The sequence below is a fragment of the Aplidium turbinatum genome, chromosome 11 (genome assembly GCF_918807975.1).
Source record: "Aplidium turbinatum chromosome 11, kaAplTurb1.1, whole genome shotgun sequence".
Taxonomy (NCBI): Eukaryota; Metazoa; Chordata; class Ascidiacea; order Aplousobranchia; family Polyclinidae; genus Aplidium; species Aplidium turbinatum.
In genome coordinates this window covers 13952706-14073371 of record NC_137482.1, presented here as the reverse complement: position 1 = coordinate 14073371, position 120666 = coordinate 13952706, and the positions used below count along the sequence as shown (strand labels likewise).

General features: G+C 38.5%; 4 protein-coding genes across 4 annotated transcripts; 2 read left to right on the top strand and 2 right to left on the bottom strand.

The window, feature by feature from the left end:
• Nucleotides 1-8815: 8815 nt before the first annotated feature.
• LOC145779240 (syntaxin-1A-like) lies at nt 8816-25684 on the top strand. Its single transcript, XM_082590781.1, has 9 exons — nt 8816-8968; nt 12077-12157; nt 13100-13199; nt 16055-16206; nt 16820-17014; nt 17330-17467; nt 19147-19257; nt 21338-21434; nt 21964-25684. The coding sequence occupies exons 1-8, from the start codon at nt 8939-8941 to the stop codon at nt 21416-21418; spliced, it is 888 nt and encodes a 295-aa protein (XP_082446907.1). The 5' UTR covers nt 8816-8938; the 3' UTR covers nt 21419-21434; nt 21964-25684.
• Nucleotides 25685-26704: 1020 nt separating this feature from the next.
• LOC145780233 (uncharacterized) lies at nt 26705-80593 on the top strand. Its single transcript, XM_082591936.1, has 55 exons — nt 26705-27208; nt 27530-27658; nt 43450-43525; nt 45802-45847; nt 46054-46331; nt 46617-46709; nt 46909-47004; nt 47163-47258; nt 47418-47555; nt 48629-48802; nt 48978-49073; nt 49931-49960; nt 50228-50260; nt 52071-52314; nt 52490-52707; nt 52806-52918; nt 53633-53849; nt 54130-54364; nt 55521-55695; nt 55969-56131; nt 56553-56653; nt 56744-56872; nt 56982-57157; nt 57362-57480; nt 59645-59885; nt 59995-60197; nt 60691-60908; nt 61212-61385; nt 61690-61866; nt 62199-62303; nt 62430-62663; nt 64409-64625; nt 64810-64997; nt 65200-65413; nt 65652-65785; nt 65896-66003; nt 66233-66437; nt 66523-66707; nt 67018-67177; nt 67633-67841; nt 67939-68122; nt 68277-68501; nt 68823-68959; nt 69221-69442; nt 69801-70025; nt 70514-70735; nt 71100-71280; nt 71618-71845; nt 71992-72128; nt 72495-72716; nt 72832-73059; nt 73414-77472; nt 77965-78159; nt 79404-79529; nt 79947-80593. The coding sequence occupies exons 1-55, from the start codon at nt 26705-26707 to the stop codon at nt 80100-80102; spliced, it is 13398 nt and encodes a 4465-aa protein (XP_082448062.1). The 3' UTR covers nt 80103-80593.
• A 3974-nt stretch (nt 80594-84567) lies between these two features.
• On the bottom strand, nt 84568-89300 carry LOC145780031 (NFATC2-interacting protein-like). Its single transcript, XM_082591733.1, has 5 exons — nt 89170-89300; nt 86890-87043; nt 86269-86413; nt 85643-85770; nt 84568-85425 (listed from the first exon to the last, which is right to left on the bottom strand). The coding sequence occupies exons 2-5, from the start codon at nt 86938-86940 to the stop codon at nt 85252-85254; spliced, it is 498 nt and encodes a 165-aa protein (XP_082447859.1). The 5' UTR covers nt 86941-87043; nt 89170-89300; the 3' UTR covers nt 84568-85251.
• A 214-nt stretch (nt 89301-89514) lies between these two features.
• Nucleotides 89515-117278, bottom strand: LOC145780032 (uncharacterized). Its single transcript, XM_082591734.1, has 2 exons — nt 117110-117278; nt 89515-89730 (listed from the first exon to the last, which is right to left on the bottom strand). The coding sequence occupies exons 1-2, from the start codon at nt 117276-117278 to the stop codon at nt 89591-89593; spliced, it is 309 nt and encodes a 102-aa protein (XP_082447860.1). The 3' UTR covers nt 89515-89590.
• Between the last annotated feature and the right edge of the window lie 3388 nt (nt 117279-120666).

Sequence of the window (120666 nt, the reverse complement as noted above, 5' to 3'; positions counted from 1 at the left end):
TATGTCTTGCTTTATGCACATGAAAACTTTCAGGTTTATATCTTATCCACAAAACTGGCAATCGTCGTTCAAACGTAGACGCTCGGCGAAGCTTTTTTCCAATGCATTGTAAAGGCAAATCGATCCTTATTCAGTATACGCCACCCCTTGTTTGCAGTGATCGGTAAATAGTGCTTCCACTAAACTTGCTGTAGTTTTCTCGTTTCTGCTCGGATTTTAACAATTTTGCCATCGTTGGAAAGCACAATCATACATCTACACGAATCAATTGGCTACAAATCCAAAACAAGTACTATCTTTATCTTGTAACAACTTAAACTTCACCAACTTGTACCGATTCTCAGCAATTTTATTTTTACAATAAAATCATTAATCCTTTGCAAATGGAAAGAGTATGTCTTGCTTTATTCACCTGAAAAGTTTCAGGTTCATATCTCATCTACCAAACGAGCAATCGTTGTTCAAACTTAACCGCCCAGCGAAGCTTTTTTTCAATGCATTGCAAAGGCGAATCGATCCTTATTCAGTATACGCCACCCCTTGTTTGCTGTGATCGGTAAATAGTGCTTCCACTAAACTTGCTGTAGTTTTCTCGTTTCTGCTCGGATTTTAACAATTTTGCCATCGTTAAAAAGCACAATCATACATCTACCCGAATCAATTGGCTACAAATCCAGAACAAGTACTATCTTTATCTTGTAATAACTTAAACTTTACCAAATTGTACCAATTCTCAGCAATTTTATTTTTACAATAAAATCTTTAATCTTTTGCAAATGGAAAGAGTATGTCTTGCTTTATTCACCTGAAAAGTTTCAGATTGATATCTCATCTACCAAACGAGCAATCGTCGTTCAAACTTAACCGCCCAGCAAAGCTTTTATTCAATGCATTGTAAAGGCGAATCGATCCTTATTCAGTATACGCCACCCCCTGTTTACAGTGATCGGTAAATAGTGCTTCCACTAAACTTGCTGTAGTTTTCTCGTTTCAGCTCGGATTTTAACAATTTTACCCCCGTTGGAAAGTACAATTATATATCTACCCGAATTAATTAAACACAAGCACAAAGTAAGTACTAACTTTATCTTGTGATAACTTAAACTTCACCAACTTGCACCAATTCTCAGCAATTTAATTTTTACAATAAAATCATTAATATTCTGCAAATGGAAAGAGTATGTCTTGCTTTATTCACCTGAAAAGTTTCAGGTTTATATTTCATCTACCAAACGAGCAATCGTCGTTCAAACTTAACCGCCCAGCGAAGCTTTTTTTCAATGCATTGTAAAGGCGAATCGATCCTTATTCAGTATACGCCACCCCCTGTTTGCAGTGATCGGTAAATAGTGCTTCCACTAAACTTGCTGTAGTTTTCTCGTTTCTGCTCGGATTTTAACAATTTTACCCCCGTTGGAAAGTACAATTATATATCTACCCGAATTAATTAAACACAAGCACAAAGTAAGTACTAACTTTATCTTGTGATAACTTAAACTTCACCAACTTGCACCAATTCTCAGCAATTTAATTTTTACAATAAAATCATTAATATTCTGCAAATGGAAAGAGTATGTCTTGCTTTATTCACCTGAAAAGTTTCAGGTTTATATTTCATCTACCAAACGAGCAATCGTCGTTCAAACTTAACCGCCCAGCGAAGCTTTTTTTCAATGCATTGTAAAGGCGAATCGATCCTTATTCAATATACGCCACCCCTTGTTTGCAGTGATCGGTAAATAGTGCTTCCACTAAACTTGCTGTAGTTTTCTCGTTTCTGCTCAGATTTTAACAACTTTGCCATCGTTGGAAAGCACGATCATACATCTACACGAAGAAATTAAACAGTAGCACAAAGTAAGTATTAACTTAATCTTGTGATAACTTAAACTTCACCAACTTGTACCAATTCTCAGCAATTTACTTTATACAATAAAATCATTAATATTCTGCAAATGGAAAGGGTATGTCTTGCTTTATGCACCTAGAAAGTTTCAAGTTCATATCTTATCAACAAAACTGGCAATCGTCGTTCAAACTTAACCGCCCAGCGAAGCTTTTTTTCAATGCATTGTAAAGGCGAATCGATCCTTATTCAATATACGCCACCCCCTGTTTGCAGTGATCGGTAAATAGTGCTTCTACTAAACTTGCTGTAGTTTTCTCGTTTCTGCTCGGATTTTAACAATTTTGCCATCGTTGGAAAGTAAGAGCATACATCTACACGAATCAATTGGTTACAAATCCAAAACAAGTACCATCTTTTTCTTGTGATAACTTAAACTTCACCAACTTGTACCGATTCTGAGCAATTCACTTTATACAATAAAATTATTAAACTTTTGCATATGGAAAGAGTATGTCTTAAAAGTAGTAGGTTTATATCTCATCTACCAAACTTAACCGCCCAGCGAAGCTTTTTTAATGCATTGTAAAGGCGAATCGATCCTTATTCAGTATACGCCACCCCCTGTTTGCAGTGATCGGTAAATAGTGCTTCCACTGAACGTGCGGTAGTTTTCTCGTTTCTGCATACATCTACACCAACGGTGTTCAACTTGCGGCCGCACGGCCGCATGCGGCCGTCGATGAATAATTATGCGGCCGTTAACAGATAATTTAATAAGCATATGTTGGCGGCCGTGCCCTGTTTTTGAAATAAAAAAATTATTTCATTGATAAAAATGAAATGTATTTTAAATATTATACAGGGATATCTAGAACCACTGGATACCCTTGTAGCTTGTAATTATACATAATATTTCAAATTTTAAAACTTGAAAAACATTCTCATCATAAGTTTTTGTAGGCTAGGCTATATTGTTAAAATCGTTTTGAGACAAAACTTTTTCCTCAACCTAATTTTATTTTAACAGTAGCCTACATTCAGTGCCGGTCTTTGGGGTGTGCAAATCGTGCGATCGCACAGTGCCCGAAAATTAGGGGGCCCCGCAATTTAGGCTACTCAAAAAATGCAGTAAATTTTGTCATTTCCAATTTCCTTTGTCATTTCCTTAGCTCTATTACCAAAAAATGTTACGTTTGAACGACGATTGCCAGTTTTGTTGATAAGATATAAACTTGAAATTTTCTAGGTGCATACAGCAAGACATACCTTTTCAATTTGCAAAGGCTTAATAATTTTATTGTATAAAGTAAATTGCTGAGAATTGGAACAATTTGGTAAAGTTTAAGTTATCACAAGATAAAGCTAATACTTACTTTGTGCTACTGTTTAATTTCTTCGTGTAGATGTATGATCGTGCTTTCCAACGATGGCAAAATTGTTAAAATCTGAGCTGAAACAAGAAAACTACAGCAAGTTTAGTGGAAGCACTATTTACCGATCACAGCAAACAGGGGGTGGCGTATACTGAATAAGGATCGATTCGCCTTTACAATGCATTGAAAAAAAGCTTCGCCGAGCGTCTACGTTTGAACGACGATTGCTCGTTTGGTAGATGAGATATAAACCTGAAACTTTTCAGGTGAATAAAGCAAGACATACTCTTTCAATTTGCAAAATATTAATGATTTAATTGTAAAAATTAAATTTCTGAGAATCGGTACAAGTTGGTGAGGTTTAAGTTATCACAAGATAAAGTTAGTACGGTACCTACTTTGTGCTTGTGTTTAATTGATTCGGGTAGATATATAATTGTGCTTTTCAACGATGGCAAAATTGTTAAAATCCGAGCAGAAATGAGAAAACTACAGCACTTTCAGTGGAAGGACTATTTACCGATCACTGTAAACAGGGGGTGGCGTATACTGAATAAGGATCGATTCGCCTTTACAATGCATTGGAAAAAAGCTTCGCTGGGCGGTTAAGTTTGAACGACGATTGCTCGTTTGGTAGATGAGATATCAATCTGAAACTTTTCAGGTGCATAAAGCAAGACATACTCTTTCCATTTGCAAAGGATTAATGATTTTATTGTAAAAATAAAATTGCTGAGAATTGGTACAAGTTGGTGAAGTTTAAGTTATTACAAGATAAAGATAGTACTTGTTTTGGATTTGTAGCCTATTGATTCGGGTAGATGTATGATTGTGCTTTCCAACGATGGCAAAATTGTTAAAATCCGAGCAGAAACGAGAAAATTACAGCAAGTTTAGTGGAAGCACTATTTACCGATCACAGCAAACAAGGGGTGGCGTATACTGAATAAGGATCGATTCGCCTTTACAATGCATTGAAAAAAAGCTTCGCTGGGCGGTTAAGTTTGAACGACGATTGCTCGTTTGGTAGATGAGATATGAACCTGAAACTTTTCAGGTGAATAAAGCAAGACATACTCTTTCCATTTGCAAAAGATTAAAGATTTTATTGTAAAAATGAAATTGCTGAGAATTGGTACAAGTTGGTGAAGTTTAAATTATTACAAGATAAAGATAGTACTTGTTTTGGATTTGTAGCCTATTGATTCGGGTAGATGTATGATTGTGCTTTCCAACGATGGCAAAATTGTTAAAATCCGAGCAGAAACGAGAAAACTACAGCAAGTTTAGTGGAAGCACTGTGGTAATATTTTATTATTATTATATTTAAGTATAAGTTTATAAGTTGAATTAAGATGAAGGCTGTCTAACTGCCTGATGAAATTTCTATTTATCTAATTTAGCTAGTTTGGCTATCTGACTCCATGAACTAATTTCCACACAATTGTTATTCGAATTATAATTTTTAGTTATCAGAAGGTGTTCGTATAATATTGTAGGTCTATAACACAAATTGAATTTAAACATTACAGAATAGTGAAATTGCAAAACAGTAAAACATTATCGCGAATTATTACATTTTAAGTAGACAAACAATTTAATGTTTTCTGAGAGCTGAACTGGTCTAACTGAACTGGTTTGATGTGAGCTAGTCCGATTTGATAGAGCTGGTTTCGTGTGAGCTCGTTGTCTAATTGAGCTGGTTTGATATGTTAGAGCTCTCGTCAAAGGACGAACAAACCATTTTATTGTGTGCGCCCTTTTTTCTATTTTCTTTGGGAGCAGTTGGATGGAAAATTACAGAAACTTTAGTAAAAGGCAGGAAAACTTATATGTTGAAATAATGAATCGCTACAGAGGCCCCCCCAAATTTGGGCTAAATTGGAACCAAGGGTACCAAGTTTAGCTCAAATTTAAGGAGTTAAAAACGCTAACACAATTTTAACAGACATAGTATGAAATATGTATGTTTAGTGTTTATGATAATAATGTGGTGTTGTGTTTGTGATATCGTGTCGCGAAGTGATTCTGCGTTGTTCCACCGCCTTCCGCAAAGGAATGTCTGAGTTTGTGCTGTGTTGAAGAGTCCACCTCGTAGTAACATTAATTGTTTTCTAAGCGCCGTTGAAAACCGTAGCAGGCATTCATTGTTTGTCTGGCTCTTTCTGTTGAAAAGCAGACCATGCCGATTGAGTTGATGCAAATGTAGCCTTGTCTTGCTTTTTGCTTGCTAGAGATCATCGCAGTTGGAGATCATTGACGTAGTCGTAGCATTTAATTGTTGGCATTTGGCTATTTGTATTCCTTGAGAGGCGCTAGAGAATCGAGTGCAGGTGGCTCTGGAGCATTTTTTTCGTTTCAGGCGGCAGTACGCATAATCACGTCCTTCTGGTGTTCATGAATGTGATGTAAGATTTCTGAAAAAGGCAAAGCAAATTGATTACAAGTTCAACTTTAAAATATTGAGCGACTTGGTTTATAAGTCGACCTGTACAACATGTAAAGATACGATTTGAAAGGCGAACAAAACTAATTAAAACAAAAGAACATACGCATCGACAGGTCTAAATACCATTCACAAAATCGTAAATGTGCATAAGTTTGAACAGTCGTGCAGCAACTGCAAACAAAACACTGAAATAAAAAAAGATAATGTGGTAATATTTTATTATTATTATATTTAAGTATAAGTTTATAAGTTGAATTAAGATGAAGGCTGTCTAACTGCCTGATGAAATTTCTATTTATCTAATTTAGCTAGTTTGGCTATCTGACTCCATGAACTAATTTCCACACAATTGCTATTCGAATTATAATTTTTAGTTATCAGAAGGTGTTCGTATAATATTGTAGGTCTATAACACAAATTGAATTTAAACATTACAGAATAGTGAAATTGCAAAACAGTAAAACATTATCGCGAATTATTACATTTTAAGTAGACAAACAATTTAATGTTTTCTGAGAGCTGAACTGGTCTAACTGAACTGGTTTGATGTGAGCTAGTCCGATTTGATAGAGCTGGTTTCGTGTGAGCTCGTTGTCTAATTGAGCTGGTTTGATATGTTAGAGCTCTCGTCAAAGGACGAACAAACCATTTTATTGTGTGCGCCCTTTTTTCTATTTTCTTTGGGAGCAGTTGGATGGAAAATTACAGAAACTTTAGTAAAAGGCAGGAAAACTTATATGTTGAAATAATGAATCGCTACAGCACTATTTACCGATCACTGCAAACAGGGGGTGGCGTATACTGAATAAGGATCGATTCGCCTTTACAATGCATTGAAAAAAAGCTTCGCTGGGTGGTTAAGTTTGAACGACGATTGCTCGTTTGGTAGATAAGATATAAACCTGAAACTTTTCAGGTGAATAAAGCAAGACATATCCTTTCAATTTGCAAAGACTTAATGATTTTATTGTAAAAATTAAATTGCTGAGAATCGGTCCAAGTTGGTGAAGTTTAAGTTGTTACAAGATAAAGATAGTACTTGTTTTGGATTTGTAGCCAATTGATTCGGGTAGATGTATGATTGTGCTTTCCAACGATGGCAAAATTGTTGAAGTCCGAGCAGAAACGAGAAAACTACAGCAAGTTTAGTAGAAGCACTATTTACCGATCACTGCAAACAGGGGGTGGCGTATACTGAATAAGGATCGATTCGCCTTTACAATGCATTGAAAAAAAGCTTCGCTGGGCGGTTAAGTTTGAACGACGATTGCTCGTTTGGTAGATAAAATATAAACCTGAAACTTTTCAGGTGAATAAAGCAAGAAATACTCTTTCCATTTGCAGAATATTAATGATTTTATTGTAAAAATTAAATTGCTGAGAATTGGTGCAAGTTGGTGAAGTTTAAGTTATCACAAGATAAAGTTAGTACTTGCTTTGTGCTTGTGTTTAATTGATTCGGGTAGATATATAATTGTACTTTCCAACGGTGGTAAAATTGTTAAAATCCGAGCAGAAACGAGAAAACTACAGCAAGTTTAGTGGAAGCACTATTTACCGATCACAGCAAACAGGGGGTGGCGTATACTGAATAAGGATCGATTCGCCTTTACAATGCATTGAAAAAAAGCTTCGCCGAGCGTCTACGTTTGAACGACGATTGCTCGTTTGGTAGATGAGATATAAACCTGAAACTTTTCAGGTGAATAAAGCAAGACATATTCTTTCCATTTGCAGAATATTAATGATTTTATTGTAAAAATTATATTGCTGAGAATCGGTACAAGTTGGTGAAGTTTAAATTATTACAAGATAAAGATAGTACTTGTTTTGGATTTGTAGCCAATTGATTGGGGTAGATGTATAATTGTGCTTTCCAACGATGGCAAATCTGTTAAAATCCGAGCAGAAACGAGAAAACTACAGCAAGTTTAGTGGAAGCACTATTTACCGATCACTGCAAACAGAGGGTGGCGTATACTGAATAAGGATCGATTTGCCTTTACAATGCATTGGAAAAAAGTGTCGCCGAGCGGCTACGTTTGAACGACGATTGCCAGTTTTGTGGATAAGATATCAACCTGAAAGTTTTCATGTGCATAAAGCAAGACATATTCTTTTAGTTTGCAAAGATTTAATGATTTTATTGCAAAAATTAAATTGCTGAGAATCGTAACAAGTTGGTAAAGTTTAAGTTATCACAAAATAAAGCTAGTACCTATTTTGTGCTACTGTTTAATTGCTTCGTGTAGATGTATGATCGTGCTTTCCAACAATGGCTAAATTGTTAAAATGCGAGCAGAAACGAGAAAACTACAGCAAGTTTAGTGGAAGCATAATTTACCGATCACTGCAAACAGGGGGTGGCTTATACTGAATAAGGATCGATTCGCCTTTACAATGCATTGGGAAAAAGTGTCGCCGAGCGGCTACGTTTGAACGACGATTGCCCATTTTGTAGATAAGATATAAACCTGAAACTTTCCAGGTGCATAAAGCAAGACATACTCTTTGCAGTTGCGTTAGATTGGTAGGCTACTTTTATTGTAAAAATTAAAATGCGAGCTGAAATTAGATAGCTACAACACATTTAGTTGCAAACGTTTCATATTTTTATTTTTAAAGTTTAATTCGGAAAATTTTTAGCTGAATTGATGCAATTTGGTAAATTTTATGTCATTCTAGGTAGTTATATTCAACACTCGGCGTTGGTTTAATGTTTTTATTGTAAAAAGACATTAAAATTGTCAAAAAATCCATATCCATTCCGCTTTATCACCTTCATTCCGCCGCTTTTAAGCATCCTTTTTTCACCCTTTATGTAGTAGTTGCGTCCGTTTTGTGACGTCATGTTGACAAGGGTGGCGGATTCTATACTTGCACCATCGGATTCTCCAGTTTGGATTTTCCTAGTAGTAGCTATTCACCCAGCATTAGGTAGGATTGAATAAATGTGAAAACAAGGAAGCTAATCACTATTGGTTTTCAGATTCCATTATGGAGCTTGTTAAGCTACTGACATACGCACAAAGGGGATATCAGTCCTTTGGAGTGTTGGCCAGATACTTCACTGTTTGGCCACCAAGATATGCAGTAGGCTATTTGTGTCAATTTAATGTTTACTCATATTTTTCAAGGTGAAGGTTGTCTGCCAGGTTTCTATTGGTGTTTGATGGATTAAGGAACATTTACCTTGATAAGAAATTTTTTGACTGTGCGAAATTGTTCAAAGATTTCTTATAGTCGAGTAATAATTGATATACAACAATGAGGGATCGTTTAGCGGAGTTAAAAGATGTGAGTTGAACATTTATTTACTTTAGTGTATCAACTTTTTTTTGTTTTATCTTGGCTATCTTTGGAAGAGCTATGATACCACAATAATACATCTCAAACAATGTGAAACTCTTTGTTAAGAAACTGCTCTGGTTGATTTGATGAAGCTTGATAATTTAGTTGATTTGGCAGGATATTTGTTAGATTTAAATAACAAAATCCAATGTTTTACAATCTGTTGCCTGCCTGTGTTAATTGTTGATAATGGCTATCTCTGTGTGGCATTTTATTACTTCATTTTCATAAGACTTGCAAGAATCATATACTGTATGTAACCATGAATGAGCACCATCAAAGGCATCACAATTTTAATTAATAATTATACAGTATTGTCATTCTTCCTGTGTTTTCCATCTCATTTCCTTGCTGGAAGGGTCTAGCAAGGCACATCCTCATTATTTGCAAATTGAAAAACTGCTGCTTACTTAAAAATTAATAAATTAAATATCGTTTTTGATATGCAGAGCATGACACACACATGCAAAGGGTTGTTAAGTTGATTCCATTACATCAGGGCTTCCCAAAGTGGGGGTCGCGTAACGAACTTCGGGGGTCGCAGAAAGTATACAAATTTTACGCAAAGCACTGCATATTATAACTTATATGCAAAATGCTGTGAAAATTATTAACTATTAAAAGTCGTGCACTCAATACAGGCCTTAAAACTCGTATTTTTTTCTGGCAGCCATCGTGGCCTACCGAGAGTTCCTTCTCGGCGGCCAAATCTGCGTGCTTGGAGGCCAAAATACAATAACGATAGCACAAGTAAATAGCATTAAACTTGCAACAATGTTAAAATGATCACTTAGCGTTGTTGAAGTCTGGGCGACGTTTTGCAATGGAATCGTCTTACCACGCATTAAATGCTTTATTGGGATTGTAATCCGGTATTGCGGGACCATCTAACGACTCTAAACTGTTTTAACTGCTCGCAGCTCAGTAAATTGTTTCAACTGCATACCGCCTTTCATAAAACCTGACCATTTATTCCGTTATGATGTCACCATTGAGGGTGTGAAGTCACTAAGCCACAGCGTTCTCAACTATGAAGACACGTGTTTTACCCACGGATGTTAACTAACCTAGTTCTCCTTTTTAACAACGATTCAATATCCGACAACATTGAATCGATGTAAAAACGACAATATTGTCAGCCGATGTAAATTAGCACTTCGAATTAACACTTCGTTAAAATAAACATCGGTAGTTGCAAACAAGACTTACAGCGCTGGTGATCGCAGCTGGATATATTCAATACAACAGTAGTGACTATGTTTCTCGGCAGTCGAGTGTAGCAGGAACTCAGCGATAGACACGTGTTTTGCCCATTAGGCTGGGCTCGCTGACCTAATTCTGCGTCACTCTTTGATACTAGATATTTTCGACATTTAATCCACGATCATTCTATTGCGAAATTGAATAATTGGCTAGAAGAAACCGGCGGCCAAACTTGGCCGACGGAGGAGGTAGCACGGGCGGTCATTCAAGCACTGCTTAGCGGCCATGGCCGCCGGCTGCTTTAAGGCTTGCAATAGGCTACCCGTATTTTTTAAATTTATATAGCCTAGTGAAATATGGAATAGGAGTTTAAAATCCTCTTTTCTGCATTGTAAACGTGGATTTCAAAACTAAAGCCAATGCTTTAACAAGTTATTAGTGTTAAAAAATTAAGTCGTGAATTTTCTAACGGAAAAAGTGCAGCCTTTGTCCACCGTGTTTGTAAAGACGTTTTTGGAAAGGCTTTTCAAATTATGCCATTTGTCAGGTTTGCCTGAAAAAAGGGAACGAATTTAATTTGTCCTTCCAAGGAGAAAACATTTATGTTTTTACATGGAAATCTAAAGTTGGAGCGTTCACCAAAAAATTAAACATCTAGAAACAAAACATTGAAAATGATTTGTTTGAAATAATCTCATTTACTGAAAAGTTTTTTGGCTAACAATAGCATGGAATCAAACGTTATATTAAGCCTCTAGCTATCGACATTCTCAAGACTGTTGAAAGAGCTTAAAAGTATTTTCTTCCAGAATTGGACAATACTTTTAGATTTGATCCAAAACCCATTTGGTTGGTTGGTTTTGAATCTTTATCCTCGGACTGACAAAGCCTTGATGGGTTGTTCCTGGTAGTTTTGCATACTTGCAGAGGCTCTTGACACAGGGCCGGTTACTGAGATTGGCAGAGTGAAGTTTTCCGATTGTTGCCGAGGAATTATTCCTTTCATTAGGTGCCATTTAATGGAGAACAGTCCTGAAATGCGTTGCTCAAGCGCACACCCCGAGAGTCGAACTTGCGCCGCATGATCATAAGCTGGGCGCGTAACCACTGAGCTAACGGGACAGACCATGCAAAAACAAAGTACCGATTACCTCTCTTTTAAATCTCAAGAAAAATTTGCAGATCTATCTTTTATCTAAGTTGTGGCTTGAATTTTCTGGAAAAAAGTATCACACTTTTTGGCTTAGCCTAACGTTAGACCGGAATATTCACCATTAGGCCTATATGGCTTAGCAGTAACCGCACTCCTGCCGTTTGTCTCCACGTATATGTGCGTGTCAGTGTTTTCAAAGTTGATAAAATACCGTTCCAGCGTAAATAACATTGAAGCTTCCTAGAGACCAGCATTGACAAACATCGAGCGACGGCTAGACTTGCTTTGTCGCAGAGAGCAGTCGCACCCATCACACTGAATAAATGTGTTTACTTTTGTTTGGTTTTGTTTTCAGCAGGCTACAAGGCCTAGTAAAGTAGTAGGCTTCGAGTACGGAAAGCTTGCTTTTAGTTTTCGTTCAAATTAAACCTTTCAATATATATCACAAACGTATATTTCGCATTGTTTATCCCTTTAATCGTAAAGGGGTCGCAGAAAATTTTAGGAGATTAAAAGGGGTCGCGAGCAAAAAGGTTTGGGAAGCACTGCATTATATTATGCTGAGTTTATCTGTATACAGTACTATGTACTTAACTGTTTTGTTAAAGTGACCTAAATATCATATTTTACTAATATTAGAGTCGGCTATTTATTTGTTATTGTTTACGGTACTTTAAGCAATTTGTTATGCTTTTTAGGGTATGGATGGGGAGATCGATGATGATGGGCAGGTGGAAATAACAGTTCAACAGGACGTAATGAAAGAATTTTTTAGTCAGGTAGCCTGTGAATTGTATGTTTGTTACAACACCATAAGTATTCCTTTTGTTTATTTATACATGCATTATAGAAGTCAATATGCCTTTGTAGAATGTAAAAATCCATTAAAACTATGGTAAATATCTTCCATTTACACAAGTTCATCAATTAAGCTCAACAAAAAGGAAGTAGGCTAAGGCTTAAACAATATAAATAAAATCTCTTCAATGACCTGACCTATACCGTAGTGAAGGTTTCACCACCACAACCCCATCCTCCAGGGTAAGGTGGAATACAATAAGCTGATGCTGAATCAGTGTCGGCTGCAGCAAATATGGAACTTGAAGTGGGGATAATTATGTTCTTCTGGGACACAGCTATGAAAATGTGCCATTGTATTATGTGATCTAGTTTGCCACCATGCGCAGTGAGTGAGACCTTTCTGTAATTTTATTACTAAGAATTTTCCAATTACATACTAAAAGGTGGATTGTCAACAAAATTTAGCTGTTTCGCAACAGTTATATATTTTTTTTGTAAATGTATTATACATGTTTTGTTGTTCCACAGTAAGATTTCATTACAGAATCTACAGACAATAAGTTCAATATCCAATCTACTTTCAGATGATTTTTTTTTGCATTAAGACTAGCCTAGCAAATGAAAATTCCAGAAACCTAGCTCCATTATATTTATTTTGTTTATATATCAATTGGGATTGTGAAACACAGCAATATTACACCTGGGTGGATCCCATTTTGCCTTACTCATCTCGACATTAGTTTTGCACAATCAGTTAAGGTTTCACAAACTTGTTATGGTATTGCCTGCTTGTGTAAGCAAGGTATTTGTATGGTTACCGTACTTTATGTGCTGTGAGTAAAATTTCTATTTTAACGGATGCCCAGAAGACTTAGAGTTAGACCATCTTTTTTACAACTTTTGTTGCTATTCGTTGGTAGGTTGAAGAGCTGAGAGGATTTGTTGACATTATTGCAACTAAAGTTCAAACAGTCAAGGTGAAACAAAGTGACATCCTTTCTGCCCCTCAATCTGATGATAGTAAGAAAAAATGTTGTTATATAACTGTGACATTTGCACCTCAATGAACTATGAAAATTTTTCAAACGTCTGTTTAATTTAGATGTTTTCTTTTTGATCTACATTCTACAGTTGCCTGTATTTTTCTAATAAATAAAGCCAGATGATATTTATTGTTTTAGTAGTTCACATATCATACGGGTGTTAATTTTTTCTTTATTATATACAGTACTATGTTACTTTGTTTATAGGCAGTTACGCAATGGGACAAGACTTGTCTAGGAAAACTTTTTCCGGCCGCATGATTTTTGTGGAAACGCAATTTTACAATTTATATTCGTTAATCTCTTTTCAATTTATACATAATTCGCCAGGCTTTGTGAATAAAACGCTCACAGTGTTTTTATACAGTTACTGCAAAGGTAAATTTGTAAGTTTAGCTTTAAACTTGAAAAAGTTTTATTTTATGTTAATAAAGAGGCCAGTTGCTGTAAAAACATGTATTGTTGTGCATCAATGCCCAACTTAGCACATAGCATTCAATACATTACATAGTTCTGTTCAATGGCCCAGTTCGCAGACAATGTCAAAAATAAAATTCCATCATCCTGTTGGATGCAGCTGTCTTTTGAACTGTTTCATTGACGGGAAGGATGTAGTTCAATTGCCTGAATCACAATGCGAGACAAGCGTATTCGCATGTTGAAGATAAGAAGACCTTTATTCAGCGTCATTTGGTTTTATACCCAGGCGTTTGTTTACTTTTTTTTCGTTTGTGTGTATGTGCACGCATGTGCGCACGCGCTGGTTCAGGCACGTCATGTGCTTTGCTGGTTTGTTGGTATTAACCATATCACATTGAGCAAATTCTTGATCTCTTCTTTAATAATGGCAAATCCATTACAAAGATTTATTAAAATGCTGTTTTACTTCTCTTGGCATGTAATAAGAAGGTTTCATTTCATATTTCTGTGTGATTTGCGTCACTTTCATTATTAGTGAACTAACATGCTTCATATGGCATGAAATGTTTGTGATTGTATAACGTTTTGCCTTGAATTATCCAGTAGTAATCTGCCTCATTTTGCTTTCAACAATTCTCCGCTAAATACTTTTAGCTGATTCATATAGAACTATAAGTGTTTGCTTGTTTATTTGTAACATGTCATTTATTATATAATTAAGAGAAAAGTGTTTGTTGAATGCATTAAATACTTCAAATTCTGACGTTAAAAGGGATTTTTTTCTTTGTAATACCAATATCTTCTCATCGGTCCGTGAAACTATGCTACTTGCCACTTGAGAACAGGGGAATGGGCATCCTGGGCGATGAATCATAGAGGATATTAATCCACCATTTTACGATCGTTCTAATTCCATGCGCTTCTTAACATCGTGCGCGAGCCATAATCATAAATTGTGTAGTAGATGAAGTTTGCGGTTTATCCAATTCAGCTGTACTAATTCTTTGCAAATACTCTTCACTTTCAAGTAACCCACAGCAGTATGTGATGGTTAATTCGCATCTGAATCTTTCGTGGTGACAATGATAAGGAGGCTTGACAATATGAGGCTTGGGACAAAATAAAACTGTACAGAGGTTTTTCCCCTCCATGGTTTGCGAGGTTTTCGTTGTGCTAATTTTGAAATTTTCAACTGATTGTATCAGCAGTTCTGCCAGTTAAATGAGTTTGTGACTCAATTTACTTTGCTTCTTTAATACTAAATCTTCAAAAGTATTTCATTTTCCTGTTCAATTAGGTCTAAGTTCGTAATTGATCCACAGTACCTTATAATTTACTCGCCTTAAATTGTCTTTGGTAAACAGTTTGAGTGAAATCAAGCAGAAAAATATTTTGTCACTGTCCAGTAAAAAGAACGATGCTCAATGGTCTGTAAAATACTTTATTTAACGATGGTTGTAAATTCTCTAGCTTTTTGCATGAAACTGTACAATGCAAAGTGAAGCCAAGCGTTTTAACTTTATATTGTGTGTTAAGACTGGTTAAGTGGTTAAACAGTAGCTGTTCATTTACATTGTCAGATAGTGATGGATCACGCTCTTACTGAATCATATGAATAAAATGTTTGTGCACTATTTTTATTTTTCACTCTAACCTGGTTAGCGAACAAAAGTTGGTCTTTTTTGTCGCTTTATTGTCGCAAAACGGTACAATATTCCGAATATACACTACTGATCAACTTTATTTTCATATTCATCACTCTAATAAACTATAAAGTTTTCAATGCTCTATATGCTGTGCCTTAACATGCTGTAAGCTTACAGTAAGAGTTACAAATTTTACAAAAAATTGCTGGTCGTCTATCTTGCTTTGAAAACGAAAGTGTTTCTTTTTGTCACAATCCGACTTCAAATCGATTTTGAATTGTTTCCCATGTTGCATCACCTTGTGGTACAATAATTAGCTTGATCGATTGCGTGATTTTATTTTTCGTCCTCAAGCTGAATCGCATCTTACAAGCTTAATTCTGACCTGCTGCCAATCATTGATATTGATGGTTTTAATCTTGCTTTTATATATTGGATTGGGGTGCCCGCTCGGAACGGTTTTTACCCCTCTGAAGTATATTTTTCTAGACAGTTTTTCCCGTCTGGTCAGCACATTCCTACTTGACCTGATGTGGTATATATTGAGCCTGGTTGACAATAGTTTATATTGTTGCTGCTTGCCAGTATGGTGTCTTATCCGCGAGGTTTATACAAACAGAGAGTTAACTTGGGAAGACGTTAGTGAGAGCCTTGTATACCCGTTTATATCACCTGCAAACACGCCACCCTCTAACCATACTGTCACGGCATAATGTGATTGCATGAAAATATCATTGATTTATTATTATATGACGTCTGTGTGCAGGAGTGAAGGAAGAAATGGAAGAGTGCATGGTTGACATTAAACAAAATGCTAACAAAGTTCGAACCAAGTTAAAGATCATAGAAAGATCGATAGAAGAGAACTCCAATAATTCTGCTATTTCTCCTGCTGAACTAAGGATACAGAAAACGCAAGTAAGTTTAATTTTTCTTGGAAAGTCCCACACACACTAATTCGCTTTTATCCCCTGTATTAAGGCTTTACACAACATAATACAGTCTCTTCGAAGAAAATTCATGTAATTTTTTCACCCATAACTGAAGTTATGGACCGACGCCGTGTTCAGCTGCCCGCTCCACTTCCCACCCGATTACGGATTCAATGAACACAAAGTTTGTTTGTTCTTCAAGCGCGATTGCTGTATGTTTGCTTCACCGCTCGTAAGATTGACGCGGTACCATTTATATAGCGTACACACGTCTGTGTGACCACACCGTTTCCAAACACCGACATTCAACAAGGTATTGGTCATTTGTGTTAAATACTTCTAACAAAGGCCGTGACGTCACTTGCTGTGATACGTATGTCATTGATTTGTATTGTTGGTCCAATGGCCCAGACCAGCTGTTGTTAAACTATGATAAATTTACCCTAGGTCTTATTTTTACACAACGATTTTTTTTGTTTTGTTACAAAAGATTTACTATTTTTTTATTACATTTTTACAAAGGCCATGCATGGGATTTAATGCACTAGTTTTACCTCAAGTATAATTTCGTATTTATTCTGTGTATTGATCGATTTCAGCATTCCACCTTGACTCGGAAATTCATTGAGGTGATGACAGATTACAACTCGACTCAGACGGAATATCGCGAACGATGCAAGGCGAGAATCCAGCGGCAACTGGAAATTACCGGTCGGCAAGTTACTGACGCCGAGCTGGAAGACATGCTCGAAAACAGCAAAGATGGTAGCACCGCAGCTATTTTCACTGGTGGGGTAGGTACTGGTTGTGTTTCATACTGACTGTTGAACGGCTCTTGTTCCTTTTTGCTTCAAAGAAGTCTTCATCTCGAATGAATCCGAATCTTTATCTCGTTGTTGAACGCTGGCAAGGCTGGGTAGGCTATCCAGCCTGCAAAGTTGTCTTTTTGCATCGTTTCGACGTCGCTAGGCCTTGAAACGATATAGAAAGCCCAGCTTTTGTTAGGAATGACATTTTGTTATTCTCGCGCTGCCAATCGCATTTTTTCCAATATCCGCGTCATCAAGGATCAAAGTGCATTGTTGTAACTGCAATACTTTCTTTACCAGATAAGGCTCGATACGCAGCAAACAAAACAAGCTCTCAACGATATAGAGGCCCGACACAATGACATCATAAAGCTTGAAACTAGCATACGAGAGTTACACGACATGTTCATGGACATGGCGATGCTCGTGGAACAACAGGTTTGTTGATTTCGTATGAATTAAAAACTCATTCCGTTTCCTCAGTTTTCCTAACATTACTTACTGATGGCGTAGCCTCAGACGACATTGCTTTTTTTGGGTGACGTGAACTATAGTTGTACCATGCCATAGCACATTTGGAGATGCAATCACATCCTTTCGTGATTCTTATTATCGCTCAGTCACTTGGCAAGTCCATGTCATGATTGCTCTTTTAATAGCTTTTTTGACGTCTTTATGGCATACGCCCTTTTCACTGTGTCGCTCTCGGTTTCTCAACCATCCGTTTATTTGTGACATTTCAGCCAACAGGCCAGTCTTTTTTTACATTGATTCAACATCAGGAGACGTTGAATCAATTTAATAAAGGACTAATGCGCTGCTTGAGACCACACACCGCACCTGCCTCCAATGTTTTGATGCTTTATTTTTTCAGACCCTGTCATTTAACCGAAAAATCGATTTTCTCAATTTATTTTGTTTTTATATACATATTGCATATCCTTCCTTGTTTTCACATTAACATATCATAGCAAGCTTTCTTCAGTTCAAAGTATAGTAACTTGCAAATAATATTCAAAGTAATTGCATGTTCCCCTGCATCGTTAGTGAAATTTGTATACTAATTACTATGTGTTGTCATGCTCAACATGTACTTTGTATTTTAAATGCTGCTACTGAGCGCGAAAGCTGGATTTGTTAGCTTGGATAAGTTTTCAGGTAACAAATCTGTTGTAACTTGCTTGTGATAGTTGTACTGCAATGATGAAATTTAATTTTGTAATGTCCGTTGTGTTGTGCCGCACTAATGTGGATTGTAGCCCAGTAGTCCACCTTGTTAAGCTTTTAGTTGGGCAATGTTTTTTGTAAAAACAAAACTTGAAAGGTTAATAATTAATTAATATTATTGGTCAATTAAGCGCATTTGATGTCAACTGTCCCTCCACAATCTTCACCATATCACTCAGCTAGTATTGAAGTGAGGTGCATCGACACTTAAAAGCTGATTCAAGTCTACAAAGTTTTCTCACAAACAAGAAATATTTGACCTGACTCAGATTCTAAGGAATATTAGTCATTAAGTCTGTATTTGACGATTCGATGCCACTGTAAAAGAGGAATACAGTACTGGCACCGCAAAACTGTGGTTATCCAGGGTGTGTTGTAAATTGCTTCAACACTTGGTATTCGGGCTTTATGCAAGCAGTTGAGTAATTTTATTAGCAGATTTCTTTTATCTGTTGCATGTGTTTTTTGTAAAAACACAGCTTAAGCGAATACCTGCTCAAAGTTGGATTTAATGTACCCGTTGTACCACAAACACGAGATACTAAATTGCACCTATAGAATAATAGATGTTCAATTCTGTGCTAGCGTTTAGCATTACTACATGTTTTTATTGTTTATGTTAAATTTATAACACTGTGTATGTCAGAGACGAGGCCACTGCGAGGCTTACATCTATTTTTTCATTCTACCACTACTCATGTTTGCATTATCTGATTGCTTCGTTAATTTCTGTCGATTGTATAATGTAGCCTATATTCTCAACCTGAAATGTAAATTCTACTTGTGGACTGTAGTAAAAAATATTATGATGCATTTGGATATTTTGACTCTTTTTTTTTCTTTGTTTGCAATAGCATATTTTTAACTCTTGTGTTCCTTTTCTTGTTCAGGGAGAAATGGTTAACCAGATCGAATACAATGTAACAAATGCCGCCAGTTACATCGAAACTGCCAAAGATGAAACCAAAAAAGCTGTAAAATACCAAAGCCAAGCGCGCAAGGTAACTGTGTCCGGACCGTTTCACTTACCCTGAAAGCTTGTCCGATCTAACTAGATCTGATGCCCCTTTTCATGAAGATTTATTTAATCGATTCGAAAGGGTGAAATCGTCGATAGGATAGAACATAATGTCGACCACTCGGTGGACTACGTAGGGAGCGCAGTGTCAGACACGAAAAAGGCTGTCAAATACCAAAGCAAAGCAAGAAGGGTAAGGGAGGCATGACAAATGTGACATCACTGTGACATCAGCATGAGCTTAGGCACCACTTTCTGTTCCGAATTTGGCTAGAAAGTAGTCCCGCTTTTGTTTTGTTGTCCGAGACAAAACTGGTTACTATTTCGAGGCCTGGTGACTGTCTAATTCTCTTTCTGTCTGTGTGTACGTATACGTGTCGTTTGTGTGTCATGTGTGTTTTCAAATTTCACTGTCAGTCTGTGTTGTTCCCTGTACAAATCAAATATGTCCCCACATCAAATTTTGATTCTCCTGCATTCGCCACGTTTCGCATGAGTTTCCGTCTTCTGTGAAAGAGATTACGTCATGAGATTACGTCTTCTGTGAAAGAGAATTCGTCACATTTGATGACGCTCTAAAAGTTTCTTGAGTTGAGTATTATGATTTATGTTGTAGAGTAGAGCATAGATGATTATTGATTAGTAAAGTAACATTCAATTGAATGTTTGTAATTAATGTCACTGATCGACATCTTGTCATGCGAAACTTGATAAAGGTTTTTATGAACTGAAACTCGTGTACTTGCCTAAAAGCGTCAATGCGTCATGCTTCAGTAGACAAGGCTTTGCTCAATGTGAAGAAGAAAACACATGAAGGTTATTGGTTGCTCCTTGTAAAATTTACACATTTGCCATTCTAGCGCTTTTGTGCGTCTGCGTTTTTGTTTCATTTAGTAATAACACCGATGCAAAGCAAAAAAAACGGAACCCCATCCAGTTGCAAATAGTTTGCAAACTGGTTCCAACCGATTGCTGAAGGCAGCATTTTTCAGAGTTCTGGATCCATTTATCTAAATCATATCTTGCAGTTTACCAGCACCGAATACTGAAGTTTGTGTTGCAGCTAATTTCCCTCGTCCCTCTGCTAGGTTGGTTTTTGCTTATGCTTTCTAAGCATCGCAAAGTTAGCGTTACTTGCCGAAAGACATTACTTACGAGGATTTTAGTTTCTTTTGTGTACGCACTAAGGTACCGTATCAAAACAGCCCGGTTAACCCCCAAAAAAGTTTGTCCAACTTTCAATAAACAAGATTTATGAGGCCAGCAATTTTGTGATACATTCTCTAGTTTGGAAAATTTCAATAGAACAGGCAGCAAAGCTTGCAGTGCTCAGCTAACTTCATAGGTTTGAAGCAATCATAGACTTGCAGGATGATTTTAATCAAAACAGTTTTATTTCCAGCCAGCAAACCAGGTTTTATTTACTGTACATACATTGATTCAACGATCTACAGATGTTGAACCAATTTAAAAGAGACTGGTTTGCTAGCCTGGTCACCAGGATTAAGCAAAGGCACATTTACTTGATGTGTGCGAGGAGCAGGACCTTTCAAGGTTCATATAGTAGTTATCCAAACGAGTGTTACTATTTCTTGGACAGGATGCCAGCTTACTGTTTGTCTATTTAAGTCCCCCCATGTCTTGAACAACAGACGATTGCAATATCTTAAACTTGTATCAACTTTAATAAAACATGTTAGCGTTTGTGCTTAAGAGTTGGTGATAGTTGCATAGGCTAGTGACATTCCGTTGTATACATATACAATTCTATTTGAATAAGGGTTTTTCAATTATGACTGCTATCGCAAGAACCAAGTAGTGCAGAACTTTTCTGTACACTATTACTACTGTACATTGGCTTTCCTGTGAGCATTGAGCACTTTTGTTTGCGACTGCTGCAGTCTGTTTCTGATAGACATTTAAGTTGATTGTTCAATGAAATGTTCAAATTAAATTTTTCGTTACTTTCAACTTTAGTTATATAAATCTTTATGCTTGCTATGTTAAAGTTGAAAGGAAGGCATGTTTTACGTGTATTTTAAGATTGCTTTTTTATTTTGCAGAAGAAAATCATTATCATCATAATCTGTCTTATTGCTCTCGCAATTATTGCTCTTATAATTGGCCTGTCGGTCGGATTGTAAACCTTCTGTGTTTTGTGTAAGTATTTTTTTTATTTTATTGCTTTTTAGTGTGCTTGTTACATTGAAAAGTGACAAGACCGAACGATTCGTTTAAGTTGGATGATGTGAGAACTCAGCTTGCAAAATTGCTCTTATTTGCATTGATTTAACATCTGCTGACTCCGACCTTATGTGAAAAAGGGACCGATTTTGCGAGCTAGGAGTGACAACATATGGTATAGATTCCGCATTTAGGAATGCAGAAAACTACAATCATCCAATTTAATAATCAATATGATCAAATATTTTCTTTCGAATCGTATTAGTGTTGTGAGAATTAATAAAAATTCCACTCAGTGACATCCAATGACTTTTCTGCTTTTTAACAAAATGTGCCATTTTTGCCACGTTGAAACGATGTAAAAATGACTACTCTTCTGGCTGTGCCAACCTTATTATTGATATTGTTGTATTGATTCTTGTCGCACGTTGAAACTTCGAACTATTTGATGCAACTATTTAAATTGCTGCTTGCTGATGCTGACTGTACCTCGTTGTCTTTTCAGAGATTCTTTTTCTTTTAATCAAAAACAAGCAGCGGAATCGAAGCAACCAGATTCATCAATTGTCAGTATTTTCCAAACACTGTTGCAACTCATTGCGGAATGGATGACAGTTGAGCGCACTGGAGCTTAGCAATAGGTTTTTGATGTAATTTTTCGCTTTTATCAACGTGATATGGCTGTTAGTTCAAACACCATTTTCATCTGGTTTTCAACGAGAACCGCATAATTATTCCGAGCCCGACGTCTATTCGAGGGCATCACATTGTCAATGTTCCATGCAAAATGCTTCTTCAGTATGTTATTTTTTCCCGATTTTCTTATTACTCCATGTTGCCTTGCATATTTTTATTAACATACATTTATCTGATTTCGCCTTCAATAACCTGCTTACAAAAAGTAGAAGTGATTAGTTTATATTCAATGGCCTTGAGAAAGGACTGAACGTTTTTTGTAGTCACGTGAAAACTTTTATGGCATTCACAGTGGCTGAAACTTGATGGAATTATTTTGATTTCAAATGTCCATTGATCAGCTGCGAGGTCAAAGTTCGGCACCCGCGGTTGTAACACAACCAACGTGACTTTCGTCCCGCTTCTCTGGCTCATATCAAGGTGCTGAGCTCATTTACAAAAAAGGTTATTGGCTAATGTGAATAAAAAATGGACGTTTTATAAAATTTGTTGTCACAATAATCCTGTGCCTCTTACCAGACACAATATGTTATTTTAAAAAGGTATTGTTTTGAAAATATTGTGAACTGTATTTTAATATCCAACCGTAGATCAATGTACTTTTGCTTCATATTCAGCTTTTGTGGCTCTGACCATACTTCAGTTTGGTCCAAGTGGCTCTTTCAAATCGAAGGTCGTCGACCCTGTGCTAGGTTATTCTTATTTTGGCCAATCTGTGATTGCAGTCACGCTTTATCAATGCCGGTTTGGTTGATGTCGTCTTGATCAAAGTTAGATGAATCAAAGTTTTGAGCTATCATGACGAGCTCATTTAACGGTTCGTACGAAACGTTATGCGTAGAATAATTTACACCATGGCTACCTGGAGGTGTGGTTTGATTTGTCACATTTAGTCTACCGCTCCTGCTATTTACTGACTTAATTTTTCTAAGACTTTTTTAGTTTTTGCTTCGGCCTACTCGTAATGAGGCGGTGGGATGGCGCAACGGATAAGGCGTTGGCTTTCCAATTATGCAAACCTGGTTCGACTCCCGGCTTCAGCTGGTTGATGAAAAATACCGCTCACCTCTACCCAGGGTGTAATAAATTGGGTGGGCGTAGTTGCTGAAGTAAAGGCGGCCGAGAGAAAGGAACTGGCCACCCTACTCTCCTTAGTGCCGAAGGCTTAGTATAATGAGAACCTTATCTTCTCATTCCCCAAAGCTCAGTATCTGAGTATGGGACCTTTACCTACTCGTAATGAAATAAAATCTTTTTTGTTGCTTTGGAAAAGCAGTAAAAAAGCGGCTGACAGTCTGACTGAAATTGTCTTTGTTTTTCAAAGCCTGGCGATGTTACAACGCAATTTGTCACCTTAGGAAGACAATAAAAAGACGTTAAATTTTTTATTTTTTTATTTTATTCAGACAATTACCAAAATTTGGCAAATTCTGCAAAAGTCTGCAGAATGAAGCAAATCAGGCCGTACCTCTAGGTAGCCATGTTACCCCAAGAGATAAAAACAGCAAATCCAATATTTAGTTTAAGGCAGTAGTTACCTTAACAAAAGTGCATTACTTTCTGCGTGAGTAGCAATGACACGCAACATGATTTTTTTTTCGTTCGTTTAGGCTCAACAAGCGCATCGACCATGCCTTGCGTAGTATTGCTTTCATACTTTTCTATCGTTTTTGTAGCAAAAGCATGGACTGCTCCTTAGTCACATCATGTCACATCCGCAAAGTTCCTAACTTCCTGCATTTTCTGCAGCTGTCGTACTTCAGCAACGCACTTTACTTCGGTGTGGTCGATTTATATCGCTTCGTTGCTACACGGTTTAGATTCATATACTAAGCACTAAATAAGGTATGTGCCACCCGGTATCAATAATTAGAAACATTTCATCATGAGCATTAGTTACTGACGTCACAAAAGCGTAATTAGCTAACTCTAAATACAGTTTCTGTAGTGAAAAATAAGCCTTATTTTAGGCTTTGCCTACATGCGCTACAAGCACTTTTGAAATGCCTTGTATTAATGTTCAAACCGCACTTTATATTTTTGAACAGTTTAGACTTGTCCAATCAAATGCTTCCCTAGTTGTTCTGTCAAACTGTTCAAGTGCTGCTGGCATTCTCTGAAACATGTCATCAATGCCTGCGCACTGTCACATCATGCATATTCGACCTTATGTTTTGATTGTACCATGTACCTGTATTGATTTTACGAGGCAAACGCAAAATTTTGCAACTCATGTAACGGCAATGTAGAGCGCAATATAAAATTTATAACTTAATATTTCTTTGTTTTCTCTTGTAATGTCGAAATTATATCACTATTATCACCTTTTGTTTTGCTGGAACCAGTGCTTTTTTGTCATTGGTAATGACAGCACAGATGATTTAACCGAGCCAGAAAAGTTTCCTTTTATATTGTTTCAACGTCGCCTGGCGTTAAAACAACAAAAAGAGCAACTTTTGCTGGCTGGAGAAATAGTGAAGCCACAGTTTTGAATCGATTTTCACAATTAGAACGTAGAAGTGATGCAAAAGTAGTAGGGCATTCACTGAACGACCAATTATTACCTTTTTTCTTTTCATCGATTATACACTAAAATCATGTAAATTCAACTTGGACGTTTCACGTATGATTGTGAAAGGAGTTTCATTCACACCGATTGGAACTGTACATTCATCCGCATATGGCTTTTGACCCTCAGGTTAATACTTACTAGTCCATGCGATCATATGACAGATCCAATTGTTTGTTATTTTACGCCGTTTATACGTTTACAGTTCGTAACATCGTTTCCTGGCCTTTGGAAGAGACATGCTCGAGGTCTAAATCCTAGTTTTCTTTTTCACTGATTAATTATTGGTTTCTGATAATAATCGATGAAACTCAATCGATATTCTTTTTCGAAGACGTTCAACGAAGAAAGCTGCTTTCTTATCGGGTTTCTTCGATTTTCCATCATCAGCTTATTACATTTCCGTTGATTTGTTCGTTGCAATCATTTTGATGAAAATCGAATTTTTGAGTGGTATATTCTAATAACATCACTAAGAAAAGAGCCAGATACTTGCGATTAATCTGCAAAATGACAAGCATCGTAGATTTGAGGAGCCCTTGCATTTTTGCATGAGATTAAGTTCTTCATTTATTCACCGCTTGATCTGCTCGAAAGTTGGAATTTTGTGGAAAACTCATCATCGCAGAACTCTTCAAATATGTAGGCTCAAAAAAATTTCACCCATCTACGTCTTTTATCACAATTAAATTAAGTATTTTTTACTCTTAATATTTCCATCTTTCAAGTTTTTGTGTCAATATTCTGCAACGTCTTGCAATGATGACGTAACCGTGGCGGTTTGATGTGGTTGATGTTTTTGTGCCGGCGCAGTTCGACGTTTGGAGCCTGATTTGGTCGTTTACTGAAAAAGTGGCTCTCTTCTTCGCAATGTCTTTTTCGGATGCACAGCTGCGTATGTCTCGTTTCATTTTAATCTTGATTTGTCTTTGTGAAAATGTAAATTATTTTAATATCTTTATCGTTGCTGTTTTGTTATAGTGACAAGTGTTTCGTAATAGAATTAAAACAAGCATCTAAGACAGTGATTCCCAAAGTGGGCGCCAGCGCCCCCCTGGGGGCGTTTGCGACCATGAAGGGGGCGCTGGCTGTAAAGTGGGCGATTGGGGGGCGCTCAGAGTAAATCGGGGCAGTTACAAGAAGAGGATTGCAAAGCATTTTTTGGGCATGTTTCACTTCAAAGAAATACAAGAAGACGGTGACTATACAAGTATACAAGCTCTGTGGCAGATAGGCTATTGTGGCAATTTTGTTGGCAACGTCACTTCGCAGTGCCTTACAAGTTTGCTGAGGTCGTAACGCATGACTTACTTTGAAGCACTGCGATTATGCAAATCCGATCTTACAATCCGAGAGTATTTTGATCCAGCGAGTTTTTAGTTTACCTACTGTATTAGAAATGCGAATTCCATTCTTCTAACTTTGTGATGTCATAATTAAGTTTTCATTCACTGGTGAGATTGGAAAATTGCAACTGCAGCCAGACCCAGAGCAATATAGCCTACCACTCTACGCAGTGATGTTATGATCAGAATCATTTGATTTGAATAAATTAGTGCAGTCAGAATAAGAAATGCTTGGATGTGGAAGAGGATTGCTATGTAATCAACGCCTATATTATTTTAATAAAATTCAGTAGTTTGCTTACAATTTTGTAGGCTACTGATATATTGAGTCGAATAAATATAAAATATTTTTAGAACAATCATCTGCAATAAGCTAAATATAAGATTGCTGCAATGAGTTCTGAGAAACGAAAATGTAGACGATACAGTATAAGCTACCTCCAATATGGATTTATCCCAGCCCCAGGTTCTGAATTGCAACCGATGTGTTTGCTATGCAATAAAGTGTTTTCTAATGAAGCGATGAAACCTTCCAGACTTTCCGAACATTTATCGAAAATTCATCCAGATAAAGCAGGCAAAAATACAACATTTTTCAGATCACTTTGGGACAATTTCAAAAAACTATTGATACCATGCTGTCAAACTCATCCCAGAAAAGTGATGATGGATTACTTGCGTCGTACAATTTGTCTTTAATGATTGCAAGAAAAGGCAAGCCTCATACGATTGGCGAAGAACTAATCTTACCATCAGTAAAGGAAGTTTTGGACACTGTTTTACATCACAAGGCCTCTTCTACAGTTATCAAGTCAATTCCTCTGAGTAATAATACTGTACAAAGACGGATTGATGAGATGGCTACCGATATAGAAGCTAGGTTGTGCAGCATAATCAGGGATACAGAGTTCAGTCTCCAACTGGATGAGTCTACTTTGCCAGGAAATGAATCACTGTTACTTGGATATGTTCGTTTTGTGCACGATGGAGTCTTAAATGAAGAGCTGGCAATGGCTTTATCTCTGGATACGGATACCCGGGGTGAGACAGTATTTCAGGAAGTCAAAACATATTTTGAAAAATATCAAATTCCACTGACCAACATCATGGCGTGTGCAACTGATGGTGCCCCATCTATGGTGGGCCGTTACCGTGGCTTCAACGCATTCCTAAAAGCAACAAATCCCCACATGCTCACAATTCACTGTGTAATTCATCGGCAGCATTTGGTGGCCAAAAATATGAGCGTTCGTCTCAATCTATCTTTGAAGACTGTCATCAAAGCAGTGAATAAAATTAAAGCGCACGCTTTGAACACACGCTTATTCAAACGATTGTGCAATGAGAATGATGAAGCTTTTGAGCGCTTACTACTCCACACCGAAGTACGATGGCTTTCCAAGGGAAATTGCCTTGCACGATTTTATTCGCTATTTGAAACTGTCGTGGAATTTCTACAGAGTTGTGACCCTGGCCTTGCGAATGACGTCCTGGTTGTGAGAAGTGATATCGCCTACTTATCAGACATATTTTCTAAATTTAATGAATTGAATTTATCCCTTCAGGGTAACGAAGTAAATTTAATCAAGGTGAAATCGGCACTGTCTGGGTTCAGGAATAAGCTAGTGTTGTATCAGCGAAATTTAGCTAGACGAGAATTTTTCCAATTCTCAAGCTTACATCAACTTCATACCAGTGACAAAGACATATCTGATGTTGATGTAGAGACGTACAGCAATCATCTTCAAGAAGTGCACAAAGACATGGGAGTTCGATTCCAGGATGTATTCCAGTTAGAAATCCCTGACTGGATAATCGACCCATTCTGTGATATTTCCGAACATGGAATTCTTGAAGAGGAACTGATCACATTGCAAAGCGACTTTGAACTCAAACCAAAGTTCAATATCTCGTATCAATCATTTTGGCTACAGAACCAAATCAAAGAGAAATACCCTCACGTGTGGAATCTAGTCAAAGTTTTTATCATTGCCTTTCCCAGCTCATACTTGGTGGAGCGTGCTTTCAGTGCCGTGACAACGCTTCTGGATAACAAAAGAATTCGTCTTGACATAGTTAGACGGGGAGACTTAAGACTGTTCCTATCCAAACTGGAACCCGATATCAAGAGGCTTATGACATTGCACCAACCTCATCCGTCTCATTAGAGTTGGACTTTAAGTTGTGATGAATGGAAAATAACTTTGGTTTTACTTTTTCTTTCAAGGGGGCTTTTCATTCTCTGTTCGTTGTCCAGGGGGGCGTTAGTAAAAAAAAGTTTGGGAAACACTGATCTAAGAGCTAGTATTGTATTATGCAAAAAAAAATAGCACATTACGCCTGCATGGTATGCAATACACTTATAGACCAACAAATAGGCCTACTGATAGAGCCAGCTTTTGCTGTATTTTTTTTTAATTGAGGTTTTAGGGTTGTTCAAATATCAGATGAAGTCCCTTGATGAGGGTTTGAAGATAATAGAACCTTCATATTGGGTTAGGAAGGTTGATGACAGGAGGGTAGAAGAGAAACAAGAAAGAACGTATTTGACCGTTCCACTCTATCCATGCCGTGCACACATTTGGCTTTTGGCTGTGAACGAGTATTAGGATGTTTCATTTTTTTCACGATTTTTGAAATCAAACATGCTTGGGGTCGAATCAGATCGAATTTTGGTCACATACAGCCGATCCAAAATATTTTTTGATCGGACAACTTTTAGAGGGTGTGGACTGTGGAGCCCCCATAATTTGAAAAATAGATGCGTGGGAACATTTGAAAGAAGTATGCGATATCTCGGTAACGGGGGAAGACATGCCAACTTGTGCAGAATGGCCAACTTCCTATCTTACATTAAACTACCCTATCTGTAACGGAAAAAAGGCTGTAGGCTATGTGACCAAAATCCGATCTGATTAGACCCCAAGCATGTTTGGTGTCAAAAATCGTGAAAAAATGGAACATCCTACTGTTTATTGAAGCAAGTTCATATAGCAACTTTTAATCGTAAGTTAGACCTTTGAGTGAATCGCTAGCCACCGACAGAAAAATGTCGTCGTTGAGAAATAACACTGTGTGCTCCCATTGGCAGTCCTTGGCTACTTCCACAACTTGGAAATGATTACTAACGTTTGGTCATCGAATACAACCTGCTTCCTCAACAATACTTTACAAGCGAAAAATTTATTGCTTGAAATGTGTTTTGAGTATTTCATCATGTACTGTAGTTGTCAAGGCATGCGCATGTCACCTGAAAAGCTTGCTCAAACATACAAGGTAAGAACAGACTGTTAGATGTTTTGTCTTTTTTTTTATATTAACTAAACTTCTTTTTAGGCGTGAACATTTTACAGCTTAACGTTGTTGACACTTGATAACCAATTAGCAGTAAGCTTATTCTTTTTCACTCTTACCAAGTGATCATGCACATATCCACCTCATAAAACTTTCTTTAAAACTGATTTAACGCCTGCAGACGTTGAATCAATTTAAAAAATATGTGCCACTTTGAGCTAGCCATCGAAATAATGTCCACAATAGGATGTCATTAGCTTGTGCCTTACGGTGTTGAATAAAATAAATTTTGTGCAGGCCAAGCCCATCAGTTACTATTCCTAATCACTTGAATTAGCCTTTTGCGCTGTTGGATTCATACCCTTTTCCTGCTCAATTCCTATTAGGCTAACCACCATTTTATTTGCAGAGAAAAATCATAATGATCGTTTGCTGCGCCGTGCTGGCTGCTATCGTCATGGCTGTTACAGCAAGCAAGATTTCTTCATAACTTCCATTACATTCCGTTTTATGGAAAATGGAGAGAATGCAAAAACACCTTTTCCTTCCACTGTCTGTGATTTGGGGTTTGATAAACCTGGCCCCTCGTGAAGTCAAGCAGCTTGTCAACGCACGTTTGACTTTTCTAACGATTTTCAGTAGCCTAATTAGGTCCACTGACCGTGTTCCCATTTTAAGAAGTCGTTGAAACTAATCAAACTTATTTTATGCCTTATCTTGGTGCCTAAGTCTCAGAAGACCTGTAGCCTAGTTGGCGCAAGCAAATTTGTAAAAATCTAATCTCTTAGAATGTAGACTAAACCCTTGACAGGTTTTGGGACTTAGTAAGTAGGCCATCCTACGACCCTTCCAGATAGGATTAATAGCCAAAAATGACTTCATATGACATGTAAAAGAACCCGAAGTCAATTAATACAGCTTAGGCTACGTGAACGTCTCTACTTTTGGTTGAGAGAACCTTAAAATTTCCCCGTTCTCGCAATAAAGACTCAACGCAAATCCCATCGAGAGACTAGTTTTGGCCCGGTACCAATGATATTTCCTAGCCCCCAAAACAAAAAGCCACTAAAAAAATTTCGCTAGAACAAAAATATATGCGCAGTTTTTTTGAACTTCCTAGGTACAAAGTAACCCCTGTCAACGGCAGGCTGCTGCTCATCGTATTTTGTAAAGCAACTAACAACGAAATTTTTATTTTTTTATTAAGAGCTAGGCTATTATTTGTAATTGGTTATGACTGGTGTTGTTGTTAGCTAGATAGGCTACTATTAACGTTGATTAGTTTATTACCGCAGTCAGTATTGAGCATGTTTGCAATTTTATTGCCAACTAAAATATCACATAACCGAAACTGTTGGTGTTCATATCTTATTGTAGAAACTGTAGGTGGACTAAGCAGTGAGCACATCTTGTTCTAATGGGCTATTGAGGTAGGCTACTTGTTCTAGCTACTGATAAGCGACAGTAAAAAAATGAAATAGGCCCAATTGAGTAAAAAATGTGATGGACCTAGCCTACTATTCCTGTGATATTATAGATAGTCTACACTCTACAGGAGTTGTCACCAACGACGCCTGTTCAGCATAGGCTATGATGTTTTTTGCGCCACTTATGCAAGTAGCCTATAACTTGCGCATTGCATTTTTCTCTAATTGTAAAAACGATGGCGTTTGTTTTTTCACTTAAAACGTTGACGTTTTCACACTAAAAATGTCTTAAGTTTTATACATAACTTAAGACATTTATTGGAAGTTTACTGAGTCTTTCTATCACTTGTTGGCGCTAGCATAGAATATCAACATTACGTTGAAATGCCGCTCTTTCGCATGTAAAAATGAAAATTTTAAATGGAGGTGATCTGCCTATCTACAACTTTTTTCAACTCCACTGTTTTTTAATGGAATGCAAAAGAAACGATGTTGTAGAAATGGAAAAAGGTACAGCCACAAAATTAACAAAAGGAAAATGTGGCAAAACTTTAATGGTTTTAGACATGCATCCAAAAATAGGCTAATTTAGGTCTATGCAGTAGCGTTGACAGAGGTTTCATGGGTAGCCTACGTTTTAAACCTAGGCCCGGAACTTTTTGTTGCTAATTTTCTAGAGACCGTGTTTTCTTGTTTGCTGGGCCTCTGGTTGGTAGGCTACAGGGATCAAATTTTCTCTCAACATCCCTGCCTAGTGTAGCCTACTATCGATGAATGTAATTAGACACGCCACCAAACCTGATCGTTCAAACAAGTGACTTACGGCAGGGCTTCCCAAACTGGGGGTCGCGTAACGAACGTCAAGGCAGAGAGTATACCAATTTGCACAAGGTAAGTTACTGCATATTAACACTTCTGTGCGAGATGCTGTGACAGTTATTAACTTTATTAAGAGTCGCGCACTCAATAACCTGCGCGTATTTTTGAAAATTTATGAGATGAAATGGAATCGAAGTTAAAAACTCTTTTACTGCATCGTGACGTGAGGTGGCTTTCAAATGTCAAAGCTTTAAAATGGCTAGCCAATTAACGTTGAAAACCGAAATCTTGATTTTTTCAACAGAATAAAATTCAGTCTTCGTCCACCAGTTTAGCAATAACATCTAGCTTTTGAAATTATGCCAAATGTCAGATTTGCTTGAAAAACTGAACGAATTTAATTTGTCCCTCCTAGGAAAAAACATCAATATTTTGCATTAAAATCTAAAATTGATGCGTTCTGCGTTCATCAATTGAACATCTGGAAATCAAAATTATTTATTTGAAATGTTCTCACTTCGCCTACCGTTCCAACCTAAGCAACATCGAAACCGTCTTGAGACCAGCTTTATCTAACATTGAGCCCCGGGTGGACTTGGTTTGTGGCAGAAAGCAGTCACACCTATCACACTGAATAAATGTGTTTGCTTTGTTTGTTTTGTTTCCAGTAGGCTGCCCAATGACCATAGGCTTCGTTGTTAGGCCTATATTAAGAAATAAATAAAAACAAACTACTGTAAACTGAGAACGGTAAATTGTTTTTGGTTTTTGTTAGATTTAAGCTTTTCAATAAATATTACAAATGTATATTTCGCACTGTTCGTCGTTTTAGTCGTAAGGGGCCGCGAAGTATTTTAGGGGATTAAAAGGGGTTGCGAGCAAAAAAGTTTGGGAAGCCCTGGCTGACGGTATGAATTATTTGAAAGAATCAGCAGAAGAGTTGCCAGATGGCCTTTTTTTAGGCCAAATTCCAAAAATCTGGCTTTTTTAAATTGCAGTTGGCTTAAAAAAATTGATGCAAATAAGGCCAGAAAATCTGGCCTTATTTAGCCCTTTTTATGGCTGCAAATTTTGACCGGTTAAAGAACCAATTTTATCAGAAACAGTTATATTTTAATCATTCTTTTGAAAGGTTAAGGTACAGCCTATTCTCCAAGTATTGAAAATGAGTAAGTAGTATACAGTAAGTAAGGCATACTGATGATGAATTAAAGTGATAATGGTTTCTAGTTTTTCTGCTACTACAGTAGTTGCTTTTTAAACAGATTATGCAAACGAGAGAGAGAAAGAGAGAGAGAAACCTTTTATTTTGTCTGCTGCGAAAAATAGTATACGGTACAAATATATTGTACCAAACGAACCGGTCATTATGCTCTGACAGTGTTAAATTATTTTCTGTTATGCTTGATCGTTAAATAGCATTTACAAAAAAATATTTCAATTAAGTTGTTAGCGTTTATTTAGCCTTAATAGAAGTAAATAAATAATTTGGCCTTTTTTTGGCCTTATTTTATAATGAATTTGGCCTTACTATAGCTTGAGTATCTGGTAACCCTGATCAGCAGTGGTTTCCTCATTCCCAAAACAACGAAAGAGTGCCAATTGGTAAAGTAATGCGGGAATGACTGAACCTAACAACTAAGTTATCACAAAAACAAACTAGGCCCTAAAACACACACCTATGGGCCATTGAATTTAAAAGAGACGGAAGTTAAAATTCGAACACGCAATTAGCCAAGTGGTTATCACTAGGGCCAGTACAAATCATTAAAATCATATTTTTTAATTGTAGCCTACAGAGAGTGGTAAAACTAATAACAGTGAAAGAACTACGTTGTTATGAGATCTATTTAAGAAGTTCTAAGTCATAAAAAGTCTTATTTTCTGTTTTAGATAAAAAAAAATATGACATTTAGTTTTTACTTTAAAATGCAAAGATTGAACGCTATCGTAACGTCGTAGATGTAGTTCAAGCAGCTCCTGTAGGCATTAAAAATTAATAATTTGTAAACAAGGGCGTAGTCAGGGGGAAAGGGAGCAATTACCCCTTTCCTCGCACCGAAATATGTTTGTGATGCAAGCGACTAACTTGTATGAGCTATTAAATAGCGGAAAAAAAGTTTATTAAAAAAAGATATAAGTTATTTCTTTGAGAAAGGTCAAAACCATAGTGAATCATCAAAAGCTGACCAGTCAGTTGACAGAAATCAGGCCAGTGCAAAAGTGGGCTGACAAAGTTAATTCTCAAAATGGAAACTTGCACATACACAGTAGGCCTACAAGAAGCCTATGATGATATTAACTCCCTTGAATAGGGAAGTGACTCAGTGCAATTGAGAAAATAAATTAAGAAATGCTTAGATAAAAATTATTTAAATGAAATTGTGAAACTAAGTAGACCAGATATTTCTCCAGCATTGCATGCAAAGTTGTTAAAATGCCAGCCTACATCAGCATAATTATGTGGAGCGATCATTTTCCCTTATAAAATCAATGCTTATTCGTCTACGCGTAAATTTTGCAGACGCAAATATTGTAGCCTATTAAAAGTAATTTCATGTAATTGTTTCAAATAAGTTATTAAAGCCGACAAAGAGTCAAAGGTTGATTGGTTCTGAATCTTTATCCTCGGACTGACAAAGCCTTGATAGGTTATTCCTGGTAGTTTCGCATACTTATAGAGGCTTTTGACGCAAGACCGGTTACCGAGATTGACAGAGTGAAATTTCCGATTGTTGAAATCTTGTTGCCAGGGAATTATTCCTTCCATTAGGTGCCGCTGAATGGAGAGCAGTCTTTAGAATGCGTTGATCAAGCGCACACCCCGAGAGTCGAACCAGCGCCGCTTGATCTTGAAGCTTCTTCGTTCAAACTGCCTTGCCATGTATAGGCTAACAGCTACTATGATGCCTCTATAAATTTTCTTTTCTAAATCCGACATCTGTGTCAGGCTGGTTGAAGCCAAGACTGAAATGGAAATGCAAATGTAGAAGTTGAAAGCGTGGAAGAGCGAAATGACCAATGAATAGAAAGTAAATTAGTAGTCTACACAGTGTAATGATGTTGGGTAAGAGGAATACCACTCTTTACATCTGTCCATAAGTCTTAATCAAGGTCCAACAACCACCCGATCGGGGCCCGGCATGGTCCTCACAAAAATAACAAGTTACAGATAGTCCCGGAGCCAGTGGCGTATTTGTAACATTATAAGGTACAAAAAGTGTTTTATCAAGCGTGCCCCACTGTGAGACATTCAGAAACTCACATTCGAGATTTCAAGCTTGAACGTTTGGGAGCTATGCCCCGGTGAAAAACCGATCTTGGGGGAATAATATACCATTCGGTATAAAAATTCACAAAATTAACATCCTAGGATGCATGGATGGAACAACCAAATGTAGGTGATAGTACCTCACTTACAGATTTCAGAACATCAAAATTTGGTTGCCCCAGCTGGAGCATTCCCGAATAAGGGGCACCTAAAGTTGGGGTAAATCATGTAAAAATGACACCATAAGGTGCAAAGATAGAGCATGTGTCACCAAATAGGGCATGTTTAAAACTTTGAATGAGTTCAAAACAACTTTTTTATGGCTCTAAGGGAATCTTAACCTTATTTTGGGGATGACTTCAAATTCAAAAAATAACATTCTTTGCAAAAATGGCCATTATCAATTTTAAATTATTAATTAACATATCATGCCTTTCGTCATAGACTGTTAACTTTTACTTTGTACGAAAACATAATGAAATTATGCTACTCTTGGGGTTGTGTTCATATCACAGAAGAGTCGAAGACGATGATAGCGCATAAAGAACTATGCGTGGTGTTTTTGAAATTATCATACTGACAACCAGTTAACCTGCGCCATTAGCAATGTAGGGTTTAATATTATAGACTATAGATTAAAGATTTTGATTCATGCCGGTTCCAAAAGCCTACCATGTTAAAAAATAATTAGCATCCTTAATCGTCTCGGGCACCGTGTATCATACAATTGTGTAGAGGAGACCGAAACTGAGCTTGCATATACTTATCTGAATCAAAACTGTGCCACTCCGCTCGGAATAGACTTACAACATGAACTTTGCTCCGGTGTAGCTTAGGATAATTATGATGCTTTTGGGATTTGGTTGGTTTTGAATCTTTATCCTCAGACTGACAAAGCCTTGATAGGTTATTCCTGGTAGTTTCGCACACTTGTAGAGGCTCTTGACGCAGGACCGGTTACCGAGATTGACAGAGTGAATTTTCCGATTGTTGAAGTGATGTTGCCGGGGAATTATTCCTTCCATTAGATACCGCTGAATGGAGAGCGGTCCTTAAAATGCGTTGCTGAAGCGCACACCCCGAGAGTTGAACCAGCGCCGCTTGATCTTGAAGCTTCTTCGTTCACAAAGTTACGCGCTAACCAACTGAGCTATTTGTTGTCAGAATCTGGTTGTAACTCTGGAAACGAAAGAAATTGTAGAGGAGGCTCAACCTGACTATGGAACTCCCCGCTAGAAATCGAGGAAGCAAAGGTCATTGGCAGCTGATGTTGTAGATTTTTAGCCGTACAGAAAGCGGAAATGAATGACAGAGCTCGGTTTTCTGGCTCTTGAGGATGAAAAAAGAACTCAAAAGCCTGAGGCTTTGCAAAACTTCCTTTCGATGGATACATTGTGGATGATGTCCCCTGCCTTGGGTATTTCAAGTACACCCATGTGGGTCGGATGTAATGCAAAAGTATTTGAAGATAGATTCCCAAGACAGAAGACCTCGTGCATTCCGAAGACTAACCAGTCTCCACCAGTTTGCAAGTGGTTGCTGAAACAATGAGAAGATCTTTGCAAATAGAAGATGAATGCCAGCAAGAATACATAGGCTATGTGTCATATACGATATGGCCATTGCAAAACATGCCCTCACTATTCAAGAGCAAGAAAGTCTAAAATATGACCGTTTGTTCATATTTCTGGGTAGCTTCTACATTTGCATGGCGTTATTTAAAGCTAAGGGTAAGTAGCCTACTTGGATGGTTCAGGTGGTCTACACATCCTAACAGAAGCTGGTATTCTTGTCGAAGGATCCCTTAACAGACTTCTGCGTGGTACTCATTACAATAGATGCAAACGAATGCACGTTCTTTTTGCAGCAGCGTTAGAAATCTTGCATTTTAATCAATTCTGGTTACAATGCTATGCTTATGAAAATCTAGACAAAGAACTACGTCGTTTATGTATTCGTCTAACCCAGGCAACAATTGTTTTTTTTGGATGACGACGTTAAACACTTTTTGAGTTCCTACCAAGAATTTTCAAGGAAAACCGAAACTTAAGAAAATGGCAAGACTGCCCAATGTTGGTATGGATATATAAAACTTGTAAAAGCGTGCCTCTTGTTTGCTCGGAGTATTTATTCTGCAAATCATCAGTTTTTTGTGTACTGCATAGGAGAGTTGTCCAGCGTGTTCTTTATTTTCAACCAACCAAATTACGCAAGATGGATTTTGCGACTGCAAGATAACGTGCTGAAAATGAAAGAAAATCACCCTAGAATAAATAAACTGTTTGAACAAAGCATCTTGTACATAAAAGAACTGAAACAAACTTTTATGGATGTGCAGTTAATCAAACTTTGGAGCAAGTTATCATTGCAAAGTCCGCCAATTTTCTCACTGGCATTACGTCTTTTACCAATTCAATCGGTGCCAGACAGAGATGGGCACTCAACCACATTATGCACCGATCGATCTTTCACCACTTCTATGAAGATGTGGGGATGACATCAGCAGAGTAAGCATCATTTGATCTTCGTCCTTCAAGCATTGACAGAGATCGTAGACATTTGGATAAACTAATGCAAAAATAAGCAGTAGGCCTACAGCTATTTCATTTAGTGTTAGCTTCGATGTATTCTTTCTATTTTATATTACCTTAGGAAAAGCAGCCGCTCCTGCTACCTCAGATTTCCTTTCGAATGTTTTTCAAAAAGGAGCTGAGGACAGAAACAAATATATAACTGAATGTCACCAGGACGCTAACTACTTCAAAAAATCTGTAATTTTGCTTTTGAAGCTGTCGTTGTGAAATGCATAACCCGCAAAGGCAAATTTTCTCTGTTAAAAATGGAACGCAATTCGATGTAAAGGCTTTTATGTTCATCAGTAGATCACAATAAAGGTAGACATGGAATTGATGCTGTCTTACCCAGTAGACTTGAACGGTTTTTATATGACGTTTGATTAGGTGAACAATTGTCTGGAACAACCCTTACCCCCTCACACCAGTAGGTCCTACTACTGTTTTGGTGCCGTATAGACGCAAAGATGAAATCTATCCAAAAATCAATGCTCTTGAAGGATCTTGAAAAGAAAATTGAAAATACAGATCCGCCTTTTGTTGACTGCACGTTAATCGATGGTATGTTTTTCTCACACTCTTGGAGATTTTTCGATGACGTTTGGAGATGTTGCAAAGAGGATTTTTAAGAAATTGTGCAGACACAGTGGGAAAACAATGCACGTTGTTTTCGATAGAACTGAATGGTTGTCCATCAAAAAGAGATCGCCGAGCAACTCATCGCTTCCGCGATGTGCAATAGGCCTACATCATCGAAGGAGAGGCCATGAAACAACCAGTTAATTTTGCAGTAGCAATGAGGAATGACCACTTTAAGCAAGCATTGGTGCATTTTCTTGTTACTTTTTGGAAATCAGATCACTATTCCAGCATCCTCGACTTAAAGTTCCCTTTTGCTACACTGGATGAAAAATGTTATAAGTTACACGCTTCTTCGTGGTTAACATAATCGATAATGTACCACATCGTCACCGCATGCCAAGATCTAAAAAATGTTGTAGTTCGCTCTGCTGACACGGATGTTCTGATTGTACTGTTGGGATACTTGTCGTTCGTAGGCTACAAAAGGACGTAAACATATGGATGGAAGTTGGTGTACAGCCAAACAACACTCTGAAATATGTAGATGTATCAAAGCTTGGCAGTACTTTATCTCAAGACATGCTTCGGTCCCTTTTCGGCTTTCATTGCTTTACAGGCTATGATAATGCAGCTCCTTTTTCTGGTAAAGGGAAGGATCGACCCCTTAATATATTGAAGAAAAATGTACGTGCTCAATATGCCTATTCGAAAAGTTTTGATGAATAGGCATCGAAATAGGCATTGGAAAAATTGTGTGCCAGACGTATGGATGTAAAAGTGCACATTGCGTTAACGAATTACGATTTAAAAAATTCATTGGAACATACAAACTGAAAATTTCCAATCTATTACGACGACTCAACAATTCTTCCTCCCAGCCTCCCAGGCATAGCTGTGCTTCAGCAGAAAATACTCAGAGCAAATTACATTTGTGGCATTTGGAATTATGCTGTGGAGAGAGACAGCTTTTTCCAGCCAACACCTGAAAATGGGGGGACGTTTGAAAGATGGTAAATTCACTGCAGTTTGGTTTCATGGAGATCCAGTTCCATCCACGTTAGACAAGGTTCTGCAAAGTGGGGTTTGAACCAAGACGGAGCAGAATCAGATAATGAAACGGATAAACGTGGCTCTGATGACAACAATAAGGATGACGACGAACCTGCAGACTTTTAATAAATTGGCGTTTTTACTTTTCCGTACCCCAAGCATAGAAAGAACTGTAAGCTATAGCCTACATAAACAACTTTTTACATTTATTTTTGAACACATGGGATAGAGTATGATACTTGAATTAAAGTTACAATTTCCACCAGAACTCACCAACGAATATGGAATAAAGTGTTAGGGTTGATGCTTTCACGCGGCTGCCAAACCGGAGTCAATAAATGCATAGCCTACTCGAGTGAGATTATGAAATGCTTTTTCAAGAAGCCTTTTAATGACAAGGTATGCGTTTTTATATAGTTCAATGTGCATATTTTTGTTCTACTGTAATGTAGCCTACTAACGTTTCTTTCGCACGCCGTTCCAGGTTTTGTTATTTTGTACAGTACACACTTTTTCTTTTCTTTTTAGCATAAATCACATGTTATTCGAGAAAGTCCTTTCAGTTGTATGATACCACAGACTGTAATTTGTTTTTGTTCAGCGTTCAGTCTAAAAGAAACATACAGTATATGTAGGTACAGGCAATCAGGACGGATTGGCACGGCTTAGCACAGTACAATCAGGACGGATTAGCAAGCTGATCTAGCCCGGGAATTTAAAAATAACAACAGCCCACTTCTATCAAACTGGATTTTGAATAAGAAAAAATGCTCGTTTCACATACTATTTAGCCTATTTGAGAAAGTCTTTCATAGTTAATAACATGTAGGCTAGACTATAACATTAAACATTGCAATTACGGTAGGCTATATGTAGCAAGCTTCGATTTGTAAGTTAAATCATTGTCACTCGTCAGTGTTATTCAAACAAAGAGTAAGGATTTAGCACTACAACTAAGTTACTATATTTCAAAAGACATTTTAGTTTGTACATTGTACAGGACAGTCTGTCTTACCGGCCAACCTGATATCATTTTACATGATTTGCCCCAAAATTGGGTGCCTCTTATTCGGAATTGTTCGCCTGAGGCCAGTGCCGGATTAAGGGTCTTCTGGCCTGTAGGCACATTTTATAAGTGGCCCGAAAATCAGGGTTGCCAACTAAAAATTAGAATTATCAGTGATGCCAAATCATTGTCACAAAGATCGTTGTTGCAACTATAACACAGGGTATGGGATGGAATGAAATGGAAGACGTTTTTTCCATCTTCCATTCTGACATTTTCTTCCATTCCATCTTCCATTCCATCTCAGAAATCTCTTCCATCTTCCATCTTCACATTTTGTGATCTCCGCGTTAAAATGCCACAAATAAACTTAAAAGCCATAGGCTAAATTTAAGCTAAAAATTAACAGCAGTATTTTCTTAAGGATTACGTACCGTTTTGTGTTAGAACTAGAAGCGTAGATTGATTCTATAAATACAGAAAGAAACAACACGTAAGTTAGCAAAGTTAAAGAAACTGTAGTAATAGTCTACGTTGGAGAAGATAAAAAAGTAACAAAAATACTTGAGAAGCAACATTAGGCTACTTTTGTTCAGGTTGCAAATACTTTCCAACGTTTACTTTTGAGACATTTTTGTTTTGTTTCCTTCTGTTTTCTATCAAGTTTGCCATTGTAGTTTTTCGTACAAAAATCTATTTCGTTTAACTGCCTTCTCGAAACAAAACCCACGAGAATCTCCAAACATAGAACACAAGTGTCGTATGATGGAATTGGGATGGAATGATGGAAGATTGTCTCCCATCCCATCATCAAGATTTTCCATTCCTTTCCATTTTCCATCTTCCATCCCAAAATCTGTCTTCCATTCCAGTCCCTGCACAGAGTACGGTGCAAAAACTTGGTCATATGCCTAACTAAATAACAACTTTGCGCGTTTTTGCGATTAAAAACGCAAATTAGTGGTGCGGTACTGATGAGCCCAGCCTCATGGCGAAACACGTGTCTATCGCTGAGTTCTTGCTACACTCGACTGCCGAGAAACAACTTGTTTCCATTCGTCTTTTTTTTAACTGTTTTTGCAACCATGAATTCATCTGGAAAAACAGAGCTATTAAGATAAATACTTATTAGTTTAGAAAATAATTGTTTTGAAAACATGACTAAATTTCTACTGATTTTAAAGTGGCCTAGATTTTTGATTGGCCAGTAGGCACGTGCCTACTTTGCCTAATGGTTAATCCGGCACTGCCTGAGGCGATCAAATTTTAATGTTCTGACATCTGTAGATGAGATACTATCACTTACAGTTGGTGTCATCCATGTGCTTTATCATGTTAATTTTGTGAGTTTGGGGTTATACCCCCAAAATGAGGTTAAGCCCCACCTTGGGGCCATAAAAAGTTGTTTCGAGCTCAGTAGAACAACATACCCAAACTGATGATACAAGCTCCATCTTTGTATCTTATGGTGTTATTTTTACGTAATTTACCTCAACTTTGGATTATCCGGGAATGCCCCACCTAAACCGATCAAAATTTGATGTTCTAAAATCTGTAAGTGAGGTACTATCATCTACATTTGGTTCCATCCATGTAGCCTACCTTATAATGTTAATTTTGTAAATTTGGGGGTTACACTCCCAAAAATTAGGTTAAGCTCCACCTTGGAGCCAGAAAAAAGTTGTTTCGAACTCAGTGGAACATATACCATAACTGATGACACATTTTGACACTTGTTTTTACGTATTTTGGGCCAACTTTGGGTGTCCCTTATTTGGATATACCTCACTTGAAGCACCAAAATCAACTTGTTTCAAAATTTGCAAGTAAAGCCATAAAATCTGGCAAAGGTTATTTTTATACCTTATGACGTTTTTGACCCCCGAAATCGGTATTTCACCGGGTTATAGCCCCCAAACGCTCAAGCAGTGAAATTTCGAATGTGGGTTTCTGAACATCCCACAGTGGGGCACGCTTGATAAAACATTTAAACCTTTTGTACCTTACGATGTAACAAATAAGTGACAAGCTCCCGGACTAAAATTTATAGGCATACCTAATTGAAACAGGTTGTGCTTTTTTTTAGAAATATCACGGAACGATAAGATCATAAACAAAAGGGTGAAAAAGGGATAACATAATTGTGTAAAGTTTGCAAGGAATCCTGTGCGCTCTGATTACCATAAAAAGAACAGATTTCAAAGAAAGAAAAGAATTATATTGGTAGAATAGTCAAACCACTGTGGAACAGGGAAGAGATAAAAGAAGAAGCATATGCATTGCGTAGGCTGCGCATAAAGGTAACAGTGTAATGACGTAGTCAAGACGTAGGCTACCTGTTAATTCTTCATCGCTACATCCTTCTTGTAGCCTATTTAACATTGCTTGAGCATGACCTTTCATATCAGAAGCAAATCTAATTAATCCTACTGACACCGTAACCGTTAATTTGAAGACATAACATTTCCCGTTTATTTGCAATCTCCAAAAAGTGATAATGACAAATATTTAGGTTAAGTGAGGTTTCTAATAACAAACTTTATGGGCGTTTGTTGCTATCTGAATAAGCCGCAAATATTCGTTTGTTAAAAAAAAATTACTAATCAGAATATTTTTCTGTGTTGACTGAGCGACGTTCAAACACGCTCTCATTTTGTCAGTGTGCTCTTACAAAGCATATACGGGCGTCAACTGTTCCGTCAAAGAAAAAGCAAACAATGAATATAAAGGCAAACTTAGGTGATTAATGAAAAGTCATTGCAAACAAACTTTCTGATGAAAAGTGACGGTCTGGTCCATTCAGCATCTCTTTTCGAATTTTCTTCTTCAGATAAAGTTGTTTTTTCTGTCCTTTGAACAAAAAATTCAACTACAAGATAAAGGTTTGATCAGGTAAGTCATATCGAATTTTATAATTTGCATCAATTTGTTAAATTAGATCTTAAATACAAATTGCTTTTAAGTTACTGCTAAAGCTTAATGCAGTTTTATAGAAGCCACAATTTTAATGCAATATTTGTTAATAATACTTTAGTAAATCTTAAATACTTCTGCTAAGGTGATAATACAGTATAATAAAATAAACAAGTTAAATATTGCAAGTAGCAAAACTTAAAATTACATGTAAAACTCGAACATAACACCAAGAATTTTTATTGCAATTTGATTAATAAAATCATAATTTTAAATACCAGTAATTCACTCTGCATCATTATATTCTCGTTTTTCTCACTCAGTGACGTTGTTTTCACGCTTGCTTTCAATAAACATTTGATTATGAAACTGACGTTGTAATAATATTGCACTGCAGCATAGTGGCATTGGTATTATTAGGAATTAAACGTTTCCACATTTTTAGTTATCGGCTTCTGGACCCATGGATTCGCGTCAATTGTGGACCATAGGGCTTTTAGCTCTAATCGTGAGCGTTCAAGGTAAGTGATTTCAATATGAATCTATATAATTTCAATATGAATCTATAAGTGGATGTATACAAATTTTACTCTCCCTAATTGCTTTCTGCATCTTCAATCAGTAGGAATGTTGGTAGCGTTTTGCACAGGCACTGTGTTGATGAACTAGTGTGCAACAATAACAAACGATGCTGCTTTATACCTATACCCCGTAAACAATCGATATAATTTGGGTAACTTTTTGTGTAGCACTTTCGATACAAATCATACAAAATAAAACAAATACAAGTTTCCTTTACTAAGTCCAAATAGGCTACATTTTGTGTAATTTTCATCTTATTGCGTAGGTTACTTTTCCTGTGGTTAAATTTTCTGACGTTTATGTTTTGCATATTTTTTATAATTTTATATTTGATTGTGGATATTCCGCTTTCTATGTTTGATGTAATGCCTATAAAACAGAAGCGATGGTTTCAAAGATTTATGGGTGTGTAGATGTTTTATATCCTGGTTTGGAAATAATAATAAAAATTCTAGACACGCTGTAACACCTAAATCGCAATGTGTAAAAGCGCATCAAATTTTGTCTGCGAAAATCTATTTGTCTGTTAGTTACAGCATTACAAAGATTTCAATGTATCCCAACCGCTTTACCGCATGATTTTTGAGCTTGCAAACAATACAAGTTTCAAGAAAAATAAATGACTAAAATTTCAATTGGAATCATCATTTTTGCTCACAAATTTATCAAATTTATAATGACGTCATAAATTGCAGCAATTTTATGAAAATGAACTCATAGATTGTTTTACGACTTGCTAATTTGTACGCTTAAATTTCCTTTTCTTGTCTATAATTTCGTTCATGGCGCAACATAGCATGAGTAAGCAGCTGAAAAAGAAGGTGTTAGATTTAGAAGAATTCTACTTCAAAATAAAGTCTCACGCGTTTTATAATATGAAACAGATGCAACTTTGAGTGGCTTTCTTTAACTGCCTACCAACAATATCATCGACCTCGTTTTCTTAATGACAATTAATTTACACATGTTTTATAGAGTATAGGCCATGGCTACCTAAAGATACGGCCTGATTTGTCACATTTTGCAGAAATTTCCAGATTTTTCCAACTTTGGGCGACTGTTTAAATGAATTTTTCTAAAAAAAATTTTTTCACTTTCTTTACTGTTTTCCCCAGACGACAAAATACGTTTTAACATCCTCAGATGTTGAAAAACAAAGACAAATTGACTACGAAGATTTTAGTCATACTGTTAATTTTTCAATAACAGTCTGATTGAGCGTTTTCCAACTTAATTTTTCTCATTTGCTACTGCTTCCCCAAGCCAACAAAAAGCTTTAATATCATTAACAGACAGCAAAAAGTAAAAACATCTCAGAAAATGTCAGTCAAACACTAGCAGTAGCGGTAACAAATATTTGCAAAATGTGACAAATCAGGCCGCATCTCCAGGTGGCCATGAGAGGGCCTATAGACGTTTTCGGAAAAACAGTCTACCTAAAGTTCTACAAGTTCGGTCATCAAAGCAATGTGCCAATGACGTCGTCGTTGCTTAGTTACTTTATTAGTAAAAATTCGCTTTGCGTCACATTGCGAAAGCGGTTTGTCTTATTAGCAAGTGCTCTGCAAATACTCCCTTTAGTTGGTAGAATAACACAATAGAAGATAAATTTGCACTCTGGGCGTTCAGTTTTTCAGCAAAAAATGCAAACTGCGACGCCCGCAATTCAGTAAACCCGTTTTCTCCATTCACAGTTATGACAAAAGACGTTTTTTATTTTATAATTTTATTATAAAGTGCTATTACAGTTCCAATGTAAAGTATAAAGAATATATTTCGTATGTTGATGTTTACAAAAACAGTAGCATAGCTACTCTTTCCTATGTTTTAAGACAAAGCGTTTCCAAACCCTTTTTTTGTCTTGGCACTCGTACATTTAATATAATGTGGTTGCTGTGTCACTGCTTTTTTTTTTTCATGAAATAGCCTTCAAACCCGGCTCTTTTTAAATCAAACCACCGTTTTTTTGTTTTTATACGAACAGCTATTTTTTACATTTTCACAGCGGCTAAAGTCTGTTTTTCCAGCTGAGAATTGAAGAATGCACAGAGTTGTTTCACTATCAGTTAAGGAGAAGGTCCTTACTTTTATGGATGAATTAAGATCAAAGTTGCTCTGGCATTATAGATCACACAGTAGCCGACGTCGCTTCTATCATACTTCATACGAGTGATGTTTTAATTTAAACCAATTAAAACTTGTTCGTTTATCTTAGGCATCACAGAAGAGCAGAAACTGGAACGAAAAAAGAGAAGTGTAATGTAAGTTGGAGATGAATACAATCTATTACAACGGATTTTCTTTTACTGGTGGCTTTTTGTGTGTTTGAACTAAAGTTTAAAAATTAAGTTCAAATTTAGTTATCGGCAGTAGCCTTTACTGTGAGTCAATGACTCAATATAGCATAACCTACTTGCAAGGCTGCGTAAACTTTCAAACTATAACGTACAGGCCTACTATTTTGCAGAACCTTTCCGAAAGTTCCAAATACTTTCGACCAAATCCAACAGGAAGCACAAGCTGAAACGCATTTTGAGTCTTCGCATGAGACACAAGGACAATTCCAATGGCAGTCCCAGTCGCAGTCACAATCCCAGATTCAATGGCAATCGCAATCCCAGTCACAATCGCAGTCAAACCACGCTATGACTGTCGCCTGCGAGCCAGGGTGCGTTCATGGGAAATGCATTGACACAAACACATGCTCGTGCGAAGAAGGGTGGAGTGGACTCACTTGCGAAGAATGTAGGAGCAGATTTTTTATTTTAATATATGCTTGTCAAGACAAGCAACGACTGTGCCGAATGATTTTACCTTTTGCTGATGTATAGCTTACTACTTTTTTGTGTGTGAAAGCGAAGGTGTGGAATGGAAATATGAGATATAAATTTTCTCACAAAGTGACAAAATACAGATACATGCCTTCTAAATAAAGGATTTTACGAAAAGAAATTTGATGCTATTTAATATGTGAACATTAAGAAAGTTTTAAGGAGACTTTTTCTTCTAAACTTCAAATTTTTCTTTCAGTTGAATGTGAAAATATTTGTGTGCATGGAAAGTGCGTCAGCCCGAATACGTGTGAATGTAACAGCGGGTGGGGAGGAGACTCTTGCGATGAAGGTAAAACTTGTAGTTATAGAAAATAAAATTTAGATGATGACGCTAACAAAAAACTCTATACACATTGTCACAACGGAAACTCTGCCCATACTATTTCTAGCATTCTTTATAAATAAAATACATAAACAAAACTTTGCTTGTTTTTTTTTGCGTTGTAGTACCTATCAATCAAGTTCTTAATAGTTTTGTTAATTGATAGCTTCCTGTACGAACGAATGCATGAATGGAGGTGTGTGCAGCGCCCCTGAAACCTGCAAATGTAAAGCCGGATGGTCTGGCGCTACCTGTGAAGCACGTAAGTTTCAAAACGACTTTTTATCAAGACAAAACATAAATTTAAACCTTGCATAATTCTAATCGCTATTAACAGTGTAACCTCTACAAACGTATTTTACTGTAGGCCTACCGGTATTTGAGTTATACTGTTATTCTATTTTCTTCTCCTATTTTTAGCGCATTGTGAAAAAGAATGTTTGAATGGAGGTACATGCGTCGCTCCCAATACGTGCGTCTGTGCAAACGGATTCGAAGGAACTTTTTGTCAAATACGTAAGTGGAAGTTTACCTATGTTGTAAGTTGCGTAAGTTGGGCCTATAGGTGACTTACAAGCTTATGCGAATGTATTTGCTGAAACACTATCTTTCAGTGTTTGATCTTTATAACTACAGTACTTGCTGTACTTGCAATAGAATCAACTTTTTTTTCAGAACTACCTTCAGAATGTCGATTTCCGTTTGAATACAACGGAAATCTTTACGCAACTTGCACCACTGTGGATTCCACCGATGACACTGCCTGGTGTTCAAGAACAACTGCCTATCAAGGAGAACGTGTCATTTGTGACAGTAAGTTTGTGTTTTTGCCAATCATAGACCTAATGATTTTTCTTGAACTGAAGTTTAAATTATAACGAATGGAGATTTACAAGTGTTTCAGTTTTAAGCCGAGAATCTGAAAACTCAGTACGGTAACCTACTTTATAAATTTCTATACTTTTCAAACAACATATTCACCAAAAATCTAAAAGGAAGTCAGGAAGTAAGCCTACATATTTATTCTACCTAGCTTTTTTATTTTACTTTTGAAACAAGAATGTCACGATTGTTTTAATTTCACAACTGCAATTTCCGAATCGCAGGATCACTCTGCTACACAGTTAACCATTTAGGACTGTATCACAAAAACTAAATACGCCCTTCTGTAACTTAAGACGTAAATTCAACGTAAAAAAAATTAAAGACTTGAAAAAACTATGTCATATTGGTGAGATTTTAAACAAGCGTGGTATTAACAAATGCAGAAGAACTGTTTATTTCATCGCTCAATATTATTGATGAGCTATCCGTCTACTAACTCTCAATGATTAATCAAAGTAAGGACTGTCTACAATAATGGCGCCTCGCTTTCACCTTGATTGAGTCTTGCCAGGGCGCGTCGAGACATTATCACTCTTCGAAATATGACTCCGCCCTTTTGATAAAGCTAAACTTTTCAAATGCACACAAGGTGATAGCAAATATCCCACTTCGCAAATTTCACGTTGAGTCAATTTCTAGAATTGTGCTGTCTGCGAAAAACTAATCAAGATTTGGTTTGTAATGTGATCTTCAAACGTTTTTATATGACATAATGCATTGGGGTGACGTATGGTTGAAAATAACTGTAAACTAATAATCGAAAAAGATTGTGTTAATCGGATGGCTAGCAGCAGGTTATATCTTCGTCTAAGTAGCCAGTTGGTTTAGCCTACCTTTCTCAAACGCAGTGACTTTAGAAATGATAACACACGTGGACAGTTTTTCTGCTTTGATCTTTTTTTAAAGTGTTTTGGTTGCTTACAGAGATGTAAACAAACTGTTAGCATTGGGGAAATTTGATGCAGTCGCCTTTAAAATACTGATACTTAGCCTATTTGCAGTCAAGACCCTCTGTACTGTTCCTGGACAGCGTATTGAAATTCCTGGAAATTGTGGCTATTATTACCTTTGCACCGAAGAAAACACTGTTGTGAGAACAGCCTGCTCAGCAGGCTTGGTTTACAATGCCATTTCAGGGGGATGTGACACACCGGCCAATACTCCCCACTGTGAATGTAAGTTTTCTTTCGACTACAATAGTAAATTGTATCTTATCTATAGATTGTAAGCTACAATTGTCAATGAATATTTTATTGTAGTAATGAGAGAACATATATCATTCATGAGAGAACATTTCAATTAGTCGTTGTAATGTTTGCTGTTGACATAATGTTTATCCTTTATTTGCAGTTACTTGCAAAAACGAATGCGAAAATGGAGGACACTGTGTCGCACAAGACACTTGCGAATGTACGAGCGGATTCATAGGAAAACACTGCGAGATTGGTAAGTAGCCCACTAGCCTATGGCTAACATTGTAGGGTCTACACGCGATCCAGCACGGCGAATCAATATTTCTGAAAACAGTGTGGCAGTTCTACTCATTTGGTTGGTTGGTTTGTTGGTTTTGAATCTCTATTCTCGGACTGACAAAGCCTTGATCGCTTATTCCTGGTAGTTTTGCATACTTGTAGAGGCTCTTGATGCAGGGCCGGCTACCGAGATTGACCGAGTGAAGTTTTTGATTGTTGTTGAAGTGTTGTGGCCGGAGAAGTATCCCATTCACTAGGTGCCGCTGAACGGAGACATGGCGCTGTAAATTGACTTGACTTGGAAAGCAGTTCTGAAATGCGTTGCTCAAGCGCACACCTCGAGAGCCGAACCACTGCCGCATGATCTGAGTCGAGAGCGTAACCGCTGAGCTAGCGGGGCAGACGATACCTTGTAAGGGTACATTTACAAACAGAAAAAAAAACAATTAAAAGTAGATTAACATCATACCAAAACTGAGCTTATATTCAGCTTTGGAAATTGACTTAGTACAGGTACAGTCGGTTTGAAAATCTATACTGGTTGTAATGGTGTTATTGAAAAATAAATGATTTTTGCTTGCAGTGAATGCAACAAAAGAATTTGCATGATACAAGTAGGCTACATATTGGTTTTTACATTTCAAGCTAACTATAAAATATCATATTCACAAATAAGAAGTACAAAGTGTTTCAATGTAGTGCATCGAGGAAACAGTTTAAAACTTGGTGTGAAACTTTACGTAATTTAATCGATTTTAAAACTGAAATCATAGATAGAATCATAAATAAATCTTTCTAGGATGTTTTAACGAAATATTGTTTTATTTTCAGAAGTGGAAGTCGAATCATCTGGAGAAATAGGTATGTCAGCTAAAAGATTCTTTGTTCTTCTTTCAGCGTAACTCCTACACTAACACAATAGTGCTGTCAATACATGGGCAAATTCAAGTTCACCTATGGTTTGATGCGTTTGACGCTGCGTGTGCCAGCTAATGTTTAACTCACCGTACAAAAAAATCTTCATGGCTCACTCGTATAACTGCTTCTTTGATGGCGGCATCCAATTCCCTTTATTGGTCCACTAGGAAACATTTGTTACATTTCTGTTATTTTCGCTTTTGTAAACAGGAGATACTATTCTGGAGTTTTCTGGTAGCTCAGGTAATGTCAGTAGAACGGCTTTGTAGTTAGTTTTAGAAAACTAGAACTTCGATCATGTTCTTAGCCTACTTCTTCCTCAACTGGCGATATCGGCCCAGGTTGATCGTAAGCTAGCCTACTTGTTTTTTTGTTTTTGTTTTTATAAGTGTCACTATAAAAAGTGATAGCCTAATTTTTTGTATTGCGTGACATTTCAGTCATCAGATTTTAGATTGTTACAAAAGTTTATGAACAATGATAGGCTAATGTAGATTTTTGCAATAACCTCATAGCCTAGTAATCGTAATCGGTACTCAATTTTTATAAGAACGTGAAATTGAAAGTTCTGCTGAAAGGGAAGGTTCTGGTCAAGTGATTCTGCGTAAGACAACTGTAGCCAAAGTAGTTTCGTAGAAACTTACTGATTAATTGTAGACACGGCTTGATTTGCTGTTGTTATGAAGTTTACTAAAAACTGTCAAAATTAAATTTCCGTTAGCTGTCTATTTTCCAAGTTACAATGCTACGATGCATATATGTGTCATTAGCAATAACCAATCTACGGCAACTGAAGTAATAACTTTATTCAGCTAGTAGCCTAACCATTTGTACAGACTAGTGAAACCTAACAACACTAACACATTTTTCAATTAACCTAAATTTCTACATCTCGGCTTGTTGCATGTTTCCATCAGTAAACAGCAGTAGCTTAAACCTTAATGATCAATAAATTTGTAGTCTTGAAGCTTGTAAGATAAATAAATCAATTTCAAGATATGATGAGAAATAAAATATAAAGCGCTATAACTTTCTCCGATAAAATTTAAAAAAAAAACAGCGCAACCCATCAGCTACTTTAAATTGTTGCACTTGTAAAAACTCACACAAGCAAAAATTTCAAACCTGGTTGAATAGAGGCTTGTTTGAGTACATTTACTTTTGAACAATTTGTAGCCTGTGACCAATATTGCATGACCACAATAACGGAAAAATTCAGAAAACTTTAAGAAGATGATATTGATCTAAAACTAAAAGCAAAATGCTGATGAAATCCTGCAAAACAGTGAAGTTGAAAATGCTCAGCTGGCCTAGCTTTTAAAAAGAAAAGGACATACGCAACCAAGATATATCGCATTGTTACAACTGTTATAGCAAATAAACAATGTCATTGGCATCTTCAAATGTTTTGTTATCAAACCAGGAATTCGTTTTATGACTCTTTGTTAGTTTAGAACTCATTTATTTGAAAGAGTATTCACTGCTTTTAGCACTTCAAAAAATTCAAATAAATGTCTGTTTGTAAAAAAAAAAGCTAAACTGTTTTCTTAAAAACATAAAATGAACAAATAGCAACTTTAAAGATTAACTGCTTTATTAACACCAGGGAATTAATTACAAGTAGGCCTACTGTATTATTACAAGACGATGTGTCGATTTGCATGCATAGTAATTTATAAAGAGAAAAGTAGATTACTAACCTTCTGCTCTTGTATTATTGAGGAATCTACATTTCCCTAAGAATTTTTTTTTTCTTGATTTCATTGTTTACGTGTGATTGCTTAATGTTGTGAGAATACGTAATGAAATGTAAAAAGACTATACCGATGTTAATATGTCAAGTAACTGTTTCGAAAAAAATTTGTTGGCAAAACACACGAGAACAAATAGCGTATTACATACTAATTATATATTTTACTTATTGTATCTGCTCAGAAAAGAACAAAACACCTGGACAACTTTTAACAAATTGATGTGTATGCAATAATTTTTCGTTTAGGTCCCTGATATTTTTTTGCAATCTCACTAACATGTTCTTTTATTTTGACAACAGCTCTGACAACTAAAGGCCACGTATGCAGCGTGTGGGGGAAGAACAACTTCTACACTTTTGATGGTTTCCTGTATTCATCTAGTGGAAGATGTAGTTACCAACTGTTAAATGATTGTGAATCAAATGAATTCACCACCACGCTTTCGTTCAACCAAACAACACAGAGTTCTATTTTAAGTATTACGTTCGGTGGAGAAAATACCTTGATACTGACTCAGGGAATTGCAGTTTACAACTCGAAGCAGTAAGTATGATTCGAAAGTAACTATTTCGGTAGGTTTGGTAAGCAAGTGTGAAATAGTGTAGTAACGTAAGATAAAAACATGCCATCAACTTTTCGTTTATTTAGCTTTCATGTTAGTTCAGTTTAAGCAATGATGGAGTCCATGTCACTTAACATAATCTTGTTTGGTTTACAGAGTTCCCATTCCGAGCGTTTTTGGAGAATTTCGTCTCTCTCATATTCCAAACACGGAGTACATTCTCCTTTCGGGGCAAGGCAGTGAATGGATTGCTTGGGATGGTTTAGATAGTTTCTTTATCTCTGTGGACTTCAAAAAATGGACCGGTAGAGTTTGCGGACTTTGCGGAAACATGGATGGCAACCCGTCAGACGATATGACTTCTAAAGGAGAAAGTAAGCAGTTAATAGATGTTGAAATTGCGGACTTGTTTGTCATAACGGATATTTCAAAGTTAATTTGATCAGAACATAATTAATATTCTGTTATACAGCACAACCAACCTCAGATGTCGAGAAGTTTATGAACAGCTGGTCTTTGGAGAGCGAGTGTTCTTCTGGGAGCCATCTTGACTATTGTGGATTCCTAACAGAAGAACAGCTACAGGTAGAGAGATGTTATGCATAAACTAGAATACACGGCTTGAGATCAAGAACTATTGTCACAAACGAGAGTTTTTGAGAAAAAGGAGGTAAAATTTTCTAAAGCTATGCCAGCCACATACGATAATGTACGAGTTGGTGTGGCAAATCCATCAGTTTACAAAACAAAAGTTTTACGTAAAAAGAAACTGCGATCGTTATTAAACCACATAATTTTTGTATTAACTCAATAAATTGTTTCTAAAGTAGTTCTTAAATCTCGTTCTTCATTGTAGAAATTGAGGCATTCTTGTTTTTGAAATTATTTAAAATTTGTATTTTATCTGAGAAATTTTAGTTTGTGATTTTTAGATAATAAAAGTGATAATAATACTGAATAATGCTTATTTTAATACTGTTTTGAATGATTGCTCAGTGATAAGGAAAAAAACAACAAGATTAAAACTCTGCTGTTGCAACTCATCAACTTAGCTTAATTAGTTTTGTGTAGCCATGTACAGTAACTACAATCAACATGGCTTTTTATAGAGACCAGTCCTTATTGATTAAATGCATTAGGCCTAATAACATTGTGTTTATTTTTTGATACTTCAGCAATCTTTACACCAAGATCACTTTTCAAAAACTTTTCATAAAATATGTAAAGAACTAATTTTACATCTCAATTTCAATATGTAAATCTCGTGTTTTTAACAAGATAGAATAAATTAATTTTCAGGAAGTCACCACGGCCTGTTCCAGTGTGGTGGCTGAAGTCCAGTTCGATTCATGTGGCGTCCCAAGTTCCGTTTTAGAAGAAACTTGTATACAAAGCCTTTGCCAGTGTTCTTCGGGAGACTACAAGTCGTGCGTTTGCAGCGCTGTGACACAATACAGCAAACTGTGCATTGCCAGTGGAGCAAATGTTTCGGAATGGAGGACACACGAATTTTGCGGTTTGTTGTTTTATTTTTAACTTTGCATTTGGAAACAAATCGGCATGAAATCACATTCTTTGTCGTATGATTTGGACCACTGCCATTGTAATTTTTTTTTCATGTCAAGTAGCAGGAATAAAAAAATCATTTTATTCATATTGTGTCTTCTGAGAAACACAGTATTGTACGCTGTTGTATTTAGTTTATGACAAGATAATAACTTTGTGGTTTGTTTGGTTAATAAAGTATAACAAATAGATATCTTTAAAATCATTTATGTTGATACTTGACGTTATAGAAAGAAAATGTCCATCCAACTTGGTTTACACTGAATGTGGGAGTGCATGCGCTCCTACGTGTCGTAACAAGAACCAGAGAATGATGTGCACCAGGCAGTGCATTGACGGATGTTTCTGTCCTTCTGGTACGTATCTGGATGGAGATAAATGTGTCACAGAAGAAGAATGTTCTTGCACTCACCAAGGAGAGATATTTGCATCTGGTCATTGGAGAAAAGAAGCTTGCCAAGAATGGTAAAAATATATTTTTGAATCATCAGTTGGTAGTTTTATACAGGTCGTATCAAAAATATTTTTAGACAGCAGTTAAATATCATAAAATTTTGTCTGCTAAAGAATTAAAATGATTCTGCTAAGAAAATTTAAAAGAGTTTGTTTAATAAAATGGATAAAATTCTAAATCTATCAAGGACTTGTATGACATGACCTGTTGGGAGAAGTTCGCATCGAATAAAAGCATCATCAGATGTGAATTAAATTTCGGTTTACAAATTACTTTTTTAGCCAGTTAAAAATACTTGTTTGACTCAAACTTTAAAAAATCTTACAGCATTTTCATTCAACGCACTCTTCCCTCACAACGTTGTTTCGCATCTGGTTCTTCTAGAAAAATCTTTAGAGTAAAGGTGTAGGGCCTATGATAAATCGTGTGTATTGAAATCTTCTTGTTCTTTTTATTGTTTTGAACGCCCAGTTTACAAACAGTCGAATAGATGATTGCGTCACAAAGGCGAAGGTCAATTCATGCTGTAGAGCTAAACAAGCCCAAAAGACCTCAATGCACTTGGATATTAATTAGTTGTCACGTCTTGAAAAATAATGGTTTTACGCCAAATGCGCCAGGTTAACCTTGATAACTACTGTTGTAGCTAAAACAAGCACAGAACAAAAACTCAAAAAGAAAAGCAATTCTTTTAACTTTGTCGACGCATTTGCTCTACGAAGCATAAAATGCCAAACGGATATTGTTCAATTAAATTATCATTCACGACAAAGTTCGGAGACTTACAAAACGCCTTGAACATATTTGCGGAGAACGCGGCGAGCCAAAAGCAAACGGCTCACGCTGATTCTGATGATAGTTTGGACGTGGTTTTTACACAGCTTCTTCAATATTGCGTCGATTGCGTAACTTACAACACTTATTGTATGTTTGTTGGCGCCCTGATTTTAAATACCATATCTTCACGCACACAATGGATAAATTTAATAAATCACTAACTCACCTGTCAGTGCTCCACCAAAACCAATTTCAACCTTTGTTTGATGATTTTGGTAGTAGCAACTCTAGTAAAGTTATTTGTTAAGGATTGCAGTAGGCCGGTGTAATGTCATAGCGGTATTGAGATGAAAGAAACATAGTCTCATCGTTTCGTTTGTTTCATATCAGCCAATGCAATGGTGGCATATGGTCATGCAACGACTTACCATGTTTCGGAGAGTGTGCTGCGACAGGAGATCCTCATTATCGCACATTTGATGGCCTCTCTTACACTTTCACCGGTAGCTGCCAGTACGTGTTGTCCACCGATGCATGCAACAACACAGCCAACTTCACGTTTGCGGTAATTTCTGTTTTATAGAATGTATATTATTTTTGCAACTAATTTTTGTTCTATCTACATTAAGTCTCTTAAAACAATATTGTCTTTGTAGTGAAAGACGTAAGATGATAGATCTTCTTAGAATGGCATAGGCTTAACGCAGGGATATCTATAACTGGTTATAAATATCCCTGGCTTAACGCAAGCGAAGTTCTTTCTGTTAAAATAGGTTTGATTGTATCTTACCAAAAGTGAGGATTGCCATCATTACATGACGTATTTTTGCAATTGCAGGTTATTGCTGAAAATGTCAAATGTGGCGCAGATGAAGTTGGTACATGCACCAAATCAGCTGAAGTTGTTCTTCGAAACAACGTGGCAGAAACCAAATACAAACTGAAGCAGGGTGGAATTGTTTCCGTTGCCGGTTCTGATGTTTTGCTTCCATATTCACACGGTATGGCAAACAATAAATATTATCAGTTGTTTTGTGTTTTTGAGTTATTATAAATGTTACGCCAAAATAAAACAACAATTGTTTACACAATCGAAACCTACCGTCTAAATTGCTTAGCCTACTTCTATAACAAAGTTATTCTTAAGGGAGCCGATAGTCTAGGTAGGGCAAAAGTTCTCCTCAGGCAAATTTACTCATTGGGATATATTTCGTTCATTAAAGAGGTAAATTCACAAAAGAAGAAAAAGAAGACTACAGATAAATGCCCAAAATCTGATTTGAAAAGTATTGATAGGGCTTTAGAACAATTGACATGGTGTGAACTAGAAGAAAAAGATTGAGAACCCTGGGTCTAGAGCTCTGTTGGCTTTAGATGCCCAATCCGCGTTGTTGCATTTGATCAATGGGTTATATTGCGCAGGTGATGTCCAGATAACTTATCTTTCTTCAATGATTATTCTTATGAAAACATCTTCCGGATTAGAGATTGAATGGGATGGAGCAATGAGGCTATACGTCAAGGTGAGAATGTACTGAGAATAAATAGATTTGTAAAGTGTTTAATCCGTTTTTATGTCTGCTCCGGTTTAACCCGCTTTTCTCATTGATCAGCTTGATCCTTTGTGGAAAAACAAAGTTTGTGGAATGTGCGGAAACTTTAACTCGAAGTCAATCGATGACATGAGAACACCTCAAAACGCTGTTGAGACTAACAGTGGAAGTTTTGGAAATTCATGGAAGGTATGTTTTTTCACTTAGAAGACGAAACAAAGACTGTGATTAAATTTCTAGAAACATTTCTGGTAATTTATCATTAAATACTATTTACACATTAGTTTATGTATATTAGGTCAATCCAGAATGCCCGGATGTTGACTGCTCTCGGCAACCCGTGCTGCCAGAGTCATGTCTAGCTAGCCAGCACAAGCAGGCATACGCTGAAGAAGCATGCGGTGTGGTGAAGAGCGCCGTCTTTGCTTCCTGTCATCCATTGGTTGATTGGGGTACTTATTATTACAACTGCAGGTGAATAAAGCATAGGCTAATTTACAGAAAATAATGAAACCAAGCCATATTTGTTGACAAACTTGTTAAATGTTGGAATGCCTCTCTACTGTTTTATCTGCGACTATGCTAATTTTTGTACTTTGCAAACTTAATTCATAACATACAATCAGCAATTGTGCTGTGAATCAACAAATCGTTTAAACTACTATTAAATTCACGTAGAAATGATGTTTGCGACTGCGGAGAAGGCAAGGAATGTATGTGCGAGGCTCTTGCTGACTATGCCAGAGCTTGTTCAGCTCAAGGAGTTTTAATTGATTGGAGGAATGAAACCACGTGTCGTAAGTTCACAAAATATAAATTAACGAGCTGAAATTTTTGTTTTGTCAAACGTTGTGTGGTAAGCTATATGTTGTATAAACACTTCTATGCTACAGTTACTTCTACGTATTAACACAGGGCTGTATGCCCACCATGACAGCTGATTTTATGTTTTATTAACCATACTGGCATTAATTGAGTAAATACTATTTAGTAAGTATTTACCCTTGCCATGACACTACGATCATCTCTTTCTCTTCATTTTCTTCATTCTATGGCTTTGCTGGCGTCTGAGATGCGAACTTTGTATTTGTAATACAATATAAATCATAAAAGTAATTTGCGTTCTTCTGGTGACTATTTACTAGGTTACCTCCTGATGTTAAAGATGATAACTAGCTTTTGTATTTCCGACGTTTCGTCAGTCAGCACGACTGACTTTATCAAGGTGGCTAAAACAGGTTAACACAACCTGTTCAGCAACGATGGCACAACACAAAAACATACTGATAAAATGAATAAAGTAAGCAGCAAGAATCAGAATTAAAACACGCAACAAGATACCTAGAGGTTAAACTGAATGCAGTGAATGCCTAAAACCAGTAGGCTACTTTCCAACAGCGTAAATTTATCTATCTATTGGGCCACCGTCAAGAAACATTGAAAAGACATCAGACAAGACAGAAACCAAGGGAAAAAGTCTTGTCTGATGTCTTGTCTGATGTCTTTTCAATGTTTCTTGACGGTGGCCCAATAGATAGATAAATTTACGCTGTTGGAAAGTAGCCTACTGGTTTTAGGCATTCACTGCATTCAGTTTAACCTCTAGGTATCTTGTTGCGTGTTTTAATTCTGATTCTTGCTGCTTACTTTATTCATTTTATCAGTATGTTTTTGTGTTGTGCCATCGTTGCTGAACAGGTTGTGTTAACCTGTTTTAGCCACCTTGATAAAGTCAGTCGTGCTGACTGACGAAACGTCGGAAATACAAAAGCTAGTTATCATCTTTAACATCAGGAGGTAACCTAGTAAATAGTCACCAGAAGAACGCAAATTACTTTTATTATCAAATGCCTGGTGAACAGTAGGGTGGCTTGTTTTTGAACTTTTTTTTAAAATTCTCTCGGGGTAGTGGGGAAATGGTGCCAATGAGTGAGAAAACGCTCATGACAAAATTTGAGATCTGTAAAAAATTGTCTTCAGCCTCCTCATGGGGCCCAAAAATCGAAAAATGGGGTCAAAAACGCAATTTTTTTTTAAATATTTTTAGTTTGGGTAGATACAATATTGTTTAGATATATCTAACTAACCTAAGAAAAAAAATTGGCGTCATTTGAACTATTCCTTCAGCTTCCTCACAGCTTCTGAAAATTTCTATTTTGCTGAAAATTTCGCATTTTTGTGGGTGGTTACATGATACATAATTGCGTTAGACATTTTGCCAGCTATAAAACGTCATTGCATTTCTCTTTATAGACCTGCCCTGAGCTGTTGCGTCATTTTTTAATGAAATTGGGTTAATTTGGTAGGAAAAAGTGACGTCCTTTTATTTGAATTTACGTCACTGACGAAGTTTGTAGTTATGTAACCACAAACAAAAAGGCGAAATTTTCAGCAAAATGAAAATTTTCAGAAGCTGTGAGGAAGCTGAAGGCCGGTTCTTTAAAGTCTCTGACCTGGCTATGTTTATTGTGTTCTTCTCGCCGTGTCAATTATTTTGTACTCGTGCGTCGTTGATCAAAATAAAACAGTTCATCATCAAAAATAGTTCAAATGACGCCAATTTTTTTTCTTAGGTTAGTTAGATATATCTAAACAATATTGTATCTACCCAAACTAAAAATATTTAAAAAAAAAATTGCGTTTTTGACCCCATTTTTCGATTTTTGGGCCCCATGAGGAGGCTGAAGACAATTTTTTACAAATCTCAAATTTTGTCATGAGCGTTTTCTCACTCATTGGCACCATTTCCCCACTACCCCGAGAGAATTAAAAAAAAAAGTTCAAAAACGAGCCACCCTAGTGAACAGTCTCTCTCTGTTTTTACAATATAAATCAATGAATATTGTCTACACCACAAAAAGCTCTCAATATTAAGCAAAAAGCCTAGCAGAGCGAATTATATCAAACAAGACGATGTAGCCTAATATACAATATTTGTAGTAATTTATTAAACTTCAATAGCGGTAAAGTGTGCTGAGGGAATGGAATACAAGGAATGCGCTGGGTATTGTGGAGCAACTTGTCGATCTATTGGCGACGTCTCAGAAGTGTGTGATTCCGTATGTCATCCTGGATGCGTCTGCAAGGAAGGCCTCTACTTGAATCAGCATAACGCCTGCGTTGAAATACAGGAATGTGGCTGTTTTTACGACGGTGAAATGTACAACCCTGGCGATGTTCTTGAGGAGGGTTCAATGACTTGGTGAGCAGTTTGAAATATAGAAAACTTTTTACTGAACACGTAACCTGCAATGTACAGTAAAAATACATTGATTTGATGAGGGTTATGTAATTCCTTGGTTTATTTGCAGCACGTGTACCAAGGGTCTCATGACCTGTGAGGCATCCCAACAGGCTGAAGCATGCAAGAGCCCCCTTGCTTACCTCGACTGTTCAAAACTTTCTAAAGGAAGCACTGGACTTGCTTGCGAACCAACTTGTCAAAACTCACAGACATTTTGCAGCTCTGAGCATTGCGTTTCTGGATGTGCCTGTCCTGAAGGAACAATTAGAGGTAAAAATAAAATTACAACAAATTTCATACCATACTTTCTTTTTTAACAAGTAGTAGTCTAATCTATCTGATATGGGTTATGGGTTATGTGGTGTATCACCATGGTCTACCAGCATCAATCACACATAGACCTATATACCCTCCAATGCGCGTTTTGTTAACCCATAAAACTAGTGTAGGCTACAACCACGTACATCCATATGCAGAGCAAATTAAAATGAAATAAAGGCATTATCTTTTAAAATAAACTGAAATTGAATTTAGTTATTTTATGTAATCATACACCTGTTGCTGTATGTACGAAAGAACAGATGACACTGGCAATCAACATTAGCCTATGTTATGTAGTTGTCGGATGATTTTTGAGTCTGTTATTTTATGTGTATTTGCCGCTACTTTTGCTTCATTTGTAGTAAGCTAATATCTACATAAAGTCTGATTTGCCATACAGACTATACATTTTAAGTAACAATTTTAAATTAATCAATCACAGACGAGGCATTTGGCACCTGCGTGAAACCGGATTTGTGTTCTTGCTCTTACGGAGGAGAAAGCTACAAAGGTGGGGAAGTGATATCCCCAGATACCTGCAATACATGCACGTGCACCGGAGGCACATGGTCTTGTACAGAGAAAGCCTGTCCTGCTGAATGCTCTTCAGTCGGAGATCCTCACTTTACGACCTTTGATGGCTCAAAATATAATTTCCAGGTTGGCCTACCAAAAGCATGGAATATGGTTTAGATTTATACCACTCAATAGCAACGTCTAATTGCTAGTAAAAGTCAATTTTCATATTATATTTGAAATCATCTTTTTTCATCTATTTTCATCTTTCATAATTTTTTCAATCTCATTACTGCATATTTTTGTGTTTACATGCGGTGCGATGAAATTGACTAAACTTGTATAGCTTTAGTAAAATATAAACATTGTCGTTAGCTGATTGGATTTTTTTTGATGCATTTCCATCAAAGCAAACCATTTTGAAAACTTGTTAATTTCATTCGACAGGGTGATTGTGCTTACACAATGGCCGAAGATTACTGCGGAAACGAAACTTCTGGATCCTTCCGAGTCATTATTGAAACTGTTCCTTGCGGTAGCGGTGACGTCACTTGTACAAAGGCGGTTAACTTTTATCTTTACAACTATGCCATTCGATTGACCAAGGGAGATGGAGAGCCGGTAAGCTCACACATTGATTCGTTACCAACCAGGACTGACCAACTTGTTAAAACCGTTAGGCTACATGCTTGTAGAAGAATATCATTCATTTGATAAGAAGATAAAGCTTACAAATGTTGCGATAGTACCAAATTTTAAAGTGATTTATTTGGGTATCAAGCACGTTATAACGTTCGCGTTTTGTCGCTTCTGACTTTTTCTAGACCTCTGTTATGTTTGGCATATAGCCCATTGTTTTTCGTTATGATGGTCAGAAATAAAAAACAAACTGAACTTAACTGCTCACATGTGTTGCGACTTTTAGATTGTATCTGAAGACATTGTTGAAGTACCTGGATACCAACAAGCTCCATCTAATGTCCAGTATAACATAAGGAAAGGAAGCATATACTACATTGTTGAAACCAACATTGGGATTGACCTTTTGTGGAATGCAGACAATGCGGCAAAGATACAACTTCAACCTAATTACATGGGCACTGTACGTATTAGAAAACGTTTACATACACTTTATAAACCAAAAATTCTCAAACATTTTACTGTCTTTTAACCTACTCCTTGACGACTATGTAAAGATAAATTTACCCTCGTCAACGTGATTCAGATCATTTATAATGGAAACTGTATTTTCTTCAGCATGCAAAGTACCTTTCAACAGATGAAATTTATCATTTGTGTAAATTTACCCCCGGTTGAGTAGCCTTGTAAGACCTAAATGCCAGAAATAAAGCTGATAAAAGGTACTGAGAAAGTAAAATAGTAAAATATGCTTATTTGCTTGTTTAAAAGATTTTGTATTGCTGTTAATTTTAGGTGTGTGGTCTCTGTGGTAACTACGATGGAGATATGAGTAATGACCTGCAGATGCGAGGTGGAGATGTGGCTGCTGACCCTAACATGTTCGGAAACGAATGGAAGGTAAATTCAACACCTTACAATGTTGCATAGTCTGTGTGATAATATTGTTCTGTTTGCTATCATAAAAGCGGGGTTGACTAAAAATGGATGCGTTTATTCACTCCATGATTTTATCTACTTTCCAAGGTGGTTGACACATGTCCTGATTCTATTCGTGAACCTCATCCTTGCCAAGAAGAACCAGACAGAGCACCGTGGGCAGAGAAAAAATGTAACATTCTCAACAGTGAAATATTTGAGCCATGTCATGCCAAGGTTGATCCGGCTCAGTATTATGATAACTGCTTGTATGACACATGTGGATGTGACTTCGCAGGCGATTGTACATGTTTCTGTACATCTGTTGCCGTCTATGCTCAGGTAAGCGTAAAGAAATGTATCAAGTTTTTGTAACACCGTAGAAACCGCCTAACTGGACATCTACAAGGGAATCGAAAAATCTGTCGAGTTAAGCATCACGTGAATTTTCCACCCAAATAAGGCAAACCCTGTGTATTTTAGCTTATTAGTAGACGCTATCAATCTGCGCAAGATAGAACGAGTTTTGGATGAAAATAAATTGCTACCATAAAAAGAACAGGCATCGCAGAACATCCCGTCTGAAAAGCGGAAAATGGGAACGTCAAGATATCCGGTATCGAATTAGCCGGGTTGGCTTTGTGCGAAACCAATGGCGTTTTGCTGAGACCAGAGAAAAAGCGTCGACAGGCGGATTTACGTGATATTTGTCAACTTTGGTATCAACGGGTATTTGTGCAGCGACTCTGAAACGCAATTACAGTAGGCTATATACCAGAAAAGACCCATCCCAGCCAGCAAGCCCATATGGGCCCCATTACTATTTTAATGGGCTTGTGGGCATGTGGGTTTTATGTGGGTTTTTTTGTTTTTGCCATATGCGCCCAATATGGGCTTTCTTGCAGAATGTGTTGCTAAATGACAAGGTGGAATATAAAACTTCCAATCTTCAAATGCGTGATCATATAAATGCATTTTAAGAAATTTAGCCACATAAAATTATTGATCATGGGCTAAGCATGAAATATTGATGGGCTTCCCACTTTGTTTATGGGCAGACCATGGGCTGCCCACTTTGTTTATGGGCAGACCATGGGCTGCCCACATTTTTTATGGGCAGAACATGGGCAGCCCACATTTTTTATGGGCAGATCATGGGCTTCCCACATTTTTCATGGGCAGGCCATGGGCTGCCCACATTTTTTATGGGCAGACCATGGGCTGCCCACATTTTTTATGGGCAGACCATGGGCTACCCACATTTTTCATGGGCAGGCCATGGGCTGCCCACATTTTTTATGCGCAGACCATGGACTGCCCACATTTTTTATGGGCAGACCATGGGCTACCCACACAGTGATTCAAAGGTTTGTGGGCAACCCATACTAATATGATATACACCTCGATCAGCATTTGTCTAGACTTTGAGATTTTTTAGTTGTCTCAAACGACTTTTGTTGATCTTTTAAACAAACACAAAATGAAATTGAACCAGCAAAATTACTGGAGGCACCTTGCTATGCATTGCGCAAAGCTCACTGCTTGCAGTTGGAGCACTTTGGCAAGGTTAGCAGTAGTACTATTTTTTGTGCTTACGTACCACAAATAGGAAAATGTCACATGGAGCTATATACCTACTCGTGCGTTGTTGATCAAAATAAACATCGTGTGCACTGTCTGCAGTTGACGCTCTTGGCTTACGCCGATTGAGCACTTTACTGGGGGCACCTTGCTATGCATTGCGCAAAGTTCACTGCTTGCAGTTTGGCACTTTGGCATTTGTCTGCAGTTATATACCTGATAAACATATGGGCAGCCTGTATTAGATTTATGGGTTACATATGGGCAGCCCATATTAGATTTGTGGGTTGAGTGTGAGCAACCCATAAATGAATATGGGCAGCCTATATGGGGGCAATGTGATGCCCGCGGACACAATGTGTATGGGCCCCATATGGGCATCTCACATGGGGCCCGTACATCAGCCCATATGGGTCCCCATGTGGGGCCCATATAGGCTTGCTGGCTGGGATATCTTAGATAAATCTTACATTGAGATCCAGCTTTAACATTTAATTTCTGCTTAGGCTTGCGCTCAAGCTGGAATCTGCATCAACTGGCGTAACAATGAGGTCTGTCCAATTATGTGCGAAGCCTACAATCCTGGCTTCGGAAAAGGAGAAAATGAAACATGTGAATGGAAATACGAAGCATGTGGCAATCCATGTCCTCGTACTTGTGATGATAGAAACCCAACTTGCCCTTGGACACAACTGGAAGGCTGCTATGTCACATGCAAAGATGGTAAGTAATGGATGGCTAAGTTAGCAGGTAAAACATCGTCAGATAAAAGTAAGATGTTAGCTCTTGCTACATGGTAGCAACGTCATATTTTGAAATTAGGCTATTATACCTACAGTATAAGTGCCTAGTGTGCGTGTTTTTTTAATCTACTGGATGGTTATGGTGTAATATCAAACATTTTCAGATGAAGTTTGGGATGATGATGCCATGAAATGTGTTCCGGAAAGTAGCTGTCCTCCGATCACTACCACAACGCCAGCCCCTACTACTACCACCAAGCAACAAGACGTTGTGACAACAGTTTCCACAACACCTAAAACACCTCCGCCAACAACTACCACTACTGCTTGGTGCCAGTGTGTTGACTCAAACGTAAGTAACTGAGCTGAAATGGTCCACTTTTATAGAGTGTGGCATGCATTTAAGAAGTTGTTGTAACCATTAATTCAAATATGAAGTTGAGCATGTGGGCTACTTCTGTTTTATGTTTTATCAAGCAGATAATTCTTTGAAAGAACAGAATATCTAGTATGTTAGTCGTTTTTTTTTAATGGTTTTGTTGTCCACTTAATAGGGTGCAGCTCATTGGCCTGGTGAGACATGGCCTCTTCGTGATGACGAAGAATTATGCGTAGACATGACTTGTGTGGAAGAATCTCCTGGTGTTTGCAAAACCGAAAGTACCGACAAGAGATTGATGTGCACTGCTGAAAATAAACCAGTTTGCAACAACGGATATGCACCTGTTGCAGTAGAAGATGGCTGTTCTTGCCAATGGGAATGCCAATGTTAGTAGCCTATATAAACTCTGTAGGCTATGGTATTGTTGGATTAACTCGAAGAAACTACCATAGTAAAACATGTGATAGGCCTACATCTGAAGTAAGCTACTGTTGCATTCATTCTTATACAATATTGTTGTATTCATTTAAGTTATGCGAGCAAAGCCTACGAGTGAACATAGTCAGTTTTGTTGAGCAAGATTTGAGATACATAATAATTAAGGTTGGTCACAATTTTCTTCAGGTTATTGCTTTGGACAAGGAGATCCACACTTTTTCACTTTTGATGGTTTCTACTATCCTTTCCAAGGAAACTGTACTTTCGTGCTTTCCCGTGACATGAACGGTCACCACACTAACCACCCTCATGAATACGAAGTAAGACCTTGAAGTCGTAACAGCTTTTATGTTAAACGATCAAAGTATACTTTTTACTTTCTTAAAAAAACATTAGATTTAAACTTACGATATATAATTATTATTTTCAGGTTTGGATGGAAAACGAAGCTTGCAAAGAAGCGCCACTAACAACGTGCACTAGAAAAATGTCTCTTCGTTACGGCTCCACCCATTTAGTTCTCTACAAGAACTACACCGTAAGTAAAATTACTTATTAATCATGGATATTCAATAAATCGAAATAACGCATTCTGTAACATTTATGAATTGTTAAATGTTAGAAACTTGTGAAAATTAGTTTCGCAAAAAGTAAAATGTCAAAAAAGATCTGCAATTGAACGTAGTAAACAAAGTTCCATGCAAATGATAAATTTGCCTATATTGCATACGGCCAGAACTATAGCTACCATCTTTTTTATGTTTTAGTACACAATCAATGGTGGTAATCTACAACATAGCAACACCCTCCCCACCGATATCAATGGCATACACGTAGAAATTAAAGGAATCAGTCTCTTCTACGTAACGATAGCTGAAATTGATTTGACTTTGACTTTCACCGGAGAAGATTACAGTTGGAGTCTGAAGGTTCCCTACTCAAAATACTTTGACAAAACGGAAGGACTATGTGGTAAGTTAAAACATATGAAGAAACATGATTAATCCATTTCTGGTGTTAAAGACAAAAAAGCTAAAAATTCTTGGTAATATTTTAGGTGTTTGCAACAACGATCAGTCAGATGACCTCACAAACCGAACTGGGGTAGTTGTGACTGACATTGAAGATTTTGGAAACAGCTGGCTTGTCTTCAAGGAATCTAAAAAGTGCTTCAAGGAAGAGTCAGATTGCTCCAAGCCTCCAGCGAAAGAATGTGATATTATTATGTCAGACGTTTTTGAGGTAAAATTTGCTTACGTTTTATGAAATACCGTAGTTTGCCTATTTGCTTGGTGGGCTTATTGAGATACCGTATATAGCATGAAACGTTAATTTCTCTTTTCCCGAAGCAGGAAGATAAAATGGTAAATCAAAATTGTAAGCATCGAATATAGCAATTTTTTGTTTCAATTGACATGATCCATAACCGTAACATCTTATCTTGGCAGAATTTTAATTGACGTCAAACTATTGAGTGAGTACTGCATATTTACTGTACGGCATGAACATATATTTTCCTGACATGTTTACTGATACAAACTTTTTTGATTAGAATTGTCATGCTGTTCTCGATCCTGGGGTGTTTTACAAAATCTGCCAGTATGACACTTCCCAGTGTGGAAATTATACGTATTGTGAAGCCTTGTATGGATATGCACGAGCTTGTGATCATGAAGGAGTATGCATAAACTGGAGAGCTGATGATGTTTGTCGTAAGTTCAGTTCAGTTTGGTTGATTTATTTACAAAATGCGAAAAACAGATAGCCCACTGTATATTGCTTTAATTTCCGTAACATAAATGGCAGCCAAAGAACAAAAAGTTACCGAAGTCATCTGTCGCCAGATATCGTTAGCACTCAAAATTTCAATACTTAACACACCAATAAAGAATCTGAACAATCATACAAAAAATCACCACAATGGCAAAAACTTCTTCGGCACAATTGATGTCAAGGCTGGCTAGGTTTTTATGCATACAGTACATCCGTTTCAAAATCTCTAGTTTACATTATGATTCGACTAAAGTGTTTCTAAAATTCATAAATTTGCACCACATTATGCCTAGCCTACAAAATGTACACAATGCAGTGCACAGTTGCGCTACAACTCAATAAGCTTACTCAGTTTCTTGCGTAAGCCTGCTTATGCGAAATACTCTTTTTTCAGCAATTGAATGCCCATCCAATCGTATTTACCAATCGTGTATGCCAAACTGCGAACAACAATGTCCCAACGTCGTGTCAGGAACACAATGTGAAAGTGAAGAAGTTGTTGAAGGATGCTTCTGTCCACCAGATACTGCCCTTGTCAACGGTGACTGTGTCGACAAGTCAAACTGCACCAATTGTGTCGACAATGATGGCTCAATTTTCCAAGTAAGCTTTCTGTTGAACGCTTTCATAGATATCAAAATTTTTCTGAAGTAAATTTTTCATATTTTTGTAACTTGTTTATTGCGTTATTATCTTGCAGTACGGCGAAAGCTGGGTACCAGCAGATGAGTCATGCTCCATATGCTCCTGTATGGAAGACCAGAGCATTTTATGCACAACCAAGAAGTGTCCTTCGGGATCCAACGAAGTTCCCTCTTGCCCATCCTGTCATATTGCAGAAATGGAAAGGGGCTCTGATCCATGCTGTCCTACTTACAAATGCGGTACGTACAGTGTTTATGTGTAACTACACAAAAAGTTGCTTGTAAACATTTATTGTTGGTATCTAATAGCAAGCACTTCTGTCTCGATAGTGTAGCTGTGCTGCAAGCATAAGTGGCCTACTCATATTCACCGTGTTTTTTTACATTATTCCAGTTTGCAACTACAACCTTGGATACGGCACTGGTGACTGCGGACCAGTTGCTATACCAGAATGCAACTACGGTTACGTCCCTATCCAAACAAACCCACAAAAATGTATCCCGGAATATGAATGCCAGTGCAACACTACGAGGAGCCCATGTCCTGCTGCACCTGTATGCAGTGAGTTAGAACACGTTGTGACAACAGAAGGGGAGTGCTGTCCAGAGCAAAGTTGTGGTAAGTTATGGAGGAAATAACTAAATTCACAAAAAAAAAATTTTTTTTGATCACCCGTTATTTTTTTTCATTTTTTCTAAAAAGTCAGGTATACAAAAAATATTGGTAGTATCTTGTTTAAGATTTCTCAAGCATTAACTTTTATCACTCCTAAATAGTATATTAACAACGACAAAATGATTAACCCTTATAATACGGTAATCTGCTCCAAGATCCAAAGTACCTCGGAACTCCCTGTCCACTGTCAACACTACTGCTTGTTAATATGAACGAGACTGGGTATGAGACAGCGCAGAAGTTTAATTCGTTTTCATTTTACAGAATGTAAACCTTGTATTGAGGACACTACTGAGTGCACTGAATGCGAAGACAGATGGGTGACAATAGACTATTGTGGATGCAAACACTTCTCTTGTGAAAGAAAAGGTGTATGCAGATACAATGGAACCGACAAGCTTGTGAGTTTTATCACCAGTAAATTATTATTTAATCTTTTATGCGTCTCTGAAAAAAATATGCCTTTGAACGTTCTGGTCAACAGCACAGCTAGAGAATTGAGTCACTGTCGCTAGATCTTGTCATTTTCTCTTTTCAAAAGTTGGATGTTTATAGATTGAGTTCTGTTGAACGGAATTACTACAAGTTGAAAAGGAGAAAAATGTATTATAAGTACGCCACATAATTCAATAACTTCAATAATGTTTTGCTGTTATGTTTAGCCCGGAGACAGTTGGCAAACATCGCCGTGTGAAACGTGCACTTGTGACAATTCGAACATCGGCAACGACGGTTGTTACTCAACCCAGTGCTTCACCATGTCCTGCTCAACATTTTGCCCACCTTGTTCTCAATACACCGAAGTGCCAGGACAGTGCTGCGGAACTTGCGTACAGACTGGTTGCGCACAAGCAGATATGAATGGGGATCTAGAATGCAAAACGGTATGTGTGTTATAATTGAAGACCTGAATTGAAAAATTATACGGAACTCTCATTTCGTGGAAGTTGAGTTATCACCAAAAATATGGTGTATAACGGTCAATGTCTGTACCCGTGCAAAATTTCATTTAAAAAACGACTTAATTTCGGTATAACACACGCTGGTGTTTGCATAGAAATAAAAAATTTAGCAACTTTGAAGAAAATTTAACTTGCTTTTTCTCAAAAGTTATATTTTGGATAAGTAGTTTCATAACTGAAGTTTTCAATTTAAAGTTTTTGTAAAACTTTAAAAAATCTAGTGCACTTCTGCTGTTTTCAATGTTTTGATGCCTTTTTTCGATTCTCTCTTCAATAACAGATTGGAGATAATTGGTTCGATTATCTGGAATGCAACCAATATTCCTGTCTTGTTGATGGAACCGGCTATGTTGGAGTAGTGATGAACCCCATCACATGCCCTGCTTTAGACGTTCCAGTTTGTTCGTCTTGTTACCGACTGTCTGCCTACTCGGATAATTGTTGTCCTGCATACGAATGTGTCCCTGATGAAATTTGTTGCATGGAAGACATGACCATCAAAGTGGTAAGTTTACTTCAAACGGGTTTGGTATTTTATTGAGTGATATGACAAACTGAGCTACAATTGCATCTTACGGGTGGCAACAATACATATCGGCTAATGTTTTTGAAAAAAAGGCTATGTCTATCCCCCATTTCAACTAGGCTACATGCTAGCTACAATCTATCAGTTTGAGTGATGCTCGGCGACTTGACGCTTTTTCCAATTTGTACCGTTTCATATTCTTTTTCTCTCAAAAAAGCACATCATCTAGTTCTAGGCTGTCATGCATAATATAGCTGTACGTTTTGATTTATGCATTGAAGTCTGACAACGATCCTCACGCTAGATCAAAAAGTGTAACAAAATCTTTGTTTAATAAAAAGAAGATGCTGTATCTGATGGTAGGCTTTCTGAAGATATTCTTTCCACAACAGGATGCGTTTCAATAGTTAACGGAGAGCAGATGTTTGACACGCAACATTAAAAGAATATTTTGCAAAAATTTGCAGCCAGGTGAAATGTGGTATCCTAACTCTTGCACTTCATGCCAATGTACTGGAGTAATCAATCAAACAACAGGATTTCACGAGGTTTCTTGCGACCACAACCCTTGCCCTCCATTTGATGAAGAAACGTGCTCCAAAAACGGTGGACAAGCTGTTCCAACTAACGATGGTTGCTGTTTGAAGTGTGATAACAAATGCGTTGACAACAACAACAACACTTACATGGTACGCTACTTCAACCATATAAAAGACTAAAATCTAAATAAGAAATATTTTTTGTAACAAAATTTCCATTGTCCGTCCAATCAAAAATAAAACATAAGCCTGGTAGCCATCTATTGTAGAAGACTGCAAAACATAAAGTAGCCTACTGTATCACGACAAAAACGTTTACCAACAATTGGTTGTATTTTTGCGTGCTTTGTCTTGTAACTTAAATGTACACTTGTACAGTGTAACCTGAAGTATATGACGATTTTATACGTTTATCTGAAAGATTAATTATCAGACTATTTCTTTTCGTAGATTATCTAATGTCATTGTAAAAATATATTGAGTTTTTGTGTTGACTAATACTTTGCTTATACAGTTTGGTGAAACATGGTATCCCGACAGCTGCACTGTGTGTTCTTGCGCGGCCGGTCACGAAATTGTCTGTAACCCAGTTACCTGTCCAAAAGGGCACAAAGAGGCTATTCCGAATTGCAATCCTTGTGAGGTTGCCCGCAGAAGAGCATCCTCTGACCCTTGCTGCCCTCAATACGACTGCGGTATGTTGTATTTTCATAGTCTGTTAGGCGTCTTACGATCTATTGATCAGTGTTGCTATACTGTAGCTTAAGTTTCAGAAAAGGGCAATGTATTTTACAAAATATATATTCGCATTATATTATTAGGCCTATATCTGAATGATGTTAAAAATATTATAGCTCGATAAGCTATAGGCGACGTATCTGGAGTTTGTAATGTTGTATTAGCAAGACATGAAACAATACACTTCAAGGTAAGTAGAAAGGGCTTACCTTGCGCTGTCATCTACTTAAACGAAAGCTTAAAGTAGGCTTATCGATAAGCTATGAGTTTAAAAAAATTGTGTTATATTTTTAGTTTGCAATTACGACTTTGCGCAAGGAGAAGAGAATTGTAATGCTGTGACGGTCCCTAAATGTCCACCTGGGTACGTCACTGTACAAACAAATGAAGGAAATTGCATTCCCGAGTACGATTGTGTCTGTAATACGTCAAAAAGTCGATGCCCAGAAGCTCCGATTTGCAACAGCATACTCGAACACCTAGTTATTACAGACACAGAGTGTTGCCCAACGTATAACTGCGGTAAGCATATGGTACTATATTTAACTTGAAAGAGATTATTGGCCGTTTTTCATTTATCACAACTCTTTTGATGGTAAATTGTTTTCTGCATTTTCTATTACAAACATTGATTTTTCCACGCATGACAAAAAGCTAATTTGTTTTAGAATGCAAAGCTTGTGCTGAAGACACAACTGCATGTTCTCCATGCGAGCAATCCATTGTTACCTATGATGCGTGCGGCTGCCGACATGTCACTTGTGAATCGAAAAATGTCTGCTTGTCTCAAGGGATCACTCACAACGTAAGAAAAATTTATTTGTTGATTGGTTGCTCCGTGACCATGCGACAAGAACATAATTTGTTTTTACATAAAATCTCTAAAAACAAGATTTATTTCAAGAAGAAATTAGGATAAAAATTCTATTTTCTAGTTTGGTAGCTGAACCACGCCCGTGCTTTTACCATGTCAGGACTCGATTTCATGTCGGGTTATTTCAAGAACTTTTAAAATGATTCAGGTTGTGCTTCTTGATTTCAGAAAAAATAAGTCGAGGAAAAATTGTGTTAAATCGTAAATATGATACAAAATTAAAAAAATGTGCAGTCGCTGAAATTCTCGGGAGTTGTTGAGAGGTAATAAATAATAATGTAAGACTGTTGTGCTCAGGTTGGAGACACTTGGTATCCAGATGTATGCACAGAATGTTCTTGCCAACAAGAAGTCGATTCTATTACATCCTGCCATGTCCAACAATGCGTCTCAAGCTATTGTGATACGTATTGTCCGGATTGTTACCAATATGTTGATGTACCTGGCCAATGCTGCGGAAAGTGCGTTCAAACAGGATGTCCACTCACCCATCCAAATGGAGATGCAGAATGCAAATCAGTATGTAGCTATATGATTGGATGTAAACTTGATATAATTTATTGAAATTTGTCAAAATATTCAACTCGTGTTGTTTTAAAATAATAATTGCTTGCTTGATCTTAACAACCTTTAGGCGGGAGATATGTGGAGTTACGTCAGCAACTGTACCGAGTACGTGTGCAAAGAAGACACCCAAAATGGAGGCTTGCAAATAGTAGAAGGAGAAAACTTCCAATGTCCTCCAATTGTAATTCCTCCATGTCCTGCATGTCATAGATTAGAAGCGTACACGAAAGATTGTTGTGCAGCTTTCCAATGTGTGAAAGATGATGTGTGTTGCGATGATGGAATGGGAAAATTGGTAAGTTTGGAGTTAATTATGCAACAGCAACTTACAAAAATTGTTTTGTGCCTAAACTTGCAACCTTATGCACATTGCAAAAGATTTACGTTATAAATCAGATTTGTTGGTTACAACCGCCCGTTTATTCAAATAACGCATTTTCATGGATTAATGGTGTATGAATCCTATTTTCTTGACTTGACAACAGACATACCCTCAACATGAGGATTAATTCATGGCCTGTATAATCAAAATCGGTTGATGATAATAATAATGAATAGCAGGCTACATATCAATGCTCGACGAGTTTACTTTAGCATCATAATTCTTTTCAAAAAAAGCAAACTATATATAAACGTTCATACATTTCAGCCTGGAACATCGTGGTCACCAAACACGTGCGAAACATGTTATTGCTCAGATGCCAAAAACTCTACAACTGGGTTTTACAACCAGAAGTGTTATCACGTACCCTGTCCTCCAATTGATACTGACGCTTGTGAAGCAAATGGTGGAGTATTGACTTCTACAGATGATGGTTGCTGCTTGAAATGTCAAGCGAGCGAATGTTACGAATGTAGCAGAAGAATTAGCACCAAGTTAGAATATATGGTGGTAGATCAATGTGCTTCTACTCAGCCGGTTTCCGTGTCGTATTGCGACGGTTTCTGTAGAGGTAGCTTCTTTTGGTCAGCCGAAGGATCAGAAAGTCAATGTTCTTGTTGCAACCCCACTTCAACAACAACGCATGTCATTTCAATGAAATGCAAAAATGGAACTGAAATAGAGTACAATTACGAAGACATATTGTCTTGTGGTTGCTCTTCTACATGCACTCCAAAACCGCCAACAGTTACACCGAAGCCAGAAGCTCCAATCACCACGACCACCAAACCAATAAAACCAACACCTGGAACAACGACTGAACAACCAGAGGAATCTGGATCTGGTGAGATTGTTGTGACTATTCCAGAAGCACCAGTGACTACTACTACTAAACCAGTAAAACCAACACCTGGTACCACGACTGAACAACCAGAAGAATCTGGTTCCGGTGAGATTGTTGTAACAATCCCTGAAGCACCAGTGACTACTACCACTAAACCAGTAAAACCAACACCTGGTACCACGACTGAACAACCGGAAGAATCTGGTTCCGGTGAGATTGTTGTAACAATTCCTGAAGCACCAGTGACTACAACCACTAAACCAGTGAAACCAACACCTGATACCACGACTGAACAACCAGAAGAGTCTGGTTCCGGTGAGATTGTTGTAACAATTCCTGAAGCACCAGTAACCACAACCACTAAACCAGTGAAACCAACACCTAGTACAACAACTGAACAACCAGAAGAATCTGGATCCGGTGAGATTGTTGTAACAGTTCCTGAAGCACCAGTGACCACAACCACTAAACCAGTGAAACCAACACCTGGTACCACGACTGAACAACCAGAAGAATCTGGATCCGGTGAGATTGTTGTAACAATTCCTGAAGCACCAGTGACTACTACCACTAAACCAGTGAAACCAACACCTGGTACCACGACTGAACAACCAGAAGAATCTGGTTCCGGTGAGATTGTTGTAACGATTCCCGAAGCACCAGTGACCACAACCACTAAACCAGTGAAACCAACACCTGGTACCACGACTGAACAACCAGAAGAATCTGGTTCCGGTGAGATTGTTGTAACAATTCCTGAAGCACCAGTGACCACAACCACTAAACCAGTGAAACCAACACCTGGTACAACAACTGAACAACCAGAAGAATCTGGATCTGGTGAGATTGTTGTAACTATTCCTGAAGCACCATTGACTACCACCACTAAACCAGTAAAACCAACACCAGGAACTACGACTGAACAACCAGAAGAATCTGGATCTGGTGAGATTGTTGTAACAATTCCCGAAGCACCAGTTACCACGACTACTAAACCAGTAAAACCAACACCAGGAACTACAACTGAACAACCAGAAGAATCTGGATCTGGTGAGATTGTTGTAACAATTCCCGAAGCACCAGTTACCACGACTACTAAACCAGTGAAACCAACACCTGGAACTACAACAGAGCAACCAGAAGAATCTGGATCTGGTGAGATTGTTGTAACAATTCCTGAAGCACCAGTCACCACGACCACTAAACCAGTAAAACCAACACCTGGTACAACAACTGAACAACCAGAAGAATCTGGATCTGGTGAAATCATTGTAACAGTTCCTGAAGCACCAGTCACCACGACTACTAAACCCATAAAACCAACACCTGGAACTACAACTGAACAACCGGAGGAATCTGGATCTGGTGAAATTATTGTCACAATTCCTGAAGCACCTGTAACAACAACTTCCAAAGCAGTTCCGACTACAACAGTTACTCAATGTTACTGGAGCGACTGGATAAATTCTGACTCTCCAAAGCTCCCACATAGAGATGACAACGAAACGTTTGTTCATATTATTGAAAGCGGGAATGATATTTGTAAAACCCCAGAAGATATTCAATGCAGACCAGTTGGAGGATCAACTGAAGATTTCAAACTATTCCAAGAATGGCAAACAGTAAGTTGCAATATTGCAACCGGATTATTATGCCTTGGATCTCAGCAGACAGTACATCCCGTTTGCGAAGATTATGAAATGAGAGTTTATTGTTGTTCCGAAGCTGGTTCTAGCACCACTACTGTAGTCGTTCCTGAAGCACCAGTCACCACCACAACTAAACCAGTGAAACCAACACCAGGAACAACAACTGAACAACCAGAAGAATCTGGATCTGGTGAGATCATTTTCACTATACCTGAAGCACCAGTGACTACCACCACTAAACCAGTAAAACCAACACCTGAAACAACGACTGAACAACCAGAGGAATCTGGATCTGGTGAGATTGTTGTGACCATTCCAGAAGCACCAGTGACTACTACTACTAAACCAGTAAAACCAACACCTGGTACCACGACTGAACAACCAGAAGAATCTGGTTCCGGTGAGATTGTTGTAACAATTCCTGAAGCACCAGTGACCACAACCACTAAACCAGTGAAACCAACACCTGGTACCACGACTGAACAACCAGAAGAATCTGGTTCCGGTGAGATTGTTGTAACAATTCCTGAAGCACCAGTGACTACAACCACTAAACCAGTGAAACCAACACCTGGTACCACGACTGAACAACCAGAAGAATCTGGTTCCGGTGAGATTGTTGTAACAATTCCTGAAGCACCAGTGACCACAACCACTAAACCAGTGAAACCAACACCTGGTACAACAACTGAACAACCAGAAGAATCTGGATCCGGTGAGATTGTTGTAACAGTTCCTGAAGCACCAGTGACCACAACCACTAAACCAGTGAAACCAACACCTGGTACCACGACTGAACAACCAGAAGAGTCTGGTTCCGGTGAGATTGTTGTAACAATTCCCGAAGCACCAGTCACCACAACCACTAAACCAGTGAAACCAACACCTGGTACAACGACTGAACAACCAGAGGAATCTGGATCCGGTGAGATTGTTGTAACAATTCCTGAAGCACCAGTCACCACGACCACCAAACCAGTGAAACCAACACCAGAAAATCCAACTACGCCAGAAGCACCGGAAGAATCTGGATCTGGTGAGGTTATTGTAACAGTTCCGGAAGCACCAGTAACCACAACTACAAAACTAGTTCCCACTACAACCAAAACTACTACTACTGCTTCACCGTGTTATTGGAGCGACTGGATAAATTCCGATTCTCCAAAGCTCCCACATAGAGATGATAATGAAACTCTTGTACACGTCATTTCCCGTGGTCACGACATTTGTGAAAAACCAGATAACATTGAATGCAGACCTGTCGGTGGATCAATTGATGACTTTAAATCATACCAAGAATGGCAAACGGTTACCTGCAATGTTGCAACTGGATTGTTGTGTCTTGGATCTGAACAGACAGTGCATCCGGTTTGCGAAGATTATGAAATGAGGGTTTATTGCTGCCCTGAATCTCAATCCCAATCTCAATCGCAATCTCAATCCCAATCTCAATCCCAATCCCAATCCCAATCTCAATCACAATCCCAATCTCAGTCGCAATCCCAGTCGCAATCTCAATCCCAATCTCAAAGCCAAGGGAGCGCACATGATCAAGTAAATGATGTTGAAAATGAGATCCAAAATATTATCGCCAAGCTGGAAAATGGTGAATCATCTTCCGCTGTAGAAACCTCACATCATGTAGGAAATGTCGAAATTCACAAGACTTTTGACAATATTCATCACCAAGAACAATTGATTGACAGTGATCTCCAAAGCTTGATAGATCAAATTAACAGCGAAAGTTGGAAAGAAGGAAGTGAAAGCAGCCAGGTTCAAGCCCAACAACAAATGCAAAGTGAGATTCACTCTTTGGATCAACAAATGCATGAGGTATTTATGAGATAAATATGCTGCAGGCTATGAGACTATGAATTCAAATTTCTACCGTAATTACGTGATACTGACGTTAGTTTATTTTTTGAAAGATAAAGTTGGCTAAAACATTCATTTTTGTGATAAACTTACCGGCGATTACATAACTCCATGTGGCTATAGCCTATACTGAAAGTTAGACAACTTGTTTTGAAGTAAGAATGATGTGTGAAGGAATATTCAAATAACTTACGGTACCGTATTGCACTTAGTTTCTGCTTATTTCAATTATTCTTACAGCCTATGACATTTGTCGTCTGTCAACAGCCTATTGCAGGCTTATGACACTTCTGACAACCTACAAAACGGTTCATAGAGATGGCCATTAGGCTATAATTAAACAGCTCCTAGCTAAGAAATAGACTTTCAGTAATCTCATAGAGAAATGAATATTACCGTACACACTTCATTTCTCTGTTTAAATGTAACGTCATCTTTCTTGTTGTTCAGGAATCACAGTTGCAACAGCAGTCACAACAAAATGTAGAAAGTGAAGTTAAAGATTTCATACAAAACATTGAATCGGCTGACGATGTGAATGCCCCCCTTCCACTGGGTAAACATGCCCAAGACATGATTCAAACACTTGATGAAAAATTGGGGCAAAACTTACAAAATTCCGAAGAAGAGAATTCAGAAATTCAGGTAGGCCTAGCCTAAACTATTTAATCAGACATTCGTTAATGAAGATACGGTAGAATTCGCCTATAGGCCTATCGACAAATTTTCATTGGTCCAGGTGAAATTCCTTTCTTTTACGTAGCCTACATTCGAGTTCGCCTATAACGACTTCGCTACTTCGTCTGGTCGTCTATATTGACACTTTTTTTGAGCTCTCAAAGCATTTTGCTCGTTTATAGTGACAGTTGCAGCTTTTTTTTCACTTTGAGACGTAGCCTAATTCCATTTACGATTTAATGACGTTATCACACTCATAAGAAAGTCGTTCGCAGCTGAGGGAACGATTTCACAAATATAAAACGTGATCTCAGCAGAAACAAACAAACTGCTGCTTTGTAAAATGGTTGACCTATAAACAGTGAAAAACTAGCTCTACACTAAATTGCATTTTAAAACTGGACGATGTTAAGACTGAAATCAGTTCAATTCGCTAACAAAAACTCGGCAGTACGTATTTAACAAAGCTGCCACAAAAAACAAAGCAGAAAAAAAATCTGTAAGGCGCAGTGCAGTAACACCGTATTTCTCCGGATCAGTATTGTCTGCGCATATTAGCCCAAGCGTAAATCTAACTATTGTTATCTTTTTATTGTCGAAGTGTAGGCTACACGAAAAGATAAAATTTAGCCGCAGTGCTGGTTAAAGTGGTAACAATTTACACATGACCATAGAACTAACAAGGAAGAAAGAGATGCATGAGCTGTATAGAAAAGAAGTGTGGGTTTCGAAAAACGAGAAATTAGAATTTCTTTCTTGTTACCGTAATTCTATAGCTATGTGCAATGATTTCCTTGTTGAAGTAGGCTTCACATTTATCCCTTACCAGGACCATACATTGAAGTAAAACAAGAATTATGTTAATTCGTCCATATCGATAGCCTACTTTTTTCAACTCGAGGTGTTGATATCTGCTAGTTTTACTGCATGTGGAAGAGAGTTGGGAAGTTTTTTCCTTGGTTTGAATTGAAATGTATGACATAACTTATCCTGAAGGTATCCTAATTGACAATGTTAGCAAATTTAGCGTTAGCCTATGATTAAAAACGCCTTTTTAGCGATGCCGATTTTTTTTCCCACAAAAACAACAAATGAAAATATATTGGCTATTCCATTGTAGCTATTAGGTTGCGCTCAATACTTGTTTATTTACAATTCCGTGGGGTCAAAAATTTTCTTGCAGCCAACCACATGAATATTTTGACTTGCAGAAATCGTTACACGAACTGCTTCAAAACAACCAGTTTTCTTCCAATGACCAAGTTAACGAGCAGGTCGATCAAACAGCCGATGATTTGCAGGACCTTGAACAAACACAAAGCAACATGATGCACCAGGTGATAAACTTAACTTTGTGTGCAATTTTCTATTTGAAATCGCCCATGGAATGTGTATCAGGTTTTATTAAATGTTTGGCCTGCATAGCTGTTAATCGGTAGAATGAAGCCAAAGTGCTAGCCTATTTGTCGAAGATTCGATTCTTGTAGGCCTAATGACTGTGTTTGTTTGGGCAATGGACAGCACAGCCCTACGTTCATTTTGACCAATTCTAACCAAGACCACACCAAATGGGTCATTCTGCGGCTAATTTAGAGACCTGTCACCTTTGCGGCTCGGTAGACCTAGTTCAACTATTCTTCTTCATCCATGAAATTTATTAAAAAATCATGGATTACTTTATAGTTTGCGGATGATCAATATTTTCTACCTTACTAAACTATACGGCTTTAACTTCTTTAATTTTACAATTACAGCAACAATCACAATTTCAAGCGGTGGATAACTTTGTCTCCAACAGCGAATACCAGCAGCTAGGCGATATGGTGGGACAGCACATGCAACAAAGTCAGCAAGTCCAAGCAAAACGATCCAAATCGCTCGAGGAAGAAATTGAAGAACTATTAAGCTAATTTTGAGCACCGATATCACAGCAAGAAAATGTTTCGAGCAACAGGCCGAGTTCTTAAAACTGCATTGTTGCGTAGCTTTAAAATAACCATAGCTCCCATGCACAAAATGTGGGCGAGCACAACACTGCAAAACTGTTGAATGGTTTTAAGTAGCCTACAGTGCTGTCAAGTAGCAGTGCATTGCTTTGTAGAGCATTTTTAGATAACAATTCAATCGTGATTCATGCGTAGACCTACAGAATGACAGATCTATTTCAATGGGTTACGGTATGAAAACTTTTCATATACTCTGTGTCTTACTGATTTACAATTCAGAAACCATGACTGTATTTGTTATTTCTACTTTACTTTTGACATGACCTATTTGCACTTTTGCTATAACCGAACATAGTTCTTAATTTAGTAATTACTTCAAGTAATTTTTTAAATTGCATTTGTAACGTGTAGAAGCTACTTCGCATTAACATGAAATACAATCAAGTTTGCCATCACTCAGGCGTGAAATTTTGCATGAATTTTATTGGAGCATTGTGCAGTGAGTGAAAGAAAGTTGAAGTGAATAAATTACATAAACAAATCACTATTCGGACGCTGGAATGTGAAACTGCTTCGGCGTTTTTATTTATGTTCCGTCCGTAAACACGCTGCACAAAAGTACCGAGTTGTCAAAATCAGGCAAAAACAAAACGATCAACAATGGTCCATTTTGTTACCAGAAATTTGAAAGTAGCTACCTTACAAAATACACAAAAGTGCACTTTCACTTATTTGCTGTAACAAACCAGAGTTAGAAAAGCAATTGCCCCCATAGCTCAGTTAGTCAAGAACATGCCTTTATGAATAAAGAAACTTCAATATCAAGCGGAACTGGTTCGGCTCTCGGGGTGTGCGCTTGATCAACGCATTTCAAGGACTGCTCTCCATTCAGCGGCACATAATGGATAGAATAATTTTCCGGCAACAACACTTCAACTGTACCGGAAGCTGTACTCTGCCAATCTCGGTGAACGAGCTTGCGTTAGTAGTTTAAATCTTCTACAAGAATGCGAAACTGCCAGGATTAAGCTTGAAAAGAAACTTTCTCAGTCCAAAGATAAAGATTTTCACAAGCAATTGATCAGGGTATAAAGAATTGTTAAAATAAACTAATAACACTGTCACAGCTACCAATTTGTTTGGGTGTGGAAACCTTGATCCTCAGCATAGAGAGCCTCTTTTGAAAGCTTACTTATCACATTTGAAGCCTCATAATAATTGCTAAGGATTTAAATCACACATCCCGTCTTTGATGCAGCCGTAGTGAAGTTTTTATTTTAGGTAATGTTTTTGCCTGCAAATTAATTCATCCGCTAGGTGCCGCTAAATGGAGAGCATCTCCCTTCAGCGGGGCTATTTCACAAAATACAATAACAAAAAGTATAAATGTGTCAATAAGTGTGTGGGTTAGGTTACACAGCGTTACGATAGAAATTCGTGACAAAATTCTGCACAACAAGCTTGAGTGAAAAGAGCTGCACGAAAACATTTAATCATGTATTTACAACACACCAAAACAATCAATTGCTGTCGTAGGCATACGCATAATGACAAAGTTGCAAGTTCTTTATGATTTCATACAGAGAAATCTACTAATCATTGAAAGGCAGAATAAAAGCAGATAGGCACAGGCCTGATTGGCTGCAGCATTCCAAAAAAAAAACTGTACACAAGCCTCCAAGAAGTTGTTAAATGGCCTTCGAAACTACCGCGCCGGTAGGTCATGTTTGGTCGTCGGCTTCTACAAGCCAGAATTATTCCTCTGCGTTGGTATTTAAAGCTTTTTTTTTCTCCACTTGCATTTGTGTCTTAAACTTTTTCTCCACTCGTGTTAGTACGTGAAACTTTTTTTCTGTTTACTCGCAACCTTTTTTCATAAACACAACAAAGTCTCCCACACGACGACGAGAAATATTGCTGATAAAAGTGACACAAAAGCTATAAGCCTACATATAAAAAGTCGAAGGCTAGCTTTACATCGAGTTGGGAAGTTGTACATTTTTTTTACAACTTCAAACATGTTTTTAAGGGCCTTGTTTGCGTTGTTGTAACCTGAATGAACGCAAAGACACGATATTAACGAATTTTTAAAAAGCACGATTTTTTTATATTTTGGTTGCCGAGCGCAAGAATTTGGCCGCCGGAAAGGAGCTCGGGTCGGCCACGCTTGGTCGCCGGAAAAATAAAGGAGCTTGGAGGCCTAAGTGCGTATTTGTAACCTGCAGGTAGCTGCAACAGATGGATTGTTTTGACCGATCAGAAGGCAGGATTCAACGCGACTTCAGGAAATTTCACGGGGAAAAGTTTAGTAAATCAGGTTTCTCACAACTCGCAACATTTGCCTATAATATCGAAGTTTCCAAAAGCATGCCAGCAACACGCTTTGATAAATATGACAAGTAGCTAACCTGAAAAGTTTGCATCGAAAATTTGTACGCAAACCATATTTACTAGGGTGTCCCACTTTTAGGCGACTTTTCAGGAAAATTAGGTTCGGGTCAAATTCTGAATGGATTTTCGTCACTGATTTCAAAAATGACATTATTTTTTCATTATGACGTCATCTTGATGTGCCAGCTAGCGGATTTTTGCTATTTTGGCCTTATCACGAATATGGCAAGAGCTAGAGACTTGGAACTTGTGCCAAAATGACTGGAAGGGACGACTTCCTATTTGTTGTCAATACAATATGAAACGCTAACTGCAACAGAAAAGAAGTTATTTTGAAAAAACATGCTTTTGCTCATTTTGGACAAAAATATGAGAAACACGGCAATTTTGCTACTGTTACGCTTTTATTTCGGTTGTTAAGTTGCTGTGCTGCACCACATTGTTTAACAATTAAGTACAGTGGTAGTTAGTCTAGCATATTGTATTTGCAATTGATTATATACCTCAGCATTGATTTTTACATGCATATTGCAATTACTAATAGCTACTAGCTAACTTTAAACCTTTGATCATTTCGTTCAAAGATCTATCAAACAAAACCACCATTCAACAACACAACACAGTTTAATGGGATTATTTATCGCACCATACTGTGCAAAGCAGCACAAATGCGCAAATCTGTTTTGGCCAAATCATCTTGGTCATCTCGAATCAAGCCGTTCACAACCCGTTTCAGTCTGCCAATAAAGCGCTCTGTTTCTCGATTGTTGTTGTTGATCATACCTAAAAACACTGATGGAGATGAAAAACATGCAATGCGTGGAGCCATCTTACTTTCTTCGGAGAAAAAAATCACTTAAGTTGTCACGCTTCATAAGCGTCTGCTCGATATCAACGTTTCTTGGAAAACTTTTCTGTCTTGCCGCATCAGCAGCAAAAGGCGGAGCTTCAGCGTGGAGAACTTAAAGCAACGTTTTTAGGGCTCAACCATTGGGATGCATGCTTAACAAAATGTTTCAGAACAGCGTTGAATACTGGTTCATCCACAGATTTATGTGCAAGTAATAAATCTCTTGTAAGCAGTACCAATTGAGGGACCTTCAGCAGCGGAAGGTTTAAGATGGATGACTAAAAATGCTGGCAAATAAACACAAACAATAAAAGAAACCATACGTTGAAGTTTACGGATATCTTGAGGCCCAATACAATACCCAAAAATCAGCAATCTTAAGTAACCACTCGCTGTTGTTATTCAACGCGCAGTTAAGTAACCACTCATTATTCAACGCCCTTTCTTGACGATAAAAAGTAGGGGTTTCAAATTTCCTAGAACATTCATCACTAAATGAACTGCCATAGCAAGAAGACACATATGGTCGCTCCGAAAAGATGAATCTTAGCTTCTTTCTTGTGCTCAGAAAACCATAAGGTCTTGGCTTTTAAATGATTTGCGGCTATAGCTGTGATGAAACTTTACAATATTGTGGGATTTTCAGATGTTGGGGCTTAAGTTTTGATATTTTCTTAATTATTTTCATCAAACCACCATCTTCGTATGCATTAGGGCCTTTCACTTTGCCTTCCAAAAAGCTTTTGTGTGTGTAAAATAAATCTCATTTACATGGAAGAGACATTCAAGAGTGTGTACCACTACTACTACCACTGTACTTAATTGCTAAACAAGGTGGAGCAACTTAACAATCGAAATAAAAGCATCACTGTAGCAAAATTGCCGTGTTTCTCTTTTTTTTTGTCCAAAAATGAGCAAAAACATATTTTTTCAAAATAACTCCTTTTCTGTTGCAGTTAGCGTTTCATATTGTATTGACAACAAATAGGAAATCGTCCCTTCCGGTCATTTTGGCACAAGTTCCAAGTCTCTAGCTCTTACCATATTCGTGATAAGGCCAAAATAGCAAAAAACCGCTAGCTGGCACATCAAGATGACGTCATAATGAAAAAATAATGTCATTTTTGAAATTAGTGACGAAAATCCATTCAGAATTTGACCCGAACCTAATTTTCCTGAAAAGTCGCCTAAAAGTGGGACACCCTAATATTTACCAAACTTTTGTTGAATTTTTTTTAAAACTAGGCTTCTGATTCTTTCCAAGTTCGATATTGACAAACAATGTTGCGAGAAACCATTCTCTTAAACTTTTTTCGGCGAAATTTTTCTCGGTTGGGTTAAATCTTACCTTCTGATTGGTCAACAAACCTTATTTGCAACAGCGACCTGCAGATTACAAAAGTACGTCAACGGGAATAGTGTCCTTTGTTGAACAGATGGGCAATTGAGTACTTCTGGTGGCATCTGCCGAACACAGTATTGCGCGGCATCATGAAGGAAAAAAGCATTTACAATAAAGCAGTTAACACGCTAGGTGAAGTCACAAAGTACGATTTGTTTTTCTATTGTAAAACAAGTCAACTGTCACAAGATGTTGCAAGAGATAAGCTTCATTTATTGATATTTTGTCAATCCGACGAAAGCGCAATTCTTCAAGGAGCTAGAACGTGATCCTTTGTTCAGCATATAGAAGAGCATAGAACCATGTTGGACGTTGGTGCTCTTCTGTATGTTGGTGCAGCATATCATGAATTAATTATTTACTCAAATTATTCATGCAGACACACATCCATCCCACGCTATTGAATGTTTACGAAAGTTATATACCATTCAGTCCATTCAGTAGCAGGACACGTGAAAAGCCATGTTATATCATAATTTTTTGTTAATTCGCATGACGTCCAGACAATCATCATTTTCCATTTGGAGTTGATCAGCAGTCTTGGTACCATCGATGACGTCACCATCAAAAACAAACCGTAACTTTGCAACATCGTGGTCCAGATCGTTGGCGCATTTCTTCATTGTTTCATAGAAAACTTCAAACTGTAGAGCAAAACAGATTGAACTTGAAGTTAAGAGTTAGAGACACTGCAGTTCAAACTGATGAAACTGTAACATCCACAGTCGTATTTTAAATCTATCCTATTTATTTTTATTCTAATACCATGGTCCATGTTTTATACATACAAGTGATAGCCTATCATACGTTTACTTCCAGCCAGCTTTAACGACATTACAGTACACTAAAACAATCTCTTACTTTGTTTACTGAATATGTTTTTCTGTGCTTTTCAAACTTGCATTGAAAGTGGATATTGATACAATTAACACGATTCCCGCTTTCTTTTCTACTTTTTTGCAATGCTGCGCTGTCTAAAACAACTGCATCTAAAAATATCAAATTTGGAAATTATGCTAAATTATTTCAGATTTAGAAAACCTCGAAAAATTCGAGACTTTCTTGAAAACAACAGTTTTTTGGTCAGCATGAAGCAGTAAGACTACAGTTTAACATTCATTCATTCTATTCAGTTTAACACTATAACAGTCTCTCTCTGTTTTTATTCATTCTTGTGTTACATTCACAATTTAACATTCAAGCTTGTGTTCTGATTTGACGTAAAGTTTTCAAACCAGTAAATTTACGCTGGACTGTTCCATTTTCTGAAATACACTATCACAAAATATTGAGACAAGTTTGCAATGTGCAGAAAAGCATGCAATCAAATATACGTTAACGGACATTTTTCAGAAGTAAACATGATCTGGCACAGGTGAGTAAATTGTTAAAACGTTTAAAAAGCTGTCTATGTAGTAATTATATATAATACTTCTTAAATTCTAACAAAAGGCATTAGCTTCAACTATAAATGCTTAGTTGCTTACCAATGAAATCGACGACAGAGAGACCAATACTGTTTGGTGTGTCGTCTATATCAACCTGCTGATCATTTAGAACAAGCAATAAAAGATTTTTATCGGTTTTGGTATCTTTAGCAAGCTGATTAAAAATTTCTCGAAAAGAAGCATCCTGAAATTAAACAAACAAAGACTTTACAACCTTCCAGCATGAACCTTTATAAAGGATCGTGTAAACCTATTTCTTGAAAGTCTATAAAACTTATAGTTCTTTTAACTATACCTCCATCATTTTACTTCGAGTTGTAGGTTAGGTGCTTTTATATTTGTTTGCAGCTTGCATTCTCTTGTTTTAAAAAAAAATGGATCACTTTTGCATCGACCACAAGTGTCAATTAAAAAAAAATTGTGAAGAATTCAACACTGATAAACAAAGATATATGCGCAGTGCAAGATAATATAAACTTTGTGGCAATATTCCGAGGATGAAGCGAAGCTATTTAATTAGCTCTTTTGCTTCATCGGTAAATAACCTGCTGGACTGGTGGTGCATCCAACCCTCATAATAAATGGGTGATGGTGACATGGATGTGCAATTGTACATTATTTTACAGATTACCTTGATACTTTATAAAATAAACGCAGTACCTTACTCAAAGGATACTTGTACACTTGAGAATGAAACCGAACTTTAACCATCGTGATATCATGGGTTATACTGGAATCTAGTGATGCAAGATCAACCTCGGCTGACTGGTTTAACTGGTCTTGCTTAGCTTGGAACAAAACAGATTCAAGATTGCTGCAACAATCATAAAATATTGAATTGTTTTCAATACACAATTTTGAAAGGTAGATACATACTACAATAATGGTCACATGTTGATTAGGCAGATGCATGGGGTGACGCCTCCACAGACAGACAGGACAATATATGCCTCGTCCCCTCAGTTTTTGTTGATATCATTTGATAAAACTAACAAGTTCAGACTCTGCAATGTTTATGTGAGTGCTCAAGCCACTATTGAACAAGTTCCGAAAAGTCACCATCACAAAACGTTCGGCCAAAAATAGGGGTGCTTAAAAATGTATTTGTAGGGCACACCTATGTCACAATCATACGCGCCGACTTCCGGGGGCGGCGCCCCTGGTAAATTTATGGTTGGGGGGCAACGAAAATGGCTATTACAAGTGGTGTTTCAAAGATAAAATACTTTGAGAGAGATTTAGATCATTTAAACGGACATAAAGAATGCCGAAAGCGAAAAACAGCCTACGTTGCTCTTGCCCGCAAAACAGCAGCTGATCGCATGACTTTCTCTGGAACGAGAATTACTACAGTACTCAGACGCGCACGCTCACAGTCACACACTGCTTATCTTCCCGCGCGTGAGGAGCAACTTCAAAGTCAAAAGGCGTGGTAGCGAAAAAGCGAATGCGAAGTTGAATGTATATTCTCATTTTACGAGTTATCCAAACGTCCGTTAGATTTTTTGTGACTTCAAACATGAAATCGATTGTAGCAAACTTTATCGAGTTGAAACTATGACACAACAATGATTTTGCCGCACCAAAAATGCGTTCATTTTGAAAACTGCCGAGCTGGAGACAACAGCTTGTCCCGTGTATAAGTCAAACCTGTCTTTTTGAGGTAAAAATCACTTGCGAACATCTCGACCTATACTCGAGTATATACGCCACGGTATTCGATAGAAGACTATAAAGACTCTCGATAAATAACAGAAGAGAAAACACTTCGCCGTTGTTACCGATTTGAATGTAAGTAATTAGCAAAACGAGGTAAACTGATAGCGGGTTTCCACTCTGCTTTAGATCATGATTTTTGCGTTTTATTTCGATAACTTCACTGCCTTGATCGTTGCTTTTCACTCGCACGAAAAGGAAATGAATCGGCTTGTTTTCCAACTGTTCCAATTTTGAGACAACAATATCAAATTTTTTACGACTACTGCATCCGTAAAACTAATCGTATCAAGCAGCAAAAATATTCACTCTTTTTAAATAACCCACTACAACAACCTAATAAGTAATAAGCGTTGACCAGTCGACATTTGGGAGGATCTGCAGTGCACTCGGTAGATCTCATCTTCATCAATCCTCAGCACCAGTTGGCATGGAGAAATGTCACCAGACAAAATAGACACTTGCTGACATTCAACCCTCGAATATGGGAAACTACTACAGTATCATATCCTATAGCCGATGTGGCCTGTGATGAACTGGATGAGTTCATAATTTTTTCCAGCATTTCCTATGTTGTGCAGTATCCCAACTATCCCATTGAAGTGCTCTTGGTTGGCTGATTGATTAATTTTGTTAAAAGTTAGATACAAATGTGATTAGTTGTCTGCCATGACAAAATTTCCCAAGAAGGCGACTGCTTCGACAGAGATCTTCAAGCTTTTCTTTTCTGGTGATGTAACCGAAAAATTTGAGTTTACCTTTGAGTTATGCTGATCAATACTTCTATAAAACCATATTTCAGCTGATTTAGTGTTACGCCTAGTTTCTGACGTAAAGGTCCATGTCTCACAACCATACGGGAGAATAGACCACAGTAACACTTTAAGAAGTCGCACCTTCAGACGAATGAAAAGCTTGTGGCCATGGTCACAGTCTATTAAAAGAGTCTTTAGCTAGGCCTATTCAATATGGGAAGCAGGAGTCGTCCAAGAAGAACGTGGAAACAACAAGTGAAGGATGAGTTTAAAAAAGTCGGACTGAAGGAGGAAGATGCAAGGGACAGGGTGAAATGGAGAAAAGGGATTAAGACAATTGCTGCACGGAAACAATAGGCCACCCCCACTAGTGGGGAACAAACCGACGATGGATTATGATGATGATGATGAGAAATTAAATCATGACAAATTATAAGAATGGTTATAGAAGCAAAAAGCATTACCGTACCTTAAAAGTTTCTTCCTCTTCTTTTGAAGCCGACTTCGGCATTTTGGAGATAAACACTGTGTTACCTCTGGTGGGGGGGTCACCGGCTGCAATATGACTGGACTCCTAAGAACAAATGCCTGATAACCTTTACAAAAATAGTGGTCCAGTGATTACAGTATTATCATTTGTTTTCAACGAGTGCCGGTATTGAAATATTTAAACAAGCTACCAGTGTTACCACTTTCATTGATTGTAATTCACATCAGCTATGCCTGATAAGCAAGACAAGCCTTTATCATTTATTGGTCTGCAAGCTACAAATCGTTTATAATAAATTGACTTTGTTTCTAATGGTGACATCAACTTTCCGTAGCAAGTATAATTAATAGCCTAGGTGTTGAAGTCATAAACACAAGATGTATCAATCAACCATCCATTGCTATATACAATGTAATACAACTTGCATTTGATCAACAAACTGTACATCTTCATCTGATTGGTAGTTTTCTACAACCTGATTAATGTTTGAAGTCACATCAGAAGGAATTTTTTCTCTTTGAACAGGACGTTGAGGTAAATCTAAAAACAACATACCATAGGGCGCATATAAAAATGTCAGAGTGAGTTAATTCTTCAGACAGCTTCAAAACAATGAACAAATAAATAGATAAGTAAAATAACACAATAATGAAGAGACTTTGCACAAATGGAATGACTGAATATGATCAAAGTTTATACTTTGAGAACTCCCAATACATTTAAACATCAGTGAAGAAAGAAAACAATTAATTTGTTTCTTCTTTTACTTCTAGTTAACATTAGAACAGTTGTTGCAAAAGTAAATCATTCTGATGAAAATGGATCCATCAATCACGTTTACTTTTACAGTTAATAAGTACAGTCCTATTACTAACCATGCAGGTCGAAGGAATTAATTAACCAACAATTCTTAATGAATGGAAAGGAGACAGCAAATAAACATCACAAAGGGTCATCAATTCAATGGCCACCTTCAATAATAAATACTGTATATACAATGTACTCTACATCAACATTGTTAATGCATTTATTTATACATAAAAACATAAACTGCAAAAAAAGAACACTCTTGGGTGGGGTCAACATAGCCGTACGAGACCAAACCATTTTGGGGGGGCAGAACGTAAATTTGCCCAAATGAGCACGCTTTTATAGAAATTGCCCAAATATAACACTGGCCGACACAATTTTTGGTGCCGGCGGTTTTTGAACTGATTTAGACTAACTTTGGGGCGCTGAATCCGAAAATGCAATCAGTTTTTCTCCATCAGGTCAACTTTTTAAGTTACAGTGATTCCACTGCATGAGTGAACTTGTGCATAAGTGCCATTCCGTGTCGATTCACACAGTCAAGAAATTCAACCTTTCGATTTTCTTTAAATTTTACACACCCTTTTACTATTCTATATGATGAACACTTGTAAAATTTGAGTGAAATATATTGAGAAACACGAGAGTTATGAACCATTTAGTTTGGGGGGGTCTGCTGAGGGGGCACAATTTTTTTTATTTTTGACCATGTTTGAGGCCCTATTACTGCTAAACTAAATTAGGTAACAACCCAATTTTTTTACAGATGATAGTACTTCTGCCAAATATTGAAAAAACAACATCGTTCACTTTGTCACTCTAAAAGGTCAAAGGTCATAGTAGGGACAGTAGAATACCGGGACGACTCACTTTAATGATTTTTCCTACAAAATGGACAGCTGGAGGGTTACTAAGAAGTTCAAAAATTAGCAGAACTGCACAACATTTTCTTTGCTTTTAGGTAAATTTATTCTCATCAAATGAATCGCTATATTTGGTTAAAATTTTGGGTACTACAAAATCTGCAAAACCTCACTACAGCTGTTTGAGGCTACTTACCGTTACCGGTGTTGCGTGAAGTCTACCTCTGCATTTTCAGGGTCTGCTACTATTCGGTGAGTCCGATTCGGTGAGAGCCTTTTTCGGTGAGAGCCCTATTCGGTGATTTTTTTGAATTTTTTTTTGAAAATTATCGGGTACCCTAGCCTAATTAAAACCCCTAACCCCAAACCCAAACCCCCCAAACTCCCAAAAACCCCCAAACCCAACCCCAAAACGCCCCAAACCCAACACCCCTAAACCTATAACGGCAATGATAATTAGGCTACGGCGCGCAATAATTAAAAAAAAAAACTCACCGAATAGGGCTCTCACCAAAAAAGGCTCTCACCGAATCGGACTCACCGATCGGACTCACCGAATCGGACTCACCGAATCGGGCCATTCCGGCATTTTCATGACTTGAATACTATTAAATGAACATGATATCACATATTTCCTACATTTATTTTGGCGATACACACTTTGTACACACGTAGGCAGGTCATATAAACTGCACCTGAGTATGCGACATATGGTAGTAGACCTCAAGCTGTAGTAGCATCAAATTTTGTCATAACATTGTGACCCTCCAGTTGTCCACCTTACTTTTGAGTGAGCAATCCCCTACTTCTACCATCCCTAGGTCATAGACTCCCAAAGTTGGCCGTTTCCAGCTCTCGGCTAAAATTTTCCAAAATTTGAAAAGCTCACCAAGACCCCATTTTTGATTGATTTTGGCTAAAATTTGGTGGAAGAGTTGTTTACAGGATTCTCTATAAACTGAAAAAAATTTTAGTACAAAATATTAAATAGGTTGGGAGATATTTTATATGAAACATGGGTCAAAATGGAAAAAAAGCTAAAAGTGGGGTCCTTTTAATATCCCGGTTACCCATGACCCCAGAGAAAATTTGCACTGAAATTTTATCCACATATTCACTAAGATATGACAAGTCCATAGGGGTGTTCAATTTCGATTTCGATTAAGGTGATATTCGAAATTCGTTTTTTGTATCGGACATATTCGAAATTATAGCCGCCCTTTCGGCTGAACGCGGTCGAAAGTAACGCGAGTGGCGCGAAATCTGTCTTGTCGCATTTTGCAAGCGAAAAAAGACTTTGACGCATGCGCATCGTCGATCACGTGACTATCACACGCTCTCGTGGGCCAACGGCCAGTCCTGCACCAGGGATGCCAGGTTGGCATTTTTAATGCCAAATTTCTCAAGAATGAAGATAGCTAGGTTGTGCAATAGCAGAAAGTGTAGGGTGAGCTTTGTCGCAGTTTTATCCATTTTTTACCGAATCCATAAGCGCCTAAGCCGTGGGGGCAGGGTCGTAGCCAGACCGCAGAGCAAGGGGGGGGGGGCCCGAAAAAATTTAAATGGGAAAAATCATTATAATTGTAGCATTTATAATTGTAGTGTTTCATTTCATATAAAATATCTCCCAACCTACTTAATATTTTGTACTAAATTTTTTTCAAATTTCAGCCAAAATCAATCAAAAATGGGGTCTTGGTGAGCTTTTCAAATGTTGGAAAATTTTAGCCGAGAGCTGGAAACGGCCAACTTTGGGAGTCTATGACCTTTTAGAGTGACAAAGTGAACGATGTTGTTTTTTCAATATTTGGCAGAAGTACTATCATCTGTAAAAAAATTGGGTTGTTACCTAATTTAGTTTAGCAGTAATAGGGCCTCAAACATGGCCAAAAATAAAAAAATTGTGCCCCCTCAGCAGACCCCCCCAAACTAAATGGTTCATAACTCTCGTGTTTCTCAATATATTTCACTCAAATTTTGCAAGTGTTCATCATATAGAATAATAAAAAGGTGTGTAGAATTTAAAGAAAATCGAAAGGTTGAATTTCTTGACTGTGTGAATCGACACGGAATAGCCCTTATGCACAAGTTCACTCATGCAGTGGAATCACCGTAACTAGAAAACTAGATCTGATGGACAAAAACTGACTACATTTTCGAAATCAGCGACCACAAATTAGCTGAAAACAGCTGAAAAATCTTCGGCACCACAAAAAAATTTTTTTTTGTCGACTAGTGTAATGTATGCGGTGAATGATAACAGTGAAAAACTAACCTAACAAGATCACCAGCAGTGACGTAGCCAGGAATTTTGAAAGAGGGGGGTTTGACAGCGTGTTTCGCTTATGGCGACACCCAGCGGTGGGGAGGGTCTGGGGGGCCTCCCCTAGAAAATTTTGAAAAATTACTTTAAATTTGGTACATTCTGAGAGCATTTTTAACAAAAATGTGGGTATGAATATTCTTGTAAAATGGTGCTGTCCGGTGGCATAGCAAAAGGATAAGATCTTGTTTTTTTCGGGATTTTTTCGAAAATAAAGCTACAAGTCTCTATGTTTTCTTGTTGCTAATTCCTGGCTGAGATATTTGAATGTTTGATAATGGCAAAACTCGCTCTTTGCATGTTTCATTTAAAATTAGGCAAACTTGGTTTTAGAGGTCGGAATGGCCCGTTTCGGCGAGTCCGATTCGGCGAGTCCGATTCGACTAGTCCGATTCGGCGAGTTCCCTATTCGGCGAGAGCCCTTTTCGGCGAGTGCCCTATTCGGCGAGTTTTTGAAATTTTTAAAAGGAAATTATAGGTGCCGTAGCCTAATTGTAATTGCCGTTTTTACATCGTTTTAACGTCGCTAAACGTTGAAATCGTGCAGAAAGGAATAAAAATAAAATGTTTGAACTATTAAATTAAAATTCGTCATGTCAGTTCAGTTGTTTTTATTTCTGACCATCATATGAAAAACAATACACGTCAACATAGCAAAGGTAGAAGCGACAATTCACGTCAACATAGCAAAGGTGTAGAAAAAGGTAGAAGCGACAAAACGCGAACGTTAAAACGTGCTTGTGACCGAAGTAAGTTATTGAGTTGAAAGACATTTAGCAAGGTTGCATCACCTTCAAAAAAATTTAAGATATGAAGGAAAAATAAAACAAAGAAAATGTTACAAAAAAAATAATGTTTATGTCTATAAGTTAGTACTTTTGAATAGTTAAAATCATAGGCGCCTAACTATTTTTTTGGCCGTGGGGGCGAAAGTGTGTTTCATCAGCAGCAACGTAAATTCAGCGAAATGTCACGCAGATGGATGATGTAATTATGTCGTCACACTAGGATTGCTTTTATTGCCACACTCAGAGTTATCGCTACGTTCGACCTACCGTTAATTATTATAAACAAAGCTCGACCAAAACACATGCTATGCGTCTGCGTTGGCTAGCGGTTGATGGACTGCGACTCTTTAAGCTAAGCGCAACATAAAGTTTAGCAACGAACTAGATTTATTAGCATGAAACAAGAGACGAAAAGGTTTACTAAAAGGTATACTGTAAATGGAATGAAAATACTATCTTGATCATATGCTTGAAAATATACCTGTTGAAAGTAAAATCATTCATGTTTACATCAATTCAACAGCACGTCACCTTTAATAAATTTAAAAGTTGCTGACATCCGTAAACAGCCCTTGAAAAATAGTTACAGAGAGACGTTTGATTAAGTTTTCGACTTGACATTGCTCCCTTTTCACTACAATATTGCAACTTATCGCAGACCAGCTTTCAAGTTTCAATTTGCTGTAATACGCCCGTTTTCGTGTTGCAGATGAAACAAAAGATGCGCATATTCCCCGCCTTTGATCGGGTTTCCATGGCAACGGACGTGTGTGCGCCATGCAGTTTGCGCGATTGTTGTGTTGATTATGCTGCTTGTGCGACTGTGGGCAGTGCGGTTTGTACCAGCCCTTGTTGCTTTGGTTAGTGGTAACCTCGGGCCGAGACTTCAAGTTCATTTTCACAGCAACCGATTCACTGCCGCGACAATTCTCTGCAGAGGTTTCGACTTTCGAAAGCGACAGGAGACTGTTTGCAAGCGCATTAAGTTAAACGCACGCTGCGTCAACGTAGCAAATTATGTTGTTTTTGGGTGCATTCAACATCTGATGACATTGAATCGACGCAAAATGGTAGATTTTTGCTATGTCACAGGCAGCAAAATCAGTCATTTTTACATTGATTCAACGTCTGCAGACGTTAAATCAACGTAAAAATGACAGATTTTTTTGTCTGGGGTGGGATTGTAGCATCGCTACTCGTTGCGGTTTGTATTTAAAAATGTTTTCCTGCTGCCGATCGCTAGTTCATCTATTGTTTTATGTATCAATGCCGCATAAAAAGTTGCTCCCACGAGGAAATATGCGTGGGGGCCTGGCCCTCACGGCTTAGGCGCCTATGGTTAAAATGATTAGTTTGGATCAACAAATGTGTGACCTACACTCCTACAGCTTAGATTGAAAAGAAATTATCGGGTAGGCTACCGTAGCCTAGTTATACCGACCAGCAAAAATTTGTTCCAAGAACCCAGTTAGCCTAACAGTTCATTTTTACATTGTAGTAACAGAATGAAAAGGCTAACCACATGTGTGGCCTATCGATTTAACGTCGCTAAACGTTGAAATCGTGTAGAAAAGGGTGCTTTTGCTGACTAGGATACGTTGAAACTGAGAAACATTCACAGAAGCCCTACGATACGTTGTATTTTTAAGATAATGTATTCAGACGTTGAATCAATGTACAAATGAAATGTTATGCTAAATGGGTTCTTGGAACAAATCGTAGGGCTTCTGTGAATGTTTCTCAGTTTCAAAGTATCCTAGTCAGCAAAAGCTCCTTTTTCTACACGATTTCAACGTTTAGCGACGTTAACACGATAGGCCACACATTTGTTTAGCCTTTTCATTCTGTTACTACAATGTAAAAATGAACTGTGTTCTTGGAACAATTTTTTGCTGGCCGGGATAACTAGGCTACGGTACCCGATAATTTCCTTTCAATCCAAGCTGTAGGCCACACATTTGTTGGTTCAAACTAATCATTTTAACTATTCAAAAGTACTAACTTATAGACATAAACATGATCTATTTTATTTTTTTTTGTAACATTTTCTTTGTTTTATTTTTCCTTCATATCTTAAATTTTTCTGAAAGTGTTGCGACCGTGCCAAATTTCTTTCAACTCAATAACTTACTTCGGTCACAAACACGTTTTAACGTTCGCGTTTTGTCGCTTCTACCTTTTCTACACCTTTGCTATGTTGACGTATTGTTTTTGATATCATGATCAGAAAGAAAAACAACTGAACTGACATGACGAATTCAAGCACGTTTTAACATTCGCGTTTTGTCGCTTCTACCTTTGCTATGTTGACGTGTATTGTTTTTCATATGATGGTCAGAAATAAAAACAACTGAACTGACATGACGAATTTTAATTTAATAGTTCAAACATTTTATTTTTATTCCTTTCTGCACGATTTCAACGTTTAGCGACGTTAAAACGATGTAAAAACGGCAATTATAATTAGGCTACGGTACCCGATAATTTCCTTTCAAAAATTTCAAAACCTCGCCGAATAGGGCACTCGCCGAAAAGGGCTCTCGCCGAATAGGGAACTCGCCGAATCGGACTAGTCGAATCGGACTCGCCGAATAGTAGCAGACCCTTAGAGGTATAGACTTAAAGCATCATTCTCAATATCGTGACGTCACACGCGTGCCAAAGGGGGGGGGGGGTGCAACCCCCAACCCACCCTCCTTGGCTACGCCACTGATCACCAGCTAGCTAGAATTTCTTTCCAAAGAAATCAAGATAGAACAACTGAATTCTTCTTTGATACCTTGCTTGTGCATTGCTCGATGCTTCTGCACTTTGGCATGGTAGGGAGGAGTAACAAATATTGTTTTACACACCACAAATAAAAAACAACCCCACTTAAATATTCAGTTGTGCTGTCATAAAAGACTCAAAAATAAACATTGCAGGAAACCGGCTCAGGGTGACCATGCGGATTCAGAAAAAAGTACATAACAATAGAGAAATTATAATTAAATGTAATGAAACACAGACATACTACTTCTGTTCAAATAAACTTTGTTCAATCAATTAAAGTAGTTTTGATGATACGAATTTTAGTACAAAAAATAAAAAGGTCTGGCAGCACTACTTCTAAAAATATAGTTAGGCTAGGTAATTTGATGACAAAAATAACTAATATATATATTCTAATGTTGCATACAAACGGTGACGTAGGATTCAAAGAACCCAATTAGTCTAACGGTTCGTATTTACATTGATTCAATGTCTGAATATTGAATAATATTCAATCGTTGGATTTGCAAAAGGCGTTGTTGGATTTTCAAAAAATCGTCGAATAGGGAACTCGCCGAATAGCAGCAGACCCTTTTATAAAAGTAACCAAACAAAGCTAAGCAACACCTTAATATTACTTTTAACAGGTATAACATTTTTTTGTTAAATGTTGTGGTGTTGCTTAGCTATGTCCGTTTATGGTTGAAAAAGTACTGTAACCTTTTCACCCGAATTGTTTTATAAAAGTATTCACCAGATTTACAGTATATAAATTCATATTTTGTAGTTGCCCAAATCAAGATCATGCATTTATGGATATTATGAAAAAAATTAAAGACTTTGTAAATTTTGATGCGAGGCAACTGCATCATGCCAATTTGGGCAGTTTTATAAATAGACTATGATCAGATAATTTCATATTTTTTTGTTGCCCAAATCCGAATGATACAGTTATGTAAATGGGAAAAATTACCCGGTAATGAATTTGTTCATTTTGGGGAAATGGTAATTTGGGCAGTTGCATAAACAAACTAATCAGTTTCATCAAATAATTTCATGATTTCCGCTGCCCAAATCAACACGATGCATTTGTGAAAATTTTGGTGGCTGCCCAAATTGGCATGATGCAGTTGGTTAAATGCATTTTGTACTACAGTTTGATCACCATGCAATACAATACATCAATACGGGTTTGCCAAATGAAAATTTTGCGGCACATTTCTTGTGCAAATAAGAGGCTGTAGCCTACTTAGTTTGATAGGTAAAAGATATTAATTTATAGTTTTTCTTAATTCATGCAATTTTGTAGCTTTTCATATAGCAATTTTTTCCCTAATAATTGCAAGATTTTACCCGAATTCGCGACGTTTTGAAACAACACGGGGGCGGCCGCCCCCCTGCCTCGTATGGCTATGGGGGTCAAACCAACATCTTCTCATGCAAGGTGTTAGCACTCAAACTATGAGGACAAGCAAGTATTGTGTCCACTGTCCATTGACAGCCAGAGACAAACTGCATAGGCAAAAAAACTAACTTTGCGTTGTAAAGCATAAAAACTGAAATAAACTCGATTAATTTACAGGTTGTTTACAGTTGAAGGTATTTTAAAACTGCAATAAAACATGTTAACCTAGACAGCATGTTTCTCGGCAGCCGATGGTAGCAAGAATTGACAGCAATAGACACCATGAAAACCGGCCTGCCACACCCCGCGGCGGCGGGGAGCGGCGTGATTTAGGGGTGACGATCCACCCGGAGGGGTAAGTCCACCAGCTTAGGTCGCAGGGGCCAGGCTGGGGAGTCGAGGTACCTGTGGAGGGAGAGTGTGGATCGAAAACGTTACATGACCCGTCCGCAAATTTAGAATGGCGGAGCGGGCCAGGGAGACAGGCTCTTTCTGCATTTCCCAGAAAGATGGCCTGTGACAGGCCGGGCGACCCGTCGTGTGTGGACGCTGGAACCGGCAGTCATTGACCGCCGGGCGGCGCCCACGTCTCCTTCACGCGACCTCGGCGCAGGTACTTGACTCTTGTACCCGGTCTGCCAGTAGGCAGAGCGGATAAAATTGGGGTCTACCACGAGGAAGAGAGTCAACTATTTATGGATAATTTGGCTCTCGTGGCAGACGAAATTCAAATAAAAATGTGGAGCAGAGGCTCGATTAATCAATAGAAACAAAAAATATAGGTGGGAATGTAATACATATTCACTGGAGAAGAGTAAGCTTTGATTCGGCGAGCACGGATGTGCACTGGCCAGACGTTGAGGCAGGTTCGCCCAGCTGGGTCAGGGAGGCTAGCGATCAAAACCAGAGGCACTGATAGGCTACATTACCAGGAAAAAGTAGAAAATTGGGGTGGAAATTTTGAGGCTGCATCGAGTTGATCAGGGGATCGTGTTGATCAATGCGTTGAAGGCAGAGCGAGGTTGATCCGAGCGGGCAAGAACAGCGTTACAAGGCGAAGGCAGCGTAAGATAATTCGAAACAATTGATTGATTAATACATAGAGATATAGTGATGATTGAAGTTACTTAATTGCTGTTAAACCAGTCTCGATTCACAATGTACATAAGACATTTTATTCCTTTCCTTTGTTCATTTTTGAATGCTTGGGTTTGATGAGACTGGAGCATTATAAAAAAGATGGCACTGGTTTATAGACATGAGTTGATGATATAAGGCGATGAATTTTAAGACAATTGATATAAGGTTATGACGTCTAAACGGTTTGCTGTCTTGCGCGCTCGGATACTTACTGCAACGTTTCTGTTATTGGGGAATAAGTTTCTGATTGCTGAAGTCGTCTTTTGTATGACGTAGCCCCTCCACAAGTGAGCCCGGCGTTTCAAGCTTTCCAGACGCGGAAGGATCCTTCAATTGAGAGGGAAGCCACTTTTCTAGCCACCTCTGCTACCCCACGAGTAGGAACGCCCAAGGCCGTCAGAGCTCGAGAGCTCGTCGGGGCATAGCTCCCGAGGGAGCCTACGACGAACGGAAGCGACAGGACGTCCCTGCAAGGGCGCTTCCTGTCTTCCAATATGTTTACACATAACTCGCCGTACTTGTCGTGTTTCCTGTCGGCGGCTTTTCGAAGAGAATCCGCGCCGTTGTCGAACGGACATGTGACGTCACATACGACCGTGACACCGTCAGGGCGTTGCAAGACGATGTCAGGACGCAGATCGGCACCGCCCGCTTCCACGTGCTGTGGAACCGTACTATCTATGGAAAGCCGGGTTGCCATTCGGCAGGCACGTGCGCCATGATCTCCCTCAATACTGAATTGTGTCGTTCCGTGACGGCAGTCATCACGGTAGGGCAGTGATTCAATATGTGGGGGAGAGTCTCTTCCGCTTTCCCACACGCACGACACATGGCAGGTAGGTAACGGCGTCCATGGCTTGGTTTTGATTCAAGTGGCATTAGATTCAATCTAGCTTTGTACACAAATACTCGGTCCGCGTGATCCAGGAGCTCCGGGCGCCGGGTCCAGGAATTTGAAAATCCGGACAGGCAGTGGGCACTGACCGTCTTGCCTTGGTCAGGTTTGGATTCCCACTGTCTCCTCCACCACAAGTCATTGTGTTGATGGAGGGTCGCACCACTTTTTTCCTTATAGGAGGGGTGATTGTGGAGCTCCCCGCGACCAACTCAAGGCTGCCAATCCGGGCGGGCGGTCCAACGTACGTTCAGGCGACGGGTGGCCGCCAGGACACGGCTCCACAGGCTCTCGCCTGTAGGGCACGGTCTAAAACGGGCGCCGTCAGGAGGGGGGTCACTATTCAGATAACTGGCCAGGTGGTCAGTTGTGGGATCTGGAGTGCCGAACCTCAGACAGGCATGACGCCTAAGCTGCCCGAGAGCGACGACAGAGACAATGCTGTCAGGTGACGTCAGCATCTTGAAAGCACGAGCTAGCGAAAGCGTGTCACTTTCGCGACACAAGTTCGTGATGCCCAAACCTCCCAATGCAGGCTTACAGTAAAAGAACGCGCTGCAGGCCCACTAGGGAACACGCCACGCCACCTTCAAACACCGCAAAACCAGTCGGTCAAGCTTCAGAAGCTCATACTGTCTAAAGCGCCGCACTCGCAGATGGTATGACGCGGACGGGAGAATGATGGAAGTGAGTGCCAGAAGTTTCTGGCTTGGGGTAAGAAAGGATTTCATCAATAAAGAAATGTGCTTCTCCAGAGTGGAGATGAAAGGTTGGGTTAGGGATGCGTCCGAGGCGTAACCGGTTCGAGCGCCGAGGTATTTATACGTCTCGCCTTTGGGGATGACTTGAATTTCCTCCCCGGCAAGGGAGAAAGGTTTCGGGTCGACCCGCAGACGGGACGCCGACACTTTCCCATAGGAAAGGGTGCCACACTTGCGTGGGTTGAACCGTAGCCCGGACCAGGAAGAGAAGGGTTCAGTAGCAGATAGAAGAGAGATCATCTGCTCGCGATCGGAAGAAACGAGACCGATGTCGTCCGCATAAGCCATACAACGCACTTTGATGTCGTCTTCTTTGGCAGGAAGGTTGTAGCCGCAATCCGTTTTGTCACGGACGCCCCTGAGGAGCACCTTGATGACCAAATTGAATAGCAGCCCAGACAACGGGCAGCCCTGACGGACTCCCCGCCCTACAGGGATACGGTCGGTTTCACCATTGCCACAGCGGACGGTGCAGGTGTTGTCGACGTATATGTCGGAGATGCACTCAATAATGTCTGTGGGGGCGTCGAAATGACGCAGGACCTCGGCTATGCATTCGTGCCGGACACTGCCAAAGGCGTTTCCAATGTCCAGAAACGCAACTGACACAGGCCTTTTGCGTGACTGTGCATCCGAGAGGATGGTGTCGAGCATGAACACATGCTCATAGACGCCCTCTGTGGGCATGAATCCCTTTTGCTCTCGGCTGATAACATTCCCCTACACCGCCCATCGCTGCAGGCGCCGGGCCAATACGGCGGCGTAGATTTTATAAATGTTTCGGCAGATGGAGATGGGCCGCCAGTTGCTGACGTCGTGCAGGTCACCCTCAGGGTCTTTACATATGAGTGTGATCCTGCTGGTTCTCCACTGGTTCGGTACACGACGGTTGATCCGGCAGGTCTCGAAAAGGCTGGCCAAGAGTCCCCCTCTTGGGTCTAGGGTCTTCCAGAAACCGTAGGACAATCCGTCAGAACCAGGGGCGGAACCGACATCAAGCGACTGGAGGACCGCCTCCACCTCCCGGGCCGTAATGGAACCTTCACCGTCATCGACGGGGAAGAGGTTTACATTATCATGCTCGTAACAGTGGGAGTTCATCCACTCGGGCATCTGCGAGCAACTCCCAGCTCCAGGAGCGGTCATGCCGCGTCGATATCTCTCCTCAATTTCTTGAAGTGGGATTTCGCAACGACGGTCACTGTTTTTGTCTTCAACAATCCGGCGGACCGTTCCCTTCGCGTCTGCGAGAAGGCGGCTCGCAACCCCCATGCCCTTACGATATCGGGCTCCGTTCCCGCACGAACCCCCGCCGTCGGACCGAGGAGAACCCCCGTTCAAACGACGGCGAGCCGCGCGCCACGATTGAAGCGTGGTTTGCGAGGACGTGTCCTCTTGGGCGGCGAAGTGCCAGCGGTCCACTCTTCCAATTCAATGCAGAACTGGTCGAAATTTATGCCACCCGCTAAAGTAAGGTTCACTAAACTGCAAAAAGCCCGCCTGGAGCTCTTCGTCTTACTTTCCCTGAGCAGTTCAACAGGGTCTTGGATGGATCGTTGAGTGTGGTGGACATCCCTGGGGTAGTCTGTGGGAGTCCGGAGTCAATCGTGGCTTGGTTGCATGCCATGGCGTCACTTCGGGGTCAAGTCAAGGTTTGGGAAGGGATAGTTGACAGGAAATTAGAGTGGGTGGTTTGGGTAGGTGGGGTAAAAGGCTGGGCTTCAGCAGACAGCTTCGAGGTACAAGGTTGTATAGGGGGGATGGAAACAGGATTAAAGGGTAAGGAGGAGTGAGATAGGTAACGTTGGAGAGACTTGGAAGAGCTGATTGAGTCCCCAGCTTCAGCTCCGGCGGTAGCCGTCAGAGGCAGAGGAGAAGGGCGCGAAGCCGGCTTGGATAAACCGAGCGAGTCCACTGCCACGGCTCCTGTGGAGGTCGGCTTGCGCAGAGGTGCATATAGAAAAGGATTCACACTGACAGTAGGGCCGTAACCGTCCGTGGTTGGGCTATCAGGCGAGGAAGTGGAGGAAGAGGAAAGAGATTTGCTGTTTGACGAGTCGGAAGAGTCCCCACTTTCCGACCCAGGTCCGGCTGAAGACAGGCGAGGAAGAAACAGCACATCTAGATCAGGCAAGCTGTCAGCATCAGCTAGGCTGAGCAAAGTCTTGCCTGGATGAGATAGAACAGTACGGAAAAGTTCAGGCATAAAGTCAGGTGGTGGGGGCAAAGTGGAAGTGCTATCCAGGCCTTGGCGCCAGAAGACTTGAGAGCGGATGACAGAGGAAGAGGAAAGAGGGGATGACCCCTCAACCGATGCGCTTGCAGTCGAGGGCCGGCGCCTTCCATGCCTAACAACAGAGGCGTAGGAAGGTCCAGGCTTGGTCATCATAGGGGGCCTGGTTTGGCTCTCCGACGGCGTCGGGTCATTGCTCGGCCAGGGAAGGCAGGTTGGCAATTGAAGGCCCTTGGGGCAGGATCGCCAGTGCTCTAGGGCCCTTGACAGCTTGTAAGCTCGAGGGAGAACACGGCAGCACCTGCTACAGGTGATCAGGAACTCGGCGCGCGAACCATGGAATGCTCGCATATGGTCCTGATACGCCTGCACATCTCGGTAAGGTCGAGATGCCCTCCTGCAAGTGGAGAAAGGACAGAGAAGGGGGAATAGATTGGGGAGGGTGAGGCGAATAGGGCAGACGGACTGCAGTCTATTCCAGGGTTGAGAAAAACCCGGGTTTATTTTAAAAAAGCCCAACCCGCCCGGGTTTTTTAAAAAAAAAACGTTTTTTTTTTAAAAAGATGCAAAAAAAAGGTAGATTCATGCTTATTTCACTTCAAAACTACTTTTTACGAATGAAGTGCCTTTCACTCACAGTACATGCTTGCATAACTCAATAAAATAATGCACTAGGGCTGTTGTTGCTTGAATGTTGCATCATCCATTAATTTCAAGATCAAGTTGGATGTTGCATCATCCACTGATTTCTATACCAAGTTGATGCTACGGTGGTAGAAATCACATTATTGCATCATTTGCTTTAGATTTGAAGGCAAGGAGCATTTATGCCATCATGTTTAAACATTTTTTATCATTTATATATATATTATATATAGTAATGAATGAGCAATTGAGCGATTGTGTGGCCAATGGCCATTTAGGCAAATGCTCTGAAACAGCCATGCGTCAGCAGGCCTCGAAATTTGTTTTTGTTGACGGCGGACAAACGTGTCCAGTCTGAGCAGCTATCTCGGCGGACAATTTAAGTTTCACGGCGGACAAACCAGTTTTAATGTCATTTGTCATGTTTAATCACTTTATCTTGATAATTCTTCGCCATTCGAGAACTATAGCTAGTACAGTTTAAATAGCTTTTAAAATTTCAGCGAACTCACTTTAAAATTTCAGCGAACTCACTTTGAAAGGCTGTCGTCAGACCAACGACGTGCGCTTGAAGAGTCAAAGCGCTGTGTAGCTGCTTAATACGCCGCATAACTTCCACCGAACGAGGTCGCGTGGCTTCTTGGATCACAATGCTCTGGGTACGAGTCGGAAAACTTCTACACTAACGCTAGCATTTTCTGCTGTGTTTTCCCTTGGCGTTTTTTAGGTTTATTTTTGCGTGTCATGTGAGCGAAAGTGAGTTTTCCCTCGGCCTTTTCTTTCTTACTGTATACCAAAACTTAACAAATTTTGTAACCAACCGTGCCTTATTAATATTACTCGGAGATCAAAGCCAGACATTGTGACGTAAGCTTCAACTAAGTTGCGCATGATTAGTGTAGAAGTACTCCGTACTCCCATTGATTCTTAGCGAAAAATTCACCTTTGTTACGCTGATTCAATGTCATCAATCGTTGAAGCAACTTAAAAATCGAAAGTTTTCCTGCTTGAATGGAAGCTAAGGGATACAGTACCGTATTCACATTTTGCAGATGCGCGCTAGAATGCGCGGAAAATTATATTCTCGCAACAATGATTCGTGCTATGCAATGACGATTTGTATTGCTAGTTGCTGGGTTATTTCTTGGCGGACAAATATGGCCGATTTAGATGGTACTTCCCGCGGACATCACATGCTGTGACGGCGGACATAACCGCCGTGTCCGCCATGAATTTCGAGGCTTGCGTTAGAATCCAGAATATGTAATTGGTAAATAGCCTCCTAAATTGCATTTCACATCATATACAGACTACAGTAGAGTAATACTTTCACCAGTTTAACTATAAGGCCTTCTTGCATAAATGAGTTTTAATGTAGTATACACAAAGTGGCATTACTTGATTTTTGTGTACTGTACAATATCCACTGCGTTTTCAGTTTATTCTTGGAAATTTATTTCACAATCACATCCTTGTGAAGTAGGTGTGTGGTACAAGTAGCACCTTTGAACCCTGGGCAGTCGCCATGGATTGTTACACCATGGGTCTCGGGGAACACTGGTCTTGATCACACACCAAACTAACAAGTGGGTCCACGTCCCACCTCATGGGCAACAACCTCGACTGGTTGGCTAAAACTTGTTAGAAACCCTGCTGCCTTGCAGGAAATACTTTTTTTAAGTAAAGGCTAGGCCCACCGCCAATAACTGTGGTTAGCGTCAGGAAGGGCATCCGGCTGGAAAATCTATGCTCCAAAATATTATTTAGATGCAGCAAAAGCTAAAAATGGCCCCTAGTCCCCAGCAGCCCTTAGATGGGCAAGGGGTGCGAAGAATCTCTGGGTTCCAAGAAAACAAAAAAACATTGAAAAAAGATTATGGTGTTAGAATCGGATGCTGGAATGTGGGAAGTTTGTGTGGTAAAGGAACTGAAATATGTGAAGAACTAAGAAAAAGAAGGGTGGGTATATGTGGCCTAGAGGAAGTAAGATGGAGGGGACAGTCAGCGTGGTTTTTAGGTGCCAATGGGAGGAGATATAAGTTATGGTGGTCAGGAAATAACACAGGAATCGGTGGTGTTGGTTTCTTGGTAAAAGAGAAATTATGTGAAAAAGTAATAGAAGTTAGAAGAAGGAGTGACAGAGTGATGACAATGGTACTTGCTTTTGAAGAGGAGGTAGTGAGGCTAATCTGTGCATATGCACCTCAAAGTGGTAGGGATTACTTAGAAAAGGAAAGTTTTTATGATGTTTTGGCAGAGGAATGGGATTTACGGAGTTCAAAAGAGTTGGTGTTTGGATTAGGAGATTTTAATGGGCATGTTGGAAAACAAGCAAATGGGTTCGAGGGCATTCATGGAGGGTATGGTTTTGGGGAGAGAAACATGGAAGGAAGAATGCTACTTGAATTTTGTGATGAAAGGAAACTTTGTATTGCCAACACATGGTTTAAAAAGAAAGAGAAAAGGAAGGTGACTTACAGCTCAGGAGGACATGAGTCGGAAATTGATTTTATTGTGTTTGGGCAGGAACAGAGAAAGTACTTGAAGAATGTGAAAGTAATTCCGTGAGAGTTGCAGCATAGACTAGTAGTAGGAGACTTAAATATGAAAAAACTGAAGAAAATTGTGAAGAAAGAACGAGTTTTTGTGAGAAATGTGTGGAAACTGGAGGAAAAAAAACGAGAATTAAGTTTGTGAAAAGAGCAAAAGAGCTGGTAAACATGAGTGCGCAGGACTTGTGGGCTTCATTTCAGAAAGGTGTCCTAGCAGCATGTGATGAAGTATGTGGGAAAAAGAAAGTGAGGAGGGATCGTGGAGACACATGGTGGTGGGATGAGGAGGTGAAGCATGCGATTTTACAGAAAAGAGATGCATACAAGCAGTGGCGCAAAAATGGGTCAGAAGAGAATAAAAAGAAGTATAAGAGTATGAAAAAGAAGGCAAAGAGGGTTGTTGCAAGAGCTATGAAAAATGGTGCTGAGGAGGAACTTAATAAAATGGGGGAAAGCCAAAACAAAGTATTCAGACTCATAAAGCAAATGAAAAAGGATGGGAAAGATATTGTAGGGGGAAGATGTATAAGGAGTGGAGATGGGAAGTTGCATTTCAGCCCGGAAAGCAGAGGAGAAGTGTGGAAGGAACATATGGAAAATGTTATGAATAAGGAGAATGTATGGGATCATATGACAGAGGTTGATCTGGTGGAGGGTCCAGTGGGAAAGGTTACTCGTGATGAAGTGGTGGAGGCAATGGGACAAATGAAACTGCATAAAGCAGCTGGTCCATCAGAAGTGAGCGTAGAGATGATAAAAGCAAGTGGAGAGTTGGGAATTGAAGTAATGCTACAACTTAGCCAAAGGGTATTAGATGGAGAGGGAATGCCGGAGGAGTGGAAGCATAGTACTGTTGTTCCACTGTTCAAGAGAAAAGGGGATGTGAGAAGTTGCAGTGCATATAGAGGTGTAAAACTACTAGAGCATGGAATGAAAATTGTGGAGCGAATACTAGAAAAGAGGTTGAGAACATTGGTGAAATTAAATGATATGCAGTTTGGATTTATGCCAGGAAAAGGTACAGTGGATGCTCTGTTTATATTGAGAAGAATGCAGGAGGAATACCGAGAGAAGCAGAGAAAACTATATATGTGTTTCGTCGACTTAGAAAAAAGAATTTGACAGAGTACCAAGGAAAGTGATGGAATGGGCAATGAGAAAAAGAGGTATACCGGAGGTATTAGTGAGAGCTGTGATGTCTATGTATGAGGATGCAAGAACAAAAGTGAGAGTTGGATCAAATTATTCAAACAAGTTTTCTGCGAAGGTTGGTGTACACCAGGGATCAGTTTTGTCACCTCTGATATTTGCTATTGTGGTTGACGTTGTAACTGAAGGAGTGAGGGAGGGCTTATTGATAGGGATGGGCAAAATAGAATACCGAATATAAAATAGCCGGTTGTGAAGCCTAACCAGTTTCAAAATCCATATGAAATCGGATAATTGAAACCGCTTTAACGATCGACTCCATACCGCTTCGTCTGGTCGCAACGAATTCGCTGCAGCGAAAGTTAGAATTGTTTATCGATTGAGTGCAATCCGACATAGGAAAAACGTACGAGTTTCGTTGTTCGCATTAAAGAGATCTTTCTTGTCAAGCGCAATATTTTTGTGTAACTGCCACATCTGCTTCTTCAGAGAGATGTTTTTCAAGTGCAAGTTTAACTGTCACTAGTGTTGGGCGATATTGAAAAAAAAACGATACGATATTTGAAAAATACTCGATATTTTTGTTCTAATTAAGAAAAGTGTTTCTCAGTCTTTGAAATTAGCGTCGGCAATAAAAATGCCAAGGCCACACGAGCGCTTGTAACGTTAGGGTTAGACATTCCTGCCAGTCGTTATGCCACAGCCATAGATTTGTTCCTTAGTCAATACCCTGATGGAGCTCTGCGAAAGAGGTGTGTGGATGGGTATCAAAGCACGAAAGTTGCAAAACGGGACGCTTCATTGCGAATGGCGAAGACAGTGTAGATTTACAGCCAAGCGACGAGCCGCTTGATGTGTCTGATTCCAGTGATGACGCGACAATCTCATCCTCCGATACAGCATCTGATGATTCCGATTCTGACAGCTAGTTCTTTATCAAATAGAATTTGTGTTGCTCGCAGTATCCCAATTGTGCCGAAACTATGTTAGTGCATACGTAAATCGAGGCAATCTTCTCGCAGAGAGCTATTAATTTGGTACCTGGTTGAGCAATTAACGTTATTTTATGATAATTTAACGTTGCTAGATGTCAAATTAATGTAAAACAAGCGTAAATTTTTTTTGGGCATTGTTGTTACGCAATATAACCGGCCGGAAAAATTAAATCGATTTGTGCTGACTCGAACGTTGAATCAACCCAAAATTAACTTACTTTTCCTCCCCGTGAGTTATTTAACGTGAATTACCGTAACAGCGTGCGTATCCCGTTGCTCGCTTTATCACTACTTTTGGCATTATTACATATTTTTCCCTTTTCATTTTACATGTTTTGGTACAATTTTTTTCGTAATAAACGTTCAAAGCAATTGCCGAGGCAATTTCAACTTTTGCCGTTTGGCCTCGGCAACATTTTTGTAAGGGTTTGCAGTTACGAGTTATCGCCCAACACTAACCGCCACCAAGATGAAGATGAGATCCCGTTTGACTGGTGAACATTTAAAAAGCCTAAATTTGTTACACTGCAATAAGCAATTTTGTGATGTTCATTGCTTTTATAAAATCATTAAAATGTGTTGATGGTAAAAACTGTCAATTATTCTAGAATAGATATCTGTATTCTATATTCGGTTTCAGTATTCTAGAATAGCTAATTATTCTATTTTGCCCATCCCTACTTATTGAGTGAAATTTTGTATGCAGACGACCTGGTCTTGACAAGTAGTAGTATGGAGGGAATGGAGAGAAAGTTTGAGAAATGGAAAGAAGCATTTGAAACAGGGTTGTTGGTATTTTACCCGACCCAAAAAAACCCGGGTGGTTTTTTTTTAATAAAACCCACTTAAAAAAACCAAAAAAAAACCATAAAAAAACCCAGAGCATCATATTTGTCCAGTTTTTATTGGAAAATTAAAAATTTTTACAAAAACACTACAAGGCACTTACAACAAACTTTAAATTAAGACTTAAGGATGTGATTGTGAAATAAATTTCCAAGAATAAACTGAAAACGCAGTGGATAATGTACAGTACACAAAAATCAAGTAATGTCACTTTGTGTATACTACACTAAAACTCATAAATGCAAGAAGGCCTTATAGTTAAACTGGTGAAAGTACTACTCTACTGTAGTCTGTATACCGTGGCGTATATGATGTGAAATGCAATTTAGGAGGCTATTTACCAATTACAGATTTTGGATTCTAACGCATGGCTGTTTCAGAGCATTTGCCTAATTGGCCATGCAATCGCTCAATTGCTCATCCATTACCATAGGCGTCGATTTTTTCTTAGAAAAGAGGAATTCTGGGTGGGCGAGAGTTTTCAAACAGATTTCATTGAATGTGTTTTGTATATTATGTTTGCAAATTCGCAATGGTTCAGTCTTCAAAATTAGCATATTTTTACTTCGACAAAAACGTTTCCGAGGGCCGAGGCCAAACGGCAAAAGTTGAAATTGCCTCGGCAATTGCTGTGAACACTTAGTAGGAAAAGATTGTACTAAAACATGTAAAACGAGAAGCGAAAAATATACTAAAGTAGTCTATCACGAACGCATTGTTTGATTTGTTGTGATGTAATAATACCAAAAGTAGCGATAAAGCGAGCAACGCGATACGCACGCTGTTACGGTAAACTCACGGGGAGGAGGAAAGTAAGTTAATTTTGGGTTGATTCAACGTTCGAGTCAGCACAAATCGATTTAATTTTCCCGGCGGGTTATATTGTGTAACAATGACCAATAAGAAATTTATGTTTGTTTTACATTAATTCGACATCTAGCCAGGAGCGCCGGAAGCGGGGGGCAGGAGGGGCGGATGCCCCCCTGCCCTCAATTTTTCTGCAGATGGAGGGGCAGGGGGGGCAATGGTGCCCTTTTAAAGTCATGTAAGCAACTGCACATTTTGCAATATAACAATTTCTGCTATTCGCTTTTAGCCTAATAATAATCTTTCATTTTTGCCTCAAAATAATATTTCCGGCACAAAATTTTGCAACACAGTAGCCTACAGGCCTTAAAACTCGTTTTTTTTTCGGGAGCTCCTTCTCGGCGGCCAAATCTGTGTGCTTGGAGGCCAAAATACAAAATAACGATAGCACAAGTAAATAGAATTAAACTTGCAACAATGCAAAAATAATCACTTAGCGTTGTTGAAGTCTGGGCCTGGGCGACGTCCTACAATAGAATGGTTGCACCACGCAATAACTGCTTTATCCGGATTGTAATCCAGTACTGCGGGACCATCTAACGACACTCGCACGAGTGTCTCCAATGTGGCTGATTTTAAAGAAGTTTGCCACTCCCCTAGAATTCTTTTTAGCAACGAAAAACAACGTTCGACATGTGTTGACGATGACGGCAAGGTAATAAAATAAGTATTTCAATGATGTGAAGGACCTTACTAAAAGAAGCATAATTTTTGCAAAATATGATCAAAAAATGTTTTCCCCTTGGATGTCAACCAACCTAGTTCTCCTTTTTAACAACGATTCAATGTCCGACAACATCGAATCGACATAAAACGACAATTTTGCCAGCCGATGTAAATTAGCACTTGGGATTAAGACTTTGTTAAAATAAACGTCGAGAATTACAAACAAGACTTACAGCGCTGGTGATCGCAGATGGATTTATTCCATCAATAACGAATATCCCCGCACAATGCAACAGTGGCGATTATGACGCGCTGACCTAATTTTGCGTCACTCTTTGATACTACATATTTTTGACAGTTAATCCACGATCATTCTATTGCGAAATTAAATAATTGGTTAGAAGAGACCGGCGGCCAAACTTGGCCGATTGAGGAGGTAGCACCGGCGGTCATTCAAGCACTAATTAGCAGCCATGGCCGCAGGCTGCTTTAAGGCTTGACAGTAGGTTACATCATTATCACATAGCATGATGCCCTTCTTTGTATACTGGACACTTGTAGGCTATCATTACTCAATACATAGTGAGCTGATACATTAGCATTATCGCTATATCTTATCTTAAAACTTGACAAAAAATTTGCCTTTTAGTAAAAAAAAGTGCTTTTTTTCGTAATCTTGCCCCCCCACTCAAAAATCGTTCCGGCGCCTCTGCATCTAGCGACGTTGAATTATCATAAAATAACGTTAATTGCTCAACCAGGTACAGGTAACACATCAAGAGCTCCCTGCGAGAAGATTGCCTCGATTTACGTCTGCTTATATGCGGCACAATCAACATAATTTCGGCACAATTGGGACACTGCGAGCAACACAAAGTCTGTTTGATGAACTAGTCAGAATCGGCATCATCAGATGCTGTATCAGCTGGACGAGATAACAGAAAACGGAAAGCGAGGCGCAACAAGGAGTAGATGCTTACAATAATTTGACGTCTACTGGAGTTAAATCAATGCAAATAGGGTGATATTTCTATAAAAGATTCTCCCAGGTGGGCACGTGTCTAAGCGCCGGCGAAGCAGGAAGTAACCCAAATAAAGCATCCAGCAATAGTAAGATTGAATCAACATTCTAGTCTGGTGTAGTCTAAGAAAATTAGTTTTTTTCTTGTAATCTTGTGGTCCTTACAATCACCTCGGCAATTGCCGACGCTAATTTCGAAGAGTGTGGTTAGTCTTTCTCACAAAGATTGCGTTTAGCGTCGCTGCAGCAATTAAGCTTTAATAGGTTGGATGTTTTCTTTCTTGCACCTTGAGATCTTATAAGCGCTGCTAAACTAAACAAACTTCTTTTATGTTTTCCTTTGCGACCTAAAAAGCGCGTGACTCGTGACCTGTTATCTTTAAAGTGGCGCCTTCAGATTTGCCGCATTTTGATTTGTAAAAGCGATTGTTTCAGTATGTCTTTAGTTTGTATCGGGTTATTTTATTGTCATGTTCATTATGATGTCATTTTCACATTTCCTTACGCTGACCGGGAACTGAAGTTTGATTGTGACGTAACGAAAGTGAGACCATTTGGAGAAAAGATCAAACGTGGCTTTCTCTCACCAGGAATTGCTAGCTGTGGCAGTTGCCATAACAACAACAGTGCAGTGAGTACCTGTTGCGGAATTGCTTTGTTCTGTCGGATACTTAACGAGAGACATAGCGTAAACCAAGAAGTTGCGCTGCAGTTGGTTGGATAGTCCAGCGTTTAAGAAAAACGGAAATAATTGTAACGAACACTTCATAAGTGTCATGAAAATAGAGTGGGCGAAACATATTTTGCCCACCCTCGTTTCACGGCAGGGTGGGCGTCGCCCACCCGGCCCACCCTATTTCGACGCCTATGTCCATTACTATATATAATATATATATAAATGATAAAAAATATTTAAACATGATGGCATAAATGCTCCTTGCCTTCAAATCTAAACAAATGATGCAATAATGTGATTTCTACCACAGTAGCATCAACTTGGTATAGAAATCAGTGGATGATGCAGCATCCAACTTGATCTTGAAATTAATGGATGATGCAACATTCAAGCAACAACAGCCCTAGTGCATTATTTTATTGAGTTATGCAAGCATGTAGTGAGTGAAAGGCACTTCACTCGTAAAAAGTAGTTTTGAAGTGAAATAAGCATGAATCTACCTTTTTTTTGCATCTTTTTTAAAAAAACCCAATAAAGCCCAAAAAAACCCGGGTCTTTTTTAAAAAAACCCGGGCGGGTTGGGCTTTTTTAAAAAAACCCGGGTTTTTCTCAACCCTGATTTGAAACCAAGGGTATGAAGGTTAATCTTGAAAAAACAAAAGTGATGGTGAGTGGAGCAGAAGGAACAGTTGTTGAGAGCAAAGTAGATCCCTGTGGAATATGTGGCAAGAGAGTGATGAGAAATTCAATGCAATGCAAGGAATGTGGAAAGTGGGTACATGCAAGATGTGCTAATGTCAAGAGAGCCGCAACAAGATTGGCGAAGTGTTTTGTTTGTGGGAAATGCAGTAAAGGAAGGAATGAAGTGGAAGGCCATGATGATGAGTTCTGCCATGGCATCGAAACAGTGACAGACTTCTGTTATCTGGGTGATCGGATAAATGGAAGTGGTGGATGTGAAGCAGCGGTGACAACAAGGGCAAGATTGGGCTGGGCAAAGTTCAGGGAATGTGGGGAAATGTTGTATGGCAGAAAATTTTCACTAAGGATGAAAGGAAAAGTATATCGGAGCTGTGTGCGGCCTGCAATGCTATATGGTAGCGAGACATGGGTATTGAGAGAGAGTGAACTGGCAATCCTGAGAAGAACGGAAAGGTCAATGGTGAGAGCAATGTGTGGGGTGAAAACGAGAAGGGAAAAAAGGACTGAAGAATTGTTGGATATGCTAGAGATGAGAGAGACCATAGACCAACTAGCAAGGGCAAATGGAGTAAGATGGTATGGACATGTGATAAGGAGGGAGGAAGGAAGTTTTCTTAGAAAGACACTAGATCTAAAGGTGGATGGGAAAAGGAAACGCGGTCGTCCAAGAAGAACGTGGAAACAACAAGTGAAGGATGAGTTTAAAAAAGTCGGACTGAAGGAGGAAGATGCAAGGGACAGGGTGAAATGGAGAAAAGGGATTAAGACAATTGCTGCGCGGAAACAATCGGCCACCCCCACTAGTGGGGAACAAACCGACGATAGATTATGATGATGATGATGATCCTTAAGCCCTAATTTAAAGTTTGTTTTAAGTGCCTTGTAGTGTTTTTGTTCATTTTTTTAATTTTCTAATAAAAACTGGACAAATATGATGCTCTGGGTTTTTTTATGGGTTTTTTGGGTCGGGTAAAATACCGACAACCCTGGTCTATTCGACCTCAGGTATAGTGGAGCTGACTCGTGGCATTCGACAGGTAAGCCACTGTGTGGTGTGGGATCATGGATCGGACACTCGTCGCCATGACGAAGCAACGAGTTCGTGAAAGCAACAGAGTCTACCGGTGAGGCTTCACCATCTGGGTTGAGTGGAACTGAGTGCCTACTCACAGGAACCTGCTTCCTCGTCGGCCAGCCTAAACTAGTGGACTCAGCAGACGGGGAAATAAAATCAACACCGGCCAGGTTATCTTGAAAAGTCTTTGAACCTGTGCGACTTAAAGAGCATGACATATTCAGTAGAAAATGTATAAATATAATATATAAAAAGTTGGTTAAGTTTAAGATGTTTCGGAGTTTACAGCGACAGCTCAAAGTTTAGAAATTGAATGTAACGGATTACAAAAACAAAGAACTACTGGCGGATTACAAGAGGGTTGAATCAGAGGTTACTACTTAACATTTGATAATTATTTTTTTTACATAAACTCAACGTTACTAAATGCAATTAGGCTTTGAATATCAGTTAATTACGGTACTGCTAGATGATGAGCTATGATGATGATGAGCTAGGCTAGGAGGTTAAAAAATGCTTTGAGAACAATTGACTAAAAAGTCAATTGTGACGTCACTGCTGAAAACTTAAACCAACAAATAGGGTGATCCTTTGATTTCAAATACGATTAATTAGGAGCGATATAAATAATTGTGCAAAAGACTTTAAAGATAAAGAAGGGATTATTGTTCAAATTATACGGTATAAAATTTTAACAAGGTATTAAGGTTATGGTTCAAGTGAACACTTCAAGGAGAAAGGAAGTTATGGAAGATGCGTGTTTCAGATGCAAGAAAAGAAAGTTTGAATGGATTTAGTAGACAACTGGCAATACTAGATTACCAATGCAGGAGTTTGAATGCAGAGATTTCGAAAATTAACTGAACAAGGGGGTTTAATTTGGGTAAAAAAAGAAAGATTTTCGGATGGATTTATTATTGCTATAGAGGCACAAGTCTACGAACTAATTAATTTAAGTAGCAAGATACTAACTGATTAGAATTATGGTTAAAAATGAAACAAGGCGAAACGGAAAAATAGGTTAGGAATTAATTTAAAACTTGACAAAGCTGAATTTAGGTTCAACAATGAACACGACATAAATAATTACAGTTTTGAAAATTTTTTTTTTTTCTTCTGAAACCTTGTTCTTCGGGGAAAAAGATAGGGATACCAAGCCCGGGCTAGAATTGCGGATCCCAGGGCTTGATTGGGGTGGAAATAGTTAACTAGGATAGGGGTGGGGATAAAAAAGGGGGGTTTTCAGAACAACTTACTGTTTCTTTAAATTCTTTCTTCTTTTTGACAGAGATTTGGAACTAAGCATCCAGTAATTCGCAGTCGCACGACAGAACGGTGATCTGATTATAACTTTATGCTTTCTTTGTAGCCTTTTATTTATTTATTTCAGCACTTCCGCAATAACAACTAATTTGTAGCCTTTTCTGGCAAATTCTGCGTGCGCTGCTTTTCCTCTTTCTCGTCAGTGCAGTGTTTCCGGTCTCGTCGGCAGTGCAGTAGTATGACAACCCTAGTTACCAGTCAATTTAACTCTTATCTTTGTGGAAATAAAAGAGCCAACAAAACCAGCAAGCGTCAGAGGAAGTCATTGTGAAGAAAGAAGCGTTCTTCCGGCTGTCAGCACAAGGCTGAGCAGCGAGCAGTTGCGATTCGCTAACGATGTAGCTTCCATGCTAGCCATATAGACCATCCAATCAACTAAGGTTAACGAATCGCAACTGCTCACTGTACTAGTGAGTGCTCAGCCCTCATGCTGATAGCCAGGAAGAATGCTCCTTTCTTCACAATAGGCTAGACACAGTGGCGTATCCTGGTTGACTTTCGTAGGCATGCAATGGAAGGAGGGTCATAGCCAGTGTAGGGGGTCTGGGGGCATGCCCCCAGGAAAATTTTGCAAATTTGCCTTAGGTTTTATAGCTTTTCTTGCAATCTGAGCCTTACTTAGCTGATAATTGTTTGAGCTGTTTTGCAAAAAATGAGGTTTGGAACGCACCATGAATCAATGTCTTAATTTTATATCTTTATCCTGCATTGCAGGAAAGCGGACTTGAAGCGCTATGCAGCGGTATGTGTATGGCCTTTAGCATACACCCGACCCGTTTTCTTCATGATCTTTTAAACTACTGTGCTTAGGTCTCAAGTATGTCATATTATCTACAGTAGAAAACCGCAAGGACTTAAACTATGAGGACCAAAAGAAAAAAGGCCAAACAAATGCCAATCGGAAAATTAAAAAAGAACAAGAGTCCAAACAAAAATAGTCCGGCCAAGCACTTTTTAAAAACCCCAAATACCTGAAATTTGGCCTTAAAAATACCAATCTGGCAACCCTGTCTCGAGATCGTGACTTTTGTTTTGCATGCAATTTTAAATCTGCATGCCTTGGTTCCATTTGCGCCGCGCTGTTGTAAAAGAGCGACGAATAGGCAAATTGTATTATCAACGCATGCTGAGCTCGTCTCAGCATGCAGAGTTGCCAGGGTCAGCAAAGTTTCCAAATTTTGAAAACGAACAGTTGTTTCGAATATTGAAATTAAGAGAGCGAGGTGGTTCTGCTATTAACATTTTCAATTTCTACGCATAAATTCGTTGTTTCTGAAAGTTTTCTGATTTCATCAGAATTGTAAGGCATGCAGTATTGCAGTGCATGCATGGAGAATACACCACTGGCTAGACAACATGTTTTATGTAAGTTCCTATTCATTATTATGTACCTACTAAACTATGGATAAATATAAGAGACCAACGCATCTTACCTCTAGACATTTCCAAAAGTATATTTTGATTCATCTGCGTGATTGTTGGCATCACTTTATGTGAAAACAAATTAACTTGTTGAAAGGTATCTTCATTTGTGCAAACACGCTTTCTACGCTTTACCAACTTCACTGGTTGAATGATATCATCTTCTTCACTTGAACTCATCGTGCATCAACAATTGTTAGGCTATATTCCACTCACCTGCCAAACAATATCAACATTCAACAACCCTGATTCAAACGAAAGAAGATTGTTGTTACATTATCGAGGTGGCTGTTAAGTCTTTCTTCCATTATTTTAGTAAAACTTTTGGCAAACACTGCATTGTAATCTCTTGCATCACATAACGCAGAGTTCACCAAATATTGTTGGGTGCAAGATCAATTCTGTCGAAACTACACAATAGAGTTGCTCTCGGTTAAAGCTTACACTTTTTTCTATAGCTTATGTAGATTTCTACGGGTATATATACCTTGTGACTTGTCTCATCTTGTTTAATGAACGGCAAGCTTTTTTATTGGGTATATAGCCTACCTCTGTAATACAAAGCAGCTAAATCTGCTTTCGGGATTTTGCTCTACTTCGGTAGGCTACTGTAAACTTAAGTTGTTTCTGGCAGAACACAAGGGTCGACTTGCTGTCGTTAAGCAACCCAATAACATCGGGAGCAAAATATACTCACCTTTGTATGGCAATATCGACCAATGGGTATGAGGTAGGGTGCGTCATGTGCCCCAATGTTCATATTTTTTGTATTATTTTTTTTCAATGGTGAGGTTTCACTGAAATAGCAAAAATATGAAGTTTCAGCAAAAAATATTAATGTTTAGGTGCTCCACATTGCAGTTAAAAATACAGGAATTTCGACCCCTATACTCCATAAATATATATAATACCTTGTTTTAACATAACAACACGTGTTTTGCTCTATGGACTTTGAAAACTGATTTAGAGTAATTTTGGGGTGCTGAATCCGAATCTGACCTCAGATTTATCCTATCACGTCAGGTTTGTGAGATATGATAACAACAAATTGTTACTTTTGTCAAAAGTGGAAGATTTGACGTTGCGTTTATTGCACATACACATTGTGCTATATCCAGAAATCCAGGCCATGTGGTGCATAAGTAGCTGGAATACACTCACCAAGTGACCAACTATAATTTTGATACCAATTTGCTTTCTAAGCAACATTATTAACAAGGCAGTAATAGCAAGCTAAAAGGGAGGCTAAAAGTAGAACTGAACCCCTCCCCCATCAATGTTTTGCATGAAACTACAAAATTTTTAGCAGGCCTATGGCAATGCTTAGCCAGTAACCTTACTTAAAGGCTGTTGTGGCCTGTCTAACGCTAACCTTTCGCTATAGCACTGCATATGTTGGTGGTAAACGCAACGCCAAATCTTCTACTTTTGACAAAAGTAACAATTTGTTGTTATCATATCTCACAAACTGACATGATAGGATAAATCTGAGGTCAGATTCGGATTCAGCACCCTAAAATTACTCTAAATCAGTCTTCAAAGTTCATGCTGCGAAAAAAAATCTTTTTTTGTAGACCAGTGTAATATATGGATTATGCCTGCATTGCGCTTGGGCAATTGGGCATGTTGAATGTTGATGAAGACTTGCAGTTTTTGTCAGTCGGGGAATTATGTCATTCAAGGTGGCTAACACTTGCTTATAGGCTACTTACAACTCATGTAATCAACCCTTCCAAAAGTTTCATGAACTTGTCTGAGTACTGCACAGTGCATCAAGGTTTGCTTCCCATCTTGGTTTGAAATAAAACACCACAATTCATTATCTGATGGGTTAAAAAACTTCTTCAACATGTTGCAAAAAAATCTTCCCACAGGCCACAGCAAGAAGTAAAAGAGATTTCCAAGAAGGTTTTGGAACGCAATGCATTATTCGCTCAATCTGAAAATGTCATTGTTGGTATGCTAGGCGATGAAGGCTGCCAAGTTAGAAGAGCAGCAGTCCAACAAATCTATTCCTTAGGTTCACAAGCACAGGAAAAGCAAAGCAAGAATCATGTTGGCTCCTCACAAAAAGCAAAAGATGAAAATCGAAAGCTGAGAAAGGAAATTTCACCAGCGGTGCCACCTGCAATATGCAGATTTCTTGTGCCACAGCTTAATACTAAAACAAAATCATACCACCAACTTGTGAAGCTTGGCACAGTTCATAAGTCTGAGCCACCTATCATGAGATCGCTAACAGATTGACAACGTCATCGACGAACCTCTGCGGCTGGATTATCCTTGCCACAACCAAGCAGTGGAGCGTCACGTCAATCTTGTGACTGAAGCAAGCTTATATGCTGTAGGTTTTGAAAGAAGGGATGACCTGGGCTGATTCATCAGGTACGATCTTGTCAATTCATGAAAGAATTCAACAGCAAGAAGCAATTCCCACTAGGGTTAACCCACTAGATTGGCATGTTCACCTTTTTGTGCTGATTGCTAAAGTCTCAATGTAGTACCGGTAGTCTAGCACATGCAGCAGTATGGAGTATATCAATCTGTGTGCTGGTATTTTCTTGACTACGTCTACCAATTACACTATATGTTTTATGCACCTACACTTTGAACAGTCCAGTTAGTAACCCCCAGGTCATGCAGCTGTGTGTGTACATGACATGAGCACTATATTGTATTACCATCACACTACTGTACCGTTAGACCACTTCCAACATCCTCTTGATTAACCCTTGTATTCTCTATGTCATGTGTGCTGTATATTATGCATACTATGCTGTATATTTATTGCAAATGCAATAAGCAAAAGTATCCAAGTCATCTGTGACCAGGATATGCAGTACAGCATGTGCATTTACCCATTACTTTGTGCTTGCGCTACCGTTTTTGTCCAAAACATTGTCAAATATACGTTTTTTGTCATAACTTTTTTTCTAGTGAAATTAAGGCAAAAAGTCCTCTTAGAGCAGATAAAAACATTACAATTCTGCATCATTTGATACCAAACTCATGTTCCTAGCACCAGCAGTTCCAAAGTTACATCCGATTTGAGAATTTTGGGGGTCTTTCCCCATAAGCTAACAAGGGGATACGGGCAATTGGGATGTGGAGCACCTAAACCTTGACCAAATTCTTTGAAATTTTGTAATTTTGCTTTTTTAGTCAAGCCTCACCAACAAAAAAAAATAATTTTGTTTTCGATCATTTTTTAAATTTTTGGGGGCACATGACGCACCCTAGTATGAGGTCTAGTCAGCCTCCCTGCACTGATGACCCCTTGAAGTTCAGAACAGTGCAGGGTAGCCTACTCTACTTTTGCGTGTCTCGGGCAAAGTCAGCCTCTGGCACTGATGTGTTATGTGCAGGGTCGGTGATAGAATAGTTTGGGCAGCTACCAATGAAAGCTTTGTGCCCTGAATTAAAACACTTCTGAAAAAAACGCACTATATCTAACAAGAACAGAGTATTTCTTTCAAGTTTCCGGGACTGTGTCTATAATTATCCCAGGTCCAAATGTAAGCTACTCCTAGAACCCCTGTCAACGCTACTGGTTATGTGGCATGAATCA

Excerpts from the sequence above, each read along its gene's own strand:
- LOC145779240 (XM_082590781.1), top strand. The coding sequence starts at position 8,939 with ATGAGGGATCGTTTAGCGGAGTTAAAAGAT. Across the intron at positions 8,969-12,076 it reads GTTTAGCGGAGTTAAAAGAT|GGTATGGATGGGGAGATCGA; the intron begins GTGAGTTGAACA and ends TATGCTTTTTAG. Across the intron at positions 13,200-16,054 it reads TGCCCCTCAATCTGATGATA|GAGTGAAGGAAGAAATGGAA; the intron begins GTAAGAAAAAAT and ends GTCTGTGTGCAG.
- LOC145780233 (XM_082591936.1), top strand. The coding sequence starts at position 26,705 with ATGCTGTCAAACTCATCCCAGAAAAGTGATGATGGATTACTTGCGTCG. Across the intron at positions 27,659-43,449 it reads ACGAAGTAAATTTAATCAAG|TTATCGGCTTCTGGACCCAT; the intron begins GTGAAATCGGCA and ends CCACATTTTTAG. Across the intron at positions 64,998-65,199 it reads GCCAGTGTGTTGACTCAAAC|GGTGCAGCTCATTGGCCTGG; the intron begins GTAAGTAACTGA and ends TCCACTTAATAG.
- LOC145780031 (XM_082591733.1), bottom strand. The coding sequence starts at position 86,940 with ATGGTTAAAGTTCGGTTTCATTCTCAAGTGTACAAGTATCCTTTGAGT. Across the intron at positions 85,771-86,268 it reads CTCTGTCGTCGATTTCATTG|ATGCAGTTGTTTTAGACAGC; the intron begins GTAAGCAACTAA and ends TGATATTTTTAG. Across the intron at positions 85,426-85,642 it reads AAACATATTCAGTAAACAAA|TTTGAAGTTTTCTATGAAAC; the intron begins GTAAGAGATTGT and ends TTTGCTCTACAG.
- LOC145780032 (XM_082591734.1), bottom strand. The coding sequence starts at position 117,278 with ATGAGTTCAAGTGAAGAAGATGATATCATTCAACCAGTGAAGTTGGTA. Across the intron at positions 89,731-117,109 it reads ACTTTTGGAAATGTCTAGAG|ATTTACCTCAACGTCCTGTT; the intron begins GTAAGATGCGTT and ends TGTTGTTTTTAG.